The sequence below is a fragment of the Bidens hawaiensis genome, unplaced genomic scaffold (genome assembly GCF_021521415.1).
Source record: "Bidens hawaiensis isolate Kalapana, Puna unplaced genomic scaffold, B.hawaiensis_p1.1 tig00039535_1, whole genome shotgun sequence".
NCBI classification, from domain to species: Eukaryota; Viridiplantae; Streptophyta; class Magnoliopsida; order Asterales; family Asteraceae; genus Bidens; species Bidens hawaiensis.
The window spans coordinates 396-144,574 of NW_027505612.1; the positions used below are offsets into that span (position 1 = coordinate 396).

General features: G+C 36.1%; 6 protein-coding genes and 2 non-coding genes across 8 annotated transcripts; 3 read left to right on the forward strand and 5 right to left on the reverse strand.

Annotated features, from left to right (window-relative positions):
* Nucleotides 1-14,971: 14,971 nt before the first annotated feature.
* Nucleotides 14,972-15,088, reverse strand: LOC143614281 (U5 spliceosomal RNA). The gene has a single exon (XR_013150268.1). It is a non-coding gene; the product is annotated as a U5 spliceosomal RNA (small nuclear RNA).
* Nucleotides 15,089-15,797: 709 nt separating this feature from the next.
* Nucleotides 15,798-15,914, reverse strand: LOC143614280 (U5 spliceosomal RNA). Its single transcript, XR_013150267.1, has one exon. It is a non-coding gene; the product is annotated as a U5 spliceosomal RNA (small nuclear RNA).
* A 1,987-nt stretch (nt 15,915-17,901) lies between these two features.
* LOC143614276 (putative plant SNARE 11) lies at nt 17,902-20,894 on the forward strand. The gene is made up of 10 exons (XM_077087766.1): nt 17,902-18,132; nt 19,052-19,144; nt 19,255-19,348; nt 19,437-19,474; nt 19,546-19,634; nt 19,733-19,812; nt 19,912-19,968; nt 20,066-20,158; nt 20,256-20,330; nt 20,443-20,894. The coding sequence occupies exons 1-10, from the start codon at nt 18,053-18,055 to the stop codon at nt 20,527-20,529; spliced, it is 786 nt and encodes a 261-aa protein (XP_076943881.1). The 5' UTR covers nt 17,902-18,052; the 3' UTR covers nt 20,530-20,894.
* Nucleotides 20,895-23,583: 2,689 nt separating this feature from the next.
* LOC143614274 (putative serine/threonine-protein kinase PBL19) lies at nt 23,584-26,011 on the forward strand. The gene is made up of 4 exons (XM_077087764.1): nt 23,584-24,377; nt 24,741-24,998; nt 25,109-25,231; nt 25,615-26,011. Exons 1-4 carry the CDS (start codon nt 24,021-24,023, stop codon nt 25,975-25,977), a joined length of 1,101 nt encoding a protein of 366 aa, XP_076943879.1. The 5' UTR covers nt 23,584-24,020; the 3' UTR covers nt 25,978-26,011.
* A 2,060-nt stretch (nt 26,012-28,071) lies between these two features.
* On the reverse strand, nt 28,072-31,577 carry LOC143614273 (beta-amylase 3, chloroplastic-like). The gene is made up of 5 exons (XM_077087763.1): nt 30,944-31,577; nt 30,232-30,442; nt 30,022-30,132; nt 28,916-29,354; nt 28,072-28,568 (listed from the first exon to the last, which is right to left on the reverse strand). Exons 1-5 carry the CDS (start codon nt 31,471-31,473, stop codon nt 28,210-28,212), a joined length of 1,650 nt encoding a protein of 549 aa, XP_076943878.1. The 5' UTR covers nt 31,474-31,577; the 3' UTR covers nt 28,072-28,209.
* Nucleotides 31,578-39,773: 8,196 nt separating this feature from the next.
* Nucleotides 39,774-74,855, reverse strand: LOC143614277 (uncharacterized). The gene is made up of 63 exons (XM_077087767.1): nt 74,694-74,855; nt 73,669-73,772; nt 73,052-73,186; nt 72,930-72,980; nt 72,433-72,527; nt 72,247-72,364; nt 71,517-71,618; nt 71,249-71,434; nt 70,994-71,154; nt 70,527-70,697; nt 69,918-70,010; nt 69,508-69,832; nt 69,289-69,393; nt 69,107-69,202; nt 68,571-68,638; nt 67,762-67,882; nt 67,482-67,688; nt 67,199-67,402; nt 66,992-67,101; nt 66,199-66,295; nt 65,991-66,089; nt 65,630-65,794; nt 65,463-65,537; nt 64,884-65,327; nt 64,460-64,801; nt 64,229-64,360; nt 64,013-64,126; nt 63,756-63,940; nt 63,528-63,636; nt 63,278-63,421; nt 62,913-63,200; nt 61,886-62,530; nt 61,604-61,795; nt 53,807-53,910; nt 53,344-53,633; nt 53,160-53,244; nt 52,754-53,068; nt 52,306-52,665; nt 51,745-52,228; nt 51,453-51,616; nt 49,395-49,557; nt 49,026-49,292; nt 48,482-48,670; nt 47,766-47,808; nt 47,367-47,476; nt 46,307-47,275; nt 46,153-46,226; nt 45,724-46,072; nt 45,541-45,639; nt 45,301-45,456; nt 45,023-45,204; nt 44,426-44,944; nt 44,165-44,342; nt 43,943-44,079; nt 43,686-43,812; nt 43,366-43,587; nt 42,901-43,260; nt 41,978-42,136; nt 41,599-41,883; nt 41,305-41,520; nt 41,172-41,224; nt 40,418-40,526; nt 39,774-40,329 (listed from the first exon to the last, which is right to left on the reverse strand). The coding sequence occupies exons 1-63, from the start codon at nt 74,788-74,790 to the stop codon at nt 39,985-39,987; spliced, it is 12,693 nt and encodes a 4,230-aa protein (XP_076943882.1). The 5' UTR covers nt 74,791-74,855; the 3' UTR covers nt 39,774-39,984.
* A 19,981-nt stretch (nt 74,856-94,836) lies between these two features.
* Nucleotides 94,837-95,611, reverse strand: LOC143614279 (uncharacterized). The gene is made up of 2 exons (XM_077087768.1): nt 95,355-95,611; nt 94,837-95,280 (listed from the first exon to the last, which is right to left on the reverse strand). The coding sequence occupies exons 1-2, from the start codon at nt 95,529-95,531 to the stop codon at nt 94,837-94,839; spliced, it is 621 nt and encodes a 206-aa protein (XP_076943883.1). The 5' UTR covers nt 95,532-95,611.
* Nucleotides 95,612-123,161: 27,550 nt separating this feature from the next.
* On the forward strand, nt 123,162-125,510 carry LOC143614275 (glycine cleavage system H protein, mitochondrial-like). Its single transcript, XM_077087765.1, has 4 exons — nt 123,162-123,425; nt 123,512-123,600; nt 124,809-124,979; nt 125,268-125,510. Exons 1-4 carry the CDS (start codon nt 123,326-123,328, stop codon nt 125,391-125,393), a joined length of 486 nt encoding a protein of 161 aa, XP_076943880.1. The 5' UTR covers nt 123,162-123,325; the 3' UTR covers nt 125,394-125,510.
* Nucleotides 125,511-144,179: the final 18,669 nt, after the last annotated feature.

A 144,179-nucleotide genomic window follows, 5' to 3' on the forward strand; every position in this document is an offset into this window, starting at 1 on the left:
GATAAGTAATCCTTCAAGGCTGTGAGAGCAGCTTCATGTTTTTCAGTCCACTCAAACTTCTTGTTCTTTCTAAGGATATCATAGAAGTCTTTACACTTCTCGGAGGATCTTGAGATGAACCTATTCAAGGCTGCTATTCTTCCGGTAAGTCTCTGGACGTCCTTGGCATTTGCAGGAGATTTGAGATTGACAATAGCTTCGATCTGTTCCGGGCTTGCTTCAATTCCTCTTTTTGTGACCACATATCCCAGAAACTTTCCAGCCTTAACACTGAAGTGGCATTTGGAGGGATTAAGCTTCATGTTATATTGGTCAAGGATATTGAATGCTTCCTCGAGGTCTTTAAGGTGGTCCTCTGCCTTCTTCGACTTTACCACGATATCATCTATGTATACCTCCATAGTCTTGCCCAACTGGTCTTTGAACATCATGTTTACTAGTCTTTGGTACGTCGCTCCTGCATTTCTTAGTCCGAACGGCATAGCAGTATAACAATATATGCCGGTTGGAGTCATGAACGTTGTGTCCTCTTGATCAGATGGTTCCATCTGAATTTGTTGGAATCCAGAGGAAGCATCCATAAAGGTGAGCATTTCATGTCCAGCCGTCGCGTCCACCATGGCATCTATATGTGGTAATGGGAAAGGATCCTTGGGGCATGCCTTATTTAAATATGTGAAATAGACACATACCCTCCACTTTCCATTCTTTTTTGAAACAACGACCACATTAGCTAGCCATCGAGGATACTGAACCTCTCTGATCATACCGGCTTTAAGAAGTTTTTCAACTTCTTCTTGTATGATCTTGTTCCTCTCAGGAGCGAATGTTCTTCGCTTCTGATGGACGGGTTTAACAGATAAATCAAGGCCGAGTTTATGAGTAATTACCTCTTTCGAAATACCTGTCATGTCTGAGTGTTTGAAGGAAAAAGTTGATCTCCTTCGCGCTAGGAAGGATATTATATCCTCCTCTATTTTGCTAGGGATACTGGATCCTAGGAAAACTTTTATCTCTGGATCTTCGGGGTCCAATGATACTTCTTTGAGGTCTTTCTCCCGAGCTTCCAGCACGTCTCTAGGATGTTGCTGTAGTTGCTATGCTATAGTTTGCTTAGCTGTTGCATTGATGATGAATAGTAGTTCTTAGCCTCCGCTTGGTCACCCACTATCTTTACAACTCCCCAAGGAGTTGGTAGCTTGATGCATTGGTGGTAAGTTGAAGCTACGACCTTCATTCCATGGAGCCAAGGCCTACCTAAAATAACATTGCAACAGGAAAGGTTATCTATAACACAAAATTTTTGGTATGTATTTAACCCTTCGATATAAATTGGGAGGTTGATTTCCCCCAATGTCTTCTTGGTTTCACCGCTGAAACCGACTAGCACCGATGTTCTAGGAATGATTTCTGAATCCGGGATGTTCATTTTTTTGAGGACGTCATGCTGGATAATGTTGACCGAGCTGCCCCCGTCCACTAGGATCCTGCGTACATAATGGTTCGAGATAAATAATGTAATAATCAAACCGTCATGGTGAGGATCTTGGATGTTCAGCTTGTCTTCCTCATCGAAGAATATTCTCTTGTCGGTTGTTAATGTGGTTGAGACTATTGGATGATCTCCGTTGTCCATCTTGATCTCCTTGGCTAATCTTTTTGCTGCAGAGAAAGAAGTTCCACATATGTCTGAACCTCCTGAGATAAAATTAACTGCTGGCACATCGGACTTGTTCTGCTGAGGATCCTGGATCCTTGAGTTAAAAAAGACTCTCTGATCAGTCACCCGAGTAGTGGGGATGGGCGGTATTCTCTCATCATCCAATTCGAATTCTTCTACGGGATTTTCTTCTATGGTACAGGAATCTCGAAATAATTCGTAGTCCCTGGAGACGAAGTTGATCACATGTGCATCTGGTGGTGGTGGTGTTGCTTTCTGTTGGAGGTCTTCAGGATCTTGGGTACTATTTCTTCCTTCCCAAGAGTTCTTTAAAGTGGCCCTTGCTCAGGAGGTACCCAATTTCTTTCCTCAAGCCAATGCACTCGTCTGTCGCATGGCCAAAGTCTTCATGGAAGGCACACCACTTAGACTTGTCCTTGAAGCCGACGACCTTCTCATTCTTCCGAGGCCACCTTGCTTTTTCTCCCAGATCCTTCATGGCACAAATCAAGCCATGAGTATCTACAGAGAAACAATAGTCGGAGATGAAAGGGTAATCTCCATCGTCATCTCCTACTTCAATTGCCCGCACGTTCTGATTGTTGAACTTGGCGTATGGCTTTGTATTGTTGTTCCTATTCCAGGATCCTTTATTCTTCTCGGGTGTTTCTTGTTTTGTTTGTCCCCCAAGACGATCCTGGATCTTTTTATCTTCTTCCAAGTGGATGTACCTTAACGCCCTGTTTCTGACTTCATCTAATGTCCTGCATGGAGTCATCACTAAATCATCATAAAAAGAGGAGCTCTTTTGAATTCCCATCTTGAATGCTTCAACAGCAGTAGTCATATCAAGGTTTGGGATTTCTAGAGCTTCCTCACCGAACCTTGTAACGAAATCCCTAAGGGATTCATTAATAGGCTGGATAACGCGATATAAATCACTAGTTAACCTCTCAAATTTCCGACTACAGGAAAATTGAGTGTTAAACAAATTGACTAAATGAGAGAAAGATGTAACCGAAAAAGGTGGAAGACTTAGTAGCCATTTCAGTGCAGCTCCCGTTAGCGTGGCTCCAAATCCTTTACAAAGGCAAGCCTCCTTGAGTCTTTCAGGAATTGGATTAATTTCCATCCTTTCCCTATATTGGGCAACATGTTCCTGAGGGTCGGTGCTCCCATCATATGTCTTCATGTTGGGAGTTTGGAATCGCTTCGGAATTTCAGCATCACATATGGGCGGAGCGAATCTGGATAACTTGTGACTCCCCTCCGGTATCTCAGGAATTGGACGTATCACTCCCGGGATACTGGATATCATATCCTTTAGCTTTTGTAATTCCCTAGCCATGGCCTGGTTGATGTCTGAATCCTGCATGGGAACATGGTTAGTATCTAAAGATATAGGATCGTACCAGTTACCTCTTTGCTGGGTGGTGTTTGGTACTCCAGACGAGTATCTTGGAAAAGAGGAGTCGGCAATTGGAGTGGGTCCTCCTGAAGCTATGGTTTTCATGGGAATTATGTCTCCAACATGGACTTCGGAAGACTGTATATGCTGCATTCTTGAAGATCCTTGATCCTGAACAAAGGATCCTTGAGGTTGGTAACCATAGGAGCCTTGAGCATACCACCCAGATGATCCCGGTGGTATCATTGATGACCCCTACTGAGATTGCGAGGATCCTTGAGCCTGTAGACCCACAGACCCTTGTTGAAGGATATGTGATCCTGACTGAAAGAGTGAGGATCCTTGAGCCTGCTGACCCATGGACCCTGGTTGCAGGATAGAGGATCCTAGCTGAAACATTGAGGATCCCTGAGCCTGTTGACCCATGGACCCTGGCTGCAGGATAAAGGATCCTGGCTGAAACATTGGGGATCCCTGAGCCGGTTGACCGATGGACCCTGGTTGCAGGATAGAGGATCCTGGCTGAAACAGTGAAGATCCTTGCGAAGGCTGAGCCAAGGATCCCGGACTGGTGAAATCCAGCATCCTGGGCACTAGGGGAGTGAGATCTTCTGCTGGCCTCTTGTTCTTCCTGAGATCTTCTATCTCAAGAAGGATCCTCTGGTTAGTCTTGTTCTGTTGCTCCATATATACTTTAACCTGCGAAAACATAGACGAAACATCACTATTAGTATTAACCGCAGGGGGTAGCAGCAGTGGTTTTCGAACTCTGGAAGATTGGTAGTTGTGTTCTGCTTCCAGTAGTAGTAGTTCGTTGTGCTGCCAGATTGGCGGAGGCATTGGTGGCAAGGTCCTCGATGAGAGAGGAATTGATGAGGGCATGGTTAACGAAGCAGAGGTAGATTGAGAGGCCATTGTGAGTGTTCAGGGTATGGAAAAATGAAGCTTGATGAGAATAATATGGATTATAGCACCAATTGCCCCACGGTGGGCGCCAAATTGTTTTGGACAAAAATCTGCTAAGGATCGAGTATTCAAATTTGTAAATGTGAGGTATGGTGCTAACACAATAATGACTAATGTATGAGCGTGATATTGATGAACACGATGATTTGATCACGAGGGAAAAAGCCCTTAACCAAGATAGTCTTACTTTGGCCAAAACTTATCGAGGTAATCGTTGGTAAAATAGCTCCGGTCAAGGATTAATAGGATAATCTTTGGTCGAAGTATCTTAGTCAATAATCAACAAGATAACCTTTGGTCGACGAGTATATGGTTATCTCGGTCTCCGACACAAAAAACCCCGGACGGTGAAAACTATCACCGTCAAGTTTATTAATCAACGAAAAGTGGTTACAAATGTTTGTGAAGTATATGATCGAAATTACAATGTAAGCTAGTGTATAGAGAGAATTATTGAATCTGCTCTAGTGTGTGTGAGAATACAAGTATCCTTCCTATTCGATCATTACCCGTTTAAATAATATAACAATAATAACAATATCTCCTAATTACACGGAAGTCCTCCACTAGCCGCTCCATGACTTTGACCACGTGCGTATAGTCGTTCAGTTGCGAGATAAGCGGAAGAACGAGTCACACAGCCGTTGGTGATATTTAAACTTCGATCTTCTAGAGAGTTCGTTCATAACCTGCTGTGTTGAATTAGGATCCTATATCCATGTTCCAGCTATAGGGTGTTCCATGTGGATAATTGATGCAAATGCGTCTCCAAGTTGATACACCTGTCTAACACATCACTATACTAAATTCAATCATTAGTAAACAAACAATACCGAGGATCGTCGATCCTTTATATCCTGACATATATTTCAAGGATAAACTATCCATAAGACAGTTAAGGATAAAGGATCCTCAGTATAAAAATCGTGGCCTAACAGTTCCCAAGGTGTCTGGTAGCGACCCTGATTGGAAAAAACACTTCTTTTTCGTTCGTCGGGATTCTATTCCTGATGGGATGAGCTTGCCTACTAAATGGGTTCATAAGGGTAGGAGATCTGTAGGATAAAACTTCTTTTTGCAAACGATTCATTTTGATATGGTTTGTTTTTTGACAGTTGTGTTTGAGGATTTGATAAAGTTCAGGAAGGATACGAATAAAAGGCTCAAGGCTTTGTTCAAGATTCCAGCAGAGGAAAGGGAGTTTTGGTTAGAGGAAGAAACAGGAGAAACAAGTGTGATTGCTGCTAAACCCGCTGAGAGCATGAATTCTGGTAAGTGTTTTGGGGATTTTAAGTTTTCTAGGGATTTTGTTATCTCGAAAATAACTTGATAAATCATTGTGTAGGGATGCCGAAGCCAAAGTCTTTTAGCTTAGTGGATTTGGACGACCTTATTGAGGATAGGACTGTGGTGAAACAAGAACACTCCAAGACACTTTCCTCTTCGGTGGGAATTCCAACTACTCGCCAAAAAAGTGTTGCACAGAAGAAGAGGAAAGCCACCACTTCGGCCGAGACCGAGCCCTTTGCTGATATGACCACCACTGATGCTGTAGAGAAGCTTCAAGCTCTTGCTAACTTTCTTGGAACAGTAAGTATTTTTTGCTTATCCTGAAAATAGTAATCTGCAGAAAAACTAATATTAATTTGGGAATAACAGAAAACCGAAAGTTACCGTCAGATATCCCAAGATGCTGAATTGTCCAAGTAAGAGGCTGAAGCCAAGCTCGCCGATCTTCTACAAGCTGTTGCCACCAAGGACAAGCTGCTCAAAAAGAAGGACAAAGAGATTTCTGATCTCAAAGCCTCATTTGAGTTGGAGAAGACCGAGTTCTTTGAGGAGACTAAGAAGTGTGCATCCGCTAGCATTCTGGAGTCGATCATCAAGATGTCAGAGGAAGCGCAAGCGAAGGGTCATGTGATGGAGTCTTGGAATTCCGTAGCTTGGAAGAAAAAGCTCAAGACGCTAAGGGGGGAGAAGCTTGAAGAGGATGAGACGGCTGGGACTTCTGAGGTGATCAAGGATGTTGGAGCTGGCGAGGATGTGAAGGAGACTAAGGCTGGGGAGGCGACGAATTTGGAAAAGAAGGAAGGTGATAATGCTGAGGGTGGAAAGGTTTGAACCTGGTTTCCAGGTTGTTTTTATGTGTTTTTAATGGTTGTTTTGAACAATTTCTATTATGGTTGTGTAAGGATAATGTAGTATGCTCAGGATAATGGTTTGGGTGGAGGGATCCTGGTTCAGGACGAAGCCCAAATCGTTTTTTAATTTCTGCATTTAGAACAATTATGATAGTTCGGGTGGATGGGCTCCGTTTTGAGTGAAACCCGGACTATCTTTTTTCTGCATTATAATATTAGTACAACTTTTTATGACTTATATTGGCATGCTTTCACTTTTTCCGTTTTTAGAAAAGTCTAAGTTTTATGAAAAATTTCCTAGTAATAGTTTAAACCAGTATCAAGTCATAAATAATATGAAAGATAAAATACTTGCAAATAATAAATCATACCAGAACCGTGTACCAATTAACCTGGAAATTATCTAGACCGTCTTATTCTTGCTATAAGATCATTGTTTAGAATATTCTTCCTAATCCTGGGGATATAGCAATAGAATTGTGACATTAGCATTATCCTGAAAATATTTTTAGAAATTCTGGCGACAAGGCCTAAATAAACTGGCGGCAAGGCCCTTTAGAAGAGATGAAAAATCTCTTAAACAATTAGAAACGAACTTGCGACAAGGCCTTTTAGAAGAGATGTAAATCTCTTAAACCTTAAGAATGAACTGGCGACGAGGCCCTTTAGAAGAGATGTAAATCTCTTTAACCTTAGATTATGGTACGTCTACCATAAACTTGTGATTCAAACCAATAGCCGAGGATAACGATGGTAACAAGTCACTATATTTCATGTGCTGGCCCGGCCTCTCAAACTAAGGCCGAATAAATCATGCGCTACAGGCGTCTTAAGAAGATATGAAGATCCCTTGAACCTTAAGATCCAAACCAATAGCCGAGGATAACGAGGTAACAAGTCACTATATTTCATGTGCTGGCCCCGCCTCTCAAACTAAGGCTGAATAAACGTGCTCTACGGGCGATCTTAAGAAGAGATGAAGATCCCTTAAACTTTAGAAGAGGTGAACACCCCTTATACCTTAGTAATAAGCTGGCGACAAAGCCCTTAGAAACTGGCGACGAAGGCCCAAGTTAACTTCATTTCCTCATATCTACAAAACAGTTAACTCTAAGTGAGGGGTGGGTGTTAGCCTTGCTAACACCCCTCCGATGCTTAAGTCAGTACCATGTTTGAAGAATAATAATATTAGAAAATAAATAAAAGTATAAGTTCGAGTACATACCTTGACTGTTTAGTATAACAGTTATCCTCAGGATAGAAGTCTTACATGAAATACTTTTTGAGATGTATAGCATTCCAAGCCCTTGGTAGTAAGTCACCATCCAAAGTAGATAATTTGTATGCCCCCTTTCCTGCTTCCGAATCGATCAGGTAAGGACCTTCCCACTTTGGTGCGAGCTTGCCATCCGTAGGATTGGTAGTATTTTGAAAAGCTTTTCGGAGAACCAAATCCCTTTCTTGAAACCTTTGAACTCTGATATTCTTGTTGTAGGACTTTTCTATCTTCTGTTGATAAGAAGCCATTCTGATCTTTGCCAAATCCCGGAGTTCTTCTACCGCATCTAGATCTTCAAGTAGACTTCGAGTGTTATCTTCGGGATTTTGATGAGTGACTCTGGCCGTCGGGATAACCATCTCTGTGGGGATAACTGCTTCAGCTCCAAACACTAATGAGAAAGGAGTCTGACCAGTAGCATTCTTCGAAGTGGTTCTATCTGCCCAAAGAACGAAAGGTAGTTCCTCGGCCCACTTTCCTTTCTTAGACCCCAACTTTTTCTTCAGGTTATTGATGATGATTTTGTTGCTTGATTCGACTTGTCCATTAGATTGAGGATGGACAGGTGTTGATGTGATCATCTTGATTCCCCAACTGGCACAGAAGTTAGTTGTTCTCTTGCCGATGAATTGCGAGCCATTGTCACACACTATCTCTGCCGGAATCCCAAATCTGGTCAGGATATTGCGCTTGATGAATGAGATAACTTCTTTTTATCTGACTTGAACAACGGCTTCCGCTTCGATCCACTTCGAGAAATAATCTGTCATAGCCAGCATAAAGACTTTCCCTCTTAGAGCTTTTGGTAGTTTCCCCACGATATCCATTCCCCACTTCATGAAAGGCCAAGGGGAAATAATAGGATATAATGGTTCTGCCGGCTGGTGCAAAATGTTGTTATGTCTCTGGCAGGCATCACATTTCTAAGAATAATTCGTAGCATCCTTCTTCATTGTTGGCCAGAAATACCCCGTCCTTAGGATTTTGGAGAATAGTGCTCTGCCCCCAGTGTGATTCCCACAATCTCCATCATGGATATCTTGAAGAACTTCTTGAGCTTCTGCCTTCTCCAAGCACCTAAGATATGGTCCTGCAAGAGATTTTCTGTATAATATATCATTCATTATAGTATATGGAATTACCTTTGTGCGAAAAGCTCTTGGGTTTTCGTCCTTGGGTATAACCCCATCCTGAATATATTCTTTGTGCGAAAAGCTCTTGGGTTTTCATCCTTGGGTATAACCCCATCCTGAATATATTCTTTGATTGGGATAATCCAAGAATTTTCACTATTCTCAGGATGCTTGGCTCCCACACCTTCGTCATCTTTTGATATTTCATTGACACCTTGCTCTTCTATTGTTGGGCTCAGGATATGTACGATAGGGATCTTGACACCTTCTTGTATCCTGAAGGATGAAGCTAAATATGCTAGGGTGTCTGCTTCAACATTCTATTCCCTAGGTACCTGCGAAATATCAAACATTTCGAAACACTTTGCTAATTTTTTGACTAGCTCTAGATATTTCATTAGTCTTTCTCCTCTAACAGTATATGAACCATTAAAATGATTAGTTAATAACAATGAATCAACATGTACTTGAATAAACCTGATTTTCATGTCGATTGCTAGTTGTAATCCTACTATCAAAGCTTCATATTCTGCCTCATTATTTGTGGCTTGAAATCCGCAGGATATGGATTGAGGTATAATGTCCCCCTGTGGCGATTTCAGCAGAATCCCGAGACCTGTTCCTCTGACATTTGAAGCACCATCAGTGTATAGAGTCCACTTATCTTTGGTTTCTTCAAGTTGTTGGACTTCCAAGTCTGCCTTTTCTTTAAGTTCAATGGTGAAATTAGCCACAAAGTCTGCTAATGCCTGGGATTTGATAGCAGTCCTAGGTTCATATGTTATATCATATGCACTTAGCTTTACTGCCCATTTTGCCATTCTACCTGACATTTCTGGTTTTCTCAAAACAGACTTAATAGGATAGTTAGTTTTAACACATATAGGGTGAGTTTCAAAATAATGTCTAAGTTTAGTAGATTCCATAATAAGGGCTAAAATTAATTTCTCAAGATAAGAATACCTGGTTTCAGCATCCAAAAGACTTTTACTTACATAATATATGGGGTGTTGTTGACCTTCGAGATCCTTAGCCAAAATAGTAGAGGAGCAGAAGAAAGATAAGCTTTTAAGGATGCTAAAGCTTCCTCATGCTTACTGGTTCACTCGAACCTCTTGTTTTTCTTCAGGATATCATAAAATTCTTTGCACTTTTCTGAGGATTTGGATATGAATCTATTGAGTGCCGCTATCCTGCCGGTTAGCCTTTGAACATCCTTGACTGATTCTGGGGATTTCAGATTCAGGATAGCTTGTATATGCTCTGGACTCGCCTCTATCCCCCTTTTGGTGACCATATATCCCAAGAACTTGCCAGCCTTCACTCTGAAATGGCATTTCGAAGGATTCAGCTTCATGTTGTATTTGTCGAGGATATCAAATGCTGTCTTGAGATCTTGAAGGTGATCTTTAGCTTTCTTGGACTTCACCACCATATCATCAATATAGACCTCCATTGTGTCCCCCTGTTGCTCTTTGAACATCATGTTAACTAACCTCTGATAGGTTGCACATGCATTTCTAAGTCCAAAGGGCATAGCAATATAACAATAAATACCTGTGGGAGTCATGAAGGCCGTATCTTCTTGATCTGAGGGCTCCATCTGGATTTGCTGAAATCCTGAGGGTGCGTCCATGAATGTCAATATCTCGTGGCCGGCTGTAGCATCAACCATTGAATCGATGTGTGGTAGAGGCGATGGATCTTTAGGACAAGCCTTGTTCAAGTCTGTGAAATCTACACAAACTCTCCATTTGCCATTCTTTTTCTGTACAACCACCACATTTGCTAACCATCGGGGGTATTGAACTTCCCTAATCATTTTTGCCTTCAAGAGTCTTTCTACTTCTTCTTGAATAATTATGTTTCTTTCAGGTGCAAATTTTCTTCTTTTTTGATGGATTGGCCTGAAAGAATTATCAATTCCAAGTTTATGTGTTATAATATCTTTGGAAATACCTGTCATATCTTCATGTTTTCATGCAAATGTTGACAGCCTTGACTTGAGGAAATCGAGCAATTTTGACTCAATATCCTCAGGAATGTTGGTTCCTATCAGCACTTTGACTTCAGGATCCTCGGGATAAAGAGGTACTTCTTTAATCTCTTTTTCCCTGGCCTCCATTACGCCTCGTGCTGGCTTCTGTAATTGCTACGCCTGCTGTGGTTTGGCAGTACACTTCATGGAAGAGTTGTAGCAATTCTTCGCGTCTTGTTGGTCACTAATGATTTTGATAACCCCCCACGGACTTGGGAGTTTCACACATTGGTGATAAGTGGAGGGAACTGCTTTCATATCATGTATCCAGGGCCTGCCTAATATAATATTGCCACAAGATAAACAGTCAATAACACAAAATTTTTGCATTTTATTTACCCCTTCGACATATATTGGGAGCTTAATCTCCCCAATAGTGTTCTTAGTTTCTCCACTGAATCCAACCAATACTGAGAAACTGGGGACAATCTCATCCTCAGGAATATTCATCTTTTTCAGCACATCTAATTGAATAATGTTGACAGAGCTTCCGCCATCTATGAGGATCCTGCGAACATAATGGTTAGCCACATATAAAGTTATTACCAAACTATCATGATGAGGATCCTGAACATCGACCCTATCACTTTCATCGAAGGATATAATCCTCTCTTTAGTGAGAATAGATGTCTTTGTTGGCCTGTCAGCCACTTCTAACTTTCTTTGGTCAGCGTTTCTCTTTGCAGAAGAATAAGAGGTTCCACAGATGTCGGATCCACCGGATATGAACATGATTGTTCTTGCATCTGCTGGTGGAAGAGTAGGCTTTTCAGGAATTTTCTCGGGATCCTGCTCTCTTCCCTTCTTCTTGCCAAGTAGCTCTTTCAGGTGGCCCTTGCTGAGAAGATAGCAGATCTCCCTTCTGAGTGCAATGCAATCATCATTCAAGTGCCCAAAGTCTTCGTGGAAGGCACACCATTTTGATTTGTCTTTCCAGGATCCTGGTCTCTCCGCTTTCCTTGGCCACCTGGCTTTTTCACCTAAATCCTGCATAGCACACATTAATCCACCAATATCTACAAAAAAACAATATTCAGAGATCTTAGGATATTCTTCATCATTTTCCTCATCTACTGCATTAATCCTGGGGTTATCAGGCTTGTAGTAAGGCTTTGCTCGATATGATTTTCCCGGGGATTCGGATTTCTTGTTCGTCTGATCATACTTCGGGATATCGAGCTTAGAGTTTTTCTTGACATCTTCTAGCCTGATAAACCTCAGAGCTCTGCTTCTTGCTTCATCTAATGACCTGCATGGAGTCATAACAAGATCATCATAGAAAGAGGAGCCTTTTTCTAACCCCAACTTGAGAGCTTCCACTGCTGAAGCTGGGTTTAGATTCGGGATTTCCAGCGACTCCTTACTAAACCTGGTAATAAAATCTCTCAAAGATTTCCCGGGATTCTGGGTAACCCTATAAAGATCACATGTCATTTTCTCAAAAGTTCTATTGCAAGAAAACTGGTTATTAAACATGTTAACTAAATGAGAAAAAGAATTGATAGTGTTAGGAGGAATACTCAGTAGCCATTTCATGGCTGCTCCGGTCAAGGTAGACCCAAACCCTTTGCAAAGACATGCCTCTTTGATTTCCATAGGGATTGGATTGATCTCCATACGTTCTCTATATTGTGCGACGTGTTCCTTGGGATCCATTGAGCCATCATATAGTTTCATATTTGGGGTTTGAAACCGTTTTGGGATCTGTACGTCGCTAATTGATGGCACAAACCGGGATATCCTGTGACTATCAGTGGGAACTTCAGTTATGGGACGGATTATGCCAGGAACATTCGATATCATGTCCTTAAACTTCTGCAATTCTCGAGCTAAACTTGAACTTATGTCTGCATCCTGTAAAAATCCTTGGTTAGCGTTAAGTGGAATATTATTGAAAAAGTTACCCTGATTAACATTCTGAGGAGCGGTCTGGGCGTTGTATCTCGTATTCCTAAACATAGTATTTCCAGGGTAGGTAAGCGGAGCAGTTGGAGTGTTAGCCTGCATCGGTTTAAAGTCTCCCTGGTGCACATCAGAGGATCCTGAGGGCTGTTGAGCTTGAGCTAATCCTGAAGATACCGCCTGATGATAAGGACCAGCCTGATGGAGCAATCCTGAAGATCGGATTGTTGAAACAATCCTGAGGATCCAGACTGCTGGAACAATCCTGAGGGTCCTCCCAGCTGCGACAATCCTGAGGATCCTGCATGTTGAAAGGGCCCAGCAGATGACGCATACGGGTATCCTTGAGATACAGATAAGTGCAATCCCGCAGACCCCAAATGCTGGAAAAATGGGGGTCCAGAGTTGTACGCCGTGGTCGGCTCTGGATGCACCAATCCTGGGGATCCTGGAGGAGTGAAATCCAGAGATCTCGGGATTAGTGGTGTGAATTTTTCCGCCGGCTTCTTGGCTTTCTTGAAATCTTCTAGTTCCCTCACGAGCATCTGGTTGGTCTTGTTCTGGCGATCCATCTGTTTCTGTAACCGTCTGTACAGAGACAGAAGGTCGTTGTTAGACACCATGATGGGATCCTGGGAAGATGGTTTCGATCCCGAGAACACAGGAGCAACAGTCTTCTTTTGGACGTTATCAGGCTTCTTCGGGATACCACCAGTAGGAGGAGGCATGGGGGGCCTCGCTGAGGATTCTGAGGCTGCGGCAGAAGATGAAACAATCTTGGGTTGTGAAGACATGTTGTGGATATTGAGAGTAGGGTTTCGTTTGAGAATGAATAATGATCAAAGCACCGTTTTCCCCACGGTGGGCGCCAAATTGTTTCGGTCAAAAATTGACAAAGCAACTTTTGATCAAATTAGTGCGTGAGGTGAAGTGCTTAATGATGGTGATATCGAACACAAAGATATGATTACGAGTGAAAAAAACCCTTGATTATGATAATATTCGTTTAGGTCAAGAGTTTACAACGTAATCTTTAGTCGAATCTCTTCGGTTAAAGATTATGAACTTAACTTTTGGTCGAATTACGCTTGATTATTATGATCTCCGGCACAAAAAACCCCCGGACGGTGAAAACTATCACCGTCGATATTATTAATAACAAAACCAATGATTACAAAGGTTGGAGCTGATTAGTAATCGTGAACTAACTGATACAATGAGTACTAGCTGCTAAACAAGTGAATGTGTGTGACCTATCGATTCTATCAACTCAATATATAATAAGAAGATTACAACTGTTATTCCGATTATTCCGGAAACCCTAGACTACTTCTTCAACAAGCCGTTACTGCCCACGTTGTTTGTTGACGAAGTTCAAGTAGCATTCCGTTGCAATCCACGTTCTTATAAACATATTTAACACGTGCTCTTATCTGCAAAACAGTTAGATAATATAGAACAATTGAATTAGTCAACGTACCTTCCTCAGAATAACAGCTTAAGTCAACATCCTTAAGTTAGGCTTAATTTCGAGGATAAAAATCCACACCCAACACGTTATATGAATCATTAATACACCTTACCATTAAGTCAATGACATTCTCGATCCTTATACTAGCGATATTTTTGTCCAATTAAGCAAAGTTTAGGTAAATCAAAGATTGTTAAAGATAGGATTGCAAACTAGCATAACCGAGAGCTCGGCCAAAGGTTGAACTTGATTTGATAAATCGACAATTTTTCTATTAGACTATATTATTATTAGGTATTATATTACACTTATAATACCTAATAATAATATAGTCTAATATTTTCATGGTACAAGTTTGAGTAACATAGAGGAAGATTCGAGTTTAACTCGGGAAACATAAATCTCTTGAAATTTCAAAAAGGTAAATTAAAAACATTAGAGAAAATTATACCCTCTAATAAAAAAACTCAATATTATTCTACTTGAACAAGTTAATAATAACTCAAAAAGAAGTGTATATTGTTTGTCACCACTCTATGAAATAGTTATTTTATGTTACATAGGACTTAAAAGACCTCTATAAGATTTCAAATCTAGTTCTTATAAGCGTAGAAGTTAGAACTAGACTCGTTATATATTTTGTTCTTGTTTTTAGACCGTTATATTCAATTTGGAATCAAAAGGATTTCCAACATGAAGTTTTCAATCTTTATATTTCAATTAAGTATCGGTATACACAGCAAGTGAACTTTTAAAAAGTTGACTCATCATGTGTTCAATTGAGGTGGTGTTATCATGCTTAACAGTGTAAAAATTAATTCGATTACCGGAGTTATCATTCATTTAACTAAAATATATTAAAATCAAGTTATGTCAGCTAACTAAAATACATTATTAAACTTAAGTATTCTCAACTGAAAACAAAAACAAAAGCAAAAATTAGAGCTTAAGGTTTTACTAAAGAATTGGTTGGAGCCCTTGTGTAGTAAGGACTCTACGAAAATTAAGGTATGCCATTATTTGCAACGAATACATGGTATTCTTTAGTAAAAGGCGAAAGAATAGTTCGCTTTGTATTCATTGCATGGCTGTGTGGCTTTTGAACACATATTTGATTGCTTTTTATAATAGCTTCCACCCCTTTTGGTTTTTAAGCAACCAATGTGGGACGAAACCTCAACCCCTCACTACTGGACCTCTAACAGTTGGTGAAGAACGTAACAAAATAAGTTAATATGTTTTTCTTCATTTGGCCTAACCTAAGTCTTTGATAAATTTTGTTGTAAAATAAAAAAAAGACATGCATTTTTGAAAGTGTTGTAAATGGGATTGCTAATCTTGCATTCGATTTCTTGAAATTAATGTTTGTTGTTTACAACCATGGATTCGTAATTCGTTATGTCATAAGTCTGTCTTATACAATCATAACTCAAAATAAGGTAAACCAAGCGTCTACAACTAGAAACAACCATAAAATGATTTAAATGCATAACTACTAATCCTGAATTGTCTAATGGATGCCATAACATAATTTCGAATTTAGTCAAATTGTGTTCATATGTAAGGAATGAGATATGAATCATGAATAAGTTATATATAACCTTGTATAACAAGTTGTCGTTCTTCCATCGGGGATGTCAAAAGATAACTATGGATATTAGATGAAAAAAAATAGCCAAGCGATTGAATCCCCACTTTTAGACAAAGCTTAAACTAGTTAGCTCAAACGGGTTCAAAGATATATCTAGTTTGATAATTTTGAACATATGTGAAACATTGAACTAAAAGAAATTGGTTGGAGCCCTTGGTTAGAAGGGACTCTCCAAAAATTGGGGTATGCCATTATTTACAACGAACACACGGTATTCTTTAGTAAAAGGCGAAAGAATAGTTCGCTTTGTGTTCATTGCATGGCTGCGTGATTTTGAGACATGTATCTGCTTGCTTTATATAATAACTTCGACCCCTTTTGTTTCTTTAAGTAACCAATGTGGGATAAACCCCAACCCCACACTTCAAGGCTCAAGCAAATCATAAAGCAGGCTCAAGAAGATATTCTACCAGTTAACAAATTGTTTTATATTTGTTCAGCCTTTGATTTGATTGCTTGGTCACACTAGTTAAGCTTTCACTCACTTCATCAAACTTTTTTTTAATCAAAATTGGGTTTATGTAACCGTGAATCAAAAAAGTGTTTATAGAAAAGAAAACATGTAGGTATGGTATATGAGGCAGTTAAGTTATGTGACCACATAATCCATAACCGTCTCAATGAACAAGTGTTTATAACGTTCTCATAGCTCGCTACTTAAAAATGTTATGCATTAAACACACCCTCTCTCTATAAATGTGCTATGTGAGAATTTGATTGAAAAGTGAAATGCACAACAAAAGCATTATGAAAAGAAAAACGGATAAATTATACATGATAGTTGTCAATAATCCTTGACTCTGTTATATGGGTTAAGTGTAAGGCAAAGGGGATATATGAGGGTTCGAACCACACATGTGGCAAAACTTTGTGGAAACCTCCGAGGGGTCCCAGTTTAATTCCAACTAGTGTATGTCAGTAATAGGGGGACTAGCCCATTGTTCTAAGATTCAAACTCAAGTAAAAAGGGGTCGTAAGTGTTATAACTTTTTAGAAGAGATACTGCTACCACCAAATGAACGACGTAAATAATATTTATGTAGTAAGAATTTTAATACACAATACACAACTAGGTAAAGCTTTGCGTGGAGAACATAAAGGTGTGTTGGTGGGTCATGGAAAGTCTTTGATGACAATCCTTTGGGTTATTGAGTAAAGCATTCTTTTTTGTTGGGTCATTTTCTTTTAGTCTTGACTGTACAAGCGATTAGCTCGTGTGTCCATATTGACGTGTCACGTTGAATTAGACCTAGTAGGTACGTCTCATTTTGGATATACAAAGCAAGAATTCGTTTTGAGAAAAAAACTTTTATTTTGTTATACATTCTTTACTAACCTTAAAAATGTCACGAAACATATTTTTTAAAGCACTAATTAAACTCTTTATTTGAGAAACGGTTAATATGTTTTTCACAACCAAGTTAATGATATATGCAATACATTGACTATGAGAAAACCTCCCGTCACAAATCAGTTCGTATTATAATTTAAAATTTTGAACCACGTTTATATTATTTGAGTTGTTATCAAAAGATACTGAATATATATTGGCTTGTAACAAATGTATTACACAATCATGGGCGGACCTTAGTCGGGGCGGCAAGGGGTTATGGTCCACTTGGTTTTGGGTTCTGTAGTATGGTATATAGCTCATATCTTTGACCACTCCTATTCAAAAACCTATATTTTAAGGTCCATATTTTATATATAAGAACATGTTATTTTCTCGGGACTTACAATCTTTATTTGATTAAAAAAATGTTGCTTTAAATGTATAAACTTATGATTAATCAAAAATTTCTAACCCCTCCAATGTAAATGTTCAACTTACACCACTATACCAATCCAAAATATAAAAACGTATCCGTGTTATGTGAATATCCAAATAATCCAAACTTACGCTTCATCATTTGTCATGTATCGAGAATAACCCAATGTGAGCATTCCATATAGTTATGGATGGACTATGTCATCGGTTCTATTTGTCTAGTGTGATCTTAAACAGTCAAACTTAAAAATAAAATAATTAAATAAACGTGTCAGCATGAAGTTAGATACTAAAAGATCCAATAAACATAACACATCTAGTCCATGGACCCACTCATCGGTTTAAACGGCCGAAACTTAGGGCCTCGGTTTAGTACAACACTTACTGCACCGAGTACAACAAATTTAAGTCCATCAATAACAAAATCACTCGTTAATTCACAGCTCACAATTACCTAGCTGTCTTATTATTATTATTATTATTATTATTCATCTCTCATACACAATTACTATGCAGAGCATCCTGTACAAATCTAATTAATTCAAATTCAAACTCAGCAGTTTCCGGTCAGATCTATAATATATCCGACCCGCATTGCTCTTATCTAATTACTTCATCACTTCATAACTTGAATCATGGCCTCTTCCATTGCGGCCATTAGCGAAGAGCTTGGCGAGATTGACGGACAGATTGCTGATATTTTTCGAGCACTTTCGTAAGCACTTTATTATTATTATTATTATTATTATTATTATTATTATTATTTGAATTTTGTTATGTTGTTAGAAGTGGATTATTATATTTATAATAATAATAATGTAGATGCGTATGTCGGTATGTTAATTAGTAGAATCTAGATCTTAGGGTTAACAGGATTGGGATAATAGAGACAGTTAGATGTTTAATTCGATGCGCCTGAGCTTGCGGAAAATAAAGCGAATGCTCTTTAGAGCATGATGTGTGGGATTGAGTTTGAAAACAACTTATTGGCGTATTGCTTTTTTCAAAAAAACAATAAGTTAAAAAAGTGTTTGGCAAAAGCCACAAATCCTGGCTTTTTGATGCAACCGATAAGTCAATAAGCCGAAACGATAAGTAATAAAAGAGAGATAATTCTCAAATAAGTAGAAATGTTATTGAATTCTCAATGCTGTAACGAGATTTCTAAATTTGGCAAACCTTTTTCGAAATTACAAAACAAAAGTCGAAAGATGAAATTTGGAGAGGTTAGAATGTTGTGAAACTTGGGGAAGAACTCTCCTCTGGTGGAATTGAGTGCCTAAATGGGCCTGGCAGCTTTTCCACAGGTCCGGCTCGTCGAGACCTTTCCGTTGACTGGTAATAGGCCCCGTAGTTCCGATCGTAGCTCAAGTTATGCCTTTTTTTTAAGTTTGGGCCCTTTCAGCCCTGTCAAGCTGGTCCATGTAAGAGTCTACTAACTCTTGGATGAGCTCCTCATCATTTAGTTTGATGAGTTAATTATAACCATCTATTGTGTGTTAGAAGTTTATGCTGTAATGCATAATGTTTAGATAGACAAAAGTAGAATTGTTGGTTATTAGAATAATGTTGTTGTGTTTTTCATTAAGCTTAAAACTTTTAAATGTGAAAATTGTGAATCAATTTTGACACAGAAATGGATTTCAAAAGTTTGAGAAGATCAAAGATGCAAGCAGGCAGAGTAGGCAGTTGGAAGAACTCACTGGAAAGATGCGCGAATGTAAAAGGTAACTTTTGATTATTTGATAAGTTACCATTATCTCTGTTACTTAACTACATACTTTGAAGAGTACATGATTTTTTAGTCTGCACTAATGTACATGATTTTTGTATCCAGGCTTATTAAAGAGTTTGATAGAGAAGTCAAGGAATTAGAACAAACAGTTGATCCTGATACCAGCAAGATACTGAATGAGAAAAAACAATCAATGGTGCAGTTTCATTTCAAATATCGTTTGTGCTACAATACACATGAGTGAATTGTTCTATATATGATTAACATATTCCACTTTTATCCAGGTCAAAGAGTTGAATTCATACGTTGCACTGAAAAAACAGTAAGTCCTAAAGTCTTCATGTGCACATTACTTAACATCATGATTCATTTGTGTTTTGTTGGATGATCTAGATATGCAACCAACATTCAAAATAAATGTGTCGATCTCTTTGGTGGGCCCGCTGAAGGGTTTGAAGAAGATAACGGCTTGCAAGCCTCATGTAAGAACCTGGTACCAATTTAATCAGCAATTATATTTATATTTTATCTCATCTCGCCACTTACCAGTAACACTTAAGCGATTATTTTAATATTTTAGCTATGACAAATCAGCAACTAATGGACCATGGTCATCAAATGATGGATGAAACTGACCAAGTTATTGAACGGTCAAAAAAGGTTAGTATCTTGTAGAAACAATATATTAATGCAATAATATCCATGTCACGTTTTGTTTATAGTTATGTTAATTTTATACTCTTGACATGTTTTTAACAGGTGGTTCATGAGACAATAAATGTAGGAACCGAGACTGCAGCAGCACTCAAAGCACAAGTATGTTATATTGTTATGATGTTATCTTACATTCTTACCGTGTTGAATCGTTTGTTTTTCAAAACATATGGAAAATAATATAATTGGCCATTTTCAGACAGAGCAAATGAGTAGAATTGTTAATGAACTTGATTCAATCCATTTTTCCATCAAGAAAGCTTCTCAATTAGTGAAGGAAATTGGTAGGCAGGTCAATCTCTAAACTATACACAACCTTATTTATTATTATTTTTTAATTTATTCTATTTTTTGTTCATTCTAGTTGCTCACTTAAACTTGCTGTGTAGGTTGCAACTGATCGATGCATCATGGCTTTGCTCTTCCTTATTGTGGTTGGTGTAATATCTATTATTATTGTGAAGGTACATTCCTACTTCTAATATCTTAATTTTCGTCATTGCACAATAACTAAATAAATAATATTTAAGACATAATGATTAATTTTTATCTAATGCTATGCTCTCTAAATTGCAGCTTGTTCATCCAAACAACAAAGACATTCGCGATATTTCTGGATTAGCCCCTCGTGCAAACAGAAGACTTTTATGGATCGTTGATTAACGGTATCAAAAGCATAAGTTCACATCTAAATGGACTTATTCAGGTAAAACTCCATTTGATTACAAGGAAACAGACTGCAAAACATGTGATTTTTTGCATATTTCACCGACCAATATTTGTTTTCTGTTAGCAAGTTTTTGTTTGAGAAAGTTGTCGCCTTTTTGGATCGCGAGAGATTGTATAAATGAAAAACGTAAAAGACATTGTACACGTGTTGTGTACCATTGCTGTTTGAGTGCATGAGTGAGAAACGAAAGTACTACCTTAATTACTGTGTGGATGTCTTGTCAGTACTGTTGTACCAAGTGAGCGATATGTATAAACGGATCATGTATAAGAGCGTGTATCCACTGCCTCAATTTTATTTTATTTTTGTATGTCCATTTAGTATGCATTGTCAGTTCTTGAAGTGTTTTAGCAATCTAGTCTGTTATTGCAAGCCATCTGATTAAACAATAAGAACATTCACATCCGAATTGGTAAATCATGCCTTCCAGATTAACCGCTTCATCCGATTCTTTATACTTTTCCTTATTTTAAATTATAAGGATTACAAAGGATTTCTTACATTTAACAATCAATGTTCATCCATTATAACTTTTTTGTCAATGGAAGACGCAAAAAGAATGGTAAAAGTTGATTTAAAGGGCATTATTTAATTGAATAGAGGTAAATACGTAGAATAGTATGCGGGTTTTGTTTCTTAATTTGTTTTAGTTGATAAGATATATGCGTTTTTTAGTTAATTGTTAAGGATATGAGTAAGAACTTGGATATGAATGCTCTAAGAAGAATATGTGATATAGAAGAGTTTTTTTTTCTTTTCTTTTTGGAATTAATTAGGGTTGTTTTAATGTACCCTACCTCCCTTTTAGTAGTATTCTTCCAATTTCATAATATTAGAGTAAAAGGACAACACAATCCTTTTGTTTTGGAGTTTGATGAAAATTTAGAGGGGATATGTTTAGACAAATGCATGTTCCACTCTTATGAATCTAGTGTATGGATATGCGCATGTGGCCCAATCACTATCATAACTATAGTTTTGTTATTATTTGTCTACCGGGCCCTATGGCAAACCGATCACTTTAACGTGGAGCATACTCTAATGTAATGTAGAGTGCACAAATCGGGTTTTTCAAATACCCGAGTTCGGGTATGAAATGGGTTTGGGTATGAAATCGGGTTCGGGTGTGAGCGGGTATTGGAAAATCGGGTATTGGCAATATCTGGGTGAGGTTTGGGTCCAAGTATTGTCTCTAAAAACCATACCCTATGTATCGGGTCAAGTATAGAACTGGGTATTTGAATACCCTATTTCCGGGTATTAAAAAAAAACCCTAATATTGGGTTTTTTCGCATTTTTTTCCAGGTATAGATTGGAATTTTATGGAGTTGCACTTTTTAGAGGTATTTTTCAGATACTTTTCAGGTATAGATCGGGTATTTGAAAAAACCGGTTTCAGGTATTGGAAAAACCCGGTTCCGGGTATGAAACCAGTTCCGGTTTCGGGTATTACCGGTACAAATAGGTCCGGTTCGGGTATGAGTTCGGGTATTAAAAACCCGAGTATAATAAAAACTGGTTCTGGGTTTTTTTCGAATCCAGTTTCAAGTTCAAGTTTTTCTATCATCTCTACTCTAATGAGTGAACCACACAAATGTCCATAACTTGATCATAATTATAAACCATTAAAGATATGGTTTTTTGGTTGAAATCATTTATGGATTTAGTACACGTTTGCATATTTATGAAAAGTGTTTCGATTCGGGTGTGAACTTTCAATTAATAAAAATTAAGCTATTTTGATAATCGTTTCGAACTAAGTTTTACATCAATCTCGTATCCTCATTCCGATCAAATGCTCTAATACGTTAGCTCGAAATTCAGAACAAAATATAACGTCGTTAAGTCCTATTTAACGGAGAACCACTGGGGGCCAACTTTTTTAATAATTGGGACCACAGTGGCTATAAACTAACTTGAGGTTATTATCGGCCAATATAATTTTTTAAAGGTTATTAAATCTAATAAACCTTAATCAAAAGCTTCACTTTGAATTGAAAAAAGTTCAGAAGTAAACCACATAAGCTACAAAAAAAATAACAAACAAACACTTTATTCTTACAATGAAAGTATTAAAGGTTAATCAATGCGATGAAAAATTCGTTACATGTAAAATATTATATGTTTTTGCTAGTTTAATTAAAAAGTTATAAAATAATATATATTCTTTTTATAAAAGGAGCCAGATTTTAAATATTTATTGTTATTAAATTAGTGAACACCACGATGGGAACCGACAGTCCGAAAGCAAGGAGAAGTTGAAGTTGCAAAAGTACGATACACATTTTGTGAAAGTCATCTGTTACTTTAGAGGCGGAAATGCGTATACCGTGTGGACCGCACCTGTTTCTTTCTACTGATTGTTTTTATCGAAATTTTAAATTACACTCCGCATCATTTTAACTATATTCTTATGCTTATTTACAGTCTATTATAAATTAATTAGTTTATTAAAACAAATAATTTTAGCTTTTGAATAATTAAAATGGAAACTATTATCCAACCAAAAAATACAATAGCAATTGCACTATTAGACGCGCACGCTCTTGTTCATGGTAATAATATTTACGAAACCGACATGATGCACAAATAAACAAATAGGTTTTTGTGTTAGATGTACAAACCGACTAAGAATGAAAAACGGATATTAGGGTTTGGTAGTGTGTATGAGATTAGTTTAATATTATTTGAGTATGAGTCTAATATGATATTAAGTGATACAACCAGAAATGCATATTGGTTTATTTGAACCATAGTGGTACATTTTCTTTTAACTTTTATTTTATTATATTTTTTTTCTATGGTAATACAATAATAATAAGAAAAACCATTCATTTGTATGAATAAAATTAGATTTCTTGAATAATAAAATTATATTAAAAATAAAATCCAAGTAACGACATACTAGTGGGCATACTCTATACCCGATGGTAATTACCTACAAAAGTCCAACGAGTATTAGGCCAAATACGAACACAATTTTTCAACAGGTATCGACTGAGATCAATACCGCGCGTCTTATCTTGAATCTATGACCAAAACACGTAACCACGCCTGCAATAATTGAACATATAAACATGCGTGTACTATATATAGCATTTAACAACCTCATTTTCTGTTCAACTCTACAAGAAATTTGTCCATTTCTTCTATTTATAGCGAAATACATATGTAGAAATGAATAATAATAATAATAATAATAATAATAATAATTATACCAATTGCAAGAACCGTGTCATTCTAGTTGACTAAATCACACATGCGTCAATGTCACGTTAAATAATAAACTTTCTTGACCAATCATCTCCACCGCCCATCACCTTCATTTACACCTCTTATTAATCTCTTCAACATTCATAATCTTTTTTTTCAAACTCCAAAATTTCACCAATTTTGGTGTTTTCATTATTCATTCAACATCTCAATGATGAAATGTTTTAGCATATTTCATTCCAAAAAATGTTCACCACAACCAAAAGATAATAATAATAATAATAATTCATCAAGAGACCGAAAGCCGAAACCGGAAACCGGGTTAGTCAACAAGTCAACAGGCTCAGTCTACCCAAGAAGAACTCATGAAGTGTTCAACAAAAAAGAAAACAATTTGAAGAAGTTTTCATTGTCAGAGCTTAGAGATGCCACCACTAATTTTAATAAGCTTTTAAAGATTGGTGAAGGTGGATTTGGGAGTGTTTATAAAGCAAGAATTAGACTTTGTGAAAGTCAAACTGATCCTATTGTGGTTGCCATTAAAAGGCTTAAGAGGCAAAGCATGCAGGTAACTACAACATCTTTTGAATTTATTTATTTATTTTTAAAATTATTCTGTGTATTTTTTGTTTGTTTTATAGAATTGTTCTAGATAAATAGTGTCACATCATGTGTATATTAAGTTTGAAGAAAAACTTTCACTTAGTTTTGACATTCAAAGATATAAATATTGGACAATGTTTAGTTTCACATAGAGAAAAAAATGTCGTGCTTTTTAGTATAATTATAAAGATTGAGATAGAGATGCTGCTGGGAATGCTCTAAATCTAGTTATACTACGGCAAGATCACCACAAATTTATGAACTTATAACCCTACCATTTTCATTGTGAATTTGATTAATTTATGGTGTTTTTGTTATATATGTATAGGGGCATAAAGAATGGCAAACAGAACTTCAGTTTCTTGGGGTAGCAGATCACCCAAACCTTGTAAAACTTTTGGGATATTGCTCGGTTGATGGCGAACGGATGCAAAGATTGCTAGTGTACGAATACATGCCAAACAAAAGCTTAGAAGTTCATCTTTTTAACACGAATTTACCACCGATTCCATGGAAAACAAGGTTGCGGATCCTTCTCGGTGCGGCCGAGGGGTTGGATTATCTACACCAAGGGTTGGAAATCCAGGTATATATTGTTAGATGAATATTTAATCAAAGTTTGTTTTCATTTTAGAAAGGTTGTTGACTACTATATATATGTTGATATTTTGTGGTCAATGTTTGATTTTTTTAAAGGTCATATTTCGTGATTTCAAGTCATCAAATGTGTTATTGGATGAGAAATTCAACCCCAAGCTTTCTGACTTTGGTCTTGCTAGAGAAGGCCCTCAAGGGGACAAATCTCATGTATCTACAAAGGTAAGTAATTATATAAAAAAAACTATATGATTGTTTTTATATATCTTTGTGCTTTATAAATATGCAAAGGAAAATCAATACATAAAAAAAACTTGTTATAAAAGCTAGTTGTAAAAAACCTTCACAAATTAATTTCTAACACATTTTTATTTAACGAAAACTTGACACGTGTCTTGCAGAATAAGTATGTTTTCTTATCGTGTCATCATATTTTATGCGGATTACTGACTTTATGCACATAAAGCACAAACCAATGGGAGTTAGACATGTGTCGAGCTACCATTAATAAAAATTACATGTATTTGAAACATTATGTTAAAGATTTATAATAGTTGGGGTGAAGCTGTCTCTAAAATAATAACGGGTGTTACTAATGTGTACAGCCCGTCGGGACATATGGATACGCTGCCCCGGAATACACTGAAAAGGGCCATCTTAAATCTAAGAGTGACGTATGGAGTTTTGGAGTTGTGGTGTTCGAGATTCTAACAGGTAGGCGGGCTGTGGATAGAAGCCTACCAAAATCCCAACAGAAACTTATAGAATGGGTGAAAGAATACCCTGCTGATAGTAGGAATTTTTGTATGATTATGGATAGACGATTAAACAACCAATATTCACTTGATGTTGCCCGAAACATTGCAAAACTAGGTATTAGTTGCCTTTGCAAGAACCCTGATGACCGACCGACAATGAGCCAGGTTGTTGAGGGCTTGAGAGACGCGATTGGCAAGTCTGAAACTTGATTTGTGTATGGGAATTGGAACAAATTAATGTTTTTGTCATATGGATGATACACATCTTAATAACTATATTAGATAATACCAGTTGGAATTTATTGTAATTATATATGTATACCATAATTAGGAGAATTAGTATATCTCTATAGTAGTTGATTAATAATACATACAACTTACAATGTTTTCATCATAATATATATCGGTGATGGTCTCCTTATTCAGTTTCTTGAATGAATCGGATAAAGGAAAATTAGTAAGTCATGTAAATACCACTTTGATTTAATCATTTATTATATGTATATATAAAAGTTTCTTAAGGTTCGACATGTAAGTGTTTTTCTTTTTAAAAATTAAACTGTAGGATTTCGGATAACATGTTACTAAACCAGAGAGTTATGTTTAAACTGAGTTGGGAATTCGTGACAAATATAAGTTTCATAGGTAATCAAGGAAGAAAATGCACTATTTGGCTATGTCATTGTAATTTCACCCTTAACCATGGACTTGAATTTTGGCCTAATTACAAATAAGTCCCCTTACGTTATAAATGCTCAACTTTGATCCGAAATTTAACGGGCGTTACACTTCTACGAGATGTTTACCTGTCAACATGTACGTCTATTCACTAGCATATCGAGACTCGTAAAAAGCTGGTGTCTCCACGATGTATGACCGATGTACGACAGATATTGTCCGATGTATATGCTATGCTAATACCAACGTATGTTACGCCGACTACAACTCTGTGTTGGATCTCGTTTTGCTTATTTGTTTTATTTAGTGTTATGTATTAGATGGTTCTATCATGTAATATTCGTTTAGCTTCTATTCAACTATTTGTACGTACTGGGCCAGAGGCCACTTGCTTGTAAATGCCCATTAGGTCGGCCCATCAGGCCCATGTAATGAAAACCTAGGTGCATGGGTACAAATAGTTTACTATTTATCAATGCATCACACCTTTCTTGGCACTTTCTCTCTCTACGGTTTTGCTACATTTGATCCAAGTTCCGAGTGATACTAGCGATTTCCGCTCACTAGTGTCACAAATTGATTCGAACAAGTTGTTAGATCCATTTTGGGAACCTACACTCTGTAAAACCCTAATTTTTGTTTTTAATTTGTGCATAATCACACAAATAAACGAACTTGAACACGTTAACAAAGACATTTTCATGTTCACTTGACTTCGTAAAATATATATGTAATTAAGTTCTTGCTAGTTTATGTTCATTGTGACAAAAGTAAGTCTATCATTCAGGCCCACTCCCCTTTTAGGGCCCATGGATTTTTAAAACATTTTTATAAATGTATATATTTTAGGCCCATATTCCACCTCATACAAAACAAAGTAACGTAGCAGGCCCCAGGGTTTGAAATTGAACGTAACAGCGAGTCAGACCATCGAACTTCCAAGACATTCAGACAATCCGACGGGTGGCTATCGGCTGACGAGGGTTTGGCAGTAATGATTTAACGATTGGCGGCTGCTATATACATGTTATCTATCAACTTAATAACACAAAGCACTAATTCACTAAATAATATCAAAGCAGCATGCGTAAAGTTATTTCCAGGCCTTTACTTTACTTTAATAAAGTTTTTGTGGTTAAAATTTAAATTTTAGTTAATATTTGTTTTTTTTTTTTTTAAGATTATGCCTTCTAAGTCTAATCACGCAGTCAAAAACGTAAAAAGAGAAAATCTGAAGATTAGTTAAGAAACACGTAATCGAGAAGAATGCGACATACATTATTTTTGAAAACACCTCAAGTTCTATTATTAAAGAAAAAGATATTCATGCTTCTAAAAATGCTAATAGAAAATCGTGATTCGTTTAAGCATTTCAGTTAAATCATTTTGGGGAAAAAAAACTTTTGCTTTGTATATTAGGGCCTTTTTGGCCTTTAATTTTTTTTGTATTTTTGGAGACGGCCCTGCTATCATTGTTTCACTTATGTTTGTTAATCAAGAAGATAAACGAACAAACACAAATATGAACAACATTGACAAATTAAAAACTAATGAACACAACAAAAGTAATAAAGAGTAAATTATCGGAATAAAACAGTAGTTGTCTATGATATATTACAAGATGGATAAAATAAAAATACCAATATATTCACCTTAATTATAAGTTTTATAAACATGATCACATACTATTGATTTCCTTACACTAAATAATATTGTGTCTTGTGAAAGTGAAACTACATTTACACTCCCATCAATTAATAATATCTACACCATCACAGCCTCCTTATGATCACCCTTCATACTTCTCTTCTTCTGATCAACAAACCGAACATACAAATCCGTCCTACTCGAATCACTCTCCGGCAACCTCGCCCGCCCGCCTTCCGACATACTCCTCACAAAATTCAACAACTCCCGCCAATTCTCCTGGTCAAACAACCGCTTATTCATCCTCAAAAACGTGAACGCGCACAACCCATTACCCGAATCTGACCGACTCGTCTCTTGAACTTGCCTATAAGCCCCACCATCATATCTTTCCAATGCATTCTCTCCTGCCAGCTCAACTTCAGCAGCTTTGACCGCCAGCTTGACCTGTTTGACCAGTCCTTCAGGCGAACACCCTGAATGTGATCAAATAAATTGATTATGAAAGAGCAAATCACGCTTACATATAATTTGTATTTAATAATATTCCTAAATATCAGTCATTATATTATATTATATTAAGAAGCAGATTTTTCCTAAGAAGTGTAGGAAATGTGTTTTCATCGCAAGTAAAATAAAACACACTGCACAATAAACACGCTTTTCATATCCACCGTCAGATCAACATATCAAGCGCACCATATTACTTCTTACATTTCTTAGACACACCCCACTTTTTATTATAACCACACCCTATTATATCTCTCTCATTGTAATTGAACAATTAGTGGTTTTATAATATATTCAAAACGTTAATACGTACCAGCATGCTGAGGCTGCTCATTGTCTCTCATTTCCATGCACGTGAAGTTAAACACGGCGTCGTATTTAGCCAACATTTTAGCAATTGGTAAATACCCATCTGAATGTCTTGTGTTGTAATATCCTGCGGTTAACTCCGCGGCGTGTGACCGGGTTTTATAGTGCCAGTGGATTCCGGCGACTTTTGCTGAGAGTTTGGCTCCGGTTCCATTAAATATGTTATTCGCAGAGTTTAGGATTCGGTCTCCGTGTTCGAGTAGTTTACCCGAATACCATTCCATGAAGAACCGGCCGTAATCGGTGTCCCATGTACCGTCTCGCTTGAAAAAACCGGTGTCCTCCGGGAACTGATTGTAGTGGCCGGAATCGTGGGGCCCACTTTTGCCCCAGTCTCTTTGGCCCCTTGCTTCTGCTGCAGCTTCCAGTGATGATTTCATGTACTGTTGATTAACGACACGAGCACAATCGTTAATTATCAGTGTTTTCAGAACCAGACCAACCAGTTAGTTCTAGATCGGGTTATGATCTATATAATATATGTATAGCTTCATAGTAAGTACTAGTATCTAAATACAAAAGTCAACAAGTTATAAAAGTGTTTAAAAACACAAAAGTTATTATATTTTAGTTTTTTAAAATGGTTTAAAAGTTCTTTTTTAAAAATCATAAATTCTGACTTTTAAAAGTGGCTTATTGAAAAAAGTCAATAAGTTAATATGTTGTTTCAAAAAGCTAATAAGTTTAAAATACGTTTGGCAAACACAAAAGTCATTATATTTTTGTTTTTTAAAAGAATTAAAAAGTTATTTTCAAAAAGTCACAAATCTAAATTAATAGTTTTCAAACAAAATCTCAAACAAAAATGTTAATAAAATCAAGTATTATAATTATTTATTTAATATTTTTTAAATATTTATATCTTGATTGTATATTTGTATCCATGTTTTTAATGTATTAAACTGTTTTTGTTGGTTGTTAAAAAAATTTTATAGTATCATTATCTTGTGTCTATTCGACCGGTTTAATCAGGGAACCGGTGGCTATAATATAAATGGTTATTATTTAGACCACACGTGGTTTCTTAAATTCAAAAAAATTTAGGGTTACCTTATCATAACATTGGAATTCTCCTATCCCTGGAAACCTCCATGTCCCATTGCTCTCTGGATAAGATGGATACCTCAGCTCCCCACACGGACCCATGCCCACTTGGATTTCCTATATATACAAAATAATATATATATATTTTTTTTATTATTATTTTTAAACACCTTTTTATATTCTTTTAAATGAAATTGTACAAAAGTAAATAATTACCACAATAACATTTCCCAAGTAGTTCTTGAACTTTTGTTGGAAACCTCTCATGTAATCAGAATAAACTTGGATGGGTGTTCTTCCCCAGAGCACCGGCAACAAATCGCAACCTAACGATATGTATTCGGGGTTTCTACGACCTGATCTATCGGTGTACACAAGGTCCGGGTTTCGGCTGATTTCTTCAAGAACCCATGGTGGTAATGGGATGCTAAAAATATCCAAAACACAATAATATTGTTATAAACTATGAGGAAAGTTAACGTACAAATAAAATTAACATGCTAAACGTGATAATCAAGAAGAGTAATCATAAATACAAGTATAGTAATTATGTAATTATATCATAGAGTAATTACATATGATGTATTACTCTACTTGTATATATAATTATTTTATTTGATTATCATGTTTAGCATATTAATTTCATTTGTATTTGATCCAAATTCATTAACTATTACATACAAGTACGTATCTTAATTATTAAATAACTTCATATAAATGGTAATTACATTATCACTATTCTTATCAATAATTACAATAAATTGATCAGTTTTTAAAGTTAAAACATTTCGTTCACGTATTGTATACCTATGATTTCTTACACGTCTCAACTAAATATTATTATGAACAATATTAAACAAAAACAAAAATTACACAATAACGAAATTAAAAACTCTTAAGTTAATTAATTAATTAGTTAAAATGATACCTGCAAGAGTCACCAACATTGCCACCACACTGATGAAAAGACATAACAGCTTGAAGCTTTAATCCATGTTTTTGCACCATGTTCACAAGCTCAACATACCCATCCCAATTATACTTCATTGGTCCATCTTTTTCAACAAGACCCCACCAAACATCAACCATTACACCTTCAACCCCCGCACTTTTCAACGCCATCAAACTCGCATTCATCGCCTTTGGTTTGTTCAAGTGGCCACCTAAAGTCACCGTGTCAAGTGGCAACATCACATACACCGGGACCCTCGATTCGTTAGTCGTATGGTGGCTGCTGGATAAAGCATGAAACTTTTCCTTTTGTTCGTCAAACGTTACTTCAAAAGGTGACATATGTGTTGACTGGGCATCTTGTGTCACGTTTTTTATTCGCAAACGACGCGGTGTAGGCTTGATATGCGAAAAACAAACGGTACCCGGGAAATCGTCTAGAGTTTTTAGTTTCTTGATATCTTTTGAACTTATTAAAGATATAGAAGAACGAAGAGTTAAGGTCATTTTTTTGGATTTTGAAAGAAAAAGGAGAAAATAAATGTGGGAATGAATGAAGGGTGTGAAGGTGTTTTATAAAATGAAAATGGATAGAAGACAATATGTGTGGGTCCTTGTTACCGAGAAAAGTGCACAAAATATCAACATTGGTTAGGTCTATATTTTCATTTTCAGGAAACGCGTAAGCATTAATCCCGTGATATTATTTTTTTTTTAAACGATGACTTGTGTGTAAGGTTATCGTACTCATTAAATTTGAAGAGGTTATGTTGTCTCACTCTAATCATACTATGTTGGTTCAACTGGGTACACCCGAGCTTCATATTTTAACTTAATTTAATTTATTATTATTGTTTTTCTTTTCTCATTTTATGAGTTTTAGTTGTTAAATAATAATATTTGAATCAAATACAAATAACTTTTATCTTTAGAAGTGTATACATAACTAGTTAACACTAGTGTAAATGTTATTTTTTTTAATGACTAGTTTAAATGTTATTACTTTACAAATTTTGAACTAGAGTAATTACTATTACACTATTTTATTTTTTATAACATATTTACTGTAGTTTAAAACTTTAATTACTCTAGACCCTCTAGTTATTTGTGTGTTAATAGGTTAAATTTTATTTTTACTTTATCCCGCCACTATATATATCCTAATTTATTTATAGCATTAAATTAAAACCAAATTGTTGTAGTTTTCAGGCCTTATAGTTTGATTATAAATCAGTGATCGATATTTAAAAAAAAAATACAACTTCAAATAAAACTTGATAAAAAAAAGTATATGCATGTTAGACAATAAACCCTAACAATAAACTTACAATATAGCAGTCGAATTCGTTTATTCGTTCCACTTGTTTGAAATTCACATACTTATATTATCGTCAATTATTAATATTATTTTTCCTCTCCTAATATGAATAGTTCTTGGCTCCTTGTCCTCGCTTTCCCAGACTTAGTCATAAGCAGGCAACAACCGATCTGATACCTTCTGGTGATATAAAACGTGAACGTGTTCGTAGGAGGCTAGGGTGGGTAAAATGATTTGATAATACTAAAATTTCTACAATGTACAATTTACAACACGTACATCTCCGATGTACATAATACGTACACCACTAGGAGGACGAGTTTCAAAAATCAAATTTACCAGATAATGTGATCGAAACGTGCTATCTACATGTTTCATACAAAGCATGCAATATTATGAAGAGCGGTTTTTGCTAGACATGTAGCTATATAGTAATCTGACTTAGAAAAGAAAAATGCATCGGATTATTGTTATTTTTATTGTTGTTACAATTTCTTTTAATTCGTAAACATGTTATAGATATTTTTTATTTCTTCCGGTTATAGAATATTCCATGTGCATGAACGGTGGTATCTTGATTTGGGATATTTTGGAAATGGTTGTGACCTTATCTATTCAAACATGAACTACTTATTAACTAATATATAAGTTGTATTATCATGTTCAACGTGCAACCTGGGTTTGATAAAGTAAGGCGGATTAGTTAGGATCTAAGCAGTTAATGCGGAAAACTATCGGATATCGGTCGGGGACCGATATTTGAGATATCGGTTATCGTGGTGAGATATCGGTAGGATATTGGTAATTTTAATATCATGCAAAATTTATATATATAGCACTTTAACACTAACAATTTAGTATATTATCCTACTATTAACAAATTATCTTTTTACAACTTGCAAAACACTAACAATTGTATCATGTAGGAACTAGTTAAGACTCGAAACACCAACATTAAACACTAAAAGTTGAAAATTAAGACTTAAAACACAGATATCGGGAATATCGGTGATATATCGGTGAAATATCGGTCAATATCGCCGATATTATCGGTACCGGTATTCTGACCGATATTTCACATGAGGACCGATAACCGATACACCACCGAGATTAACTGCATAGGTTAGGATTCGGTTATAGGTATAAGCAAGAAGGTAGTTAAGTAGTTAACTAATTAAAATGAATCTAGGATTTGAAACATGTAGTGTGAACTGAAGTCAAAGGTTATTCCATCCCTTTTACACATTTCTTATTAACAGCTGGTAATGTTATTGTCATTCCTACGTGGACTTGTGTTGTCATTTTTGTTTTTGGTTGGTTGTTATTAATAACACCTTATCTTCTTTTCATCCAGGATCTACATCACACAAAACATGTCACCATAGTATGCATGTGTTTATATATATCTATATAAGGACTATATATATGTTAATAATATGTATATATAATATATAATACATATAAAATTGATCCAAGCCTGTATAAATTTATTACTTTTACCCAATGAAGATGAAAGTAGATTTATATAATATGTATGATACAAGTTTTATGATATTGTATAATTTTAATTTAAAATAAATAACGAATAGTCGCGGAAATAATTTATAATGAATAAATAATAATTCAAAGATATTTGAATGGCCAGAATTTGAAATATTACGTGGAAAGTTTAATTTATTTTCAAAATGTGTTACATTTTGGTCACATCATTTGTTGTCTTTTGGAAAAAAACATGACACTTTTCCGAATAAAGATCAAAATGAATTCTCACATGGTTGGCAGTCGTCTACCATGCACCATTCGTTCTAAATGACTCAGATCCACATATTATAGGCTAGAGTTTATTTGTGGCTTTCATCTGGAACAAAACTTAGGGGTCCCTTTTGACATATGTGTATAATTGAGAGGCGCGTTTTGTAAAGATTACTACGCTTTTCACTTACCCCATTTAAACGACCGATGTGTGTAGGCGTTGTTGGTTAAGTCGTTCAATGATAAGATGTGTACTGGGACTCTCAAATGCCTAAAGTTAAGGACAAGATTATATAACAGTCATCGCAAGTAAAAGAAACGAAATTCACATAGGATCAACGTCTTTTAAAATAGGTGACATAAGATTATGTTTTTATCCCATGTATAACCATTATTGAAACAATATAATTCTTTGTGAAAGAGTATTTAAATTAGCGGCTAAAATGTTTACCAGTTATCCAATTAAATCATCAATAAGGAAAACATTTAGAAGGAACTCCTTCAAAAGAAGCTTAGTTACTACTGATAATTGCATGGTGGTAGTAACAATGTTCTATTGATCATAGGGATGAGTAAAATCGATACTGGTACCAATACCGAAATCGGTACCGATTTGGTACCGAATCGGTACCAAAGTTTTGAGTTTCAGTACCGGTGCAGGACTGGTACCGGTACGGGACCTGCATTTCCCGAATTTTACCTTCAATACCGATACCGAACTGAATATTTCGGTACCGGTACCAAGAATTCGTGATTTTCGAGACCGGGGCTGGTCGATACCGATACGGTCTCGATCTCATCCCTAACTGATCACCAATGCTGTTGCTTATGCACACTTATTATTGATAGATCAACTTGTTGAACACAGATATTGTCAATAGTCTTAACTACTATTGGTTGTAGTGATCACAATTACAACTGATGATCATTTCTCATGCAACTTTCCATCAATCATACAAATCCAAAGTAATTTCCACCTATCTTTTGAAATTGATTATCCCCTTGAACTCCACCAAGGCATTGTTTCAATAACTCAATGAAATCAAAGAAGCTTAACCAAGTGTGTAGTTCTATTAAGAAGAACCTCGACGTCCGTCAAGCGAGTGTTTGGTTTTGTCGGTCCAACCTTGTTATAAGATCATACTGGATCCGACATACCAAGTATTTTGACAAAACAAGTTAAAATTTGTTTAAAATATAGTTTTTGAAGAAAATGAGATTCGGTGGCCCAAAACACACTTGTGTGTCTTAAGCGAGTGAACTCGGTTTAGTTCGATCTTGGTTCTGTCCTTGACTCGGAATAAAACCGAGGAAGGTTGCCACATATCCAATACCATAGAACTTTATTAAAATAATTTAGAAATGATGATACTCAAGTTTACATACATCATGTTAAAATAAACTGTTTAAACAAGAGTTCGGTTTCGGTTCGGTCCTTGACTCGGAATAAAACCGAGGATGGTTGCTACATACCCAATACCATAGAACTTATGAAAATGATTTGGAAACTAAAGTAATTAGAAACTAAACAACATTAGTAAGCTTGCACAAATTAAAGCATAATGTAAAGTGTTTATCAAGGACTATAATAGTCCTCCATGTAGCCTTGCCTTGTAGCACAACACTTCAACCAACCGTGACCGGAGAAGTGAAAGCCGAAGGAAACAAGGGGTGTATACTATATATATGTTGTAACATCAAGCTTTTAAGTAACAATAATTAGTTAGAAACAAAGATTAGTATTAGTTTGACCTTGAAGAGTCAAACTATAAGAACTTGAATAATGGATACTTGGATCTTAGTTTGAGAGAATTTGGAGAAGAAGGAGCAACCAAAATTGATGCATGAGGCTTGTTTTTATAGTGGAAAAAGTATGGTTTACACATAAGAGGTAACTTGAATTTCATTGGTTAAAATGGTCATGCAATGACACAATTAGTCCTTTAAGTTTGTTTTAAGTCGTTTTTAACCATAAAGAGGTGTTTTAACGTACCGAAAAGGATGTTTTCTTGATCCGACATTTGTGTAACATAAACGAAGATCAAACCCAACATTTTATTAATAACGAAGGATCCGAAAGACCAAAACGGGCCGGGTTTCCAATACAAAAACAAATATAAGTTAAACCAAAAATGACGAATGTCACAGTAAGATTGATGATTATGTAACCTATCTTAATGAAGCTGATTTTGATTTAGGAAAGACTATAGATCCAACCTCTTATACTTAATGAAGCCATTAGTAGTGTCATGCCTTTTAAATGAAATCAAGTAATGACTGATGATTTTGACTCCATAAATCATAATGAGATTCGGGAATTGGTTAAGTTATCCAATGGTATAAAACCTGTAAGATGTAAATGGGTTTACAAATGCAAAAATTGGTATAAAATAACCAATATTTTGAAAGTAGTTGACTATTATGATTATGACTTTACTAAATGCAAAAATGATAAGAATTTAAGTTGGGATACATTTTATGCAAGAGGACAGATTAATTTTATGGAGGAGTCATACGCAATGGTTAACAACAACCTTCATAAACAATGCAACGTGCCATGGGATGTTAATAAAATCTTATAAGTGGACTCAAAATTTTTTTAACTCCATAAACCATTGAAGATTTACTTTAATAACTCAATTGCATTAGTTTCTCGATTAGTAACAGTTCAAGTGGCATTGAATTATATATTGATACAAAGTACTTGTTCGTAATCACACGTAAACAAATAGAGGAAAATAACCTTTGTATCGAATACATTAACACTAATGATATGATATGATAACTAAAGGTCTCTCACCTACAAATTTCCGAGAACTTATAATGAGGATGGGTCTTAGTAGAGACCTTGTATAATAGTATATAGTAAGTATCAATTATTATGATTTCCTCAAATGTTTTATTTTGTCTATATAACATATGTGCGCACTTAATGATCTAAGGTTTATTTTAGTCATTTTTGTTTTTTATGATTATATGTTTTGTATTGGGACTTTAGTATGACTTTTGGGGGTTTCGAATTGATTAAAATTATCTGCTATAGTTTCAACATGAAACCTGTTAAGTGTTTTAAACTTGTCCAAACTAACTTAATACTCGTCATAAATGATCACTCGACGAAGTAGGAGCATGTTAAACTTCTACATAATTATGGCCTAATTGATAATTTAATTTAGCTTATCCAATTTGGTATTATTATTCTTATATAAGTCATTATTTGATGGGAATAATAACATAAGTAAGAATGTGTAATGTTGCCCTTTGGGTGTCCGTAATAAGAGGAAGAGTCTTATAAACACCTTAAGAGACACCACAAGAACAACATAACGGGAATTATGGATTCACTTTGAACACTATGATTTCATCATCATCTTCATCAATGATTACGTGCCTCATAGGTAAGTCTTATTGTATTTTGAGGTTTTATTATGTTATGGATTGAATAAACATGATTAGAGTTCCATTTGTTTGACCCATGTTTAAAGATATAATCAACCTATGAGAGTACATTTTTTTTAATGACCAACAAACATAGAATGTCTAGGTATTCCGTATGGGGTGACCAAATGGCTAAAGGTCACCGCTAGCTGTCCCAACCCAGCCATACAGAGCCCTTAAGCGCCTATCTCCAGTTTCGAGAAAAACCCACCCGCCCGAAGGCCCACTGGTTGTAAAACCTGGATGTCATCAGGATTGAACTGAAGATCACAAAGATCTCAGTCTTCCTTTATTGAGCCACCCATGCCCCTTCAAAATGTTGTAAGTGAGAATTGAACTTGAGTCTTCACTGAAAAACTAAAACTCCCTATCACTACACCACGTTGTGACATCGCCCATAGGCAAAAGTAAATGCACCCATGGCAATCTTTTCACACTACACTTTTGGTGACAGACAATATTTCATTTCTTAATCTCGTTAAACGCTTCCAAAAAGTTTCGAATTAATAAAAAATGGTCCCCTAAACCGGCACCTACATTTGAGACTTGCTTTTTGAACTTGAGGTTATCTCACGGAGGAGACGTAAATACACTCCAATCCATACAACTAGTTATCGTCTAATAAAATCTGATTGTAAACAAACAACTAGTTTGGAGTAGAATCATACTTGACAGAGAGAGTCTAAAAGCTATGAATATGGATTTGCTTGCAAAATGGTTGACTCGTTAAAAAATTGGTAATAGTTCTCTTTGGGTTGACGTTATTTCTGCAATGCATAGGGGGGACACATAAATGGGAATCGATTCCAGTTAAGAATTCTTTAAGTCGTGTTTGGAAACAAATTGGTGGAGTAAATAATGATGAAGACAATGAAATGAGCAATATTTTAGTGAGGTTAAAACCTCAGATCGGAAAAAATCGAAAAAGGAGACAAAACACTTTTTGGATTGATTGTTGGGTAGGAGAACTTCCTTTAAAAAATCTTTTTCTTCACTTTTTAGCTTTAGAAAAACAAAAGGATGTGCTAGTTATTGACTGTTATGATCAAAGTGATAACGGTTGGGAACTTGAAATGTGGATTATCAGGTTCAAAACTTTACTTTTTGACTCAACTGGAAGAGAAAAGAAGCGAAAAAACGTGCTTGGAGTGGGAAAAATGAATCCGATTCAACTTCATGAAAATTTTAATTTATAAAGTTGTATGTTTTGATTTTGTTTTCTGTTTATGCTTTTATTTGTTTTTAAGCTACTTCTATCTTGTAAGTGGTCCCTCTTTTGGTTTAAATAAAATTCGCCTTTCAAAAAAAACAAAAAAACTAATGTGTTATGTGAGTGTGTTATTACATAATAAATCAGTAAGATTTCATTATTACATTAAATGAAGACCTTTATCTGCAAATATAGCTATCAATTTATTACACTAATAGTTCAATTTACCTGAAGTTTTCATAGTAACATGAGACTGTAACCATTGAATCAACTCAAAAATACAAGTACTTACATATGATATGGGATATGCTAATGCAACCTAGATCTTGAATCTTTGAAGCATCAAACTTCAAACTTTTTTAAATTCAAATAATTCGAATATTCGTTAAACAGCCTATACAAGCCGATGCTAAATTGCATTATTGATTAAAGTTGGATGAAAACAAACCAAAATATCTCGAGTACTTTGTAACTATTTGAATAAGAAAAGGTCAAAACTCATTTAAAGAAGCGAAATATCATCTACATGTAGATATTTGTATGCCAGTCACCAACAACATTACTCTTTTTTGCAAGCATAAGATTTCAATTTCGATTTGAATATGAACCTTTAGATTTTCCCCATTTTTATATGTTTATATATAATAAATTAATAATCAAGCAAAGATCTTGTTGATCTTCACAAAATCGAGTTTTCTATGTTGTCACTAAGGCTGTAATTAGATGTTCAAATAAAAAATAAATAAAAAATTGAGTTCCAGAACCAAACCGGTATTAAAAGAGGGTTGATAGAAACCAGTTAGAAACTAACCCAACCCGTAAGGGTTAAGATCTGACTCTAACCCTATACATTGAAACCGGTTCCAGCCCTGTGCACTACTAAGTCCTGGGCCTCCTTAACCGGTAAACCCAATCAAGTGATCTTTTTAACCTATTTCCAAATTCCAACCCAACCAGCTTTGACTTATTTTGACCCAACCCGTAACCGGTTTGCGGAAAAAGCCCAAAATATACACCTCTGACACACACGTTTTACAAGGATCGAGTATGACCCGACTACTCTAGGTTAAATTCTAGCTTGCACGTGCTTTTGTAGATGTAAAAACATATTCTTGTTGCATGTTAAAACCAATATCTACACACCATTTGCAGCTCTGTTCTAAACTTATTCCCTTCATTAAACACTCACCTCACTCCTATACCAAAACCAAAAACCCCAAAACAGCACCAAAAGTTTTGTACATGCTTCAAAAAACGACAGTTTTTTTTCTAAACATAAACAGTAACATCAATAACCTACTTATGATGATGATGATGTTGAAGCTTCTGATGATCGATCAACAACTCTCATAGGCTTCCATCCTGCTTCTTCTTTAGGCTGACGCAATGCTACGAAATGAAGAGCCGGACTACGTACCTGATAAATGCAACATGTCCATGGGTACGAGTCGGGTGCAGACCAAATCTGTTGTTCTTCGAATGTGGTTTCTTCAGCAATTGATTCAGCCATGCAGTACGCAGCATCGGGTTCCGGCTCATTAAAACCGGATATAGCCACACAACCACCAGACACATAACCCTCGGGTGCACGCGGTCTCCATATTGATACCGGGTTCGTGTAATCCTCAGCACAGTTTCTCCAAACCTGCATCATAATAAGAGTGCAAACAGAGTCCATAAAACAGCATCGAACTTTCTGTTGCAAGAATATGTGAAAAGTTATAAGTTCTAACCAAATCATATCCCACTGGAAGTGCGAAGAGTCTATCTGTGTTTTGATACACTGCAGCAACATTTGGAGGATGTATTCCGATACGCGCTATATCACCTACTGATATATAGCTGAAAATGCATTTGTATGTGATTAGTTTAGATATATACCAGAATCTTAACAAAGATATGCTGAAACTTCAAAACTATAAAGAATCTATGAGAATCCTATGTGATTTAAGAAAACTTAATTGGCTAAAAGAACAAAACTTATGTTTTCCCAAAAGCAGCTTTTTGAATATATAAAACTTATGTTAATTGGGCTTGAAATTCTTGAGCTGAAAAAAAAATGGCCAAAAATAATGAATTTTGGCGTAAAACTTAGGATTAAATCTTTTGTTAATTATTAATTAATTGATTATTATACATTTGGGCTAAAATATTTGGATTACACTACTTACTAAATTCTTATAAATAACTTAAAAGTTCAAAAATCAATGCATTATATCTATGAATTCAGTTCGATTTTGGTTTTTTCAATTTTAGTTACATGCAAAACTGAAACTGAACCGACAGTTCGGTTTTTATGGAAACATAAATCCAACCGTCGGTTTTTTTTGTGGGTTTGGTTATTTTGGTTACGGATGAGTTTTTACGGTTTCATGCCCACCCCTACAAAACAGTAGTTGACCAAGTTTATTTTTTGACATTTCTTTTATAAAATTTTAATTTGTGCCAACAGAAACTGTTCTTAGAAAGATCAGATTTAAAAGATACCCGTCTGGGCAGATTGGGCGCCAGATACTGCAGATGATTGTATCTTCAACAACCTGACAACAAAGCGGGATAGAGAGTGATTAATGTGACACCTTGACAAACAAACTGAAATTAGAACGGTTGAAATTGTTACAGTTTTTTTGGATAATGTGTGACGGCTTTTCAATTCTTGTTCACTGGTCCAGACTTTTGTAAAGTTGATTGCGTGTTTAACAAAACTTCCTGTATCAGAAGTGGACCTAGGGGACAAGAAATCTCTTGACTTTATGATGGACTTGTTTTGGTTACGTGAATTCCTCCAATCGGTCTCGTTCCAAGCAAACGACACATGTTTTTGACTAGAAGGGACCTGCACATAAAATGGGTCCTACTATATTATACTTGAATCAGGAATGCTAAATTGCCACATATGATTTTATCTATTTACCTTGAGCGTTAGGCTTTTTAAGCTAGACTGATAAGATCTCCACATTTTACGCACTGCTAAACATATTTTAACAGCTTGTGGCTCACTTCCATCAGATTCTTCTTCAGTGTTACATTTGATGACTCTAACAAAGCTTTCTGATTTTTTGAATTTTATTAGATGGAGGATTAGATGAGACGGTTTTGGATTACCAGCTTTTGCTAACTCAAGTGCCATGAGATCTTCCCATGGCACGTCCCACATGATTTTACATGGTTTTTTATCCATCTTTTCAGGAGCCAAACACTGTCCATGCAGAATACAAGTTTTATAAAGTTTACTGGGTTTTAGATATGGAAAACAAGCAATTGAAATTAGATGAATTAACACTTAGAAGTACCTGAAGCAACATGACTCGTTTGCTAGTTACCAAAACAATCCTGTGATATGGAACAATGAAATGGTCTTCATATAGATCAGACCATGCAAACTTTGATGGCTCCTTGAATATGTCAGTGCATCCAAACCGCCGACTGGCTTCTGCGAGATACAGTATCATCTGTAAAGGAAAATATAAATAAATTATTTTTTTTATGGAAACATATATGTACAGTCTGAAATTGTTAAAAGAAAGGAACCTACTGCCAATGTCACGAATGATCAAACACGAACAACTAACCTATAGGGGTTTTCTTGTTTGTGTTTGTTTGTTAAGAAAATGAACGTGTTCGTCTATATTCATTAGTTAACAGTATAAACGAACGGTTCACGAAAGTAATCAAACGATCGTAAGTGATGTTACTGAATATAGATGAACGTACATAAATGTGGTAAAACCAAATTAAAGTAAATGGGAAAAACAATGTGTTGTGCCTAAATTGTAATGAGCCTAAAAAATTTAAATGAGTATACTAACAAACGCAAACAAACTTAAAACAAAGGTAAACTGATGAACACAAACGGATGACATAAACGGACATTCACCAACATAAATGAACGAACGAGACACGTGTTCAAAAAATATTGTTCATGTTCATTAGTTTTTTTAGATAAGAACGGTTCAATGAACATTCGGTTTGTTTACAGGCCTAGGGATTAGGACTCAGTGGGGCCAGAAATAGAAGTAATAACTTAGTCCACCTAATACTTATTTAAGTTTTCATTATTTTTCTTGTTGATAGAATGCTGTCCGTAGGGAATAAACTTCATTGCTATCAACTATTCAGAATACTGCCTTTGTGGGAGGGAAGTAAATATTTGTGATTTATAAATACGTAATCAAGTTAACTAGAAATATTTGAACTATGGTTATAATAATAATACCTGTCCAACTGCCTCTGTTTCAGAATATTCTCTAAGGACATTGTCTGCACGAATGGCGCGTGGATTTCTGATCCTTTGTATGATAGTCTTGTTGTTAATAACCTCTAAGCACCTTGAAAAACTGGCACCGATTCCGTCAACAGTCAGTGAGAAGAAATCCAGTGCACCACTAACTGGTTGTACCACAAATCCCAGGCAGGCCCGCCCAAGCCCGTGAGCAAGCCCAATAAGCCCATTCTGTCTCGCACTTTCAACAGGTTTCCTCAATACACCAGACACCCCAAAAGCAACACCTTGAGCAAGAGCTTCCGTCCCTTGTAGAAATCCATCCCCTACCCCAGTTATCCTTCTTGACCATACCTGGGCCCATAAGTTAATTTAATTATTAGCTATTATATAGCTTACACAGTTCCACCATGAAGAAGACTATAAAACTATTGAGAAAACATAATGAAAAAGTCAAACCTGCTTTGACCGCAGTTGCGTAAACTGGCCATCTGTGGAAAGCTCAGCAAATCCTTTACTTAAAGAAGCCAGTGTGGAGCTTGTCATACCCAACACATCCACAGAAAATATTAAATGCAAAGGATTATGGATAAGATCTCTCCAGATGCGGTTACCAATGGCGGGAACAACTGAGCTTTTTCTCATGTATCTGTCTTTGTGCATTACTTTTCTCAGGTGGATCTGGAGACAAAATATGTTTGTATTATGAATTAACGCTGGTAGCATGTTTTTATAATGCCACCAGAATATAGGGTGGTTCAATAGTTAAACTGACTAACCTGAAGTTTAAATGCATTACCAACTGCTGATAGTATGGGACTCCATACACCCAGAACTCCATGAGGTCTTTGAGCTGGTGCAGTATCTAAAGATAACTTCAGTCGAACTTCTGAAACATCTATCAAGCTGTAAAAAAGGGAAGAAAAAGAATATTGTGTTACCATTTGATTTGCTTAATTGATCAGTCTCTGTTCGCTGAACATATTCAACAAACTAAAATCAAAAGGTTCAGTTGAACCCAGAAGTAGACTATTACTTTACACGAATCTCCGGGTCAACTTGTGCCACACTTGAACTTTGAGGGATGCGATCAAGTTGAAGATTTCTGACAAACTCAACAGATGCCCAGATTATCGGCTCATGAATGTTCAATCTCCAAATTTTGTCAGTCACCTATAATATCAACACAAAAACATTATCATGCACTGAAATAGTTTCTGCATACAGGAAAGTTTGAAGACAACAAGAAGCACATTACCCGTATGTAGACGTATGGGTAGACCTGTATACCATCAGCGTTCTCATTGCTTATTGTAATAGTCATTTTGAAAACCGGGTGGTTCGTATCAGATGCTTCTTCAGGTGCCAAAAGTACAGGCATTAATGTCAAAGGAAGTTGGTTGTCAAGCTGCAAATGACCTAGTATAAGCTTAAACCTGCCATTATTAGACCAGCTAGCATAACTCGTCAATATATTTGTAACAAACAGATTATACTTTTTTAAGTCAAAAACACCAACCTGCTTGTGGTCCCACTATCATAGCCAGTTGAATAGGATAGAAAAACCCTTTCTAAGTAAAGATAAGATAGCTCTTTTGGCCTATGGTCTACAAGAGAAACCCCAACAACTCCCAACTCGACAATGAGTTCCAAAGGAGCTGCCTTTTCCTGTTCTGTGGGTGCCATGTTGGCAGTCCTCCAGTTTTCAAAAGTTGCCAAAGATCTACTAAGTCCACCTGAATGTGATTCTGCTGATGTGTCATCCACAAACCTACCAACCTTGATATTACCCATTTCTACAACATGAAAGAGTAACCCTGTTCCTTCACATTCTAAACAAGCTCCTGACTTGTCCATATTCAGTTTACATACTGAAACCTGATTACCACTGTGCACCTCAGTATCTATAAACTTCTCACCATAAGGATTGAGCCATGAAAATTTAGTACTCGCACGAGGCTCTAATCGGATCCAAGCATCGTCACTGAAACCAGACTGGCGAATTCTTACTACTTTGTTAGTTGTCCGGTTTTCTATCCTGTTAAGACGTTATTTTCACAAATAAGATAAAAGTAATGAAAATGTTTATAAATATATGAAGTTATATACGCGGTACCTAATGGGGCCATCTTTTGGTCCACGACGAAATACAACAATGAAACGTGATCCCTCCTCGTAGCCTCGAATTTCGGTCCTTGTAATATTTTGAGTGCCGTCTTCCTTTTTCAAAACAATAAATATGGTGTCCTCCCTCTCTATTTGAACAGGAAATGACCATTCTGTGCCTTCAACTCGGATCTACCAGAAAAGCCGACACAGAAAAGATTCAGTGGCATATTCAAAATGAGGAATAATTTGGATTTAGATGCACTTATGCATTCATTTAGTCTGTACCTGCAGTTTACTAGGTTCTTCAGTCTCATGATAAACAAAGGACACTCGTACGTCCGATTTTTTCAACAGTTTTGGCGGATCTTCACTGCTAAGCTTCACATAAATATCTTGACCAAGCCTGTTAGTAAACGTCATATATGGGCGCACAGTAATCACCTAGAGGACAATAAAAAGTAAGTTTTGGAATAAGTTAAAGATAACAAAAAAGAAAAAAAAAATCTTTAAAGGACTGTCAGTAACCTTTGTTGGAACAGATTGATATGAGGTTGGTTTAGAAGATACAAAGAGCTGCATGCAGTTCTTGGATGCATCATAAGCAGATATGCCCAGTGAACCATCCTAAACAAGTGAAAAAAAGTACTTGCATGAAAAGTCAGGAAAAAAAAAGCGAACCACTGGTAAGTGGAGAAGAAACATTAATACCATGTCACCAAGTGCAGAAAGATCTTTAACATCCCCAAAATGATCACTTCCGTTGTCACTAATAGAAGCCGACATGCCCAACAATTTGAAATTCAGAGCTGAAGCAATAGTATATCCATCATGAAATTCCTCCTCGGTAATCTCCTCTAAAATCACTTCATCAATCTTTTTTGACTTGAAAGGGAGTAACACCTTAGGTTTTGTTTTCTTTGAGGAAATATCTACAAGCCTAAATGCAAGTGGCGGACATCTCGCAACTGTCAACCAATATGGAGCATAGATTCTTAGAATCTTGGGTGCCAAAGGCCTTTCAACTTCAAAGTTCTGCTCAAGAACTACATGAACAACCCTGCATATACCAACAACAAAGACAAATAATGAGGCAAAAGAAAAAAGAAGTCACAAGAAGTTAGAAGAAAATGTTCAGACCTCCCAGAAACGGAGCTTCTTAAACCTAATGTTTTTGCCGGATCAATAGAAGCATGAGATATAAGCACAGCCTCCTGCAAAAGATAACACGGTAAGGAAAGTTCAACAGTAATAAAAATCATTTCACTTGTAGAAAAAAAATGTAATATCTTACATGTATTGGCAGCCACCCGTGTTGTGGTATGAGTGAAAAGTACAAAGGGTTCCTAATGTCAGCATTCAGGATATTCACAGTTTCTCCTGGAGTAAATACACCTCTAGCACATGCAAGAAAATGACCATTTGGTTGCATCTCGAGAACAGAATATTCAGATGTCAGAGGAAGATAGTTGGTAATGGATAAAGGAGATTTCACCACAATATTCCAATCCTGAATAGGGTCAGAAGAGATGTCCTTTGATATTTCAGATGCCTGAATTGCCAAAGAAAACCACATTCCATGCAACCTATTTGATGATGTGCCACTTATCTCTGAGCAGTATATAAGTTCTTCAGACTCATTCAGACTTGAGACATTTATACCAGACGTTTGTTTGGGGATATCAACAACTTCTGACAGCATATGTCTATCCATAACAGAGCTCCATGAATATTCCTTGTCATCATTCAGAGCAGAAGGCCTAAACTGAAGAACATATCCAGAATTGACAAGTCCAAAAAGTGGAAGTGGAAGACTTTCACCAGGTTTCAATTCTCCAATGAAGATCTGGTCCTGTACATCATTTGACTTTATTTCATTACTTGGAGAATCCTTTCTTGCATCATCCATTGTATCCAAGTTCTCATTGTGAGCATCAAGATGGAGACTAAATTCAAGCACTAAATCTGTGTTGTTAGAAATTGAGACCAAAGACCTGATATTCACATATCTATTGCCATCCTCCACAATGACTTCACTTGCAACAACAGCATTGCCTAATGGCCAGCAAGCAGCATGTGCAACATAATTTAGCCTCACTGTGGTCCAGGGGCCTTCTCTTGTAGGGCTAATTTGTATATAACCAGAATTTCTTTCCCCAATAAAGCCTTTTCCTGTGTTTAATGCTCCTGATCGTGGTGAGAGAAACACAGCACACTTTATTCTTCCATGTGTGGTTTTGGATTCGTTTACTTGAGTTGTTCTCTGCAATATCACAAAACAAATATACAGATTTAACTAGTATTCAGTCAAACTATGGACCGAGATATTTAATAATTAGTGTCAAGAATCTCACAGTTGAGTCAACCGGTGACAACTCAAGCCACTTAAAACCATTCCCTGTAGAATTATCTAGGGTTCCTTGTAGCTCCTTCAAAGAAGAAGAAAAGTATCCAACAGGAACACCTATAATAAAAATAAAGGTAAGCATAAAGGTGTTAATCAGAACATATGTACCCTTCATGTAATTTGCATTACTTAAATATTAGTGGCTTGTTTTTTTGAAGCTGCACAATTCATTTAGTGCACAATGAAGCAAACCAGATGTGCGCAATAGAATCACAGTACATGATACCAATGCTGCTAAAAGGATACCATGGGCAGGCAACTATCAACTGCTAATCATATCTAAAATGCTCAAGACTAGTATGTAGATTAAAACCGAATAGGCATGACCCTTAGTTATATACATTACCTTTCCCCATGTCAGTTGCTACAAACTCCACCATATAGTCATCCTGCATAAAAAAGAAAAGTGAAAAGTCATTTGAAAGACAGTAATGCTAATTTGATTGCACCTGTAGAATCTTGATCATCTGTCTATAATGTCATATGATATGTCTCCGAGCCCAGAAACAAAGAAAGGAAAAAAAAAACACAGTTTAAAAAAAAACAAATTTAAATGGTTAATACCGGGGATCATCATCATCATCATCGTACTCAGTATATCCCACCAATAGCAATGCTATGGTAGGGTCTGAGGAGGGTAAGATGTAGACAGCCTTACCTCTATCTCATAGGGATAGAGAGGCTGCTTCCGGTGAGACCCCCGGCTCGATAGTAGTTTTGCATCAAGCCTTGGACATAAGGCACATAGCACTCAATCATCGGGACACCGGCTGATCGGTGCATGTGCCCTTGTCTTTCGGCTATCAACGCCACCACATGATGCCTGATTAACCTTCCGCCACTTTTAACGTTATTTTCACGAGATTAATAAAATAACGTCAAAATTAGTGCAATTTTACTTTTGCCCACCACATGATGCCTGGTTAATACCGGGGATGATGGATAATAAAACAGCAGTTGAATGAAATCAAAAACCATCATCTAAGGTTCTAGAGTAGGTTTAGTATCAGAGTTCAGTGAAAGATTAACTGGTCTTCAGTGTTTATTAGACCAATTACTAACCTGTGGATCTGCTTTGAAGAAGAATATTTCATTCCATGTAACCAAGTCAAGATTAGAGGAATCTTCACTATCTGAGCTGGCACCACTTGTGCGTGCACTTTGTCGACCAAGAAGGGACAAACTTTGGCCAGGAGTTAGACAGACAGCAATGCGATATTGATGAGAACCCAGTCCTTCAACTCTAGGAAACTGCAAAGAAAAACATGTAAGATCATCACAGAAAGATAATAATATGTGAATCCTGAAATTCACATGAAGAATAATCAAACAAAAAGTGTGTTTACAACTCAATTGAACAGTTTCCAAAAATGCACAAATACCACTACTAGTTTATAATAATCACTCGTGCTGGACGATGGCCCAAATATAAACTGCGTTACATGGATTCAATTAGTGGAATGTAAACAGCTTTCATAATCATAACTAGTTTCATGTGTACTGAAAGGGAAGGATAGTTTCACGTCCCTATCTCAGACTGGCTAATGAAAGCATTTGATACCTTGACTGAAAAATAAAATTCATTAAGATTAACAAAGGCACAAACCTGTGCCTGTGAAATGACTACTGTCACCATTGATCTGAGTTTCTTGAATAGATTTCCTTTCAAGTGAGAATCCAACATGTTCTTAGAAACTGGTACTTTCAAAGGCTTCTTTTCCCCAGATGGCATCTTGATTACATGTGGAAGTCCCCTGATTTCAGTAGCTCTAACATAGATATCCTGCCCAAGTTTATTTTGAGGGATAACAAAATAATTTTTGCTGTGATGAACATCAATGATTGGTGTTCCACCAGATGGAGATATTGCCTCCTGATAAAGAGAAACATATATTGAAAAGTCACTTAATAATACATGACTACCAGTACACACAAGATGAAAAATTAATAACCAGAAAGGGAACCAGAAAATTACCCTAACAGCAGAGGGTTCATGAACTTGGCTAAGATTATTCCAGCTGGCATAAGCTTGAATAAGCATATTAGCATTCGATAATGTTATATTAAGATTAAGTTCCCTTGTAGATGCCAGTCGTAACTGAGATGCAGCACTTGGGGCATTGACATCATTCTGATACCTGTACATAGCAACCAACAAAAACTCATTGTATGTATAAAATTCTAGTATGTAGAGCTCATTTGTTGACTTTCAAGCGCTAAGCTAGAAACGAGGTATATGAGTTGACAAAAGTGATTTGAAACCATTGTAATGTACAGAAGTGAAGAGTCTTTCAATACGAGTAGAGAACTGCATAAACACTAGTACGTACAAGTGATTAAGCATCACTACTTGAAATTACTTTAATATCATGTGTGTAAAATATAAAATCAAATCACTATTCAATTAATTTGGGACTATTTGATTCATTCGATAATAACTTAATCCAATCTGAAAAAAAAAAATATTAGTTCGGTTTAGATCCCTAACACAACGCGATGTGAAAGTTAGTTTCGTTAAAGGGTTACACTATCTGGGCAACTAAATTATCTAAATGGAAACTTTGGATTGAATTATTGGTTTGGGTTTCAGTCTTTTGGGTCAATTTGGACCTAAATCAAACCAATATATTGTTTTTCAGATGGGATTAGGTTACTATCAAATCAACCAAATAATCCCAAATAAAGTAAACTGAATAGTGACATGCTTTTATGATATACACACACTATATTTACATATTTTGGTTTTTTTAGTAAAAATGCAAAAGGATTTGGACGTCTAATTGTAAAATTCACAAACTATATCAGTTTTGTATGGTCTAAGAGACGCTATATAAACTAAGTTTGTATATGATAATAAGAGTAGCTTGTAATATTGAGATGCGTTCAACTCAAACTTAATATTACTAACTAGTATTTTCACCATGGCGCGTTGCGCCGGGCAGGTCGGTAAAACCCGAGCAGTGGTAAAACTCAAGTGTTGTTAAACCCGGGCATTGAGGTGGTGAGTCTACGCAAATTGGGTCGGTCTCCTTCACGTTTGTTACGGTACCATAACTAAACCAAAAAAACAAATTTGCCATTCGATCGGTTTTCGTTATGTTGGTCACGATACCGAAAGTAAAACCAAATGGCGTGAGTCTACGCGATTTTAGCCGGTTTCCGTCACGTTCATTACAACTAAAACAAAAATAGAGAAAACAAAATTGCCATTTGACCGATTTACGTTATGTTCGTTACCGTATCGAAACTAAAATAAAAAAACAAAATTTTGTCGACCACTAAGGTGCCGCCAAGTGGCCCAATCTGGCCCTTGCAGCACCAAAGTTGCCTTTTGTTATATATAAAATAATGTTTAATACTTTTGTTCGATGAGCAATTTGGTTTGGTTTCATATTCTGCAAACCAAAAACCAACTGGTTTGATCTATGTGGCTTAAACCAATCCCAACTCGATGAACACACCTAGGTCCCGTAAAAAAACATCGTAAATGCTCAAATCGTGAATCTTCACAGTGAACATAGCTGTTAACTTCACCGTGTTTGACGGATAAAAAGTAACTTTTTTTCAATAATAAATATACCTGTCTAACCATCTATCTATAAAAAATATAATACATATATATATATGTGTGTGTGTGTGTGTGTGTGTGTGGTAGCAACCCCTAAAATAGTTGCATGTTCAAGATGTGACAAAATGGGTGCGTCGGTGAGGATTGGTAACACGCACAGCAGCACAGGTCAGGTTGACCAACCAACACCTCTTTTACATTTTAAGTTTTAAAATAATTAGCTATGATTATAAAAACTATTCTTTAAAGAAAAAAATCAACCAAACTGAATAAAATGGTTTAGGTGTAAGCCATGTTAAAAGCTAAAATTTCCCTTTAATCATAGAAATCAAGCTTGGCAATTTTATTTTAAAGCCATATTAAAAAGAAGCTACCTGTTACTAAAGCTTATATGATTTCTACAACTTTAGAGACCAGCAGAAACCGAAAACAGAAAATTAGCATGAACAAGGAGAAGGATATAACCTTACGACAGCATCAACGGGTTCAACGAAAGGCTCCCAAGCTTCAAGTTTATCATTATATGATCTGGCAGCCAATGAGAAGCTGACAGTGGAATTTAAGTAGTCAGGCCTTCTATGCAGACTAAATCCTACACTGCTCAAAGAAACATTGAACAATGGTGTCATCTGCAATTCCAAACATATGAAACAGCAGTTGGTCAAATGCTAGCTAGCAATATGCAGAATCTTATGAGCTAAATTCATGTTAGATAATATGAAACATAGTAACATGTTTAAAAAACCAAATTGCATACCATGCCACCGTAGTCATCAAAAAGTGCAGCTGAGAAAGTTCTAATTTCAGCATCAACAACTGTATCATCTGAACTAGTTGGTGTGTCAAAATCCACAAGCTTTGCAGCTAACCTTTTAGGAGGTTTCTTGAACCCACTTCTCACCATGAAGGTACCAAGCTCATTACCAACCCCCCATATACTAAATGATTCTCTGGTGAACCGTATATCAGAAGTATCCCATATGCTCTCCTCCAAAAAATCATCCCCGGTGACCATATCACTGCGCATGCATCTCAAAGAATCAAAATCAGATTGCTTTGGCGTCCCCTTAAAGGCTACACAACCCAAACATACATAGCCAGGTGGCGCCTGAGGCAGCCAAAAAGCTATACTTTCAGCTCCTCTATGTTTCTTTATTTGCCCCACAATTTGAAAACCAATAGGAGGTTTAAAAGGCTCATCATCATCAGGAAGAACTATGCATGTGTTTGGAGGCTCATAGCTGTAAGAATCAAAGTGCAATATCAAAGTTAAAAACAGAAGGAATGGAAAGCATTTATTAATACGAGTATGACGTACCCGCTAACAGCAATATCACCAAAATATACCATTCCCGGTGGAATAATAGGACGCCATATTGACAATTTCTTTCTTGATTTTGAACCTTGATTCCACCATATCAAACGAAAACTAGCAACAGCCTGAAAACGCCTACCAGAATTTGCAGCTGATGAACGTTCTTGTTGAACATTATCACCATCAGAAGAATGTGCTTGAATGTCTGAACCCTTTATTGATTTTGGAGATGCTCCACGGAAGCCAAAAAGTATATGACGTAGTTCATACCCTCTACCAATCACATTCAAAGTCCCAGGATCAGCTGGAAGGAAAGTACCGAGAGAATTATCCACGCGCCAAAACGCCAGGTCAAACGATTTTCTGCAACATATGGAAAAAAGTAAACAAACCACTCAAAGAACAAAGTATGCATGTGAGGAAACATCTTAAAAGATAGAAAATCGCATACGTGTCGCCAGAGCTGATTGTGATACAGTCCCTTAGTGCACATGGAGATAACAAAGAAGCATGTAAGCAGAACGCAGAAGAGAGTGAAGGTGGGGTCTTTCCAGGAGAAACCACACAACCCAATGCAACATATCCTTTTGGTGCAACAGGAAACCAAATGGAACAGCTTTCGGCCCCATCAATGCTTGGTAAAAACTCAAGGAGACTGAGACCTTGAGAATCAGAAGGAGGCCAAACTAGCTTAAAGGCCTCGGGTTTCTTGATTCTTACATACCGAGTGTTCACAGCAAGGACTCCCTTTGTTGGTGGCTTGTCACTGTAAAAAAGTGGCAAGCAATGATAAAAGATAAAATTAATGACTGTAGGTGTAAAAGACGAAAATCCAAGATTTTCAAAGATTCACCAACATTGCTGTCAGGTAGTCACCGAGAACGGCAAAGCCAGGTGGCGCATGAGGTCTCCAGAATGCGTATGTTTGGTTGTTGTGGGCATCTGAAATACAGTCACCAACAATAAAAAAAATATCAGCATCAAAGGAATTACCAACAAAAGAACAACTTTAAAAGCAGGTTAAATAAAAAGTTAACTTACTTCGAAATGTGCCGAGCTTGTCAAACTCGGAGCAGGCAACCGTCATTTTTCTAGATGTCATTCTTAAAAACTTCAAGACATCCTCCTGGACTGCCAAGAATAGTCGTAATGCACTGAAGGAAAAATTCATGAATATATCTGAAACTGCAACATGAATATTTGTCTTTCCAGACGCATTTGAAAACTTCACAGAAGTATCAAAGGGTTCTAGAATTCTGATCCCATTGCTCTCCATGGTTAGACCAAGAGCATTTGCACTCATTTCTAGAGTATCACCCTTTAGCACGAGCCTACAGACAGCAGATAGACATTAAAGGCTTCTTCACAATAATTGTTGAACAAAAAAACTAAATCTTAAAGAGAAGTTACAACCTCATGCAACATTTCATTAACATGAAACAGTCCAAAATTATAAAGGAAATTCAAGTAATCAATGGCATTCATATAGGTGAGAAAGAGAGACCTGCAGAACGCATCCAATCTTGCATGCAAAAACTTGTTCGAGAAGAGAGGAGACTCTCCTACATATTTTGATGAATTATAGAAAGTAAGCTCGGGACTTATAACCTGCAAAGTAATATAAAATAACCATATAAGACTGATAAACAAAAAGGAAACTTGACTTGTAACAGAAGCAGCCATACGGTCAATAGCATCATGAACAGGGTCATCACAAGTGTTTCATAAAACTTGGAAACAAAAATGTTATGATGTATAAATTAATGATCATGTTGGACTAAGTAATTTATGTTTATAATTCTAGAGGGTCCAGTTTGTAATATTTAGCTCTTTATAATGAGCTCCTATGTATTCTCTTTCAATCAATACAAAGTTATTGCAACCTATCGGTTCATCTTGGTATCTAGAGCCAAGGGCATCCCAACCATCACCAGCCCTCCTTCTCTGGCCAACTTTTTTTTTCCTGATCAACCCATGGCAGCCCTACAACCATTCTCTTCTGCTGAGAAAACTGGCCATAACAGCCACAAATTCCCTTTTACCCTTACCCCTACCAACTATGGGTATTGGAAAGCAATGCTTGAACCCTTTCTGATCACAAATCATCTATTTGATTATGTCAACGGAACTATTCCCTGTCCAGCCCCGGAAATTCCTATTGAACCGACCAAAGAAGGAGAATCCTCCACCTCCGACAACCCTAATTATCTTCGGTGGATCGCTAATGATGAGCATGTTCGAATACTAATTTTGTCCACCATATCCGAGGCCTCTTTTCAACATGTCCAAGGAACAACTTCTAGGGATCTTTGGCTTTCCTTGGAACGGGCTTATGCACCCCACACAGCCTCAAGAGAATTTACCTTGAGAACTCAATTACTTCGGATCATGATGAAGGGAGACGAAACACCTATTGCTTATTTGTCCCGTGTCATGGAGTACGCTTCTGCCCTGGCAAATATTGGCGAGCCCATGAAAGATAAGGATCGAATCATGCTTACACTTTCTGGTCTGCGTGATGAATACAGCGGGCTCAAATCCACTCTGTTGGCTCGCCACCCACCGATTACCTTCAACGAACTCCCGGGCCTGCTCTCTGACCATGACTTCATGCTGCACAAACCGCTATCTGATGTCTCTGGTACCCCCTCTCATGTTTTTGCTGCCACCACAGGTACCCCTGTTCATAATAACAATAATACATCTTCATTTACACAATTACAACAATTGGCATCCCAACTCGGTTATCAATTGAATCCGATCAGCCAACCTATCTCTCCACCACAGGCCCTTTATGCCTCTCGTCCCACACCAAACCGCAACAACCGTCGGGGTTCTAACCGTGGAACTTACCGTGGCTCTAATAGGGGACGTGATAACAATAGATCTGCCCCATCACGCCAATTTGCATGGGCCTCAACCCAAAACATGGTGTACGATCATTGTAACCGTTGTGGTATTAGTCACCTACCATCCCAGTGCCCAAACCATTCTCCGGTTAATACTAGGCCTGCTGCTTCTCAGGCCAATTTTGCCTCCTTTTCAGAAACTGGATCCACTTCTGGGACAACTTGGCTCCCGGACACAGGTGCTAAAGGCCATGTCACCCCAGACCTTTCAAATCTTGACAACTCCGAAGCTTATTCAGGTATTGACTCACTCCATGTTGGTGACGGTAAGCCCTTACCCATCTTGCACATTGGTTCTTCCAAATTTTTCTCTCCTAATAAAACATTTATAATGTCTGATATTCTTCACGTACCTACCATTAAAAAGAACTTATTATCTGTTCAACAATTCTGTCTAGATAATAATGTTTATTTTGAATTTCACTCTTCTTTTTTTGCTGTGAAGGACGAGTCTTCACACACTACCCTTCTCATGGGTCCAAGTGATAACGGACTCTATTCGCTTCGCCTCCCTCAACTTAAGCCTGTTCTCAAGCAAGTCTTCACAGCAACTAAAGCACCATCTGACGTTTGGCATCAACGTCTCGGACACCCTCATGAACGTGTTTTTCATATGCTTGTTTCAAATAATTTCTTACCTGTTGCTAATAAATTGTGTTCTTTATGCACTGCTTGTCAAATGGGGAAATCCTCCAAACTTACTTTGCATAATTCTAAATTTCAAAGTCGTAATGTTTTGGACTTAATTTACTGTGATGTTTGGGGACCTTCCCCTATTGTTTCTTGTGATGGACATTGGTTTTTTTTTATTATGTGTTGACCATCATTCACGTTTCATGTGGTATTATCCGCTTGTTAAAAAAAATCAGATGCTTTTGCCACATTTACCAACTTTGTCACCATGGTCGAACGACAGTTTAATACCAAATTAAAAAGTGTGCAATCTGATTAGGGGGGAGAGTTTCGTAACCTTTCTCCCTTCTTCAACAGACTTGGTATAATTCATCGCCGTTCATGTCCATACACTAGTGAACAGAATGGAATTGTTGAACGCCGGAATCGTCATATTGTGGAAACAGGGCTTGCTCTCCTTGCCCATTCTTCTCTTCCACCTCGATTCTGGAACTTTGCCTTCGAAACCACTGTCTATCTTATAAATCGTCTTCCATCCAGAACTTCTTCAAATAAAGCTCCTTTTCACCACCTTTTTAATCGCAAACCAGATTATTCCTTCCTTCGCGTTTTTGGGTGTCAATGCTTCCCCTATTTACGCCCATATAACCGTCACAAAATGGATTTTAGATCCACACCTTGCGTTTTCCTCGGTTACAGTCCTCACCACCACGGTTATCGTTGTCTTGACCCCGCAACAGACAAAATATATATTGTTAGACATGTGCGTTTCAATGAAACAGTCTTCCCTTTTCAGGTTCCTGTTTCCTCACCATCCCAATCAGCTACTACAGCTGCTACCTCTGGTTCTCCATATCTTTCCTGACCCCATTCCACATACCACTCCAGATCCTATAAACATTAATTCATCTCCTAGCACTACTACTGATAACCCACCATCACCACAACCCTTTACTGCCTCATCCTCTCCTCAAGCCTCGCCTTCCACGGCCCCAAATTCCTCTACTTCCCAACAAATTATTCCTACTCCACCTCCACCCCCTCCACGGTCTCGTCCAGCTAACCTACGCCAAAACCCTAAACGCACTACTCGCTATAACCCATCTGCCTACACAACTCTTCTTCCTCACCATCCATCGAACTTACCTCGTTTACCGTTGCCAACAAATCCCCAGAGTGGCGTCTCGCCATGACCGAGGAGTTTACAGCACTTTGTAAGAACGGGACATGGTCTTTGGTTCCTTATGTCCCTAATACTAATGTTGTTGATTGTAAGTGGGTGTATAGGTTGAAGACAGATCCACAAGGCATGGTAACTAGGCATAAAGCACGCCTTGTTGCCAAAGGGTTTACTCAACAGCATGGTGTAGACTATCATGAGACCTTTAGTCCCGTTGTCAAAGCCACAACAATCAGGGTTCTTTTATCCCTTGCTGTGACAAACGCTTGGTCTCTTCGCCAACTAGATGTTCAAAATGCATTCCTACATGGTGACTTGAATGAAACAATTTATATGAGGCAACCACTAGGCTTTACTGATCCAAGTAAACCAAATCATGTATGCCTTCTTCATAAGTCTCTTTATGGGCTCAAACAAGCCCCGCGGGCATGGTTTTATCGGCTATCCAATGTTCTGATTCAACTTGGTTTCCGAGGGTCAAAGACAGATCCTTCATTATTTATTATGAACAACCATGGCAATCTTGTTTATGTGCTTGTATACGTTGACGACATTATCATCACCGGAAACAACCCGAGTGTCGTGAACAACATTATTACTCAGCTGAGCTCCACTTTTGCCATTAAGTGGGCAGACTTCATTATTTTTTGGGAATAGAAGTTCTTCATCATAACAAAGATCTCATTTTGTCACAAAGAAAGTATTTTTTGAACCTCCTTCAACGATCTGGCCTCTCTGATTGCAAACCGGTCTCATCATCTATGAGCCCCTCCCAAGTGTTGACCATTGATGACAGTCCACCACTTTCTGATCCTGTGCGATATCGACAGGTCGTTGGAGCCTTACAATATGCCACTCTCTCTCGCCCAGACATTGCTTTTGCTGTTAACCGTGTCTGTCAGTTCATGAATGCTCCTACAGAGAACCATTGGGCAGCTGTTAAACGCATCATGGGCTACCTAAAAGGGACTACCAATATGGGCCTTGTTCTACGCCACACATCTGGCTCTTCCTTGCAGGCTTTTACTGATGTCAACTGGCAAAACCAAACTCCATGGTACAAGCCTTCTCTGACTCTGATTGGGCTGGCTGGATGTCCGGTTGACCGTCGATCCACGGGGGGATTTTGTTAGGGTTGGAGACTCGAACAAAGGGTATTAGGGCAGCCGGCCCTAATTAGGGTTAGCCGGCCCTAATGGGTCCCATCTTATTTGTTTGGGCCTAACTTGGAGAACAAGTTAGGAACCCTAGATTTAGTCTATATATACCCTAGTTGTAATTGTAATCTTGTGTGCCTTGAGCTTAATAAGAAAACCTAGTTGCAGCCCGTGGACGTAGGTCCCCTCGCGGGGACCGAACCACGTTAAATTCTTGTGTCGTTTATATTTTCGTTTATGTGTGTGTGTTGATTCCGCGCGCCGCTTTGTTCCTAACAAGTGGTATCAGAGCTTTGGCTCGTTGTTTACACACGGTTTTGCACGGGTATCGATCGAGAAAAAAGGTAGAAGAGGCTGGTTTGAGAAGGGCTGCTACAGTGCCGCCGCTACAGTGCCGCGGTGAACAGTATCCGGCATGAACAGTGTTTCCGGCCGTGAACAGTGATTCCGGCGGTGAACAGTATTGTCAGAGATCTTCGTTTTTCTGGTTAACAGGGCTGTTCGGGGCTGTTTTTCAGGGCTGTTTGGGACGGTTTTCCGGGTGATTTTGCAATTAGAATTCCTGTTTTGGACTTCTTGGAGTTGCAGGTTTCACTCGGGCTTTGCAGGTGAAGGTCGGGTCAGGTGTTTCGGGTTATGACATCGCGGGTATAAATGGTTTTGTTTATAGTACCAGGTTAATCTCTTTGAAGCCGCCGATTAGGGTTTGGTTATAAAACTCTTGGATTCGTCGAATAATGGTTAGAGATTTAGTTAGTTTCTGTTGACTGTTTATTATCAACTGTTTGAGAACCGAGTTACGTGAAAATCAATATTTGGGTTTAGATTTGTCTGCGAAGTTTATTGTAGGAGCAAATCGGTCAGTTGACAATGTTCGGTAGAGAACATCCGTCAAGTTCTGGCTCGTACCATTGATGTGTTCACTGTTTCGATTTGTTTCCTGATTGCTATTGTTATAGCTGAAGACGGGATGGGTATGATCGAAGGTTTGACCGGTTTGGATTTCGGTTGGTTGGTTTTGTCAAAGGAACTTGGATGTGGTACTGTGGGATAAAACAGGTGAAAATGGAACTAGCAGGTTGGAATGCTTTGGGTTTTAAGTATTCTGATTCTGGTGTGCTGGTGACGACATAAGTGAAAAAAAAGGGAAGTCAGGTTGAAAGGTTTATTCGGTTAGGATTAGCTGATCGGGTGTACAATCGCGGAATCCTTGGTACCGTTTGCTTTCGGTAAAGCTCTACTGCTGTTAGTTATAACCGTTTGCCGGTTAGCTGGTCTGGAACTATGAAATTATTTCTTGTTCGGTGGTGATCAGCAGTTCGACATTTGAGGGGATCCGGGATCTTGTGCTGGGTGAACACGTTTACCGGGAAAAGTACGATCGGGGATAATCTCATGGAATGTTGGTTTTGGTAATGGGTTGGGATAACAGGGACAGTGGGAGCTGGGCATAGTTGACTTCGTGGAGCTGCATGGAGGTTCGTGACATTCTTTAGAGTCAATGTCAAAAGATAATGAATTCTGCTTCTGAGAATGTGTCTGGGTTGATGCATTGGGACTCAGTGAAGGCAGTGAGACTCTTGGGTTCGAGATTCTGGTATACTTCATTTCATGTTACCCACTGTAGTGAAGTATTGGTGAATCTTATTGAAGACTTTGGGAAGGTACAAGTTTATGTATCGCTGGAAGAAGGGAACCAACTTCCGAGTATTAAAGTCTTGGCTCGCTGCATCGGGTAGAGCTAAGTGGATTCATTTTGCAAGTGTGAATCCTGGAGCCACCGGGATGTAGCTGAGTGCATTCGGAGGTTTAAACTAGGTCAGGGGTTTTGGAACAGTGGGAGCACGAACCGTGTTCTAGGTACAGTTCAAAACACCGTTGGGTTTTGAATACCGGAATTCCGAATGGGAAAATCTCTCCTGGGTACTTGCAGGTTTTGGAGAGTGGTGTTTTCTCTGGGAGTCTCTGGAGCCGGTAGTTCGAATCAGTGGGAGCCGGTTGAGATTGAGGATGAGTCAATGGCGGGTTTTGCCATGGCTGGGTCATTGATGACTGTTGGGTTGGAGCTCAATGGAGCTTCAACTGGCTCTTCAGGTAATTGAGGAGCGGGCCGCTGCAACTAGGAGGATTAGATTGAAGTCTTAGCTTGTTTATGGGAACTGAGGCTTGGAGGACTTCTTTTATTTGAAATCATAGCTTGTTCTTGGGAGCTGGAGGCTTGGAGAACTTCTGACCGTGAAGTTTTAGCTTGTTCTTGGAACTGGAGGCTTGGAAGATTTCTGTTTTTAAGATTACTGGAGTTACAGGTATAGGGTTTGCTTGGATGGTGGATTGAGGATTGCTCGAGCCTCCAAGTGGGAGATTGTTAGGGTTGGAGACTCGAACAAAGGGTATTAGGGCAGCCGGCCCTAATTAGGGTTAGCCGGCCCTAATGGGTCCCATCTTATTTGTTTGGGCCTAACTTGGAGAACAAGTTAGGAACCCTAGATTTAGTCTATATATACCCTAGTTGTAATTGTAATCTTGTGTGCCTTGAGCTTAATAAGAAAACCTAGTTGCAGCCCGTGGACGTAGGTCCCCTCGCGGGGACCGAACCACGTTAAATTCTTGTGTCGTTTATATTTTCGTTTATGTGTGTGTGTTGATTCCGCGCGCCGCTTTGTTCCTAACAGATTTGCCATTTATCTTGGATCGAATCTCGTCTCTTGGTCTGCCCGTAAACAACGAACTGTTTCACGATCTTCAACCGAGTCTGAATACAAGGCACTTGCTGATACCGTGGCTGAATTAATTTGGTTAAAGTCACTTCTACATGAACTTGGTTTTTCAGTCAAAAAGCCTCCTATTCTTTGGTGTGACAATCTAGGAGCTACCTACCTATCTGCTAATCCTATTTTCCATGCTCGAACAAAGCACATTGAGGTTGACTTTCACTTTGTCCGTGAACAAGTGGCTCAAAGAAAACTAAATGTTCAATTTATTTCCACAAATGATCAGGTTGCGGATATCTTCACCAAGCCATTACCCTCTCAGCGCTTTACGTTTTTAAGATCCAAGTTGCAGCTCGTTTCCCGGCCTGAACTTGCGGGGGAATGTTGGACTAAGTAATTTATGTTTATAATTCTAGAGGGTCCAGTTTGTAATATTTAGCTCTTTATAATGAGCTCCTATGTATTCTCTTTCAATCAATACAAAGTTATTGCAACCTATCAGTTCATCTGATCAAAACAAGTGTATATGAAGACACTGAAACAAACCTACAAATATCATGCTGTAAACTAATGCTCAGAGGTTAGTGTTTTATAAGCCCATCGTCTAGATGCAAAAACAGTTTACAGCCACATGTTTCGGTAACAACAAAATAACTAAACTATTAAGCCAGTCCTATTCTAAATATTGCAAATTCGTAACAGTATGTTCACCTGCAACTCAATGGATGTTTCTTTGGGTCTGCTCATTGTGTTGCCTGGAGAAGGCAAATTCTTACTGGTTTCTTCTTGAGCATCTGGGGAGGGACTTTCCTCCATCTCTTCCAAAAAAACATTATCATCTTCTGAAACAGAGTAACTGCTGCTAGACCCTAGTGAAACACATAAATCCAAATATTGTCCATTCTGCATCAGCAAAAAAATCATAAGTTTAAAAGAACAAAATAAAAAGAGAGAGATAGTTCAACCAAGCATCCAATGCAAAACAAAACACACCTTTATAGTGACATTTCTGAATTGCAAATGTTTTCCACTGCCAATAAAAATTATAGCTTCTATGCTTGTAGAAGAGATCATCTTCCCCTCTCTGTCTTGTAATAAGAGGATACCACCTCTACCATCATAAGTATAATGGTCAAAATTTACACATTCAACCACCAAAGGCCTCTGAGGAGAGAGTGTGAAAATGTCATCGCTCTGACTAAAAGTTGGCTTGTCTAGATCAAGCGCGTCGACAGAAAATGATGACTTTTCATCCTCTTCGTTAGTCAGCATGTCACGTACTGTAGGTACTAAAAACTCAGCAACCGCCATTAAGAAGTCAAGTGCAACAAGCAATTGTGGCCTCTGGATGCATAAGCATAAGGATGTCGTATACTGACTAAATTTAGCATCAAGTATTAGCATTGTTGGAACTCCAAATATTTCATCATATTTTACATCTGCCTTAACATTTTCATTGTCCTCGTTGACAACCTCATAATCTGGTCGGTACCGGACATTCTTGGGCTGTCTAACAGCAAGCCTAAGCTCTTCTTCTGTCCCCTCACGGTCATCATTCACAGTGAAACCCTTTAGAGTAGCCGAGAGAAGACCTTCTCCAACAGTATTAGCTTTGTAAAGTATCCATAAGCCACTAACCTGGGACCAAAAATTAGTTAAATTCACATAGCATGAGGAAATTACAAATTTCCACATAATGTCACATGGCTATGTAATCGCATTTCACAGTCATGTCCCCAGTTGAGTTTAAAATGTTTCTTTCTCAACATTTTCAGTTTGATTTCGAGGTTAACTCCACACGTATTCATTTAGCTTTGCCAATATGTTTTTAGTGTATACTTTCAAGTAATGCACCCAAGAAAGTAGCCTCGGGATGGATTAGATGCACATGTTAAAGCTCAGTTTTGTAGTTAAATAAAATAAAAGGTTTACAAATATACGGGTGTTACAAACTTCAAGAAAGATGCAACAAAAAGACAAAAAGGAAAAACATAAACCGTGTAAATTGTCATGGGAGTACCTGCAATGTGGCGAGAGATGCATCCCGGGCCATGCCATAATGGAGCGACATTTCAACGAGACCAACAATAACAGACACCTTCATAGAAATCCAAGCTTGTTCATTTTGAGCTTCATATTCATGAGCTTCTGAACCTTGATGATTTAAAGAATTTATGACATCAGCAGAATCTGACACGATATTGTGCAAGGAGGGAATGGCATTTGGGGTCTCTGAGAAGTTGGACAACGCACATTCTGAAATGATATGATACTCTTTATTGGAGAGGGCGGCTTTCAGTACATCTATCTGAATTTGGAGTAAATGCACATTATAGAAAATTAAAAACTGTAACCGTCAACAATATCACAATAAACTGTTAATACCTTGACCACAACTTCTGTACTTGGAATTTGATGTAGCAAATCACGAAGTGACCTATTAATAATAATGGAAACACCCTTGACATCATGAATTATGCTTTCACCCAATTCCTTTCCTGTGCCAACATTTAAGTTTATATCCTCAACCTACCCAAAATAAACTATTATTAGGGAAACATTATAAATCACTCATACTGACTTTTGTAGCAGTAGCACTGGACTAGAAGTCAAATCATCAGAAGAAAGGTCTGACCTTAATTGTCATTATATCTAAATGAATGGCGGACATCTCTTTTTTAGTACCCCCAAACCATTGGAACGTGTTCTGGACAGTTATATGAACAATATCTAGCTTCAGATAACTGCAACAGCAAAACAAGGACAAATATAGGTGATTTAATCAGTAACCCCGCGTTTATACACAAGTCTCGCCGGCTAAGGCATAAAAGATTGTTGATTAATAGACTGTCATAAATCTTACTCAAGGGAATCTGTTCTGCGAGGCATTAAAATTATAGGCTTCCTCAATGAAAGGTCCAACTTCACTGCAGGTGATCCTTCAATTTCACTGGTTTTAACCCACTTTTCTGAATTTGTGACTTGATCTTTCACTTTTACAACATCCACCGGGTTGGTAGGAACAAGGCCCATGAAGTAACTTATAATCTAAAAGCAACACGATACAAACCTAAGCAATGGCAAAAGGAGAGCAGATGTATAAAGAAGAGAAAGACTTACCTCCTGAATAAATCGATTCAAGTACACCAGCCGTACTTCAGAAAGCTGTCCAATAAGGCTATAATCAAACCCAGCGTAGTCCTCATCATCAGCACTGAACGAACTAAAAACCAACTGAAGATTTTGACAGATAAGAAAACTGTAATCAGATTCTTCCAATGTCTTGTTACAGCCAAATTCGAAGATATACAAAAATATGAAAACGAATTAGATTACCTCCACAAATGAACTACCACCTGGGTTTCTCATGTCACAAGCCCAAAAATACATATGGTTGCTGTGAAGGCTATCGTCACTTATTCTCAGGTTTCCAAGAGACGCCTTTATGCTAAAAGAAGCTGGAAAGACCTGAAAACACACACACACACCATATAGCACAGATTAAACTATTACATAACTATATCATTTTGGGAATCAATGGAGTACTAGAAAAAAACTCATATGAACCTTTATATCGGTTAGAAAATTATCTTGAGACATGGTCGCAAGCTTAGTCCCATCTTCTTTCATCAATAGAATTTGAGCACGAGCCATATTCAGTGTCAAAAAGAACACAACTCTGGACCTTCCCTTGCCCAGCAGACCTCTAACTTTTGATTCATCAACAGTAGATGACTGGTCAACTACTTCAATCTCCCTAGAACTATCGTTCACAATGACTGTTGAAGAATGGTCACTAAAAGATTCACAATTGTTATCCTCAGAATTTATAGCACCAACAAACTCCATAATTGCTACAATAATAGGCCTTCTACAGTAGAACGATAACGTTGCTAGAGTAACCGTCACCTGAAATAAGAAAACAAGGATGATTTCAGATCCAAGAATGTTTTATGAAAAAGAGCCAAACAAAGTAGGGAAAGAAACGCACACGTTTATCAATGTTGTCATAGAAAACAGAATTTGAGTCAATGAAAACTATTTGAGCTTTCACAAAACTATCTAACGTATCAGTAACTTCCAAGTTATTTTCCCCAGCGTGTCTAGCGTCATCAGGTAACAAACCAGCAATTCGGCTAAAACTTGGGGTTTTCAAAATTGTTCTTTCTGATAGTAAAGAACTTGAGTACTCAAATCCATAACCTGGACTATCAACAGGATCATTTAGGCTTTCTGGTGCCTCATAAAACTGATCGTCTGTTTCACTTTGATTTTCAATAGTACGAAACACAGGAGGAGCATCTGCGTGACGAATAAACGATCGTGCCAGGTAACATGGTTGATTCAACCCCTTGCATGAGACTAAGTCCTCTACCTCCAAAGCTTTAAGAACAGTTCCAATGAACATGTCACTTGCTCTAATTGAAAGCTCAACCTGGTCAGAAACATCAACAGGAATGAGAACTAAGATTAATATAAGTAAAAATAGTTAAAAATATATCTTACCCCGCCACCAACAGGAATGAAAAATAAGATTAATATAAGTAAAAAAGTTAAAAACATATCTTACCCGGCCACCTATTGCGCGCAGTTCAAATAAACGAATTTCCTCGGCCAGAAGAACTTTGATGTAATTCTTATCGGTCTAGGGAAACAAAAAGAAACCAAAACAAATGTCAGCTTTACAACTACCGATGCAAGTCCAGCAAACAACTTCACAAATTAGAACATTTTTACCTTAGTGCTATAATTAAAACACAGTTTCAGCTCGTCTAAAACACCAGTTATAAACAGTTTCTCTGCCTTTGAAACATCCTTCATGTCAAGCTTCTGAAGCTCTTCTACTTCTGAATCTTCTGACTCTGATGAAGTTTCTGATAGACCAGTGATAGGAGCAGAACCCTGCGCAGTTCAAAGGATCCTTTAAAATCTTGTGAGCACATTAAAACATATGGCAAGAAAACGATATCAACAGTTATGTACAGAAATCAGGATACACAGTTTCATCACGTGTGCAAAAAAGCCAATAGTTTAACGCAGATGATATCACTGTCACAAAAACAGCTAACAAGTGAAAAAAAAAGGCAATAGAAGTTACCGATGACCGGTATATAGCACCCTGCAACAAGCTTTTCCAGTTTTTCCTTGATTCATCAGATTCGCATCGTAAAATCAGGGCATTTGCATCTTCCACGATCTATATACATTATTATGCAAATGAGAAACAGTCCATTGAACCAATAACAAAAGATAACAGTATTGCTCTGATTAACAGAAAAATCATGTGCTGTAACTAGCTAAACAACCTTGCTGTTGGGTCGTTCTGTACGACAGACAGCCAACACATTTTCTACATCGCCAATAACATCAGGTGGGATGGCATATACTTGTTTTCCAAGCAAGCTACAAATAACAGAAAAAACAGCATCAGCACACCTGGATTGAAATCTATCTCCTAGCACTAAAGCAATACAGAATGCAGGGAGGAGATATCAGAAATATGTTCCGGTTCTGTTACAGGCATTCTATAATGAACTTTAACATCGGAAATTCAACACTAAAACGATGATTTAGAAGTAACTTTGTACATATATAGAAAGAAAAAGTTAAATGATTTGTCATTTTGTAGAAGACATGGTTGGTGGCATGTCGACATTCGACACAGCATCCTGACGGTTGGCTGCTTCCATGATTCGTTGATATGACAATTGACAAGTATAAAGCCATAAAATGGTATCTGCATGTTGATTATTCTATATGGTAACACTCATAGAAGTGTTTTATGGTTATAATGTGATATCATGCACTTGCATTGAAGGGACAATGAGCAATAAGCCAATAACTTCTTCTAAACTTGATTTTCCGATGCTAGGTTAGGTAAAAGTAAAAATATCTATTTTACCTAAATATACCGATCCTCTGCTTAGAGGAATAGTTTCTATCTATGCAATTCAAACTACCACTTAGAGTCGCCAGATACGAAGGACAGCTGGACAAGCTAATCAACTTTCAAGAATTGTCTATACGTATAGAACTCATTATGAATGAGCAACACATAAAATCCCAGTATAGATATCTGAAAGTGAAAAACATTTGCACCTGAAAGATTGCTTGTATGATCTAGAGCCAGGCGCTTCAAGCACGTAGAGGAAAGGCCCCACCAGACAAAAATATCTCCTCTGCCAAACAGCTTCTCTATTTCCCACACCCTATTCAAAATATCAAAAAAATACATAAATTGCTCAAGTTTGACAAGATCATGATGCTGATTTGACGAAAGCACGATAAGTTCTTGAATCAAACAACCTTCCAATTAAGAACAGATAACCACCCCTCAAAGTCAGCTTGATCCCACGGGCGAATAAGATCCTCAGTGTCATTATCCTCTCCTTGAAAGATCTTTGCAATTTGCATCAATCGATGATAACGTGCTGGAGAAAAGTGAAACCCTAAAAACGGAAGCCGCACAGCCAATCTTGTTGTGGGGGAAGAGGGGTCCTCTGATCGGATCTAAATGGAGAAATGAAGTTCTATGAATTGGCAAATAATGAAATGCTTTGAACTTGAAACAAAGTTGCAAGCAATATACCTGTTGAAGCTTTAAAGTCACACCACATTGATCAATAACAGGCAAATAACTAACGATACTAGACTGCGAAGAACGAACAGACCCTTGCATAGAATGTTGACTCCAGTGATAGTCACCGTCAACAAAAAAAGCAGATACATCACTTAAAACCACATCGAATTGGAAATAAACCTCTGTCTCATATCTAGAAACATCATCATCATCATCCTGTGAGTGTGGAGTTAATTTTTGAAGTTAGCGTCATAATGATATTAAAGCAAATAACAAAAATCCAACCAACCTGAGTACGAATTATCAAGTTTCCCAGGTCGAGCAAGAGTTTCGTGGAATGATAACTGTCCGGGGAAAATTCAGTTGGAATGGTGATCTTGGGAGCTGCTATATCCAAGTCCAAGAAGAACCTAGAATCACGTTAATTTAAGTGGACAACTTTTGTTAGCTAACCCAACATTCTTAGCATTACAGCATATATTAACTTTCAATAGAAAACTGAATGTAGAAAGACAAATCAGTAATGAGAGACATATAAGTGACCAGAGCCTCCAAAATGCTATCAAACACAACCAGTTAAGGAAAGTATCATCTCCTCTAAAAAAATGTGCACTTTGACTTTCAAGTTTCAAATGGATTGCCCTTTCCAAAATATATGAGAATTGTGTAGGGTTTTCAAAAAAATGATTTAGCCCATATATCAGCCTCAACTATGGCATCTACATCAGACGACGCAAGGCGGTCACAATATAATTTAAAAGAACCAAGAACATCTAGTACTACACAAACTAAAAGGACGTGTTGAAACTTTCGATATGTATATAAGTGGACACTAACAATGCAACAGCTCTCCATACACCGCCAATAATAGCCTCTCATGTGAACTGTCACAACATCATGGTGTGACAGTTGCTTGATGTTGTGACAGTTGCTATAACTGTCACATAAAAAGTATTCAGAGTGATACTCAGAGTACATGAACTTACAACCTAGGCACACAACTTCAAAGATGGGGGTAAAATTCACACAATGTAAATAATTGTAATCAACTAAAATACTGGCAAAACTTTTTGTCACCGCATGAAGGAAGCTACACACCTGGCATGATCCTTCAGGGCCCTGTTTACTTGTTGTTGTGCAGAGCGCTTAACTTCATCAATCGTCAACTAAACAAATAATGTGGAAGTCAGAGACGCATAGTGTAATGACTAATGACCACACAATTAATAACTGTATAATACAGGCAATAATAAGCTATGCAACAATAAGCCTTCGATATCAAAAACAGTTTCTGCTATTATTGGTCCAGCATTTATTAGACCATTAAGAGCCTAACAGTACAGTAGCACAAGATGATAAAAAATTTCACCCTACACATCACACCCTTTTGGACAACTAAGCCAGCCATTCAATAATACGTCCCAAAAATATAAACCCTAGGAAGGCATGACCAAACATGCCAAGTTTTTTCTCCATAAGATGTTTCAATGATAGCTTGCCGAACACAACAAGCCTATTAATAAAAATCAGTTTCAAGCCCAACATGGTTTTAAATGTATGTGTAAATGCAAACATGCACAGGGATAGATATTGAAAAGAATGTCTACGGTATCAGTAAAAGTTTGGAACAAAACCTGCACAGCAGCGGCTGTTTCCAACGCTATCTTCTGGCTCACAGCAGCATTGCTTTCAAAAAAGTTAACAATTTGATCTACAGAGTTCTTGAGATACTAATCAAAGGCAAATGCATATCATCAGCTGAAAATCTCATTTTCTTAAAAATTATAATAAAAATAGAATATAATAAAAAACTTACTGTGACATAACATGGAGAAGCCTTAGCAACCATACTCCAGTCCACTTTAGCATCAAAGGGTTTATAGCGGAAAACCCCAACTAATGAATCATAGGATGTAGCGCTCTACATTAAATGATCAGAACTCAACATCTAAATGATAATTTTAAGGTGTGTGTGCAGTACTCGTTTACCAAATACTTGTTACAACAGAAGAGAATGAAATTAAACAAACCATACCTCAGCAAGGAGACCATCAGGTGATGACAAACGATAGGAACCCAATTTCATGTCAAAAACTTTTGCATCTTTATAAAACTTCATCAAACAATCAAGGTTCTCGCATGACAATTCAGCAACAATCTCATGTGCTTCAGCAAGTCTTGAAGCATTATGTTTTATGTGAACCTCTAGTAAGATATGGACAACATCCCCACGGTCATCTTCATTCGGCAACTCTTCATTGTTATCGCCTTCCTTGTATCCAATGATTTCATTCAGTTGTTTCCAATCTTCATCAGTGAAGCTCCTAGGTTGATTTCCATCTTCAACAGATTCACCGCTCCTGTAATCACAACGGAATCACTAAATAACACGAGCGCTCATCAAGTAAACTTTGTTTGACAAGAAAGAAAGGGTGAAGGTATTACCATCCAAACGACCACCATGATTTCTTTGAATTCTGTTTCTTCAAGTAAATATCAGACTGCGCAGACTTCTCCAAAAACTTGTGTGCCAGCATCCTGTTCAAGTAAATTTCAATCATAATGCAAAGCTGTGAGGACTACTAAGGAAAGACCAGTATATGTCTTTCTTATCAGTTGAACAATTCCATCCCACCAATTATCATATACAAAAGAAAAGGTAAAAAAGTTTTCCAAACAACAATACTTTTACTTCTTTATTGCTAGAAGTTTTCAACTTCAAGTTTTTTTCAAATTCTGTGCATGCAAAGAACCAGTGCCTTTTAATTTCTAAAGGTTGGAGAATTGATCCCTAGGGTCATAGACGTGTAAGTGATACCAAATTTGTCCTAGCAAATACGTAGTTGATAGTTTTCATCAGATTCTGAAAACAAGTCACAGCATGCGATATTCGCAAATTCGCTAACCCATAAATAATATAAATAAATACAGATATTTACGGTCAAGTCATGAAAGATAAGTGATAAGGTTCAACACCTTGGTCAACTTTGCTAATAGATCATACTATGAAGGTTCTAAATGTAACATAACTAAAATCTTGAAACAAAACTATACCTCCACTGCACAATAAGTTCAATATCAAGTTCACGGTCTAATTCCTCTATGTCTTTATCGTCATCGATGGTTTCTCGACCAGGTTCGGATTTTAGCAGTGAAGCATACAAAGATATGTACTTTTTACGCAAGGTTGCATACTTCAAGACCTGCTCCCAAGACATTTTCCCACTGCGAGCAGACATAGCATTATATAATGTAAATTTCCCATGCATTGAAATATAAATTCTTTTAAACAAGTAAACTGGTTAAATTAATATAAACCAAATTCAGTAACTAAAAAAAATATGCAAACTATTTAAGCAGATAGTTACCTATACCCCTATATATGCGGAAAAAACAACCCGAATGAATAAACCTTAATTCACAAGGCTTCTAAAGGTGCTCATTTTATACAGTACAAAACTAAATTATAAGAATATGAGAATCATGAGATACAACAGGATGTGAAATAATTCAGTGAATACCTTGCCTTCTTCATCTGGTCTGATATAACTCTGCACGCATACTTCCACCATGATCTTGGATCAGATCTCACAGGGGCAAGAGGCCGAAAATGAGCATATTTCAATCGTTGGTTAAATGAAGAGAAGTTGTCAGCTAGCTTCAGTAAATCCCTGTAACCACTCTGCAAAATTTTGAAATAAATGCCAGTTAAAGAAACAATTAATATCATCAAGAGTTGCTACTAATGAGGTTATATAGAAAATAAATTCATCAACCTTTGACAAACAAATTGTCACATCATCCAAGCTCACTGCTGCTTTCTGTAATGGTTGATCTCGATTAGATGAATTTGAGCGCTGCTTTAAATAGGTGGCATTTCCAGATACAGGTTGCAGAACGTATGAGTGCTTCTGAACAAGACCAGTGGCTGGCTTTCCATCCTTTGTGCCAAAACTGAAGACCTGAAGTGGATTCTTAGTACAATGACATGGCAGCTGAAAGCTAAAAGATCAAAGTAGACTGGTTAACATATACGAATCATACCTGATCCCATTCAGAAGGTTGCAACTTCTCCCATGGTTTCGTAATATGCCATGGACTAATATCAGAGTCCAAATATACAGCCAGCCTTTCAAGTTCTACAGACTGGAAATAACTAGAAAGTAAAATAAGTAGGTGCATAAAGAGACTTTTCTGAGAGATAACTGCAACTTGTTTAAACTGATTCACTCTACTTGATACACAAAACCAAACCCAGTATGAGAGTCCAATTAAAAAGAACATACAACAATAGGGCATCCCTACACTAGAGCCAACTTAACTCAGCAGCTTTTGCATACAAGTTTAACAAATGTGTGGAATAACTCATGCAGAGTGGCATAATATCTTTTTTTTTTGAAAGGCCAATAATATTAAAGAAGGAAAAAAGGGCTACTAACAAGACGCGAGAAGCCCAACAACGTACACGAAAAGAAAATAAACCTTACAAGGCGAAAACATACAACAAACTATAATGAGAAATTTACAAAACTAAACTTGCACCATTTCTCCCAAAGACAGCAATGACTTCGCATGTCTCATCAGGATTGCTAGCAAGACCAATAATAATATGACAATTCCCTATGCAAACCTTTAAGATTCTATAGTTAACAATCCCAGAAACATGATTCCTAGGTATTAAACACAAAAGTGATATCACATTTATATTACATATGCTAGGTGCTGCAAAGATGATAAGTCATGCATATCAAAGCTTGTAATTTAAAAAGAAGACCTTTTGTAGTTGCTCTAATGCGCCACCGGTGACAAAAGCCTCCTGCCCATTATCATCAACTGTTGAAGCTGAGAGTTTCTCCAAGGTAACACCAGCTGCAAATGGATGGCCAGGATTGCTGAAATACAAAAGGAATTAGCTGCAAATTCAAGTAACAAGGCAACAAAGAGAACTAAAAATAATTACCTTTCAAGGTCTTCATATCTGATATGTATACTCGATATTGATAGCTTTAAATTTCCTATTATTGTGTTGATGAAGGACCCCAGCCATGATTTATTCTTAAAAACAATAGAACATTATGTTATTCATTTGAATGGAAATCAGAAAGCCTAATAAAAACATAATAGAACTTCTCATAGTACAGATATCAAATACTATTTCAACAGTTTCATGTACCAAAGAAGAAGGTGACATCTGTTAATTAGTAGATCTTCGATTAAAAGAGATATATATATAGAGAGAGAGAGAGAGAGAAAGAGAGAGTATGGTAAAAGAAACGCTTGCACGATGATTATACTAAGAGCATGCACAAAGAGAGCAATTACAGTAAGACACCAAAATCCTGATGGGTCAAAATGAAGAAAAAGTTCCATATATCATATTATGTTCCTTGTCAAAAGCATCATCATATTAATGTCTATATATGTAAAACAAGTGTTATTTGAATTTTAGGCAAATACCATTTCGGTGGTCAGTATCCGCCTACTCTCCAGCATCTTCATTTCCATGTCCTGTTTCAAGATACATGATTATTTGGATGATCATCAATCAGACATCACAGAACAGTATGCTGGCGTCTTACATGTATACGGGATTTCTTAGTTTTTTGAACAACATCCTCGGTATAACCTTCAACTTGTGTCTCAGGTTCAGCTAATAAATAGATACGATCTAAGTATACCAAAACCGGCTCTTGACCAATTCTGCTCCAAGGAACCTGATATACAGAAATATATAAAGGAACTCAATTTTTCAAGCAATGGCATAACAAAGATTTCAAATTGGTATCGCTTACATATTTAATTGTTTGATACAGAGAAAGTATATAATATTTTCATCAATGTAGAAAACAAAAACAAAAAAAAAACAGCGAACATGAGGATTAGAGGCAAACAACATATCAGTCATGAGTATTGTTGAACCGGTACTTAGTTTTAAAAAACATGAGGCGCACCGAAGTGATAGGATCTCAAACCGAGGCGCGAAGCGCAAAAGCGCACCGCTTTTCGTACATGAAGCACAAAGTATTTGTCCTTAGAAAAATTATATTACTCAATAGGTTTCTATCACCACTTACTAAAACTTAAGACAAAGATAAGCTTTATATATGATTTTATATGTAACCTATATGTACAAAATATGTATGATACAGTCATTGTAACTCTCTACATGAATATGAGAAGACTTATCACCCCCCACCTTGAGCTTCACTGATCCAAGAAAGCCTGCCTTAACCTTGACAGGCAACTTGAGCGCATTGAGCGCCTCCGGCTTCAGCTGCATGTTTGTTAATTCTACATTGCCTGTTACAAACGACCAAATATCAAACATGGTATAGAATAACATAACATGGAACTTGGAGACTTCATATGTATACAATACCAACAAGATAGTTAGCATAAGCTTCATATCACACTGACTTCAAATACAAGAGTCTTAACCAAATATCAGATAACAGTAATATTTATCATAGCCATTACTAAGGTCAGCACATAACTCGAATACGACAACACATTTCATCCTGTTACCGTAACTAACGATGCACAAATTACAAAATGTCAGGTGAGTAACAAATCCACCAATCTCAAGGCAACTAACTATCCTCCCTAGGCCAAATTTAATCAGTATACAAATGCTTTAAAAACCTAAACTGGTTGTCTCTTCAAGTTAACTCAAGGAACTAAAAATGCATATCACACACACTGAGCAGTTTATGGCATTCACATCACACAAGAGTTGTTGTATGAACGGCACAAAACCGCACACCAACAGTCCATTAAACATTATCAGTTCAGCTATAACTCACCCCTACTACCTCTAATCGGCTGCCACATTTGAAGTTTGCATTTATAATCCCATTTTAATGGACTTGAGATTTAATCAAGTGTTCAAATGCTTTAATCTACTACCTCTAATCCCAAGGCAACTAACTATCCTTCCTAGGCCAAATTTAATCAGTGTTCAAATGCTTTAAAAACCTAAAATGCATATCACACACTCTCAGCAGTTAATGGCAATAACGTCGGTAGTGTTTGAAGTGTGCAAAACCGTTAAACATATCATTTCAGCTAGCTATCTAATAACCTGCCATATAAGAAGTTTGCATTTATATCCCCAATTTATGCCCTAATTGGTATAAAGTATAAACACCACCATAGAAGTTCTAAGAGAGTGTATGATGCGTAAAATGATGGAAATGAGTTGATGAAGAAGAATAGTATTACCTTGCCAGACGCTGATGCTGAGAGCTTCTTTACTGAGTCCACGGACATAGTTGCCGAGATACCTCTGCAACAGGTACGCTACTTGATCCTCCAACATCTTCTTCTAATTATTATTATTATTAGAGAACTCTCAATTTGATTTTGAGCATAATAATAAGTATAGGAATTAATCAATTAAGAGGAATACAAGGACTGGTGGTTCGGTGGAAAGTGTGTAATTGAATCGATTGAAGGTTCGATGAAAGAGAGAGAGAGACACGTCTGAATTAACAGCTGGCTGGGCCACGTATTCGAGGTTTTTTGTACACAGGGTGCCGGAAATGAGATTAAAAATATTGAAATCAGGTCTCACGTGATCGATTAATTTAATAGTAATAGAGGTGTAGTTGACGTTATGATTTGCTATCTTAACTTGATCACCAAGTTATCCTAATCGACTATGATATTGGGTTTTCTAGATTGTAAATGATGATACTAGGGTGGTGGTTGTCTTGGATTTTGGGTGTGATGTAGATGATCATTTATGTTTACGTTGTTAAATGGTTCTCCTAGAATAAGTGTGTAACGCACTTGTAAATTACGAGCTAGATCCGTAACATCCATTATAATTTAATAATGTTAAGGTTAAAAGTGAACGTGGCCAAACAGTTGGTTAGACCAACCTTCAAATTAAAGTAATCATCTTAAGATGGTTCGTATTATGGCTTAGAAGATATTGACAGTTCGTATAATTTGGCAGGTCGTTTAATCCTTCTGACAGTTTGTTTGTATTTGACGACTCCCTAAAAATCTTCTTATATAAGTCTAAAGAATGAGTCAGCACTTTCAATTTTGACAACTCTTTGTCAACCCCTCATTCTTGACATATCTCATCATTCAGGCTATAACAAGGGTCTTAATACATCCATAATTATGCACACTTCATCCAAACACTTCCCAATCCTTTCACACTCATTCGAATCTTAAATGTTGGTATTCTTGAATCTGATTGATGAAAAATTAGTAGAAGGCTTTGTCAAGGTGTTGTCAATCTAGCAGGCGTGTTAATATTAAAGTAATAAGCTACTTAATAGGCATCTTTGAGGTAAAGTTTCGACACTATATGTTAAGATTCCGATCTTATGAGCTTTAATCTGGTAAGGATCATCAAACATTGTTAAAGTCATGTAAAAACTACCCAATTTAATCAAATATATTATATTATGTCCATGGTCTTTATGTTGGCCAACCCCCATCCCTTGCCTCTTTATGTTGGCCAACCCTCGTCCCTAGCCCCTTTATGCTAGCTAACCCCACAACCACAACCTGGTTAATATCAATATATCGCCCTCTCTAATCATATGCTTGCCATATTTGTCTATGGTTTAAATTAGGATTCAGTTGTCATGAAAATCGAACTTGTTCCATGTTTAACAACAATTTGAGGTAGAAATTGAGAGTAAAAATGGGGTATATGGGGAAAGACCATGTATGAAGGTATGCTCATCCACTCCAACCATTTATGGCAATACTTATGGAACTCTGAGGGTTTGAAGGAGAAATAGCATGGTTGATGATTGTGTTATTATTTTATCTTTTACATATGCTTTCTCAAATACCATCACTAGCAATACGTTTCTACAATGACTCACATAATCATAGCTCGTTTGAGTTTCTACCAGTTTTAGTTTATAATGACATAAATTGAGACAAATGCATATCACACGTATATACAACATAATCAAAGTAAAATTGAAATATCAAGAGATGTTGTGCGTTGACGTGTATAGGTTGAAGAAGATGAAGTGGGTGGGTGGTGGGTCCCATCAAAATATACCATTTTGGTAAATAGTTTTATAACTACATCAATTTGGTAATTATTTTTTCTAACTACACCAATCTAGGATAAAACTCCTATTTGTTTTGTATTTACAACACATCAACGTTCACGACATGATCAGACGTCCATGGCTACCTGTGTGCTCTGTCCTTTACATAAATTGTTCTTATAGTTTTTGTGACATCTTTATTATTGTATACAATAACTACTATCAAATTCGAATATCCTTGTTTTTAATGGCACATTTTGGGAATATCCTTGTAATAATGACAAAATAAAAAAAAAATTGTCAAAATCTGCACAATATATGGTATTCCTATTTTTGTTATGGGGCTAATTTCAAAAAAAAATAATGCATCTTTTCTAGTTTATCCGTTTATGCAATAGATAAAATTATGAATGTTTCTTCCCATTTTTCTAACAAAACCCATTTGTTTTTAAGAGATAAGTTACTTGAATAATATAAGGTTTTGGTTACTATTTAGTATTTACTGCTTTTTGGAAGTTGATTTAATAAATGTTATCAAAGTTTGTTATTACTTAGGTTTTTTTCTTCCTCAGTTATCTTCTATTTTAAGTTAATCTAAAAATACAATCATTAAATAGTAAATAAGTTTAAGATATCTTACAATCGGGTCTGTTAATTAAAAAGATTCATATAAAGCTTAGGTTGTTTTGTTGTTAAAAATGTACAAATAACCATAATAAAACATAGAAGAAAACTAACTACTATTAGGCATTACGCGTTCATGTAATTAATTTGCAAACTTACATTAACTTTCACTTGATGCAGGAGTATAGGACGACTTACTTATTTTAAAAGCCAAAAGCGAATAAATATTTTGAAAGCTCTGTTAAAATTAACTCATTATAAATCCTTCTTCTTTATTCAGTCTTTGGATCAACAACTAATAAATTAACAAGCATAAGCAACTAATGTAGTAATCAACTAAGCAACCATTTATTAACTAAGTCTAAAACACATAAACAATAAGCCAATAAAATAAACAAGGAACTTATCATTACAAAGTTATTGCAAAATATTAAAAACTATATAACATTTAAGGTTAATAACAAATAGAAATTTATCTTTAAAATTATAATATTTATAAAGTGTTTTAATACTTATTTTTAACAACAAAACCCACTTTTACATGAAACTAAAATATTTATAGAGAGTTTTTAATACTTTTTCTCAACAACAAAATCCAATTTTACATTACACTTGCAAGGACTTAAACTCACAATCTTACATTTATGAGTGAAACATATACCACTAGATCAATAAGTCATGATTAATGCTTTCAAATTTTAATAAATTATAATTTATTATAAAAGTAATTTTATTATTCATGCTTCATTAAATGATTGAACTTATTATTATTCTCTTCTCATCAAAACTTGATTAATTAAAATATATTAAAAATTAAAATATAATTTTTATTAATTTCAGTGGGTTATATATGAATATCAACCATAGATGGGCCTAGAAGAATACTAGCCCATAGAGGTGCACATTCTGGTTAATCAGTTAACCAATATGGCGAGAAATAACCGGTTAGACCGGTTAATCTGGACAGGTACTAACCGGTTTTGAAACAAACACACCTTACCTGGAATAATCGGTTTCGGGTATTACCGAAGTGGTTAGCCGGTGAATAACAAAAAAAACCAGGTTTTTATAAAATAGTAAAAAGATTCTCAGTTAACCGGTTTCAGAAATCAATAATATAAATCGGTTTCTAACCGACGATTAGAATCGGGTATAAACCGGTTAGGGGTGGACCATTTACCAACCGGTTAGGTTCGCGGTTAGAAATCGGCAAAAAACCAGTTAACCGGTTAGCTTGTGCACCTTTACTAGCCCACGACATGGGTGCACAACTTGACTTAATCCACAAAGCAGGGGAAAAATTGAAGTGCAATTATAAATTTGTTTCAAAATTTGAAATAAATAAATACAAATATGCATAATACTTATTTTTATATTGACGACCCAAAAAAATTGAATGTTTGAACCTTAAGCGTATTTACGAATTAAAACGAGTTGGTCTTGATTTAGAGCGCCCGCAACAGTGGAAAATTTGTTTGTTCAGATCTGGAGCACCGGTGGAAGGGAGGGAGAGCAAGAACAATATTAAAATCTGGACAAGTTTCGAACAAGTTTTCGAGGGAAGGCAAAACAAAGAAGAGAGAAGGGAATGTGGAAGAGAAGAGAAACATGAGATGGTGGCTGTGATGTAGCGGCCAACTTTTAACACCATCATGTGTAGCGGAGAGACCCTGACCCCACTAAATAATCAAGCACGTGTAATGGTTTAACAAACAAATTTATTGATTATTTTTTTTTATGAAAAATGTGAAAAATCGTTTGATTGGTTAATAAAAAACCCTGGCCCCACTACCAATTTCTCACGTCAACCATTGAAGTAACGCGCTCCACCATTGGTGCCACTCTCCTCATCTCCGAAATGATGTTTGACAAGGCTGGCCCTTAGGTAGGGCAACCAGGCAACCGACACAGGCCCGTAAATTTTAAGAGTCAATTATATATATATATATATATATATATATATATAGTTCTAAATCATTTTTCTATATAAACTAGGTATGGATTTTTAATCATCTTAAATATATTGGACCCAAAATCCTTTTTTATTCATAATCCATTTAATTTATCAAGCCCAAACTAAAATTGAAAACTAAATAAAAAATTAATGTTAATCGTCATTTGAAAAAAAAAATCATATAGGAATGTCAATCATAGATGGGCCTAGAATAATAATATTTTTTTATAAAAAATTGTTAGTGCACGGTTTTGCGTCTAGAGTTTTTGTAATTATCATTAATGTTTATTTGATATTTTAATGTAATATTTAATTAGACTAATTCGTTATGTTTGAGTCTAGTTCGCTAGGAATGTTAGCGAACTAAGACTAGTTCGTTAAGGTTAAGTCTAGTTCGCTAGGAATGTTAGCGAACTAGGACATTATAATGTATTCCCTCCTGATTCGTTAGGGGATGTTAACGAATCAGGGGGTGGTTCGTTAAGTTAAGTTATTTAACGAAGGGGATGCTGGTTCGCTAGGGGATGTTAGCGAACCAGATCATCTTCTATAAATAGTGAACCACTGTTCACTTGTAAAATGTTGAAGTTTTGAGAGAAATAACATTATTCAGAAAGATTTAAAGTATTCTCTCTCTCTCAAGCTTCACGTTAAACTTATTGATAATATATACTACATACCAATAACAATCGAGCTAAGGTATTAAAGAGTTAGATCCGTATGATTAGTATTAACGTATAGATCTAGATCAGATATAAACATTAGTTATTGATTAGAACGAGTGTAAACGGGATCAAACAAGTGGTATCAGAGCTTTCGGGGCTCAACTCGCTTGGTTTGATTGTTATTGTTATAGTTTTTGTGTTTATTTTTTGTTTGGATTGAGTTTGAATCAATTTGAGTTGATTTGGATTGAATCTGGATGGATTAGAGTGAATCTGGTTTAGTTAAAATATTATTGATGTTCAATTGAGTGGAATTGGATTGTGGATTGGATTTGTGATGTTTATTGTGTTTTCGGTTTGAGTCCGTAAACAGGGGATTAGTTTTGATTGAAATTGGTTCGTGTATTGTGATAATCGGTTACGAGATGTGTTGAGTTGAATTCGCGTTGTGATTACAAAGATTTTGGTATATTATTTGTTAAGTTTGGTTAAGAATTGAGTGAGTATTACGAATCTGGAATTGATAAGTTTCTGGGTTTGATCTTCATATTTCTGGAAAATTGTTCTTGAATGTTTGAAGATTTGAAGATGAATGCGATTCGTTATAAAGTTTCAAGCGATTCGCTATGTCTTTAATTTGATTCGCTATCAATTCTTGCCATTCGCTAATCAGTTCGCTAACTGATTCGTGTAAGTTAATTAATTCGTGTTATCTAGTTCGCTAAACTAGATAACTGATTCTTTGACACGTGTTTGTCTTGGAATTTGTGCTCTAACAACTTTTTGCCACGTGGCAGAAAGGAATCAAGTTTGTTACAAACGGTTGTAACAACCTGATTCGTTATAGTATAATTCGCTATAGTGTTGATTCGTTATCAACTGTAGCTGATTCGTTATCTTAATTCGCTAAGCACTTCTTAGTAATTCGTTAAGTTGACTTGGTCAATTCGTGTGATCAATTCGTTAAGTTGACTTGGTCAATTCGTGTGATCAATTCGTTAAGTTGACTTGGTCAATTCGTCTGATCAATTCGTTAAGTTGACTTGGTCAATTCGTTTGGTCAATTCGTTAAGTTGACTTGTGATTCATTAAACCTTCATCACATTCGTTATCTGTTTCGCCATTTGGGTGATTCGTTAACTTTATTTGTGATTCGTTAAGTTGACTCGCTAGGTTGACTTTTGATTCGCTAACACACTCACCTCATTCGTTAAGACTTGATTCGTTAAGACACAGTTCGCTACAACTGTTCACAGTTCGCTACAACTGTTCCAATTCGCTATTGCTGTTCACTGATTCGTTAAGAGATTTCATTATTTGATTCGTTTTCAAAGATGGCTGGTATGTATGCTTTGGCATCTCAAAATATGTTGATGCAACAGATGTTGCAACTTGATACCGAGATAGGTTCACATTCTAAATGTCCAAGATTGATGAAGTTCAGTGATTTCGTCAAATGGGAACCTCGGTTTCGTGCACATTTGGGTTCGGTTCATCCTGACTGCTCATATTGTCTTGATGAGGTATATGTTGCACCAATGATTGGTGATGATACTATTGGGTATACTCCTAAAGTTGTCTCTCAATACTCACAAGAAGAGAAGAAAGCTTTAGAAATCGAGATAAAAGCATATTCTACTTTGACTATGGCTTTACCAGAGAATATTTTTCATCAAGTTGGAAGTATCAAGAGATATGCATCTTTGTTTCAACATCTGCGGATGAGAAGCATGAGAAACACAGCTGAGAGTAAGAAAGTGATGCTCAAGTTTCAATTTCGAAGCTTTAATTTATTAAAAGGAGAAACAGTTGAAGAGATGACTACAAGATTTAGTCACTTAATTGCTGAAATGGACAAGATGAAAATGGAAATTTCTGAAAGAGATAAAATTGACACTATCAAGAGTGTGCTTCCTAGTTCCTACTCAACATTTCTCATGGTTTTGAAAGAGAATGATTATTTTCTGAATGAAGATTTGACAGCACTTGAATTTCTACAAAAGATCGAAGCTAGAGAATATGATCTTAAGTGTCAAAAATCTTCCAAAGAAAATCAAGATCCAGCTTTCTATGGTGGAAGTATGCCTCTCAGTTCAACAATCTCACCAATCACTGCTTTTCTTACTCATGCCGCAAGTGAAAAAGAATCTGCTATATTTAATGATCCAAAAGTTTGTTTCTACTCTGCTGGTAATTCAGGTGGTTCTGGAAGTTCTACTAGTATTAATCCATTTGCTACACCACCTAGTGTGAATATGAAGGAAGCTGAGCAAAACTTTGCTTTTCTGACGGCATTTATGTCCTCATATGAAAACTTGGTGAGTAGTAAAATTGCCACAAGTGAGTTAACTGATGAGGATTATGATCAGATAGATCCGGATGATCTAGAGATCATGGATTTGAAATGGAATATGGCCATGATTGTTCGTAAAGTTAAAAGATTCATGCAGAGAACTGGAAAAGATCTTCCAGCGTTAAACAAGAAGTTGGGTTTTGACAAATTAAAGGTGAAGTGTTATAATTGTCAAGAATTCGGGCATTTCGCGAAGGAATGTGACAAACCAAGAAAAGAATACACTGGACCTCGTGGTCAAAGTCAAAATGCTTCTTCACCACGGGGAAGTGATGCTGAAAAGAAACCATCTTCTTCAACAACACAAGCAATGTTAGCAGACGGGACTGATTGGTCACAACGGCTACTATGCAATGATGTTCAAGCAAATTTAGCTATGTTTGGGTTACATGAAGATTGTCAAGATACTACTGGTAGTGTGGTGTCTTCAGATAATGATTCTGGATCTGATTCTGACGACTCCTACGACAAGCCTTCTGAATCAATGTTTGCTTGCATGGCTAAGATCAATGAGGTTAGTAATTCTATTTCTTCTACTTCATTTGTTAAAACATCATGTGTTGACTGTGAATCTAGCAACTCTAAGTTAGAAGCTTTGAAAAGTCAAAATGATAATCTTATAAGAGAAATTGCTTCTCTTAAGGACACTTATCGACAATCTCTTGAGTCTCAAATGAAATCTCGAGAAAAGATTGAAGCATTGTCGACAAGTAATCATGATCTCAAAGCCGAGTTATCTGTGAAAATGACCATTAATGACCAAAAGTTTCAGGAAATCTTGAAACATCGTTCTAAGATAACTGAGCTTGAGAATGAGGTTCTTGAGTTGAAGAACAAGTTGGGTAAATTTCGAAATTCTTCATTTTTATTGAATGAAATTATTGAAGTTTCTGGAAAACAAAAAGATTCTAAGAAAGGTATTGGTTTTGTTGAAATTCCACCACCTTTTCATAATGATTATAAAATTAATCCTTTTGCAAGAAAAGAAGAGGATTTGATTCAAAAGGAATCTGTGATTTCTGAAAAACCTAAAATGATTAAACCTGAAATTGTTAAACCCCAAGTTGCTCCTCAAAAATCTCATATCCAAAGCAAAAAGGTGTTTGTTGAACACAATGACGAGGTCATTATCGAGGATGTGTTTGAACCAGAGATTATACACAAGAATACGAACATCCCCAGTTCTAATCATATTCTGTGCGAACCTCACGAATTTGAGGAAGCAGTGTATGGTTCACACAAACCTCAAGAGAAAAAGGAAAATTCAAAGAAAGTAAACTCTATGAAGGCAAAGAAGTCAGTTAAACCGAAAATTTCTGATGAGGAATTAATGCGTTTCATTAATCCTTCTAGTTCTAAGCCATCTGCTGCTAGAGTTTTTAAGTTAAAGGGAATACACATAATGTTCACTGAAAAAGATATTCCAATTAGTATCATTAAGCCTGAGCTAATTGAGAGTGTTTTTGTTAATGAAACTTCAAAAATTCAAGAACTTGAACGTGTGTATGCTCAAACAAAAACATCAGTTCAATCTGATCCATTGACTAAGGCAAAACAATTTTTAAAACAAGCTCAGAAGATTAACTTTGTTAAGTCAACTGGAACAGATACACTAAAAAGTTTTTCAAACAGTTTTAATTTAGATTTTTATTTAAAGAAGAAATCTGAATTATCTGATGAGTTTTCTAAGAGCATGACTAAAATTGTGAGTCATCATCAACCATCTATTCCAATTTCTTCTAAACATCACCATGTGGACATGCGAACGTGTTTTTTATGCGGTCAACAAGGTCATGTTGTGAAGAATTGTAATCAACAGAACTTTCAAAATCTTCATCCTTTTATCAAGGACAAATCTAAACCAATTCCAGTGGTTAAGGAGATTCTGAAACGACCTGTGTCGTATGCTGATGATACTCATATTTATTCTCTGATGTGAATCCTCGGAAGGTGTTTCATATCAATGAGACACACGGTCAAGTGAAACCAAAATTCATTCCAACTGAACCTATATGTCAAAACAGGAATTCAAACATTGTTCAGGCAGCATACTTAAGACGAAAGTCTAAGAAGCCAGTAACTTATTCACAAGTGGCTGAACAACAATTGAAAACTGTTAAACTTAATGTTCAAAGAGAAAACCAAAAGGTGCCCAAGACTGAGGCCTGGGCTGCCTTTTTGAACTAATCACTCTTGTTTATGTGTAGGGTTCATCCAAGACCATTTCTGGTGAAAACTGGATCATGGATAGCGGATGTTCTCGTCATATCACCGGAAATCTCGACCTATTGACCAACGTAAGAAATATTCAAGGGGGTTATGTAGCGTTTGCTGGGAATTCTGGGGGCATGATCACACAAGAGGGTGACGTTTCAAATGGTCATATTACATTTGAAAAAGTAAATTATTGTGACAAGGTTGATCATAACTTATTGAGTGTATCGCAGATTTGTGATAAAAAGTACACTACAATATTTACTGACAAAGAGTGTCTTATCTTGAAACCGGGTTTTATTATTCCCGAGGACATGGTTGTCATGCGATCACCACAATCAAATGATATTTATGTCTTAAACATGAGTTCTAAGATATCAACATCGATCGAAACATGTTTTGTCTCGAAAGCAACCGAGAAAGATTCGATTTTATGGCATCGAAGAATGGGTCACATTCATGTTAGAAAGATGAATTATTTAATGGCAAATAATTTAGTTGAGGGTGTCTCGTTAAAGAACTTTAAGTTATCTGATCACTGTGTTGCATGCAAGAAGGGCAAACAGAAGAAGAAGACACATCATTCTAAGTTATTGAATTCCATTAATACTCCTCTTGAATGACTTCATATGGATTTATTTGGTCCAGTGAATCGTGCGAGTATTTATGGAGACTGGTATTGTCTGGTAGTGACAGATGATTATTCAAGATATTCATGGGTGTTATTTATGAGTTCAAAAGATCAAACACCTGTTTTGGTACAAAATCTTATCACTAAGATAGAATCATTGTACAAACAGAAGGTGAGGAGAATCCGAAGTGATAATGGTACTGAATTCAAAAACACTATTTTGGATTTCTTTTGTATTCAAAAGGGAATTCACCGAGAATATAGTGCATCTTATGTACCACAACAAAACGGTGTTGCTGAAAGGAAAAATAGAACTCTGATTGAAGCTGCACGTACAATGCTTGCTGATTCAAAGCTTCCTATTCAATTTTGGAATGAAGCAGTGAACACAGCTTGTTATACACTTAATCGGGTTCTAACAGTAAAACGACTCAAGAAGACAGGCTATGAAATCTTAAATAACAGAAAACCTAATTTAAAGTACCTGGAACCATTTGGGTGTCCGTGTACAATGTTGAAAAAGGAATCGGGTAAATTTGATGAAAAGGCTATCGAATGATATTTCTTGGGATATGCGTCTCCAAAGAAAAGAGTATTTAATTTTACATTTGGCTGTGTTGAAGAATGGTACCATGTGGACTGTCAAAAGTACACAACTCCTCCTCAAGGGAAAGGTCCAGACTGGATGTTTGACTACAATAGTTTATTCAATTCTTTTATTCCTTCGGCTGAACACATCGATGAAGATCTGGTTAGAGCATACTTTGAAGAACACTTGAACATTCCAAGCTCTTCAAGTTCTAATGCAGTTGAAGTTCAACCAGATGCTACAACTGAAGAATCTCAAGTTGTTCCTCCAATTGTTATTGACTGTGCTTCTACTTCTTCCGATGATGATCAAGCTGAGATTCAAATTATTGATCTTGATAGTGATAATGCTTCATCTCCCGAGTTGGGTGAACATTACACTAATTTATTTGATAATGTTGTTGTTCCTGAAAATCCTACTCTTCGGATTCATGGATATCATCCACAGGTCAATATCATTGGAGAACTTGATGTAGGCGTTCGTACACGTCATTAAGTTGCTTCGTCAAGCGTCAATAACGTATTGTGTGCTTATACTAATCTACACTCTTCGGGAATTGTGAATATTGCTAAATTTAATTGCTTTCTATCTTAAGTTGAGCCAATGACAGCTCGTAAGGCACTTGAAGATCCTTCTTGGGTAGAAGCTATGCAAGAGGAATTACAGCAATTTGCACGATTGGGTGTTTGGGATTTAATAGACAAGCCTGCTAGAGTCAAGAAAGCTATTCCGACTAAGTGGGTATTTAAATGTAAAAAGGACGATCGAGGGGTGATTGTCAGAAACAAAGCACATTTAGTGGTGCAAGGTTTTCATCAGCAAGAGGGTATTGATTATACTGAGGTATATGCTCCAGTTGCTAAATTAGAGTCGATTCGAATCTTCCTGGCTTATGCTGCTTACAAGAATATCAAGGTCTATCAAATGGATGTTAAAAGTGCTTTTCTCAATGGTGAACTACATGAGGAAGTATTTGTTCAACAACCACCTGGTTTTGAAGATCCTGATTATCCAGACCGTGTTTACCGTTTAAACAAGGCCCTGTATGGTTTACATCAAGCCCCGAGAGCTTGGTATGGCACACTCGCCGACCATCTGACGGATAATGGATTCAAACGAGGAACTGTTGACTGCACTTTATTTTATAAAACTGTTGGTGATGATCTTCTTCTAGTCCAGATTTATGTTGATGATATTATTTTTGGGTCTACAAATGACACTTTATGTAAGGAGTTCGAGAAGTCAATGTAAACAAAGTTCGAAATGAGCTCGATGGGAGAGATGAATTTCTTTTTAGGGCTGCAGGTTCATCAGTCTGATAAGGGAATCTTCATTCATCAGACTAAATATGTGAATGACGTCTTGAGCCGATTCAAGATAACTGCCGGAAAAATCCCTTCAACTCCTCTTCCAGTGGGTCACAATTTATCACCGGATGAATTGGAGGATACCGTTGATCCGACCCTTTATCGTGCTATGATTGGTTCTCTAAGTTATTTAACTGCTTCTCGACCCGACATAATGTTTGGTGTTTGTGTGCGTGCTAGGTATCAAGCTAGTCCCCGAGTGACTCACCTGGCAGCGGTCAAGCGTATTTTGCAATATCTACGGGGAAATTCTGACATCGGGTTATTGTACCCCAAAGATAATACTTTCGATTTTACCGCCTATAAAGACTCAGATTATGGAGGATGCAAGATCAACTTCAAATCAACGACTGCAGGATGTCAATTCTTAGGAAACCGGCTTGTTTCCTGGCAGTGTAAGAAGCAGACAACGGTCTCTACTTCAACCGCCGAAGCTGAATATGTTGCAGCCTCGAGTTGCTGTTTCCAGGTTTTGTGGATACAACAACATCTTCGCGACTACGGTTTGAAGTTTCTTACTACTCCCATCTTGATTGATAATTCTGCGGCTATAAGTATCACCAAGAATCCCGTACAACATTCTAAAACGAAACATATCGAGATTCGATATCATTTTATACGGGATTGTTATGAAAAGAAATTAATTGATCTTGAGAAAGTGCACACAGATTTTCAAAAAGCCGATCTATTTACTAAAGCGTTTGATAAAACACGTTTTACTTTTTTGCTTGGTTTAAATGGATTGAAGACCCTTGCTGAGATCCTAAAATTAGGATAATTATCTTTTATTTGCTTTATAGATTTAGTCTTAATTTTTTTTATGTTTTAGGTTTTAGGGGTGAAAAATACAAAAAGAATGTGTTTTCGTTTGTATTGATAAAATCCAAAAACATTAAAAAAAAATTCAAAATTCAAAAAATATTATGATTTCTGTTCTTTAATTGTCTTTTCCTTTAAAATTTAGAAAAATCAAAAACATTTTAAAAACATTTGAAAAACCAAAAAGAATGTGATTTATGTTTTTGTACAGAAAAATCCGAAAATCCAAAAAGATTGTGAAGTTTATTTTGTTTATAAGAAAATTGAAAAAGACAAAAATATTGTGTGTTAAAGTTTGTACAGAGAAAAACCAAAAAGATTTTTGATGTTGTAGATTATTTTCTCGCTGAAAATTACGTCGGTTATTTAAGTTTGTGAAGCATGCTTGCATGTCTTGGTCCTATGATTCACTTGTGAATTGAAGGTTAGCCATTTATTTATTAATATTAAGTTAACTGGGGCGATTAAATTTATCTTTATTTTGTTTTTATGCTCCTCAAATTTTGAGTTTTTGAAGCAAAAAGAGAAAATGATTATGCATTGATTATTTTGACTCCAAGTTCAGCAAAAAGTAAGCTTAAAAGACTGCGTGCTTAATTGCATTGGTGCATTGGTAGGTCTTAAAACAACCCAGTAGAGTAAAGTATGTGATATAAACATAAAGAAACGCCAAATTGAAAGGGGTGTTAGTCTCTAGCAAAAGTCTTGGTGAGGATGGCAGAAATGTAATAACCAGTCATACTCAAGCTTGATATTTGTTGATCACCCAAAAATCAAATAAAACAAATAACAAGTGTTGAGATTCTGGACACTGTGAGTCTTTATGCGGCTTAACCATCTGGGTATTCATATGCATGAATATTTCACTCGCTTTCTAGATCAAACCCAAAGTCATTAAACTTGATCACCGCTGTACCTCGTACAATTTAAATTACTGACTTGATCAAAATCCGCTGTTAGTCATACAATTGTTCCTCCCTTGTGTGCGTCTTAATACCATTAAGAAACGGACCCTAGGGGATACAATGTATGTAAGCCAACAGATGGACTCGTGCATACTCACTCACAGTAAAGGAAACTTGATGCATTGCTCAAAATTTCTACAATTGGTATCAGAATTTTGATCAACAATATAATGGTTTAAGTCAAGTTGGGGTGATTTGGCAAAAATCAAATTAAGCTTGAACTAAGATTAGAGGCTGATAACTTCTGATATTATGTGCTTTAATTGAACTATTTAATCATATCACAAAAATACTTGAATGTGTGTTATTAGATTTATGTGGACAACAATACCAATGACCGACTTATCGCCAGTCATAATATCGCTGAAATATAAAACTGTGATGGAAGGGCAATTTGACCAATATGATTCTCTGCTCAAACACGACAAAATTACAAGAATATGTACTGCTTTTGATAAAATCTTTGAAAAATACAAAAAGATTGTCTATTTTTAATAGTTCGGATATTCTTCTGTAAATACATTCTTTAATTCTTTAAATTTTTACAAAAATTCCAAAAATATTTTCGTCTTCTTTATACAAAATACTTAAATAAATTTTTAAGTTAAGTTTCGGAAATCTGAAACAATTTTAACGTATTAGGTTGTTGGGATATAAGGGTTTCTCGATAATTTAACTTATTGATTTAATTGAATTATTTATTTATTTCATTAATTTATTCATTTATTTATTTAATTTAAAATTAAATAAAAGGGTTTAATTCGCTAAACTCCCATTAGTTATTTATGGATAACGAACTAGGTGATTCCTTAGCGAACTAGCATCTGGTTCGCTAACCTAATTCGCTTCCGCACTCTGTAATGAATCATCCATTCGTTATACATATTTAACGAATCATGACACGAATCATGTCTTGATTCGCTATCTTTAATTTAACGAATCACATTGTGATTCGCTAACATAAGGTAACGAATAGAGTTAGCGAATGGGCTAATTCGCTAAATTTAAGTTAAACGAATCATCTGATTCGTGCAAGTTGTGCCTAGGGTTTCGTGTATCGCTATATAAGACAAGAAAAACGAATAGTATTCCACTGTTCGTCTTCTTTCTTAATCTTTCAGAAACTATTCAAATTCTCTCTGATATTTTCGATCTTTAAGTTTGAACATTTCAAAGATCAATTTGAGTGTCTAAGGTATAAATGTTCTTGGCGATATCATTTTCATCAAAAATGACAATGAATTAACTGTTGAATTATGTGATTTTAGGGGTTTAAGGGTGTGAACCTTTGAAACTCTTTTGTGTATAATTTATGTTCTTAAATTGTCTGATTTTGATATAGTTATGATCGGAATCACTTTCTGATACCCTTGGTGGACTCTAATCAATATTTGATTATTGTTTGCTGGGTTAATTATTGTTATGTGTTCTTGATATTCACTGTTGGTTCGTTTGATGATTAACACAATTGGGTAATGAGTCTCAATCTCATTCACCTACATTAACGAGTGTGTTTCTGAGCTTAACAAGCTGATTATCGTGATAGTTTAACGATGATTATGGCCGAATTGAATCTGGGTTAAGATGTTGACTATTATTGTTCTTGATAATTTTGACCTTGAATTTGTGAAGTCAAAGAAAAAGTCTTAATTTTGACCATTTGTTAGTCTTAGCGAATTGGAACTGTTTCGTGTCCAATTCGGTAAGATTTTACACGAACTAGCTTAGCGAATAAGACGTCACACGAATCAGAGTTTGATTCGCTTAAAATATAACGAACTAGAGTTTAGTTCGTTAACTTAATTAGTGATTCGCTAGGTCCAGTTCGTTAAGTTATTTACTTGATAGCGAATCGCCTGATTCGTTATCTTTGTATAACGAATCAGTGTGATTGTTAACGAATGACATTTAAAAAAAAATAAATATTTTTTAAACTAATTAATTAGTTTACTAAATTTAATATTCAATTAATTTAATTAAAGATTATAAATCGTCTAATACGAGTAACTAGATTAATTACACATATTTTTTTGGATAACTGTGTGTTATCTATTCTTATGTACGGTTTTTTTATTTATACAGTAAATCATGACTGAACAAGAACAACCACAGGAACAACCTCGTCAAGAACAACCACAAGTACAACCACCACAACAAGCTCAACAAGTCGAAATGATTCTATTACCGTTCGATAAGAAGCACAACATCTGTGCTTATGTCGATCATGATGTGGCCGATTTAAGGACGTTCGGAGATATGTTGAATTTCTTACGCCGTTCGAAGATACATTATGCAATCACTGCTAAACCTAAGGTGTATCTTAGTATAATCAGGCAGTTCTGGAACACGGCAGTATATGTTGAGGAAAGTAATTGGGTTCAAGCTACAATTAATCAGCTTCCGATCACGATTGATGTTGAGGTCATTCGTCGGGTACTTCAATTTGACGATAGTGATGATTACTCGAGTGAATTTGACAGGACGCTGGTTAGGGGGCTATTCACAAGATTAAATTATGGGGGTGATATTCGTCGATCAATGTTGAACAAGAATGGGTTGTGTCCACCTTACAAGTATTTGTTGCATGTCTTGCTTCATTGCTTGAGTGGACGTCGCGGTGGTTTCGATGAATGTAGACTGAGCTTACAATCGGCATTTGTTGCTTTAATCCTGAACAAGCCATTCAACTATTCAGAACTCATCTTTGATCAATTGAAAGAGCAAGTTCAGCAAACTCTACCATCAAAGAAGTTCTTGATGTATCCACGCTTTCTACAATTAATTATTCAAGATCTGATACCGGATTTGGTGATTGATCGATCATTGGTGAACGATGTTCTTGATATGGAACATATGAAAGCTGAAACGGTGCATCGGATGTTGATTTATCGAAAGGATAAGACACAGGACAAAAGGATGATTGGTCATATAATCAATCCAGATTATGTATGTCCTCCTAATGAGCGCTGGATCCATAATGACTCGGATTCCAAGCGTGAAGGGGGAGAAGGTGGGAACAATGATGGTGGGGATGATGATGGTAACAATGGTGATGGTGATGATGGAGCTGGTGAGCGAGCTCTGAAAGAACAACAAGATGCAGTCGATGCTGCTCTAGCTGCCACCATGAAAGCTCAGCAAGAAAGAAAAACGAAAGGGTAAGGCTGTAGCTACTGGTGAGCCACCAAAGAAGCCCCGTGTGTCTTCTGGGGCTGGTGTAATTATTGGTGCACCACCACCTCGTCAATCAACTACTCAAAGCTCGGCGGTGCCGCTAACTACTAGCACTCCGATGCTTACTTTGACCACGACGATGGTGTCACATGAGAGGCTCGGTTTAATTCCTCAAATGGCGTTGACCGAAATACCGAGGCCTCCTGCTGTGCTGTCAACTGTTTCCTCCACCACTACAATGGGACCTCCTCCTCTGCCAACAACTACTTTTCCTCCGCCTCTGCCTAGTGATGTCTCTTTCATGAGAATCACTCGGCCTCAGGGACCTATTCAACCAGTTCATTCATCTGTATACAATTTGTCACCTGGACGTCAAACGGAAATGCTGCTTAATCTGTTACACTTATATGAAAATCAAATGGCAGCTGACCGACTCAATCAAGAACGACTCATGGAGAATCAACGAAAAATGATGAGTTACATTTCGTTCTGTCAGAAGGAGACCAAGTCGTTGCGTGCGATTGTTGAGTCTCAGGGGGTGAAATTAAAAGAACAAGATGAGTTAATTTTACAATTAACTTGTAAAGAAGATGCCCTCAAGAAACTCAAAAATGATGATGATGATCCTAACGAGTCTGATGCAGGAGGTGAGCCTGATGCAGGAGGTGAGCCTAAACAATCGCATGGTTCATCCTCTGGTGCTGATGTTAGTGGCGCTGATGATTCAAACAAGCAGATAATTTCATTTCAAGATTCAACAGCTGCCAAGCCGATAGAAATGATTGAGGCTAACACGGTGATATTTATTGATGAATTGGGGATGGTTAGAAGTGTGGTGAACAGAGATGAGATACAGATCGGTGAGTTTGTGATTAGATCTTTGACAAGGGAGCAGATCTCGATTCTACTTGGGCTAAATGACGATCAGCTGACTGCATTAGAGACTGAGCCCGATTTCGAAGTGATCAATGAGAATGAAATGGAAGATGATCCGTTATTTATGGATACGGATTTTATTTATGAGAACGAGGAGATTGAGATGGAGGATGTGACAGCTGAAGAGTACCCGGACTTGTATCAACACGCAAATGTTGATCAAGGTGCTCCGGTATTTCATGAAGACGTAATTAAAGAGACTGAGGATGATTTGGAGAAGATTGTGGAGCGAACGGTTCCTTCACTCAAAGAAGTGACTGATGATGACATTGAAAAAGATGGTTCAAACGCCAGAAAGTGGGTAAGATCATCAGTGCTTTTCGGTATGTAGATAAAGAAAGAAAGGATACCGCTGCTGCTTGGATTGAGGCAAATCAGATGACTACCTTCAAGACTATTTCTAAGGTACATGGTGATATTGTCTCCTGGCTCTATGATTCAGACCTTAAGGTATGTATTGTTAAATGGGAAAAATGTGTGCAATATTACGAGAGGATAATGGATGTTCTAACACTACCGCGTTGGGATGTACGCACCCTCGCGAGACGTCCATTTATCAATCGTGGGGGTAACCGAACTGCTGAGTGGTTTCATCAACACTTACTGTTCGAGGTCAATCATGGCTTCAAATTCTTCAAGCCCCAGGTCCCAAGACGTAAACGTACTGATGAGATTGATCCAAGGACCGGCTGGAAGAAACTTGTCTTGAAAGTGAAGCCACCAAAGACAATGAAAAGGGTTCCTGTGAAGACTATGCCTCAAGATATTTATCTGTCTTTCAACCGTTGGTACTATGACAATCGTACTGGCGAGGCCGTTATTGTTCGTGGTCGAGGACTACAGACTGAGCTCATCAAGATAATCGATCCGATGTGGTTGGTTAATTTATCAGAGACAGACAATGACGTGCTACACAGGAAGCAGATTTTGTTTGAACGCCAAGAAGATTACGACCTGGCCATGCAATTCCAACGTGTTGTTCGTGTATGCCATGAACATGGGATTCATAGTTGCAGAGATTGGCAGACAAAGCGTTTCAAATAAGTTAAAGACAAAGAGCTCAAGACGAGGGGGTGTCTGTTAGTGCACGGTTTTGCGTCTAGAGTCTTTGTAATTATCATTAATGTTTATTTGATATTTTAATGTAATATTTAATTAGACTAATTCGTTATGTTTGAGTCTAGTTCGCTAGGAATGTTAGCGAACTAAGACTAGTTCGTTAAGGTTAAGTCTAGTTCGCTAGGAATGTTAGCGAACTAGGACATTATAATGTATTCCCTCCTGATTCGTTAGGGGATGTTAACGAATCAGGGGGTGGTTCGTTAAGTTAAGTTATTTAACGAAGGGGATGCTGGTTCGCTAGGGGATGTTAGCGAACCAGATCGTCTTCTATAAATAGTGAACCACTGTTCACTTGTAAAATGTTGAAGTTTTGAGAGAAATAACATTATTCAGAAAGATTTAAAGTATTCTCTCTCTCTCTCTCAAGCTTCACGTTAAACTTATTGATAAGATATACTACATACCAATAACAATCGAGCTAAGGTATTAAAGAGTTAGATCCGTATGATTAGTATTAACGTATAGATCTAGATCAGATCTAAACATTAGTTATTGATTAGAACGAGTGAAAACGGGATCAAACAAAAATGTGAAGCGCCTTGATTGGTTAGTAAAAGACTTTTGCCTCACAACCAAGCTCTCATGTCAACTATTGAAGTCGCGCTCTCCAACATTGGTGCCGCTCTACTCCTCTCCGAAATGATGTTTGACTTGACATAGGGTGTGGGTAATGTGAAAGCGGGTTAACACCACTACATTTGATCTTAATGTAACCACCTATTAAAACCAATAAGTTTTGGCGTTTTTTTGGAGGTTTTGGTGTGTCAAACTGTCAACGGTAACAACACAATATATATATTTTTTTAAATTTGGTAAAAGAAAAAAAATGCAAATGAATTATTATTATTATTAATAATATTAAAATAATTTTTCTCCCTTTTCTTTCCGATTTACCCCACATTTTTATCTCTTCCGGGGGCCATCACGACAAGTAAACTTCAATACTTGAGCTTCTGAACGAATAACACAACGGGCAACACTCAACAACATCATCACACTCACTACATACACACAAATGCCGACACGGCAACACCACCACCGAGGCAACCCGTTTCCCACACGCCTTGCAACCGAGTCGACTCACCACCACTCGCTCCGGGTCAACATACGTCGACTCAGCATCCACCACCTCACCCTCCGACTGCCGCAGCTCCGCTTGCAACGCCGCCGCCTTCGCCCGCCACGCCTCAGCTTCTGCTCTCAGCTGCGACGCCCGAGCCTCCAGCTCGGCTTGGCGCCGAGCCGCTCGCTCCGCCACGGCTTCCTTTTCTCTTATTATCCGTAAAACCGATTCGTTTGCAGCTCGTGTCAGCGCATGATAGTGTCGTTGAGTTTTATCTGCTAACTTGCGCCTAACCTCTTCTTTCTGCATAACACGATTTTATTTTGAACTATCAATTTTTGCAAAAAGTAAAAAAAAAATTAAAAAAGTGTTGTTACTTGTGCGTGAAGATAACGCTCGAGTTCATCTCCTTGTTGGTTGATTAGATAAGATAAATAATCTTGTGATAACAGAGAAAAATAACCATAGGAGTATTGCTGCTGACAGTTATTAATAATACTAATATTATTGTTAGCCAGTTGGAGACCAGTGGAAACATCCATGAACTGATTCATGTTATCTTCTTCTTATTCTTTTGACACACATAAATAGTAATTATTTGTTTGACACAAGATATAGAGAGAAGACGAAGAAGGTGCCGGGTGGCCTGTTCAAAACTTATTTGGTGTAGTCTTCAATGTATTTTCTAAAGTTGATTGGATTTATATATGCTTTTCTTTAATTAAATTACTATGAATGAAAAAGAAATAAACCACCTTAATCTTTTTTACAACGGCTATTTAATAAAAGTTTTTATTCTAACACCTTATTTTTTTAACACAGTTCCTCTTCTTTCCGTAAACATTTAACGAATTGAATATTCGAATCAGTTCAGTATCTAAGATAGAGATTTTTTGTATCAAAGGTAAGTCAAGTCATTTAACTAAAGTGATGCACGTGTTCGAAGCAATCTCACAAGCGCCAGACAGATGATCTGTAATCTCTTTCGTTCTAGAACAATAAGACACGGAACCATAGCATATTGGCTTTAAATGAAACGTAATGGTTCCAACGAGTTGGACAAAACTCGTTGGGAACACGCATTGAGTGAATATGCTTTTGAGTAGATCACGCATGAAATGAATCATCCACATCAAAGTCCCAAATCCATGAGTCCTTTCTATCACTGAACGCCACACCTGACAATTCATATAAAAGGGAATATAATTGCTCCTCGTAAGCTCCACCTCTAACTTGTCTCCTCCATACCTAGAGCCGCATCTACTCCTCGCTTGGAACCCCCCTTATCAAGATCCAATATGAATAATCGCAAAATGGGGAATCCCTAACAAGGTGTCCGTCCAAAACCTAGTCTCCTTCCCATTTCACATTTTTAACGTGTTTAACGGAATAAAATCTTTTTCATGAAGGTCATGACTAGATTTAACAATATGATGCCAACCCCCATCACCTGACCTAATTTCTTCTCTGTCAAAAACGACAACTTGATTCCCATAAATAGCTTTTAACAATTTTGACCCGAAGATCATTTGATCTACTTAAAAATCGTCACCTCCATTTATGCAGAAGAGCCAGATTAAACCCTTTTAAGCTACCAATTTCTAACCCCCCTTGTTTTCGGCCAATACCAAGCCAAGCCATGCCAAACCATTTTGATTGAAACTTTGAGTTTTCAGCCGAGCCTATTAGGCATAAGGAACACAAACAAAAAATAAATGTGCAAGGTACCCGAAACATATTTTATTGTCATGTACTTACCTCCGGCTGGATAACAAATTAGTTCTTCATGTAGACAGTTTGAGGAAGAAATTACACATCTCCCAACATTGCAATTTATTCATATCATTTTTCCATCGATAGCCCCAAATAAACTATGGAATCTTACCTGGCTTATAACTAGTGAACTGAGCACACAAAGTAACCGTACCAAAATAAACCACCTTAATAAAAGTTTTTTTTTTCTAATTGTATGATCTTAGTAGGTGCAATGTTTATTTCTCAATATATATAATATATATTGAAAAGTTTTGATCTTATCTTTTCTCTCCTCTCATATGCTATTATAAATGAGATTTTACCGGATACATACATTTGTCTTGTAAAGACAATAAAATGATGAATTTTACTTATCTGCTATGGTAATCAAGTCTTCTAAATCTAAGAGCCGTCACCATATGAGAAACATTCAATTACGCTTGTTAATTTTTCCTTTTTTAGATTGAGTTACGAATATTTTTGCTAATATTTTTTTTATTGTGGTGAGTATGTAAATGTGAGAATAGAAAATGATTGGGCCGACTATACAAGGGCAACAAGCATCTTATCCACTATAGGTCAAATCTGGTGGATACTTCCAAGAGAAAGGGTGTACCGAAAATTAGGTCTAACGCTCATAGCAAGTGGCAATCTTCAACGACCGCTATATCCATAAAATATTGCCAAAATGATGAACTTTGAGACGTGCATGTACATCTATGTGACACCCTTCACAATTAAAAAAAAGTTGTTTGCATAATTTGATTCAGTATCTTGTTATGAATTTAAAAAATGCACAACCCATATGGAACATTATTTGGTTGGGCGGTCATAAGTGACCATTCGACTATATCAAACCAACTCTCAACTTAATTCTTAAGTCATTGCTTTTATTGATCATAATTTTAGTTTTTTCTTACTATATTTTGATGTATAAACCAAACTAAAACATATATTGATGTGTCTTATATAGATGTGTCCTAAAAATACACACATTAGTTATATTTGTAGCTGATATGTTTTTAACTTTATATTATTGAATCACAAACTTATGATATAAGGGGCTGTTTGTTTACATCTGAATGGAACCATTCAGATGTAAACATCTGATTCATTTAGACTTCAGATTGTTTGGTTCCAAACAGAAAAACATCTGAATGATTACAATTAGGTCTGAATCATTTAGATTTGTTGGTGTTGCTGAATGGGACAGAGGCTCATTCCGACCTGACTCATTCATATCTGAATGAACCAAACAGCCCCTAAGTCACAATCCACACACTTGAGTGTGTGAAATATGTTTATTTGTCTATTTTACACATGAAATATCAATTATTTAGTAACCATTTGTCTATTTTACACATTTGAGTGTGTCGAATTATGATGTATCAAGTGATAAATATGTTTATTCAGTTTTACATATATTTATAAAATTACGAAAAGTTATAACACATTCAAATTGAATTAAGAAGACATATGGATTCTTATATCTTAAAGTGATCATAAGTTAAACGAGTTGTGCATTGCTCTTTATCTTAAACAAATATTGTTTTGTTTTAGAATGAAAAGAAAAGTAAGTGCCATTATGACATTAAATTGCCCGGTAACCGAATAAGTATAAAACCTGTTTTTCTTTATTCAATTTAACTTTTGTTGGGGGTAAAACCATAAGTAGAAAGTGAAATAAGTAGAATAAAGTATGTTGACTGTTTTCATCTCCATGAATATTGGATCTTAAATGATGAATATAAGAAAGAAAAATGCATCTCTCACCATTACCTAATTTTCAACTATATATGCATCTAACCGTGGGAATTCGACAGGAAAGTTAAAAAGGGTTGGTGGTAGTGGTGGTAACTAATCCTCAATCAAGAAGAGTATTTGCCTTAATCAATGAGGGTGGTAAGAATTATTAAAGAGAGAAACCACCAAACAAAAGATTAAAGAACACAAGAATGTGAAAGAAAGTGCTAGGAAAGTAGGAATGGTGTCATGCAATATTTATTTATTTTAACAATAAAATTTCATATTTATCTTGCACTTGCAAAACTGCTTGTTCTGGGCTTCAATAAAGGTTGTTAAAGTGATGTGGCGTGACAAGAGAGCTTTAACATTTTATCGGGCTTTAACGCCCAAGCGGTAAAGGAGAAAATGGTCACATGGTAATGTCTCTTTAACAAGGAAATGATGGGACTTAAATAAGAAAATGGTGAAGCTTTAACGTGGTAATGAGGCTTTAAACCACAACATGATGCTAAAGGTGTTTGTTAGTTAAAGTCTCATTGCTTACGTGACAGTGACGCGATGATTTACCTTGAGGTTTAAAGCCCCTCCACTACAACGAACCTAATAATTTAATCCTATAACCTCACATTTGAGATGAGAGAGAGAGAGAGAGAGAGAGGAGGAGGAGGAGGAGAGGGGGAGGAGAGAGCTTATTTTTCTCTTAGGGGGCGAAGTAGGTAGCATGGGGTTAGTAACGATTAGTATCTGCATAACTTCGTACCGTCAGCTTCGGTACCGATGCAAACATCATCCCAACCGGCTTCTTAAAGCTGACACCCCAAGCACACAATCAACATGCATCGGTCATATGACCATTTTCAAACATTCTTGTTTTTCTGAATTAATATTGAACCCTATAAATATTTTTGAAAGTTTTACACACCATTTTTATACAATTCTCTCCTACAATATTTTACACATTCTTGTCCAACTTGATGAATCACTTTAATTTTTATGGAAATTTAAACCGATTTCTAGTGAAAATTTTGTTAGTGAATCTTCAAAGAGATCGCTAATAATTCCTCGTAAAAGGACACTTGGTAATCATTTGGTGGAAAAGCTATCTGTAAAAGTACCGCAATTACTAACGTATTCCCGACGAAAATTTTGTTGGTGAATCTTCAAAGTGATCGTTGGTAATCCGCCCGTAAAAGGGCACTTGATAATCATTTGATGGAAAAGCTAGTGGCAAAAGCACCTCAATTTCGACACAATCATCATTGTCAGTAATTTGTCACTGATAATAGCATTCTGATCTCTTAGTAAATTTTGTCGGTAAATACATTATCCACACCACCTTTTCTTACGAAATATTATTGAGGGATTAACTAGAGATCCGCTGTCACTAACAATTTTCTGGCTAATAATACATTATCCACACCTTTCTTGTGAAATATTATCGAGGGACTAACTAGAGATCCGCTTTCACTAACAACACTAACAATTTTCTGGCTAATAATATGCCTATAAGTCTATGTGTAATGGGCCGACAAGGGATGGTTTTTGGGTGATGTTTGGCTAAAACACCGCGCCCCCCGGACGATATGTGGGGTGAGAGGGTGAGGGGGGGGGGATAGATTTGTCGTTGGTTGGGTTTAAAAGATTATTATTATTTTATTAATGGACCAATGACAACCAGGGGGTAGGTTGATGTGAAACGCCACTACACCCTAAGTGAAAATAGTCACTCTGCTTACGTGACGTAAAGTATCGAAAATCCCCTCAATTTTTGTAGCCTTCCACTACACATAGCCTAATTATAACGTGAGATATGCCATGACGCTAATGAATTATATATAGATTTAAAAGAGGTAACAAGTTAATATACTTTTTAACATGAAGTCTAATAAGTGGGCATATAGTGTAAGTTTATTAAGGTAGATATTTTGTCACATATGTTGTGATGTCTACTTGTCTTGTATTGATGGTCAAAATCAACAGAAAGGGAGGTTGGGTTGGTGACAGGTCAGGCAAAAGGAAATTTACTTGGTGGTGGTAATTATTTAAAAATAGCTTAGTGACTGTCACTGGTTGTGGGGCCGATGTAGACACTGTTGTTTTCCTAGGTCAGTTTAAGGTGGTGGCCGGTGGATAACAATTGATGGGCAACATTATCAATGGTGACATGTCTCGTGTTTCAAGCCAAGAGTGATATTATATCAACGTGGAACATCTTGATTTTGAATTTTGATGATAGAACATCAAGGAAACAATGTGGTTTATATGACTTATCATTTATGTGTTAAAACGTATGTTCACATCATTTCTTTAATAAAACCGAACATCTATAGATAATTTATGGTAGATAACGAAGACGAGAGATGCATGATCATTAAATAAACAAGATTAGTTTATAGATAAACATTGAAAATTTAATTTTATGTAGATGACGAAGACATGACATGCCACATAATACAAACGATAAAGAAAAACTTTGAAGGAGAGACTTTTATATGCGTATTTAGAGCACCACAAATTTTTATCCAAACACTATAGTATATATTTTTAGTTATTAAATTATTTATTATGCATTTGGTTCTTGAGACTTGGTCATAGTTTGTTTTCAAAACATTGACGCAAAACTAATCCTAAATTGAAAAGAAGAAAAAAAAATGTTTATATATTAAGAAGCTTATAGAACACTCTCACAATTGTCGATTAGTTTTAGAGTGACGCATGTGGACTTATTCGTGAGACAACTAGCTTAGATAACACCGTCGTTGACTCTACTAAAAAATGATCATAAATGTTATCTAAGTTTGCGAAAACTAGGATTGAGAAGTACATAACGATGGTCACGAGGAACCCATCTACTGTTTGGTGTGATCACCAACAATTTGATTAAGATTTTAGTGATCCTTTATGTACGTAGTAAACAAGGCAGGAACCTTTTATGAACACAAAGTATTGACTATAATTCCAAGATTACGTTTACAAAGGGCTGTAGATAAGTGTGCAAACACATGTGGATTCTCCTTGTTTCTTTGACCAATTACTTCAAAAAACATTTTATTTTCTTTTTTATTTTAACTAGATTCTTGCCCATGTATTGTTGTGCACGAGCTTAATGTTTGGTGTGTGTTGAAACTCAGTGGAAACTCAATTAAAATAAAAGGTGATAAACTTACATTAAAACCAATTAATAAAAATTGAATTACAGTAATTTTGAAGAATATATTTTTTGGTGAATCAATTCATGATTAAATATGTAAGTCACAATGCTAGAATTAAATCTATTGATAAAGAAAATCTTGAAATTTCCTCATACCCAACTCAAAAAATGATATGCCCATAAACAATAACTGGAAATTAACTATATGAATAAATGGAATATGTACATGAAAAGGATGTTAGATGTTGTTGTGATACCAAAATCTTAGTCATATGTACACAAAAGGGATGCTAGACGTTGTTGTACGCTAAACAAAGTAAGAAGTACTACTGATGAATACTACCATTTTGTGAGACAACACCAATTTCACAACTAATAGGCTTTAATAGATTGATTTCGAGACATATTCATTTATGGAGACTGGTATTACGTGACACTGGTAATAGAGTACACATGCCATATAATATTCAATATTTGTTTTTATTTACTCAACCAATTATGTAAATAGATAGAAGAGGAAAGAGAAGATAATGTGATTGATTCATGTATATGTTTATTAATCAAAGTTTGTAATGTTTGTGTTAGGATTAATAGCACTGGGAACAGGTTTTAACCGAACCATGAGACCAAACAATATTAGGAACTAGTTTTTATCCCCCGTATTACAGGGTTGTTTTATATTATTTGTTCTAATATTTATTTACTTTTTGAATTAATATTTTTTATTGTATGTAAGTTAATAATATATTTATGGTTAGATGATAAATTGTTTCACAAATAAATGATATGTTATAACCCTGTTTAAAAGCTATATGGTTTTGATGAGACCCAAGACCCGTTTATTTCTTTTACTATAAAATTGGTTTTTAATTATAAATAATATTTATGAAAGTTAATAATATACTTATGGTTTAATAAAACCAGTACCCATTTATTTTTTTTTACTATAAAATTGGTTTTTTAATTTAAATAATACATATATCTTTTTTAAAATAAATAAGATATTAATTTTTAGTATATCCTATTTTATAGGATTTTTACATCAATAATTTGATGAGAATAATTTTTAATTTAATGAGATGTTATAACCCGTTTAAGAAATATCTGGGTTTGGTAAGACCCATGCCCATGAATTCGGGTCAAATGCATGAGAAACCTCTATTTAAAAATTAAGCAAATCTGGTGACTCCAAAAAAAGGGGAGCGACCACATCGCGATACGTAGGATTTTTATGTTTTCGTTTATATATATTATATATTATATATTATAGATAGATATAATATTTTGCTGTAAAGTTATATACATATGCATGGGCTAGAGTAGTCTACAACTTTAGGCCTGATCTGTTATGTATTTAGCCCAACGTATATGGCCCAAGTGTGACCATTAGGAATTAGATATTTAGATGTTTAGATACGTAATATTAACCAATGAACAAAGAAGTCCTAGTGGTTCGTTGGTAACCAGGGTGGCCTTTGGGGCTCGTTTACCCTTGTGGGCCGGTCTTTCAGGCTCGCTAGGGAAAGCGTCATCTTGAGTCGGTTGCATGTGTTCGGCAAACGGGTCTACTTCCCACTAGTACACAAATGAGCAGAAGGTGCAATGGGTAAAATACAGAAGATGCGGTTCCAAGACTCCACCGCACATTTTGACAAAGTTCATCATAATTTAATTATTTGATGAATGTAAATGAAGAAGGTGCGGTTTCAAAAAAAACAAATTAAAGTTTGAATAAGTTCAAATACAAAAGATGCGGTTTCAAGTCCTTTTGAACGAATGACTATATTTTATCTTCTTTCACTATGCACACTCAATACTTTAAATCTCTTCTTCCTCACAACAAGAAAAAAAAACTCAAATAAATTTTGTCATTTAATTAAATGTATGTTTTAATTTTAAGAGATATTTTATACATGATATATATGTCAACATATGCATTTAAGATAATCTTTTAGAGAATACCTTTGGGATTGTCTAAATAGAGATAACTTTTGGATTGACTCATTTGGGCATGCTTTTTGAATGTTATATCTCATTAGGATGTATATACATTTTAACGTGTTGACTATTTTAAGAAAAAAACGGTAGCTTTTTCTTCTATTCCATCGGGTTTGCGTTTTATACGCATACTTGAGGAGTTAAGGGGAATGCTGCCGATTTTTTTTAAATAGTTAGCACGTTAAAATGTATACATATGAGATAGACTATCCAAAAAGTGGGTTAGGATCCACTACCTTAGAGCACTGGTTTACATACATTTACATCACTTGTTTATGTATCTTAATTTTCAGATGGATCGTGATGATTGGATGCACAAAGCTTTGCGACAATCCGAAATTTACGTGGGAGGTGTTAAAAGGTTTTCATAGAGTTGCCGAAGCACATCACGCTTATAAAGGAAGTAGGTCGATTTGCTGTCCTTGTTTCAAATGTCAAAACTTTTAATTATTGTAATGATACCAATGAAATTGAGGCACATTTGTTCGAAAATGGTTTTAAGCCTAGATACCATTGTTGGTCAAGGCATGGAGAATCACCAGCTGATTTTAGCACGTCATCAAACACTAATGATAACACGTATAACAATGACCCATTAAACCTTAACGGTGATGATGAAAAATCTAATGACCCCAAAGACGATGATAACCATTCAAATGATCGCAATGACAACGTAAATGAAATGTTACATTATATGGAGACTAACATCGGTGATGCCGAAATTGAAAATTTACAACACCTGTTTGAAGATGCAGAAAAACCGTTATATCCCGGCTCTAATTTTAAGAAACTTGATGCAGCGTTGAACTTGCTTAACTTAAAGTTAAAAAATGGATGGAGCGATAAAAGTTTCATAGAATTGTTAGTGTTTTGGCATAACAGGCTTCCGAGGAACAATGAATTACCATTTACAACATACCAAGTAAAGAAGTTGATGCGTCCTATGGGATTAGAAGTTGAAAGAATACATGCATGTCCAAATCATTGTATACAGTATAGAAATTACTATGAAAATAAACATAAATGTGTTGTGTGTGGTGCCTCAAGGTATAAATAGATAAATGATTCGGGTGACGTTGGCGATGAGATGATAAAAAACGATTGCCGACTAAAGTATTGTGGTATCTCCCTATTATACCGAGACTGAAAATGTTATTTTCAAACGAAAAATAAGCCAAGTTATTACGTTGGCATTCAGAAGAACGTGTAATTGACGGAAAACTAAGACACGTGGCGGTTTCACCCTAATGGCAAACCATTGATAACAAGTGTAACACTGGGTCCTTTACCCGATTTAATTTAGGCTTAAAAATACTAACATAGAAAGTACAGGGACCAAAAGTGCAAATTCTGAAAATTTGCTCCCATCGCGGTACGCGACCGGGTAACAGTTAACCCATCGCATAGCGCGATGGGCTTGGTGAGCCACCGGACACGTGTCCAACACCGTGTCAACACGTGGCGCAATGTGACAGGCCACGTGTCACCACCGCATAAGGCGGTGTAAAAGTGCGGCATCGTGATACGCGATGGGTCACCAAGACCCTATCGCGTACCGCGATGGGGTCCAATTTCGGCTATAAAGGGGGGGGGGGGGGGTGACGGGCATAAGCTCCATTCATCCCAAAAACACCTTTCTTTACACACACATAGCCTTGGGAAGCGTACCCCGTTGCCTTAACAAGCCGACCTGCTGTTTTCTCGTATTTCGTGCAAGAAACGAAGTTATAATCAAGTAGCAATCACTTAGGCGAGTAGATCAAAGATCCTGCCTTTCTCTTATTATCAATCTAAGTGTCCGCTTTAAGGTTGGGTTTACGTTTAAGTTATTTGAATTATAGCTTAGACTATCAATCGAGGCTATGGCCTTTAACCTTGATCGTATTTTACAAATCATTCACAATCATGTTTTCAAAAAAGTTTCTTCATGATGAAGTTATGATTAAATAAAAGATATTTTGATGGGCATGTAGTAACTGGAAAGGGGATATCACTAGTAGTAAGTTTCTTGACTAAGGAAAAGTAATTCGTATAAATCCCAATCAACCGAGGGACCCGTTTACTTAACTGGAGAAACTTACCAACGTGTTGAACCTATTAGACCAAAGCATGCTATATCAAACGTCACATAAAACCAAGGGTTTTCATTAATAATCAAAGATAAACGATTTCAAGGTTAAGCTTACAATCATAGCTTAATCATCATTCAAATCATTCATATAAACCTATTTATGTATAGGTTAACATCATTCACAATCAAACAATCAATCAGTCAAGGGTTTTCAACACCGACGGTACAGGTGAATACGTTAACCTTTTCAATCAGTCAAAACATATTTAGAGAGGAAGGAGCACTCATTGTTACTACCCATGTATCGGCCAATCTTGTACCACCACTTCAATTCAACCATCAAGTACCCACAAACCACAAATTTACTGGTAGCACCTACCCACAAGTACCCTAATTATTTTTTTCTTTTAATTTATAAACTAAACAATTAATTTAATTAAAATTAAAATTTCATTAGAATTATCTTATATATATATATATATATATATATATATATATAATTAAGAGTTTTGGTACCGCAAGACCCCTATTGGGCCACTTGGTCAAACATAACGAAAACCGACCGAAAGTTAATTTTGTTTATATGTTTTAGTTTCAGTACCATAACGAACATGACGGAAATCTATCGTATTAGCGTAATTTGACCTCCTCAACGGCCGGGATTAACAACGGTCGGGTTATACCAATTCTCGAGTTTTACCGACCGATGATGCCCCATTGGTCCACCACGATTTTTAGTTTTTTTTTGTATTATTTTTGGCTTTAGTTCCTATATAGTAACACGTGTAACCGAAATCAGCCGAATTCGCGTTGACTTACCGACTCGACGCTTGGGTTCGAACCGCCCCCTCATTTGCTTGAACCAGACCCACGGGATTTCTTTGCTTGAACCCACGACGATTGTTTGTTTATCCATGGCTAAATTGATTTCACATTGTGAATTATATAGATATATGAACACTGGTGGAGGCTGTGACTGTGAAATGGTGGTTTCCATAGTATATATATCCAATTGGATAGATATAGAACCACCGTTAGTGGAGTTTGTGATTGTGTAAAATATACATTATTAATTGTTTTGAATTTTCCCAAGACTAATAAATAATCATCTAAAGTCAAAATATGTGGTTGTTTTACACGACAAAGTTTTACCGTGAAACCAAGCCGTCCACCCTACCCACATGGGTGGCGGTGGTATTACCGCATGGCTTCCAACCCATGTTGCCTTTGACATAGGGTGCCCCGGCCCCTCTTATACTCAATGAGACGAACGGGTGTTTGTCTTAACTAGTCAATCAATGTCTACATGAGATCGAGTAATCTCTAAAACGTTATAATACAAAGTAGAGAATAAAATCAACTCAGACCGAATACGCATGTGTATGGATCCAAACATAACTGTTAAAGCTCAATCAATCAATCAAAGGCAATGAAGCCACGAGCTCAAACGGTCATGACCAGTTCTCAGTTCAGGGCCGTTTGGCTCGGGGAATACAGTTGTGTGTGTAGGGCAGTGGTACATATACCGGAAGTAGAAACGCTTCCGCTGAGATTGTCAAGAAAACTAAATTTGTATTGTAATCGTCATTCAAAATGTTTTATTGAGTCATACGTGTTCACCAGCATATAGCTGACGTATTTTTCCAACCCATTGCAGGTAATTAAGCATAAGTAGCATTAGCAAGGATTGGGGTCTATATGAAGATAGAAGCGCATGACGAGATGGATCCGTTTTTGATAAACAAATCCTTGTATTATGAAACATATATTTTATAAACTATACTTGGGTGTTTAATTCCCAAGTAAATTTTCAATGTAAATTAAAATTATATTCAACCTAAAGTCTTCCGCTAAAATTAACCCATAAACTCTGATATATCTACAAAACAGGTACCAACTTGTGGTCACACGCCTAGGCCCTAAGTCGGGGTGTGACAGGTTGGTATCAGAGCCATCGGTTTCAGCGAATTAGGTATTAAACATTAGTACCTAATCTTTAACCATTATTATGATCATTATTATTATTCGTAGGGATAAGATAGGATTGGTAAACCTCATATCCCTAATCTAACTAAAAGTTCAGATGTCTTATATTAACTACTTTGGTCGTAGACACCGAGTAGCCATTCGATCAAAATCGACAATCAACTACGAACCATCCGATATGGAGAGTAGCAATAGTTATTATACTAGCTTTTTCAATCACAATCAACCAATCGTTCCAAACTTACCGTATGGGAGCCAACCTATGTATCTCCTAGGCAGTCAACAATGTCCAATTGAAATCTCTAATAATACCGAGGACAACATTCCCCAGTATTACCCCTCCGACATTCCAACATACCATCCTTCCGTGGAACAGGAAGTGCAAAGCAAGATCAAGCAGGAAACTGAATCGGAGTAATCAAGCTGGATGAATTGTCACTCTGATCAAAGGAGATGGAAATTTGGATCACCACCATTGAACTATCAATATGAGACCCCACCAGCATCTGCAGAACCCAGTCATAAACCAAAAATGAGGGTTATCATGCCATACAAAAAGAGATTTAACTCAACATCAATCAAGAACCCTTATGAATCCGAGGAGGATCCCGAAGAGGAAGAAGAGAATGAGAATCCTTACTTCCCTTCATATTTAGGATCAAGACCTTCGATTTCACAACAAGCAAAGGAGATTCGTGAGGAGGCAAATCTCATCGAGGAGTTTTACACCACTAATATTCCCGATAAAGAAATGCACACATATGTTGCGAACCCGCATCTCTATCCCCAAGAGAATGCTTATCTCTTTCCAGCCGCATCCGCACCAACGGGATATCCGAACCCGCCAAATTCGGTGATGGACGAGCTGAGAAATGAGAAAGTGGACAAAAAGAGAATGGGGAGAAAGATTGCCGAGAAATGTGAAGATGAAAAATCTTGTTACAAAATGGATTAAGGATTAGAAATCGTTGTTGTATACTGTAGTAGTTGTTGTAATCCTTTTCTTGTAAGATAAATAATGTAATATAAAGTGCGTCTTTTCTTAAATTTTGTTTTATTCATGTAACAGCATGTCTAAAGCAAACAGTAATCCAGAAATTCAAGTAAACAATTAAGGAAAGACAATTGAAGAAATTTTATAAGAAAAAGCTATCGCGGACAATATACAAGCCATACCACAAAATTATGTGCTTTGGTATTCGCGATTTGATTAAGGAAGCCGTAAATCCAATCTATGAAATTCTGAAAAATGATCCAAGTAGAACCGCCTCACAATCTAACAAAAGAGCAAGTCGAAGTGAAACCGCTACTTCGAAAAGAGAATCAAAGAAGGAATCCAAAAAGGAATCGGAAAAGAAAGAAGATAAGAATAAGGAAACCGAGAAAAAGAAAGAGGCGAGTGATGAAAGCTCGACGGCTGAAAACGACCTCCGTGAAAAGACAAAGAAACTTAAAATACACGAAGGTTGTGATTTCAAGGTGTTTAAAGTCTATAACCCCAAAGAGTTTCACGTGGATAAAGGAGTGATACATACCCTCCGATGGTTGGAGGAAATGGAATCAATTGTGCTAATCAGCAAGTGCACAGAGAGAGAAAAGGTTCAATATACCTACCAGATGTTCAAGGGGGAGGCATTGGAATGGTGGAATACCCTGATCGGAATCAAGGGTAGAGAGAATCTATACAACTTAAATTGGGAAACATTCAAAGCAATGATACTGAAGAAGTTTTGCCCAATAAACGAGATGGATCAGATTCAAACCAAACTGTGGAATCACAAGGTTGTAGGAACAAATCTCAAGGAATATAACACCAAGTTCCTTGAGTATTGCAGAATTGTGCCTCATCTAGTCACTCCGGAAATCAACAAAGTAACACGATACATCTACGGGTTACCAATCAAAATCCGTGATTATGTTCGTTCACATATGCCATCTACCACAGAATCAGCCATGGAGTTGGCTGGATATTTGATGGACGGAATGTTGAGGAATCAGGACGAGAGGAAGAAAGATGATGGCAAGACGCTAGTGGGTGGAAAGATAAAGAAGACGGAGAAGAAAAGAGAAGGGGGATTTGTGTATAGTCGCCCCATTTGCCAGTCATGCGGAAGGAGACATTTCGGCAGATGTCTTCGACCAACTAACACTGTTGTATGTGGATTTTGCAAGAAACCAGGAAACTCGGAAGCAGATTGTAGGAAGAAGACCGGAGTATGTTTTGAGTGTGGCAAGAAAGGGCATTATAGTACAGAATGCCCAAAGAAAAAGCCGATGACAAATGTAGTAGGTGCAAGTGGCAGCGGTGCTAGGACCGAGGCCAAGAAAGGAAATGCTCGTGTCTTTCTATTAGACACCCAGAAAGCAGCAGATATACCGGACGTGATCACCGGTACGTTTCCTATAAATAATGTTTATGCTAGAATATTATTTGACTCGGGTGAAAACCAAAGCTTTATAAATTATAAATTTTGTAGTCTATTAAATGAGCCCTTAGTTAAACTAGATAAACATTATGAAGTAGAAACCGCTGATGGAAGTATAAGTAGAATAATCGAGGCTTTAGAGAATGCCACAATATCTTTAGCAAATCACGTCATTCCTGTACGACTGTTACCTATGACATTAGCTGGTTTTGATGTAGTTTTAGGTATGGATTGGTTATCATTCAATCAAGCCCGTATCCTATGTAACGATAAAGCTATTGATATCCGAACGTCTAACAACAAAACCATTCGTATAACTGGAGATAAGGAAGGAGGAAAGGTAGGAATCATATCCAAGATTAAGGCAAGCCATTGCTTAGGTAAGGGATGCCTTGCATTCATGGTCTATGTAACTAAAGAACCCGAACCTAAAAAGATGGAAGAAGTACCAATTGTATCTGAATTCAAGGATGTATTTCCAGAGGAACTACCAAGAGCCCCGCCTGATAGGGAAGTAGAATTCAGGATTGACTTAATACCAGGAACATCACCAATAGCTAAATCACCATATCGTCTAGCACCTACGAAAATGAAAGAGTTAAAGAAACAGTTAGATGAGCTATTAGAGAAAGGATTCATACGGCCAAGTTCGTCACCGTGGGGAGCTCCGATATTGTTTGTAAAGAAGAAGGACGGGTCGATGAGGATGTGTATAGATTACCGAGAACTGAACAAGGTCACGATTAAGAATAAGTACCCACTACCAAGAATAGATGACTTGTTTGACCAGCTCCAAGAAGCAAGCTGTTTTTCCAAGATTGATCTTAGATCGGCTTACCACCAATTGAAGGTACAAGAGGAAGATATACCTAAAAACGCCTTTAGAACCTGATATAGACATTATGAGTTCACCGTGATGCCTTTCGGACTCACTAATGCTCCAGCAGCTTTCATGGATATGATGAATCGGATTTGCAAGCCATACTTGGACAAGTTTGTTATTTTCTTCATTGATGACATTCTTGTTTATTCAAAATCCAAAGAAGAACATCAAGTTCACCTCAAGATTATGCTTGAAACCCTAAGGAATGAGAAATTGTACGCCAAATTTTCAAAGTGTGAATTTTTGTTGTTCGAAGTTCAATTTCTTGGTTATGTTATAAATGAGAAAGGGATTCAAGTAGACCCAGCAAAGATTGAAGCCATTACAAAATGGGAGAAACCCAAGACACCGACTCAAGTCCGAAGTTTCTTAGGTTTAGCCGGATATTACAGAAGATTCATTCAAGACTTTTCCCAAATAGCTGTTCCATTGACTTCGGTCACAAGAAAGTCAATTAAGTTTGAATGGGGACAGAAGCAAGAGGAAACATTCAAAACACTTAAACAAAAGTTAACTAATGCACCTATCCTAGCTTTGCCAGAAGGATTAGAAAACTTTACCATTTACTGTGATGCTTCGCACACGGGAATCGGCGGAGTTTTGATGCAAGGAAAGAAAGTGATTGCTTATGCTTCGAGACAATTGAAAGTTCATGAAAAGAATTACACCACGCATGACCTTGAATTAGGTGCTATAATTTTCGCGTTGAAATTACGGCGACACTATTTGTATGGTGTAAAATTCACAATATACACTGACCGCAAAAGCTTAAAGCATATATTTGATCAAAAAGAGTTGAATATGAGGCAAAGGCGTTGGATGGAAACACTTAATGATTACGACTGTGAGATCGTATATCATGAAGGAAAAGCCAATATAGTGGCTGACGCCTTAAGTAGAAAAGAACATGAGAAGCCAAAGAGAGCCCGAGCTCTTAGACTGGAACTCAAAGTCGACTTAGCTTGTCAAATCAAAGAAGCTCAAAAGTTGGCACTGGAAGAAGGAAACATTAAGGCCGAAAAAGAGAACGGCACAATTGATCAATTGATTAAGGGAAATGACGAAATTCTTACACTTGGTACAAGGATTTGGGTACCAATGGTCGGAAATCTAAGAGATAAGATTCTCGATGAAGCACACAAGTCAAAATACACGATGCATCCAGGTAGTGACAAGATGTATCACAATTTAAAAGATGACTACTGGTGGATCGGTATGAAGAAAGATGTTGCTTTGTATGTAGCTAAATATCTAACGTGTTCTAAAGTGAAAGCCGAGCACAAAAAGCCGTTAGGATTGCTCCAACAACCAGAAATACCAATTTGGAAATGGGATATGACAACTATGGATTTCATCATGAAGTTACCTAAAACTTCACGTCAAAATGATGCGATCTGGGTTATTGTAGACAGACTTACCAAGTCTGCTCATTTCGTTCCAATCCAAGAAACGTTTAGTATGGATAAGTTAGCACAATTATATGTCGAAAACATTGTATCCTTACATGGTGTGCCACTATCCATCATTTCTGATAGAGATAGTCGATTCACTTCAAAATTTTGGTCAAGTTTTCAAAAAGCCATGGGGACACGACTAAATTTAAGTACTGCTTACCATCCCCAAACTGATGGCCAAAGTGAACGTACAATTCAAACCTTGGAGGATATGCTTCGTGCTTGTGTTATCGACTTAGGAGGAATTTGGGACACTCATCTCGCACTGATGGAATTCTCGTACAACAACAGTTATCATACGAGTATCCAAGCAGCACCATTCGAAGAATTGTATGGACGAAAGTGTAGAACACCTGTATGTTGGTCAGAGACAGGTGATAGTCAGTTGTCAGGGCCTGAAATTGTTCAAAGGACTACCGACCAAGTGATACAAATTCGTGAACGATTGAAAACGGAAAGGGATAGACAAAAGAGCTATGCGGACATTCGCCGCAAGCCTTTGGAATTCAAAGAAGGCGATAAAGTATTACTTAAAGTATCACCTTGGAAAGGTGTAGTAAGATTTGGGAAGAAAGGAAAATTAAGTCCAAGATTCGTTGGACCATTCAAGATACTCGAAAGAGTTGGGCCAGTTGCTTATCCGCTAGAATTACCCGAGGAGATGAAGGGTATTCACGATGTGTTTCACGTATCCAATCTGCGCAAGTGTTTAGCCGACGAAACCCTTGCAATGCCATTAAAAGATGTCAAGATCAACGAGAAGCTTAAGTTTGTAGAACAACCAATTCAAATAGAGGATAACATGATTAAGTTTCTCAAGCACAAACGACTCAAGCTCGTAAAAGTCAAATGGGATTCAAGACGTGGACCCGAGTACACATGGGAACTCGAGTCAGAAATGAAGAAGAAGTATCCCTATCTATTCCAATAAATCTCGAGGACGAGATTATTCAAAAGGTGGGGAGGATGTAACACCGGGTCCTTTACCCTCTTTAATTTAGGCTTATAAATAATAACTTAGAAAGTATAGGGACCAAAAGTGCAAATTCTGAATATTTGCTCCCATCGCGGTACGCGATGGGGTAACAGTTAACCCATCGCGTAGCGCGATGGGCTTGGTGAGTCATCGAACACGTGTCCAACACCGTGTCAACACGTGGCGCAATGTGACAGGCCACGTGTCACCACCGCATAAGGCGGTGTAAAATTGTGGCATCGCAATACGCAATGGGTCACCAAGACCCTATCGCGTACAACGATGGGGTTCAATTTCGGCTATAAAAGGGGGGTGACGGGCATAAGCTCCATTCATCCCAAAAACACCTTTCTTTACACACACACAGCCTTGGGAAGCGTACCCCGTTGCCATAACAAGCCGATGTGCTGTTTTCTCGTATTTCGTGCAAGAAACGAAGTTATAATCAAGTAGCAATCACTTAAGCGAGTAGATCAAAGATCCTGCCTTTCTATTATTATCAATCTAAGTGTCCGCTTTAAGGTAGGGTTTACGTTTAAGTTATTTGAATTATATCTTAGACTATCAATCGAGGCTATGGCCTTTAACCTTGATCGTATTTTACAAATCACTCACAATCATGTTTTCAAAAACGTTACTTCATGATGAAGTAATGATTAAATATAAGATATTTTGACGGGCATGTAGTAACTGGAAGGGGGATATTAGTAGTAGTAAGTTTCTTGCCTAAGGAAAAGTAATTCATATAAATCCCAATCAACCGAGGGACCCGTTTACTTAACTGGAGAAACTTACCAACGTGTTAAACCTATTAGGCCAAAGCATGCTATATCAAACGTCACATAAAACCAAGGGTTTTCATTCACAATCAAAGATAAACAATTTCAAGGTTAAGCTTACAATCATAGCTTAATCATCATTCAAATCATTCATACAAACCTATTTATGTATAGGTTAAAATCATTCACAATCAAACAATCAATCAGTCAAGGGTTTTCAACACCGACGGTACAGGTGAATACGTTAACCTTTTCAATCAGTCAAAACATATTTATACTCAATGAGACGAACGGGTGTTTGTCTTAACGAGTCAATCAATGTCTACATGAGATCGAGTAATCTCTAAAATGTTATAATACAAAGTAGAGAATAAAATCAACTCAAACCGAATACGCATGTGTATGGATCCAAACATAACTGTTGAAGTTCAATCAATCAATCAAAGACAATGAAGCCGCGAGCTTAAACGGTCATGACCAGTTCTCAGTTCAGGGCCGTTTGGCTCGGGGAATACTGTTGTGTGTGTAGGGAAGTGGTACATATACCGGAAGTAGAAATGCTTCCGCTGAGATTGTCAAGAAAACTACATTTGTATTGTAATTGTCATTCAAAATGTTTTATTGAGTCATACGTGTTCACCAGCATATAGCTGACGTATTTTTCCAACCCATTGCAGGTAATTAAGCATAAGTAGCATTAGCAAGGATTAAAGATAGAAGCGCATGACGAGATGGCTCCGTTTTTTATAAACAAATCCTTGTATTATGAAACATATATTTTATAAATTATACTTGGGTGTTTAATTCCTAAGTAAGTTTTCAATGTATATTAATATTATATTCAACCTAAAGTCTTCCACTAAAATTAACCCATAAACTCTGATATATCTACAAAACAGGTACCAACTTGTGGTCACACGCCTAGGCCCTAAGTCGGGGTGTAACAACAAGTATCGTGTATTCGGGAAGGAGGCGTGAAATGTAACATCCCCAAATTTTGATTTAAATTTGACAACTTAATAAAGTTGAAGTATCAAAAATATTCTCAAGATAAGTAATGGAAAAAATTTATAAATAAAAAGAAAATAAGGAAATACATATTTTTCATAAAAGATATCCATCCCATATAAAGAAAATAGGACAAAGAATCCATCACACATGGAAAGATGGAAGAAAATGGAAGCATTCCACATGGATATAAACAAGGAAGATAAAATGTCACACCCTCATCTTTGGGCCTAAGCTTGTGACCACAAGTTGGTACTTGTTTTGTAAATACATCAGATAAAAAACATATAGGTTATGTTTTAAGCACTGATAAACGCAAAAACCAAGATTTCCGATATTGTTGTCCACTTAAACCCAGCCACCAGCCTATCAAGCCCCCAATTGCATTAAGAATTTTAAGTTCAAAAACCACGACTACACCTACCCCATCTTAGACAAAGAGAGCTAGAAAAACTAGAGTCAAACCAAACTGGTTTGACAAATCACCATAAGCTAAGGACTCGTTGATGGTACTAAGTAGATACACTCGGTGAAATTTGATGGATGAATGGTCATGTGAAGGCCGTACGAGCAATTCCTAAATATTATTGGACTTTGTCCTATATATTCCCTAAAAAAATATTTATTGACTAAAAACCTTCAAGCCCCAATAGTGTATCCTCAGAGTCACTATCCCCTTGGTAACACGTAAACTCTAAGTCTCGTATAGTATGTGCAACTTTGGTCTCTTTTTCTATTTTTGAGAATGCTTCTTTGGCATTTTTCATTACATAACTTTCTCATGGTCATTTGCTTTTCGGACCAATTTTTTGGAATACTCATAACTTTCATACATACTTTTTTTTTTCTTTTTTCATTTTTTTTAATTTTTTTTTCAATCTTTTTTTTTCTTTTTTTTATATCACCCTAAATTATATAACTATTTTCTAAGCTTGTAAAAAGATGGACATGTGGTAGTGTGATGATTTGAGTGCATCTAAGTCTTACCATCTCAAAGTTTTTAGATTATGGTAATCCTTCCTAAGCATCGAAATTCGGTTTCACCGTTTTTCAAATTATTATATATATAAAATTTGCTAAAGAGGACTATCAAAGCTAGTTGGGCCTACCGACACATCCCAAGCTTAGTGCGTTATCTTTTATTTAATCTCATATATAATAGTAGTTTTAAAAACCAATCTCAAATTTTTCTATCATTTTCCATTATTTGCAAAAATTTTCGTTAAAATTTCGGGACATTTTTCAATCAATTTTTTTTACACTTTTTCATTATTAATATATATATATAATATAAAAACGTTAGTTTCTCATCCCCACACTTAAATGTCACATTGTCCTCAATGAGACAGGAAAAAGACAAAAATTAAAGCACATTTAAATATAAGTAAAGTGGAACAGACTTCCCTGGTAAATATGACGATATTGCCTTGCAAGTCGTGTCCCATGATCTCCTATTCGAACGAAAACCTCATACTCCAATGCTCTCTACCAAGCAGTCACTTACGAACGAAAGCGACAATCAATAAGTAAGTAGCCTTCCCACCCTTGAATCAAACCATGTATCATCAAACTTCCACAGCAATCCTGGACCAACCTGAAAGCAAACCAAGAAACAGCCAGCACAAGAAAGCAAGAAAAACCCAAAACAAAAATAAAAGTAAAACAAAAACATTCAACCGGGTTGCCTCCCGGGAAGCGCTAAGTTTACAGGAGAGTCTTCAGCCGGACTTGCTCCCGAAATTTCAATCAGGAGGCTTTTCTTTAATCCAACCCCGGTCTAACCCGTTTAGTTCCACCCTTTCAATATATTTAAACAAATAGCACATAGTGAAACTTAAAAGTATTTTAAAACATTCAAACGGGTCGGACCACCAATACTTAAACTTACCTGGACCAAACCTAATACGTGACATATAATGAGGAAAATGGTTATTCTTACATTTCAGTGTTGCCCTATAACTCTTAATGTACCATTTTTGAACCCTCAAAATGTGTTGATCCAAGCACTTCCGCTCCCTCTTCTGTGGCTTTGTCGATTTCGGTGGCGATCCACTATCTAGTTCCTCCACAGACTTGCTAACCTTCATATGATGTGACGACTCAAGTACCACCATATTCTGATCCTCCTCCTTTGTCACTTCCTCTTCCTTTTCTTCTTCTGGTGACGTTTTGATCTCCATTGTTGGCTTCCCCATGATTAGTGTTTCTAAATATATAAGATCGCCAACAGGGTCAAATTCTGCATGTTCGTCAAAAATTGGTAAACCTACTAACTCATCACCAAACTCATCCTCCCAAGATGATGCATGCTCCTTCTCTTCGTCATCTTCCATTTGGTCAAGTGGCCCCACAACGGCATCTTCGCTCAGATCCGTGTAATCATGTAGCTCTAACTCCATCTCTTCTATCACGCCCTCATCATCATTATTCCAAAATTCATCATCTGTTTCATAGACGGCTTCCTGCTCCCTGTAAGAAAAACTCTCATTTTGAATTCTAGCACTTATCTCTTCTAACCTAGCTTCGATTTCCTCTATCTTACGGAGTCTTTCTCTTTCGATCAACTTATCAAGCCTAACTTCCAATTCCTTAATCTTTTGGAATCTTTCACGTTCCTCTTGTTCGGCTCTTTCCAACATCATCTCTTTCCAACATCTTATATATAAAATACTCCTAAACTGACTCGATCTATTAAACATATTAACTAGACTCGAAAAAATAAAACACAAACTAAATTATCCTAAACACTACTAGACACACTGAGTCTAAGACACGGACTCACAAGACACACCACAACTCAAGACACAAATGACCAATTAATCAATTAAGTTCAATCAAAGCTAGTTTCGCTATCGCCAAAGTATCCCCGGCAAAGGCGCCAAAAACTTGATGTGCGAAACGGTCTATTAAAACCTAACCTAACTTAGACACTCTAGTTTTAAATTTATAAATCTAGACTCTCCTAATGCTAGACCACTAGACAGGCAAGTGTACCCATTGACTGTCGTAAAGCCTAATGAAGTCCGGATATCGAACCCAAAGGACGCTAGCGACACCTAAACTAGACTCTGACTAATAACTTAAATAAATTGATTTTTATTGATTTTTGTATTTTTTATTATTAAATATTAAATAATATAAAATAAATAATAGTTACTCTAAAACTGACACGGAAAAATATAACTAGAACTCAAATAGGGGAAACAACTACCTAGGTAAGGAATTCTACTAGTAAACTCGTAAACTTTCGGAATTGGATTTATGATCGGTACCGTATTCTAAAAATATGAAATTTAAGGAATAACTATAGTAAGCTAGATCTCCTCCCGGTCTCACCAACAATACCTAAAAACCTTAAATATCATGTAAGCTCAACGGTTTAATGGTTCGGATCTTCTCCCGGTCTCACCTTACCTAACTATGCTAAGGAACCCAAAGATTAAATCACCTCCCGGTCTCTTTAATCACAAAACACCCTAAGGCGTTAAGAGGTATTCTTATTAAATTCTGTTATAATTCGGATCTGTAAGAATCTAAAGGAATCTAGGGTAACTCACTCCCGTGCAATCACTACCAAAACCGGCAAAAGACCAAAACAGGCGACACTTAATTACCTCCCGGTATCTCAAGTGACAGAATATAAGGTATCTCTAAATTCTCAATTACCGCTCCTGTGGAATACGTTAACAATAAACCATAAACTAGTTACAAACAAACAGTAAGCAACCTAATATGCATCCATACATGAAAGACGTTCACAAAGACGCACATGGAACAATAAATTGATTATAAATTAATACCAAATACGCATATGCATCACAACCAAATAAAATAAAAACTTTACCAAAACATGAACCAATCAGTAAATAATCCAAGACTGAAAATAAAACGAATCTAAAAAGTATTCATCCAAACCCAGGCAGTATAAAAGTTTAGCCAATCATAATAATATTCGACGAAACAAAGATATAACAAATAATACAATTCATCGAATAATATAATAAATAAGACCTGCTAGCTTGCTTCTTCAATTCTTGTCTAGCTCCCAAACACAATCACCCCAAGCAGGGGTGCCCCCTCTGACTTTCGTCTGCCAAAACCCCCCTCTATTCGCCGTCCACAATCTGTCGTCCACTTAATAATGAATAATCGTTTTTGTTCCTTTCCTGCCTTCTTTTTATATTCGTTTGGAGGGTTCTAAGTTAACAGAACCGAATCCCTCTCATTGCAGCCCTATTGTGTCATAATTGGCCCAAAAGATCTAGCCCAATGAAAACCCTTAATTCGTTTATTTACTTTAAAGCCCAAGATTTACTATGATGCATATGCTCTCTGGCTCCAATCAGTGCTCCATAATCAATGTCTCCATTTGTTCTTTTAGCTGCCACCATATAAATTGATTTAGTCTTCACAAAATCATGTGACTCCAATTTAATTTAATATTATTATAATATTTTCTTTCTTGCATTTTTCATAAACGTAGGTTTACATAATATTATTATTATTATTAATTATTATTATTTCACGTGAGCACTACAACTTGTGTTGAATTTCTTTTTTTTTTCAAATAAAACTAATATAATAATATTATATAATTACACATGACTTGAGATTTAGGCAATTGTGTAGGCATGCTTTAAATAAACAATCGACAAGTATAAAAACATGTATGAAGCTTCATTTGTATAGTAAAAAGAAAATGTTGCAATTTAGTTCATTATTTCTTAAAATCTTAAAGGTCATATATGAATCAACTAAGAATAGTATTCGATAAAAATCTGGCTCAAAAGTATTTAAAAATGTAGGAAATATTTATATAATAATATGTATATTTTAGAACACATCAAAATACATCAGAGTTTATGGGTTAATTTTAGCTGAAGACTTTTAGGTTGAATATATTAATTTACATTGAAAATTTACTTGGGAATTAAATACCCAAGTATTCGTTTACAAAATATATGTTTCATATTACAAGGATTTAGTTTATAAAAAACGAGTCATCTTGTAACGCACTTCTATCATCATTAAGACTCTGATCCTTGTTGTTGCTATCCATGCTTAATTACCTGCAATGGGTTGAAAAATACGTCAGCTATGTGCTGGTGAACACGTATGACTCTATAAATCTTTTGAATAACAGTTATAATACAAATATAGTTTTCTATACACTCAGCAAAAAGTATTTTATTCTTGGGATTTGTACCACTACCTATACACACAAAAGTGTTCCCCGAGCTACGTAGCCCTTAATGGAGAACTAGTTATGATTGTTAGCCCGCGGCCACGTAGCATTTGACTGTTTAGGCTGAACAGTTATGTACGGATCCAGACATATGTGTAATCGGTCTGAGTTGCTTTTATTTTCAACTTTGTATTATAACGTTTTAGAGATCACGTAATCTCATGTAAACGTTGACTGACTCGTTAAGACAAACACCCGTTCATCTTATTAAGTATAAATATGTTTTGACAGTTTGTAAAGGTTAACGTATTCACCTGTATCGTCGGTGTGTGTTTGAAACCTTCTTGAATGTAAATGTGAATGATATTTAACCTATACATAAATAGGTTCGTATAAATACTGGATTGTGTTTCTTGATTAAGCTATTACCTTCAGCTTAACCTTGAAATTGTATACTTTGATTGTGAATGAAAACACTTGATTTTTATGTGACATTTGATATAGCATGCTTTGGCTTAATAGGTTATAACACGTTGGCGAGTTTCTCCAAGTAAGTAAACGTATCCCTCGGTTGATTGGGATTTGTACGAATTACTTTTTCTTAGGCAAGAAACTTATTAATAGTAATATCCCCCTTACGGTTTACTACATGCCCGTCAAAATATATCTTTTGTTAACATTACTTTGCTATGAAGTAACGTTTATGAAAACTCGTTTATGAATGGTTATAGAATGTTTATATAATTCTTTCAAGGTTAAAGGCCATAGCCTTGATTGATGTCTAAGCTATAATTCAAATAACTTAAACATAACTCCTACCTTAATATGGATACTTGGAATGATAATACTAAGAAAACTTGACGGTAGGATCTTGATCAACTTGCTTATATGATTGCTACGAATTTAGAGAAAATGGCACGTCGGTTTGACACGGCAATTGGGCACGCCTTTCTATGCTATGTGTGTGTAAATGGAGGTGAATTTGGGATGAGAATGGGTTATGCCCGTCACCCCCTTTTATAGGCAATTTCTGTACCCCGTCGCGATACGCGATGGGCTTTTCCATACCCGTCGCGTATCGCGGCACCGTGCTTTTACGCCGCCTTGTCCTGAGGTGACACGTGGCCTGCCCAATTTGCCATGTGTTGACACGTGGTTGGACACGTGTCCGATTACTTAGCCTAGTCATTGCGCTACGCGATGGTCTATAGGTTTGAGCCATCGCGTATCGCTACGCCGCCCAAAACTGGGATTGTGTGCAAGTCCATCGCTATACGCGATGGGTGAAATCACTTCCCCGTCGCGTATCGCGATAGCCAATATTTTCAGAATTTTCATTTTAGTCCCTAGATTTTTGAAGTTAGTATATTTGACTAAATTCTTAAAGGGTTATTTACGTGGTGTTACAGTCTTTCTCTTCTTCCCAATCTCGTCCTGCCTCGGGGATGTTTATACACACAACATATAGTTGACTACGGCCTACGTGCCACCGCTTCCTCAAGCACCGCCAACTACCCAATTCTGTTTTTGGGTTCCGGCGTAATACATAATCACTTTTTAAACGTGGAGAATCACTTTTGATTTTGAATTATTTGATCTTTATTATCTTATTTTCCTTTTGATATATTTGTTTTCACCTTCTCGACTGTTCTTTACTTCTTATCTTTTCTTTTCTTTTTATTTAGTTTTAGTTTTTGCTTTTTTCTTATAATTTTTTTCTCGTTAAACATAAAAAAATAAGTGTTTATTATTAGGCGAATTATATTTTAATAATCCCAACTTAATGCAGTTGTCCGATAATAATTCCACTTAAATAATAGCTATCACCGGTCCCAACTTTCACACAATTTGTTTTCATTAGACCTCTGTTAAAAAAAACTTAACGACGTCAAGTTTTTTCCAAATTATAAATTGATGTTTTAGGACTTTCGATCGGAATGAGGATACGAATCGATTGATGTAAAACTTACCTCGAAACGGTCTCTAAATAACTTGATTTTTGTTAATTAAAAGTTTACACACTGGAATTGAAGCATCCTTTTGTCGTTTGGACCAACCGTTTTGAGGTAAGTTTTACATGAATCGACTCGTATCCTCATTCCGAAAGAAAACCCTAAAAAACCAAATTAAAATTTGGAAAAAAACTTAACGCGTTAAGTTTATTTAACGGGGGTCCAATGAAAAGAAACAATGTGAAAGTTGGGATCGGTGACAACTATTTTCTAAGTTGGGATTACTATTGGCCAACTACATTAAGTTGAGATTATTAAAACCCAATTTGACTTATTATTATTATTATTATTATTATTATTATTATTATTATTATTATGCCACCAAGCGGTTGCTTCGGCTGACTCAGTTTTAACTCATGCCGTTGCAGTCGAAGCTCATATCATCATGCTTAGCCATCGTCAGGCCACGATCAAGACGCCGCTGATCTTATCACGTCCTACAACCGATCTAGTTACTGCTCTACGTGAAAACCGATCGTGTATCATCACAAGTTTTGTGCTCCAGTCTGAGCGTCCGATTTTCTACCACTCTGACTGCGGAGGAATGTTAGATAATATTATAGAATATATTATTAGAGTTTTAGTATTATAATGTAGTGTTACCATAATTAAAAGATTGTAATTGATTATGTTTCGTTGTATTTACCTTCTTGTACCCCTATATGATTAATAATACATCACAGTTCACATCTAATTATAGACTGGTTCACATCCTTATCTGATATCCAATAAAATGAAGAAAAATTGAAAGAAATAGAAAAGGCAAGTAGCCCATGAAAAGAGTTCAAAGGATGAGGCCTTGAATGCTCACCATTCATCTAAAGATAACAAAAACCTTCTAAAAACACTACCACTCTCTCTCTATCATATGTGCTTCATTTCCATCTTAACACACACACAAACACACTTGCAGACTAAATGTCTCTTAGAATGTGGGCTTCTTCCACAGCCAATGCTCTAAGTCTATCATCTGCTGCCGGACCTCATTTCTCACCTCTTTCCAGATGCTTCTCTTCAGGTAAATTTACACTTCTTGTTCTTGATATTGGGTAAAAATATTTAGAGGACAAAATATAAAGTTGATATATGCATGCATTAATGTAGTTTTGGATGGGTTGAAATATGCAAATTCACATGAATGGGTGAAGCATGAAGGTCCTGTTGTTACTATTGGTATTACTCACCATGCTCAGGTTCTTTCTCTTTCCTATTCTATATTGTCTTTATTATTGTTGTTATTCGTCTTTTAAAGGGTATTTTGGTCAATTAATAAAAAACTAACACGAAAAATGAATGGGACTAGTGAATTGTACTGAAATAACAAGAAAAATGATACCGGTTTGTGTTATAGCAAATATAAAAAAATGAACTAAAACCTAGAATTTAACCAAATCTAGCTGTAATTTACTTATTTTCATTATTTCTTATAATGAAATTTATAATTATATTGTTCGTGAGGTTTATTAGAGGCTCAGAATCAAGCCCAGGTCTACCTAGGTAAACTCACAATTTTTTTTAGTTGTGTTATTTATACACCTTCTGATTTTTAGAGAGAGTGTACATAATAGATAAAGTATGTGTTAAAGGGTGTATGAATATCAGAAAAAGGTGTATGAATAACTATTGCCTTTTTTTTGGGCTTATGACAAATTTAGAATTTAGAAGAGTTAGTTGTATAGGGTTCGCAATGTGGCGGTATCAATGTGTTTGAAAAGGTTTATTCATAAGTGGTTGAGGGTTTTAGTTCTATGATGTTCAAAATGTCGATATAGCAGTAGGTTTTAGAGGGTGTGTTAGTTAGGGGTGTTGATCGGGTTTACTATTCAGGTTTTTTTTTTTTTTTTTTTGGTTATATCCGATAATTTATCCGTATCAAAATCGGGTTCATCGGGTAGAATTAATCGGCTATGGGTAAGATCGACGATCCCGGTGTGAGTTAGCCGTTCTAATAGAGATGAGTTAGTATAAATTTGTATATATATACACTTAACAACCTTTCTAATAAGATTACAAAGTAATTGACTTTTTTCAAGCTATACAAATTAATCAAGTAGCTCATATGTGTTCTTATAAATTGTAGGGTTAAACATATTACTAGATGATTGTATGATTTTATTGCCAAGTTATCATCACTACTAAAAAAGGTATAAGCATCCAAATTTTGAGACCAACGAAAGATGATCACAAAAGTAGTGACCGGAAGTCTGGATAATATACGTTCACACATGCTACCTAGTGGTAGAGTGTTTGCCCTCCGAAAAGGATGTGGTGGGTACAAATTATCCTTGCAAATATGATTCAGTTGTAACATTTGCTAAAAAGTTGAAAATAAACTGTTATGCATGATTATGTACTTGTAATGTATAGCCTAAATGTTTTGCTCAAATTAAAAAATATGCAGGACCATCTTGGAGAGGTGGTGTTTGTGGAATTACCAGAAGCTGGTGGCTCGGTGACCAAAGCCACAGGATTCGGAGCAGTAGAAAGTGTCAAAGCCACCAGTGACATTAACTCCCCGATCTCTGGAGAGATCGTTGAGGTGAACTCGAAGCTGTCCAAGACTCCTGGTTTGGTAACTCCTCACTCTTCTTGTTTCTCTTTGTTCATATATATGTTGTTTTGACCTTTTGAAGTCAAATGACTTGTTATTCTACCTCAAATCCATACAAATTTTGTTAATGTGTGGATAAAAGTACCTTAATCAACACTTAATCTTTATAACAAAATGTTGAGGCTTAAAGACTTTGATTTTTATATAAAGATGATCATGAATTATGAAAAACAACTTGTTTGACTTTGAGTCTTTGACATCAATTATGTATAATTTATGACTAACAAGTACATTTCATGAATGTTAAAGATTAACTCAAGCCCGTATGAACATGGATGGATGATTAAGGTGAAGCCGCACGACCCTTCTGAGCTGGAATTTTTAATGGGCCCAAAAGAGTACACAAAGTTCTGTGAAGAAGAAAATGCTCACTAAACTTGAACTTGAACATACATGACGTCTTATGAATTTTTTTCGTTTCTTCCTCAACTTCGACTAACTGAAATCTCGTTCGTTTAAAATAAATCATATTATTCGAAGGTTTGATCCGTTTATCTGTGATTCATGTACAAGTTTTTGTTTTTCTATTTTAAGAAATAATTTTAAAAATTATATATCAAGACAAGAATGGTGATCAAATATCCTAAAGAAGAAAAACACCAGTTTTTATATAATCTTTGATATTTATATGATGAATAACTGTATACATATATGATCAAGGAACAATATTAGGGTATTAACACTCTCGTGTTCAAATGGTAACAATATTAAACCTCACCAATCACCATAGCCGTTGCAGCAGTCGATGGATGGGACATAATAAGCAATAGACATTAGTTTGGATCGTAAGTCTTCGATGTCCGCCTCAACTTTAGAATCAGCAAACATGACTACAACGTTGTTGTTTTCATGGTTCAAAACATGATCATGTTCTGGCACACATGAACACCTCTCAGGCACGCGATAAGAGATGGCGATGAGTGATTCGGTCACATTCTCTAGGGAAACATCCTCAAACCCTTGTCTCCAATCCATATAACGTATGTTTTTCCCTATTATTAAAAGATTTCATTTATAATAACATTTTAAAACGGAGAACATATAACAAAAATATTATTGAAGATGAATATATATACAATCTATTCATATAAAAACATAAAGGAATGATAATGTGAATAATATAAGAATGAAATAATCAAGATGCATGACATGCATGAGGAGATGAATAATAATTAATGATATATAATATATAAGAAGGTACGTACTGGTGATGATCGGTGAACCAACGGCGTCGATCTCGGCCTCCGTCGGTCCGACGTTGTTAGGGTGAAAACAAGGGCGAGGGAGAGTTTAGTTTAGGAATGAGAATTTTGGTCGGTACATAGGAGAGAATCTGCTGTCTGAATCTTTTGTATCCGAACACCTTTTTTCCAACGTGTAACTTTGGATACCTCTGACTTACAAATTTGACTCTTTTATAATTAAATAATTAAAGAGAGACCTAAAAGTCAGTTAGTAATCAGTAATAGTAATCAACCCAATATTGGTTTGATTTTATATGGACGTACGTATAGAGTTTCGATTTATTGTTATTTGTTATACGAGCATATAGGCCAACATGATGGTAATATATATACACGTGTTTAGGATATAGAATGAGATTTTATATGCACATAAAACAAGAGTTATTTGTTTTTGTCTAGATAAACAAATTATCGATGATGTGAAGGTAGCTTGAATTCGAAAGAACTCATCACGAGAGGGAGAGGTTATGTTGATATAGGGACTTTCACGTTGCAACGTCAAGGTTATGTCGATGTAGAAGATATGTGAGCAGTCTCATAAATGATATATGAACCTTAGAGCCAACTTAAAGGGACGTCAAGAAGGTTGACGAATCCAGATTCATTCTCCTGATCAAGAGATCCATAAATATATATATATATATATATATATACACATACACACACACTAGTTTTTATCTCATGTATTACGGGGGTTGTTTTATATTATTTGTTTTTAATATTTATTTATCTTTTGAATTTTTATTTTTTTATTGTATGAGTTAATAATATACTTATGGTTTGATAATAAATTGTTTCACAAAAAATGAGATGTTATAACTCAGTTTAAAAGCTATATGAGTTTGATGAGACCCAAGACGCGTTTATGTTTTTTACTATAAAATTAGTTTTTTAATTATAAATAGTATATATCTTTTTTTAAACAAATCAGATATTAAATTTTAATATATCCCTACTTTATATGATTTTTATATCAAATATTTGGTGAAATTAGTTTTTAATTTAATGTGATGTTTTAACCGGTTTAAGAAATATCTAGGTTTAATGAGACTCATACTCGTGAATTCGGGTCAGATGCATGAGAAACCTACATTTAAAAATCAAGCAAATCTGGTGACTCCAAAAAAGGGGGATCGACCACATCGCGACACGTAAAATTGCCCGACTTCCTACATCAGTTTCCGTTGGAAATGCGTAGGAAATCATTGTTTCCCACACATTTCCAACAAAAACAGGTATGTGGGAAAAAGCCTTGTGGGAAATATTTTGTTACACATTTCCAACACATTACCTACAAAAATATATCGTTGGAAGTTTCCAATGCATTTCTAACACAAATAATTAATAAGATTGTTTTCATCTTCTTACGCATTTCCAACCCATATTAATATATTTTCTTACGCATTTCCTACGAAAGCAAATACTAATTTTTATTTTAATTCTTTTATATTCTTATTTTTCTCTTTTACTTTCTTATATTTTCTTACACAATTCTGACGCATCTAAATATATTTTGTTTTTATTTTTCTACACATTTCCAACACAAAGGTTTATCTTATTGTAATATATTTTATTTTATATTCATTCTCAACGCATCGATTTAATATTAGGTTTTTTTGTTTTATTTTATGCACATTTAAAAAAAAAATCTAAATCCAAAAGATAAATCATAAATACAATAACTTAAATATAATTCGAAATGTGTTTACAAATCAACTATATATACAACTTAAATAAATAGTATCATAGTATAGCACTTATCTTAAGAAGGTCATACTAATTAGAAGGAGACTGAAACTTTCTAATAACTCTTCACAATTTTGCATCATTTATGATTTTCTTCATTTTCCATTTGTTTCGGTTGTTCAACTCTTCTCTTGCCTTTCGTTCCATTTCTAGTTGTTCTTCCATCTGTGCTTGAATTAATTGTGCAGTTGTACCTAAACATTTGATAAAATTTGTTAAATTAAGAATGTCGTTTTCTTCAATGCAAGTCAAAGAGTCATATTGTTTAAGAAAACAGAGCCATGTCTGATATTGAGTTCCAATCAAAGTACCATAGTGCAGAACTGATGTTCTACCACCAATTTCATTATGTGTGTAATGTGTTATCCTAGTTTGATTAATCTTATAGCATTTTCTTATCATGAACTTGAATCCAAATAGTATCTAACATATCTTCCATCCAGAAAAGTATATTCTTAATATGAATCTAATACCCTAAATACTTGTATTATAAAGTTGCTGTATATAATCAACCTCAGGAACATGTTTGCGAAAGTTGCAAAATGAAATTACACATATATAATAATTAATAAACAAACAATATATGATGATGAAGATAATAATAACAACAACAATACCTCTTATTGTGACCTTCAAGCATCAAAATGAAATCCAACCCACAATATATAGATTGTGTCGCGGCCACCACGAAATAGGGATCTGAAGTGCTTAACCCGAATACTCAGCCCCTATTATCTATTGGTGCTTGTACCTTCAAAACTTAATATCATTACAAAATTATCATTTTTAAACCCCATATATTAAAAAAAACATATTACTAATCATCACCATGAGGTTGAAACTTTCTCATAAACTCATCAAATATTTTTTTCCTCCTTTCTTTAGTTATTGCATTCCTTTTCCATTCATCGTACTCGTTCTTCCAGCTCGTTTATTAATTTCCTTTAATTTTGTAGTTGTTTTCTTTCATTTCGGCTCAAACTTTTTGAACCTAAAAGTTGATAAAATATTAGAATTGTCACAAGTACAAATAATAAGTAATCCTTTTACTCTCGCACCAGCATGGGTTAGGCGTTCTCATGTGATTTTTTACACAACTCATGGACTTGCAGCAAGTCTTCTATCATTAACTGATCAAAAACAAGAAGAAAAGCTGATGAACTTTCTTTTTGTTTAACCGAACACGTTATATAACCTATATATGATGTAAACACATGAGCAAGAATATACAACAAAAGGCTTACCTAAGGAATTCTCAAACATATTCAATCCAACAGCAATTGGCTGCAAGAGGGAAACAATAATGGACATAAAAATGTAAAGATTATAATAAACGAAAAGTCATAATTCCTTTTAAGACACCAACAAGGATGATTATGGACATATATAAATAAGTATAAAGTTATAGAATTACATAGTAGTTCTTGATCTATCAACATCAGTTCCTAGCCTGCATCAAGGTTTTTGTCTATTAGCCAAGGTCTTGAATTAAAAGAGAATATGAAATGTGAGTTAAAACATTCAAATTATGAAGATTAATTTGGGATGCATAAGTATCAATTAGCAAACGGTGGCAGAAACTAAAGCAAAAAAAGTACATATCTAAGTGCAAAGATTAACCTAGACAGTTGACAGTAGATGAGGAAAGAATGTCAGCGAAGATGAGGTTTGCAATATCACACCTCGTTTACGATGTGTAGCCAATTTGAGACACGACTTTGGTGGTGGTTAATCGGCTGTGAGGATTGGTTCCGAGGAGTTGAAATTTTTAGAGAGGAGACAAGGGAAAATTGGGAGGGATGTGATTTTGATGGGTTTGGAAATTAATTTTTAGGAGGGGAAGTGAAAATTGAGCGGGAGATGAATAAATTTTGAGTTTAAAAATTTAATTATGATTAAATACATTTAATTAAAATTTAATTTTTTTAATCCCTTCTCACTTGTCCCAACAAGAGATCGTTGGTGGGGGTGACATGACGTGTGACGTCTACATACACGTGTTCTCAGCCGGAAGACTTTGGGTGCAACTTGCATTTAGAAACTCGATGGTTCATAGAATTCTCCAATTCACATAATCGTATTTTGTTAAGTACTTCATTGACGCGTGAGTCGATATATCTGTTGTCGAGTGTCATTTAGGGTTACAAGAGGCCATGTGCAACGCGCTTATCGTAACTAGGGAAACATGGCACGGACCCCTTAAGTATTGTTTTCCTTGATAGTATGTGAGATTTTAACCTAAAACCTCTCTCAAACTCGGATGTTTAAAAGTTTCTTTTTTCTTTTTATGAATGAACCACCTAACCTCATTAGCATTCAATTTAATTTTTATATATAGTAGTCATATAACTCAAAATTATGAAATCCGGATTTTTATGATTTCAGTTATATATTAGATATATGTGTGTATATATATATATATAGGATCAGGATCATGAGAAAACCTTTTTGAAATTGAGAACTATGAGAACCATTTTGGACTACAAAAAACCCAAAAATAAAAAAAAATCATAAAATAAAAAAAAACACAAAAATCAAAAATGTAAAAAAACCAAAATTCTTATTTTATCATTCCGGTTTCATAAAAAAAACTCGGTTTAGCTAAATTATATACACATATGTATACTATATACATATATGTACATTTACATGATTTTTTTGTACACATGTGTATAATTTAAGATAAATGATATTGTGCATATGTGTATATTACGTAACTAAAGATTATATAAAACTATACATATGTGTATAATACGATGGTTTTTTTTTTATTTTTTTTATTTTTTTTAATGAAACCAGAATGAAATATAAGAATTTTGGTTTTTTTACTTTTTTAAAATTTTTGTTATTTTTTGTTTTATGATTTTTTTAAAGGTGTTTTTAGTGGTTCAAAATGGTTCTCAATTTGCAAAGGGTTCTCTTAGGATCCTTACCCTATATATATATATATATATATATATAATATTGTTTTAAAACATAAGTTGACAAAATGACTCCTTGGTGTAAGTCTTTGAATCAAAGGTCATGAGTTCAAATCTCATCATTGGTGTTTTTTTTATAAAAAGACTTTCCTTTGTGTTTTATATGAACTACTTTAGTAACTTATAATAATAATAATAATCTACCTATTCTAATAAAGTAAAATAATTGTGACACTTGTCAGTTTGTGGTTAATCCTCAAAATGTTATTAGTATAGGTAGATAAGACTGTTGTAATAGTTGAATGACAATGTGTTTATAAGGACAACATGAAAGCTACTCAAATAGAAAAATCTGACGTCTTTTTTGTCTATAACCGGGTATGGAATGCATAACATTTTTGTGAAAACTATTTGTAATACATTTTTTTACATAATATAAAAAGACGTAATTATATTTTTTTTTTGTTTTAAATTATTTATTGTAATTCATACATTAATTTATCCCGTGTAACACACGGGTTTCTAAAGCTAATAATAATAATAATTTAACAATATATTACTTTGCTTTGGTCTATATTAGGCTTTGAAAATGCAACTCAATTGGTAAAATTATCAAATTATTTATCACATAATTAAAAACGTGATTTAAGAAACTTTTTTTTTACGCTCATTCCGAACCCTAAAGTTTTAAGGGATTCTCAGATGTGACCCTGATTACATTCATCTTAATTGATTAGTTTATATAAATCTAAAGTAAAATAATGGTTTCTCCCCCAGATTATGGGACGTCACATATATATTTTTCAACGTACCATCGATTTAATTTTATGTATTAAGCTGCCAATACTAGAAAAGAACAATATCACATACGAAAGGAACATAACTAGCTTGATATTTTATCAATATTCTCCATCAAAACAATACAACGTCACTAGATGTTAGTTGTTAGAATTTCTAATCGTTATTAATAAAAAATGTTATGTCAAAAGGTTAGATACCGAAAACCTCAATCGACCGACGTTAAAGTTTAAACCAACATACCTACTAATCATTATATATGTAAGAGGTAAATAAACTCCACCGAGGGGTCCGCTGATCCAACCAAATTGATATTATGACAATACACAAAAGATTTTTTTTAAATAAATAAGATTCGTCTTTGATTGATGTGTGATGAAGATTAAACACACGTCACTTCTTAAATTCCTCACTCGCTCGTGGAATAACCCGGCTACAAATCGTAGGCAAATATATTAATACTTGATATAGACAATGGATGATAGTCTCAACTATGTTGTAGGGTTTAAACCAGTCGATTTGAGTTCAAGCTCGTCTTAGTTGGAGCATGATATATTTTGGATGATGGACTGTTAGAAGTATCAAACTTCATATTCTCTTTTAATCTTTCATGTGTAGGTGTCACACTTATTAAAAATTTATTATATACATTAAGTTTAATGTTTTTGAGAGGTTTGATTTTTATCCATCTCTCTGTTGTAACTGGATCCTTTTATTTAATATTTGGATTTCTCTTGGACCGGCTTACAAAAGCTTTAGACATAAGGACTAGCTAGGACCTTCAACCACATGTAAAGGAGCATCGATCTTTTCACATCTTGATAACTGCTACGCTGTAGACCATTTTGTAATTTACATAGATAATAGGTGGATGACCGAAATATATATATATATGCATTCGCTTTCATCACGAGACCTTCTGGCCATCAAATTTCTTGCTTGAGTTAAATCCTGGCCACGAACCGATTCTTTCACTTTCCTGATCTTGATACTTCAATTCACCACACCCAAAAATCCTATTGGATTGGTCACCAAAAAGTTAAACAAGTGGCACAACTTGTTCCAGCCACCTTCTCATTTTACGTTGTAGTCTTGGTATTAATCTATCATGTGAACTTGTAAGCAATTTGCCTAGAATACTAGATTAATAGGATTCAAATGCTGAATTGTTGAAACTTGATAATATATTGTTAAATTATTAAATATACGTACACTTACACGTACATTACATGCAACTAACGGAATCCCATGGATAGATCCTATAAAGATGACTCTAACGTTCAATACAAAAGCAAATTTCAATAGAGGACCTCGTAAACACTTTATAGACAGACACACATATACATAGCTAGATGTTGCTTAGTTTGTAACTAGTTTAAAGAAAATGGTAAAAATAGAATAAAAAAACAATAATGTTTCTCTATTCACTGTCCCCTTTTTCTTTCTCCACTGTTCCACTTGTGAAAAGAAGAAAACACTCATAATTACATGCACATATGTATGTGTGTGCCTGTATACATCTAAACAAAAGACTATAATTGCAACAAAATTTTCCATTTTATTAAATCCGAGACATATAGATAGATGTATGCACAAGTGAACATTTAAAGTTTATTTATACAATAAAAACAAAGGTTTTTTTGTTACCTACCCTATGCTTAACTTAGCTCCCGCATTTGTGCATGCATGGTCCACGAAGGGGCTAAATTGTAGTCTTAGGGGCTGTTTGGTAGCCTCTTAACAATGACCCGTAACCTCTTAATGGTTAAGAGGTAACACTTTGTAGAGAAGAGCGTTACTACAAGGCCCGCCCTCACAATATAATAGAGATAATAACATTATTTTTCTGTATATATCTGCCCATCTATCTAAATATAACATAACCTTTTTAATACATCCATTTCTTAAAAGAGCATGCAAGTTGCGTATGTACATCAGAACATGTAATATGGATTTCAAACCTGTATGAACGGACTGAGAATTTGAAAAGTAGCTAGGATTGAATGAACAGAAACGAAGAATGAAACATGTGCAGAACCGCAGAATCTGACATCAACGAAAAAGTACTAGCATCAACCGCACAATGCCCACTCGATCTCTTGTTAACAACTATTTCCTGTAAAATAACTAACTAATGTACTTATACTAGATATGCAACACAAATCATATTTGATTTCGAAATAAGGAAAAAATGTCCAGTTAATTAATTCAACACTAGTATTCAAGAAATTAAGAGAAAACGATACATTTAGTTTTATTATTTCTTTACAAGATTCACCTATATATGATAGCTAGAAAAAGTTAGAAATGAGCACTTTATCATTAAGAAAAAATTCAGTCAATGGTTAATTATTTTTCTAAGACTGTCCATATATAACGTTACAACATATTCTTTCTACATTCATGCATAGTTAACACTTAACACGCCACATCAAAATTGAATTAATTAATTGGTTCCACGTTTCTCATACGAAAATCACTTGTAATGGGGGCAACAAAGGGGCGATAAACCACAATGGGGCATCATAGAGAGGGGTTTCGAAGCCCCGTTTCCTACATCACACTGATAAAGGATAGCCTTAACAAAAGACATGGAAAAAAATAAACGTACTCCTTCAGCAACAACTAATCCAACGTTCACATGATTAGCTTCACATAACTCGTCAACATATGGACCAATTCTTTTGCTGACCCGTTCTATCTGCATGAACCCCATCAGTGTTGGCGTAAGGTTTGGAACGAACGTGTGTCACATATGAAAATCGGTGAATGGCTCCAAGCCAACGTAGCCTACACTAAGACGGGTGTAGGTTACGCCCCTTACAACACTATTTCATATTTTTTCAACTTTAACAACTCATTTTGATCAGGGCCGTATCTGAGAATTTAAATACCTCGGCCGAGCCAAAATAAAAGGCCCATAGGCCTTAACGAAAATTTTTTATTCGTTAATGTACATAGATAAAACTTCTATCGACCGATTTATTATAAGCAGAAACCATTCTGAGCATGCAATTATCTCATAAACCATTGCAAATAACATTATCTATAACACCAAAAAACATATATATGTAATATGTATAAAAAAGTTTGTGCCCCCGAAACTTATGTGCCACGGCCGATGATGCAACTCGCACGCCCTCCGAGCCTCCCCTGATTCTAATCATACACTTTAAACGATCAACACTGCTAGAAAACAAGTCATTTTCTCACAAAAACTTCCTACAAATTTCCTACGACAAGTAGTTTCAACAGATTTCCAACAAAAAAATAAGCTCAAACTTTGCTACAATATTATCTAATAAACATTATGAATAGTTTTTATAGGAAAATTGTAGGAAGTTTACAACCACATGTTTTTGTAGCAATTTTGTAAGAAAAGTTGTTGGAAAACGGTTGAAAACGATTTTCAAGCATGTGTTTTTCCAACAACTTTTTTGTTAGAAAATTGTTAGAAACTGAATTTTTCCAACAACTTTCCTACAATTCGGTTGTAGAAAAACATCTCTTTTTCTATTAATGCAATGAACCCATTATCTTGATTCACGTAATCATATTTACACGTCTTAACGGGTTAAACCCAATAGTTAACTGCATTACTTACATTATTATCCACGAAAAGGCCAAGAGTACCATTAAGATCATTACCCATGCACTTAATTTGCTATCAAATAACAAGACAAAATCCCATTAAAACATCCTACTAGCTAGTCTTAACGAGTCGAGACTCCAAAGTAAACATACCATTTTTCTTATAATCCAACTAAAGTGTCAAGATCCCAATCAAACATCCTATAATTAATCTTATCAACATTAACATCAGCAAGCTGTCAACTTATTGACATGGACACCTAAACAATAATATATTAGCTGATCTAGTAAACAATTTAATTAATTGCATTTCACATACTTATTAGTTTTAAAAATGTATTTTCTAGCATTTGACCGCGTACCATTGAAGGCTTTAGCCGCACACTTGAACGATAACCCAGAAAGTCAAGGGAATGGTTGGATAATTGGTTTATTTTTATATAAATCCTTCCTGGGTGAGACCACAGGTAAAAATAAGATTTCCAGAAATTGACAAAGTAATATTTCCATTTAGTCATCAAAAGAAACGTCCCTTTTGAAGCAAGAATTGCTTTTCCTTGATACCTAACATAATGCTCAGTACTTACGTTTCCCCTAGAGTTATTTTTAGCTAATACCGGCCAATAGCAATATGCATGATTTTAGATAATATGTATTGACAAATTTTGAAAGCTCACCATTTTTGAATTTATTATAGCATTGCCTCGGTCAAAATTCAATTAGTTGTAAGTATATTAATAAAAGCATTGCAAACAATGATTTGAACTTCTATTATTATAGCCATTTATTTAATTCACATGTTTGTAAACTAAAAGGAAACAATTTACACCCGACCAAACAAGGAGGGTCACACTATTTGCTGATTACTGTTCAAAAACCACACCTATTTCGTATTCAAAAGTTTTTAGTGACAATAAAGCCTGTTCTAAACAGTTTCTATGAATTTACTTTATTTACACAAATACAACACACATGTGTATATAGTATATAGAAGGGTGGGAGTGTATGAAGATTTATGAAGAGAGATCGATAGGGAATGTCAAAAGTAGGGAGTCATAGCATAATTACTCTAGTTATAAGGCTATGCGGTATACACTAGTGGGCAACCCCCACTGGTTGACGTGAATGCTGACATGTCACCCCCCACGCGAGGGGTCTCAATGGAACAACCCCACCCCATATTTTGGTCACACGTGACTTGAGGGGAATGACTGTAACAATTCGGATCTTTCGTATTCGTATTTGTTTACCCGATTCGAGAATGTAATTCGGATCTTTCGTATCAATAAAAAGTGTGCATTTATTAGTGATTAATTGTGTTTAACTTAGTTTATATTTTCATAACTTTCAGTTATGTCAAATAGCCCTTAGAAACTCTTACAATAGCTTAAAAATGGCTTAAAATGCATTTTTGGAACTTCAATGACTAAAACTGTCAAAAATCAAATTTTGGTAAATATGCTCCATAGCGCCGTGCGAACCAACACCTGAACAACCGGTTTTGTTTAAGATCCTCGTTTAATGCTAAATCTTTCCTTAATCGATCCTAAATCACAAAAATTGAGCTCTAAAAAAAGTAATATGATGTTGAATAGTGTCTAGGTTCATTCCCACCGTTTTCATTAAGATTATGTTGATCAAAAGACACAATTTCGTCATAAATGCAATATTCGTTTACCTTAACGAGTCGTTATCTTGTCCATCAAGTTGAACCTCTAGTTATTTAAACGGACCACACCTCCAAACCCTAGAAGGTTACAGAAATATCATTCTCCACCGTTTTCTCTTAGCCGCCACCCTTCGGTTCTAGTGTTTTCATCTTCAAAAGCAAGCAGTCAGCTGACTTTTGTGTTTCCCGAGCTTTGACTCAGTATTTCTCATCATTCTAAACGATTACCGGGTAAGTTGTCTTCTGTAAATTCGTTCATTAATGTCCAATGATCAATAAACCTCAATCAATTTCTGAGATTGAGGGGAGTTGATCCGTCAGTTGGACTCTAACCCGTTAAGGGCAAATTGGTCAACAAAGTTGACTAATCAATTTCTATCACTTATGGTCGGAATTAGCTTTAGGTCCAGAAGACTTTTTGATTCACCATAAAATATTGAGTGTACTTGTTAGAACCCGACTCCTACTCGAAGTTTGGATTCTGAACAATTCCAGTTCGCTTATATACTGAAAACGTCATAACTTGAATGCTATACATCCGTTTAGATTGATTCCAGAGGCTATGTTTTCTTATTGTGCTCTATTTTAATTTGCATAAGTCTTATGTCTGTTTGGATCAGAGCACTCGTCGAGTTAACTTTGCTCGTTTATTCTATCTCTCGGTTTATTCGCTTATATTATATTTAGTGTAGAAAACTGATGATATTCTCACTCAACATATTGTTGACAAATATTTCTATTTTTTCGTATATTGCAGGTTATACTTTGGTTTGAAGCTAATGTGAAAAAACATTTAGAGATACCTAAAGATAAAATAAAAACAAGATTACTTGTGTTGATTTGGGAATAAACTGTAATTTGCCTTGAACTTGTGCATCTGTATGAAATTTTGGATTTAATAAATAATTAATTAGATATTGTCATATTTACATTGCATGATAGTATCTTGTGAGCTGTGAATCACGGTTCGTGCCTTAGCATTTTCGCCGTAGGTTAAGGTGTGACAATGACCATGGTCATTCGGATCATTCACCCAATGTTGGTGGGGCCAACCTTTTTAATGGCTTAATTTCCTTTAAAAAACTAGTTTAATAAAAAAAAGGTAGAAAATGGATAATGATAAAGAATGAGGAGAATGATGTATTTCCTTGGTTAAATGGTGTTGAAGGATTATGTTGAATGATGAGGGGAAAGGTAATGTAACGAATGAAGTAAATAGTGTTAAGGGTGTATACCCCTTAGCCTAAGAAGACTAATTACTCTAATTATAAATAACGTAATTCGTAGTGTAACTAAAGCAATTATTATATATAAGTTGAGTTTAATATCATTATAGTGTAATTTATCTTTTTTTTGAAAGATAACTTTTATAAACAAACGACCAATAACTCAAGCTTCAAGAAGGAGAAAGAGCTGAGGCAAAGCAAAAACTATTACATCACCTCAAATTTACACCACGAATTTCAATCTACACAACCTTTTTTATATCTGCATCTAAACCAAAGAAAGCTCAGAATTTTTATCTCCGCCACCACTTCCGTAACCTTCAACTTTTTATCCAAAAATATGCAATCATTTCTAGCTTTTCAAATATTCCACAACGAGATGAACATGATCCCCTGAAATGCTATCATCTTAACTCCTTTCAGCCCCACTGATTGATGCATATTGTAGAAAATGTTATTAAAAAAAGTAATTAATTTATATAACTAAAATAAATGTTATTGTAGTATAATTACTTTAGTTATAACACATGTAATATTAGCATAAGTAATGTAACTTTTATACTAGAGTAAATATTATTGTATTGTAATTACTCTACTTATATAAATTACTAGTGTTTTTTCTAACGCGCTGCACCGAGCAGGTCGGTAATATTTGGTTGTTGGTAAAACCTAAACATTGTAAGTCCCGATTTTGAGGCGGTAAGGTGACACAAGTTCGGTCAGTTTTGTTATGTGTGTTATGGTATCAGAACTAAAACAAAAACAATTTAAAAACTGAGGTGGACCAATTTGGTGGTGCCAGTCAGTAAAGCTCGGGTGTTGGTAAAACTTGAGTGTTGTCGATCCCGGGCGTTGAGCGATGAATCTACCCAAATTTGGCCGGTCTCCGTCACATTTGTTACGATACTGAAACTAAAAAAATAAAAACAAATATAAAAACATGGTATTCGGTCAGTTTCGTTACTGTACCGATACTAAAACAAAATGCGTTGATTGTACACAAATTCAGTCGGTTTCACTTAACAACACAACTATCTGGTCCACACCAAAGTTAATGTTGAAAAACAAATCATTCTAATATACACAAAAACAAAAATAACACTTAAAAATTGAAACCAACAACTAAGGCATCAAAGATTCAAACCCGAGTTCCAAACAGGTACAAACATTTACCCTTACCAAGAAAACCATCCAGCTGACACCAATGCATATGCTTAAACATCAAAACCATTACTACACATACAAAAACATAAATAACAAACTTTATGATATCAAAGTTCTCAATTATACTAATTAGATAATTATGTTACAAAACCATGATGAGTTATTTACGCTTTTGCTACTGTGTCCTTTTTCTTTCTATTTGAAGTCATAACAAGATATATAGTGTCCATTGTTGTCCGTGGGGCGCTCGTTCGTGTTGTTTGATGAAAGACGAGACACATGGAGAGAAAGCATGACCAAACTTTTGAAAAGATGTTTCATCCTATCAAACTCGATCGATTCCAACGAGTTTATCTACTGTTGTCACGTAAGAAAGCCATATTAAAGATTTGCCACCATGTATATATACTTGGCTCAAAAACATTAATCAATTAAAATGCGCAAGGCCCTACCAACTTATACACTTGAACGGTAGGGATACCCATATGAAAATGATGTTTGTGGACACAGATAAAACAAAGGTCAAAGTGAAATATATATATTTAATGGCCTTGCTAGGGCCTGATCGAGTCTATGCAATGGTCGAACCTGTTCTAATGTCGTATAAGCTAATTAAAGTTGGAATATTTCACTGACATGTTATAAACTTTATCATGTGCGGAAAAATCTTCTCTCTTAATACAAAACTAGGTCGCAAACAACAATAATCCCAAAAAGGTAAATGCATAGAATAGTATCGATACTCGTATAGCTTATAATGATAAAAAATATTTTAAACAACTTGTAGTCGGTTGGTAAAAACTCATGCGACGTGACTGCGATTCAATGCAAATTCGGCCGGTATCGGATTGTACCGGAAATAGACCAAAATATAAATTTGTCAACGTCAAAATATAACAAAATAGCATATATATTTTTAAAAAATAAAACAAAATAACATTATGTATAATTATTATTGATATACGTTAGTAATTTGTGCGTAACTATAGTGACGTATATATATACCCCTAACCTTGAATATTATGTGGCTTCGTATACTGTACCTAGAAAAGTAAAAACGTTTTATATAATAACATCTATATATATATACTCACACGTGTATGAGAGAGAGATTAATCCATAAATAATTGGTTTAGGGTTGTACATCTAGATATGCGTTAATGGTGGATGACACAACCACACGATCCTGAAACTCATAATCATGAATGTAACGATCAAATCTCCTTTTCTTTTCTTTTTCATATCCACCATAGATATGCGTGTTAATTGTCATAACAAGTCTTTTAATCACTTTGCATAAAACAGCTGTTAGAGCAGTTTGCTCGTTGTTTGCCTTCTGTTTTCGTATAAACAATATAAACAATCAATAAATTAACATATTGTTGTTTAAAAAAAAGAAATTAATAAGACTGCTAATTTTGATAAAGTACCTGGCTAGATAAATTTTAGTCATGTTACTTTAAAGTCATAGAAATGAATCTAAAACATTATGCGAAATGTGGCGGCAAATTGGGTGATAAGTTGGGTTTTGGGGCGAGAACACCGTGCACGGGGCGATAAGGGGGCGAAAATGGGGCAGGGCAACGAGAAGTTATCGCCTGGATGGGATTTGGATTTAATACTATTATATTAGTATTTGTGTGTGTGTAATATATATACCTATATATATTGGGCTACCACACCATTACACCCATAAAACAAAAACATCACATTTGCTAACTGGACATCACATGACACAAATCGTCTCATTTTGTAGCCCCTCGACTACTATTATTTATTTAAATGTTAAGACTTTGGAAATAATATTAATAAATATATAATAAAACCCCACAATAAAAATGCTGTAGACTTGCCCTTCACCAACCCATTAAATCAGACAACGACAAATGCAAGGACTCAAAATGTGTGAATATTTCCACAAATACAGGGTTTTTGAAAGCACCATGAGAAGCTAGTAAGTTGTTTATTGTATTCATTTTTTTAATTAACTCTCCATTCATATTATGATCATTCTGATAAGCAGGTTCTTAGTAGCTAGATCCATGCTCCGTAGGCGACAAAAATAGTTCTGTGCAACTTCTAAGAACAATGACCTAATTTTAGCCGGTACCCACCAATGATTATTCAGAAAAATGGTCATAGTATTAGTTTGGCCTACATTGTGATACTGATGTTTATGGAATGTGACATAAATTGGTGGCTTCTGAGTGGTAAAATTAGGCCTTTATTTAGTTTTTAAACTAAGAAAAAGGTGACCCATATATGTTGCTAATGAAAGACAATCTATCTCCAACTGTCGTTTCTTCAACAAAATTATGCGAGCATACATATATAGTTCAAATAAAATGTTTTTGAATGTGAGTAATTTTATTAAAATGAATTACCAACAGTTTTTAACGAGTGATTTTCAACTGATATTTCACGCAACTTGCAAGATATGAAGTTTTGTTGCGGTGTTCATTGTACAAAGAATATCTTAGCTTTATGAATGCACATATAGATTATTCATGCAAATTGCACTTTCCTAATAATGGGATTTGGCTTCTTACTTAAAGTTGTTGTTGATAAGTGCAATTCGTAGTCACTGTTTATTGTTGGAATTAATCACAATCTGATTAAAGATCTTGTTAGTTTATTAAGGAAGAGTTAAACTATGTTGGAAAGTTTAGTTAGTAAAGTTAGGTTGCAAATTGTAATGAGTAAATAGTTTGTGTAAATGTTGTAACGGTTAGAAAATAAATGAAGTGTTTCGTTCATTTAACGAACAATCGTGATGGCCATAGTTGTATTCCGGCGGCCTATAATTAGAGGCATCGATCGCCATTTGTAATACACTCAGTTGTATACAAAGTGGTCATATGTTCTACAAGGAATTCATAATAAAAAAAAATCATTTTGTTTAATTGTTGTTCTTGTAATTATTAAATTTTCATTCACTTGTTTATACAATCCAATCAAGAGGGCCATCTATTAATTAAATATATGGCTTTAATTTGGTTATTTATACATCATTTGACCTATTTAAACACCCACCATATGAGTCATATGAGACCTACACGACTCGTATGATGGATTTATGGCAACACGGAAAACAGTTGATGGCACACACACAAAGGGTGTACAAATATAAACTCCGTAAATTTTTATGAAAATAAACCCTGCCTAGAACCTACGAATTAAATCTTGCATTTTATGAGTGCACGCAAACTAGGAAGATGTTCTGACTCTTGGCGCGTCAAATGGCAAAAAAATAGTTTCTAGAGCAAACGTAAACTACCAATGTATTGAGTAATTCATATATCAAAAATAAAATAAGAACAATTAACGTATTTAAGAGAACAATTATATGACAAAGTACATATATAAATGATATCCTAGCTAGTTAGCTAGCTAGCTTCATATATGAGTGAACATATGACCTTATTAAATATTGTGTAGCGTGTAGCACTTGGAAAGACACCTTGAGTGAATATGAGCAGTTGCGTGGTTTTGTTTCCTTAACTCCACTTTTTCATTATCCTAACACTATTCTTGCTCACCAGTTGTAAAGTGTTTAATACATTTTGCTTTACAAAAATAAAAGAAAATTTATAAAAAAGTAAAGGAAGAAAAGGATAGAAAGGGCGATACTAAATTAGGTAAATCCCTTTCAATTTATATATATACATCAGATGCGCCATAAACATTACAAAAGTAGGTTTGTTGGATTTAATGACATGTTTTGCCTTTTTCTCCCGAGTTGAAAGCATACTTGGTGCAGGTGCGTATTAAGGAAATTAATGTTTAACTAGTATTTAGACCTGTCAAGTTGTGATGGGTGGCGTAAATATGGAAATTGTGCCGCCGCAGGCTTCCAAAATGGAACCCGAAAGCCATAGACTACCAGATATGTCAATGGAATCGGCAACACGTAAAGAACTGGATTAGTTATCTCTCAAATAGGAGAGAATGAAGCATGTATCATCTCTCAAACAGAAGATAGAGAACACAAAAATAAGAGAGAAACAAATTTCACGAAGGATGAAGAAACACTAAGCGACCCCGGGCAGATTATAGATAATCTGGGGGTTAAGTAATGTTTCCCACGAGGGTTAGGTTCGGCAAAGAAGGATGTTCTTCAGATGACCTGCAAAACAGACACCGTGAGCTCGTCACTGAGAAGGGGGGGGGGGGGGTTCCTCCTTGTGACCACCCTCCGGCGTGAGAATCAGACTAGGTTGCTCTGAATATAAGTATATATTGAGAGAAATAGCTAGTGAAGGTAAGATACAAGATGATGATACCGTTCCAAGGTGTTGGAGTATTTATAGCCGAAGGTAGGTTTCCAAGCAGGTACAACCAGCTGTATAAAATTCATGTTCTACCAACTATGGGCTACGCACGTGCCATGCTGGTTGGTGGGTAGGCAGCGGCTGATAGTGACAAGACCGGCTGTGTACTGTTCCCTTTCCACCAACTGCAGGCTATGTGCGTGCCATGACAAGGGTTGGTGAGTAGGCAGCGGCTAATAGTGACAAACAGTACTAGAGCATGCTCCTCGTACTGTTGTCGGTGAGCTGTCACCCTGTGATTGGTTCATGGGCTGCTTTGGTCAGATCTTGTCTATTTTGTCCATACCTTGGCAGGTATAGTACAAAAGATCTTCCAGAAGCATACGGACTGGCTCATTTGGGCGGGAGTATTCCCGCCTTGCTCATTCCTTCAGGTGACACTGAATTATTGAATTAGTGCCTTGTGCGTGTAGCCTTGCTATTAGTGCGGGTAGCCTTCCCTGATGGCTTGTATCTGCAGCTGCGGGGACA

Excerpts from the sequence above, each read along its gene's own strand:
- LOC143614276 (XM_077087766.1), top strand. The coding sequence starts at position 18,053 with ATGGCCTCTTCCATTGCGGCCATTAGCGAAGAGCTTGGCGAGATTGAC. Across the intron at positions 19,349-19,436 it reads ATGAGAAAAAACAATCAATG|GTCAAAGAGTTGAATTCATA; the intron begins GTGCAGTTTCAT and ends ACTTTTATCCAG. Across the intron at positions 19,969-20,065 it reads CAGCAGCACTCAAAGCACAA|ACAGAGCAAATGAGTAGAAT; the intron begins GTATGTTATATT and ends GGCCATTTTCAG.
- LOC143614274 (XM_077087764.1), top strand. The coding sequence starts at position 24,021 with ATGATGAAATGTTTTAGCATATTTCATTCCAAAAAATGTTCACCACAA. Across the intron at positions 24,999-25,108 it reads ACCAAGGGTTGGAAATCCAG|GTCATATTTCGTGATTTCAA; the intron begins GTATATATTGTT and ends ATTTTTTTAAAG. Across the intron at positions 25,232-25,614 it reads AATCTCATGTATCTACAAAG|CCCGTCGGGACATATGGATA; the intron begins GTAAGTAATTAT and ends TAATGTGTACAG.
- LOC143614273 (XM_077087763.1), bottom strand. The coding sequence starts at position 31,473 with ATGACCTTAACTCTTCGTTCTTCTATATCTTTAATAAGTTCAAAAGAT. Across the intron at positions 30,443-30,943 it reads AATGTTGGTGACTCTTGCAG|CATCCCATTACCACCATGGG; the intron begins GTATCATTTTAA and ends GGATATTTTTAG. Across the intron at positions 29,355-30,021 it reads AATTCCAATGTTATGATAAG|TACATGAAATCATCACTGGA; the intron begins GTAACCCTAAAT and ends GTTAATCAACAG.
- LOC143614277 (XM_077087767.1), bottom strand. The coding sequence starts at position 74,790 with ATGTTGGAGGATCAAGTAGCGTACCTGTTGCAGAGGTATCTCGGCAAC. Across the intron at positions 70,011-70,526 it reads GAACTTATTGTGCAGTGGAG|GATGCTGGCACACAAGTTTT; the intron begins GTATAGTTTTGT and ends TTACTTGAACAG. Across the intron at positions 53,069-53,159 it reads GGTGACTACCTGACAGCAAT|TGACAAGCCACCAACAAAGG; the intron begins GTTGGTGAATCT and ends ACTTTTTTACAG.
- LOC143614279 (XM_077087768.1), bottom strand. The coding sequence starts at position 95,531 with ATGAATCAGTTCATGGATGTTTCCACTGGTCTCCAACTGGCTAACAAT. Across the intron at positions 95,281-95,354 it reads AGCGTTATCTTCACGCACAA|AAAGAAGAGGTTAGGCGCAA; the intron begins GTAACAACACTT and ends CGTGTTATGCAG.
- LOC143614275 (XM_077087765.1), top strand. The coding sequence starts at position 123,326 with ATGTCTCTTAGAATGTGGGCTTCTTCCACAGCCAATGCTCTAAGTCTA. Across the intron at positions 123,601-124,808 it reads GTATTACTCACCATGCTCAG|GACCATCTTGGAGAGGTGGT; the intron begins GTTCTTTCTCTT and ends AAAAATATGCAG. Across the intron at positions 124,980-125,267 it reads TGTCCAAGACTCCTGGTTTG|ATTAACTCAAGCCCGTATGA; the intron begins GTAACTCCTCAC and ends TGAATGTTAAAG.